Source organism: Loxodonta africana, chromosome 11, assembly GCF_030014295.1.
Source record: "Loxodonta africana isolate mLoxAfr1 chromosome 11, mLoxAfr1.hap2, whole genome shotgun sequence".
In the NCBI taxonomy this organism is placed as follows: domain Eukaryota; kingdom Metazoa; phylum Chordata; class Mammalia; order Proboscidea; family Elephantidae; genus Loxodonta; species Loxodonta africana.
The window spans coordinates 34,402,872-34,547,050 of record NC_087352.1 but is presented as its reverse complement, the minus strand read 5'-3'; the positions used below and the strand labels follow the sequence as shown (position 1 = coordinate 34,547,050).

The 144,179-nt window shown below is 41.9% G+C and overlaps 2 protein-coding genes across 7 annotated transcripts; one reads left to right on the top strand and one right to left on the bottom strand.

Annotated features, from left to right (window-relative positions):
* Nucleotides 1-30,500: 30,500 nt before the first annotated feature.
* FBXO15 (F-box protein 15) lies at nucleotides 30,501-126,798 on the bottom strand. 5 transcript variants are annotated; one of them, XM_064294404.1, is made up of 10 exons: nucleotides 126,323-126,795; nucleotides 118,320-118,424; nucleotides 113,191-113,295; nucleotides 110,025-110,267; nucleotides 109,293-109,502; nucleotides 103,958-104,096; nucleotides 102,262-102,344; nucleotides 101,153-101,295; nucleotides 70,002-70,126; nucleotides 30,501-33,103 (listed from the first exon to the last, which is right to left on the bottom strand). In XM_064294404.1, exons 1-10 carry the CDS (start codon nucleotides 126,403-126,405, stop codon nucleotides 33,092-33,094), a joined length of 1,248 nt encoding a protein of 415 aa, XP_064150474.1. In that variant the 5' UTR covers nucleotides 126,406-126,795; the 3' UTR covers nucleotides 30,501-33,091. The 5 variants fall into 5 exon arrangements, with proteins under 5 accessions (XP_064150474.1, XP_023399498.1, XP_023399499.1 ...); XM_023543729.2 differs by lacking the exon at nucleotides 30,501-33,103 and adding an exon at nucleotides 59,579-63,794 and having other exon boundaries at nucleotides 126,323-126,797; XM_023543728.2 differs by lacking the exon at nucleotides 30,501-33,103 and adding an exon at nucleotides 59,587-63,917.
* An 89-nt stretch (nucleotides 126,799-126,887) lies between these two features.
* On the top strand, nucleotides 126,888-134,520 carry TIMM21 (translocase of inner mitochondrial membrane 21). 2 transcript variants are annotated; one of them, XM_003406248.4, is made up of 6 exons: nucleotides 126,888-127,605; nucleotides 130,734-130,796; nucleotides 130,897-130,994; nucleotides 133,642-133,715; nucleotides 133,803-133,908; nucleotides 134,050-134,520. In XM_003406248.4, the coding sequence occupies exons 1-6, from the start codon at nucleotides 127,305-127,307 to the stop codon at nucleotides 134,143-134,145; spliced, it is 738 nt and encodes a 245-aa protein (XP_003406296.1). In that variant the 5' UTR covers nucleotides 126,888-127,304; the 3' UTR covers nucleotides 134,146-134,520. The 2 variants fall into 2 exon arrangements, with proteins under 2 accessions (XP_003406296.1, XP_023399500.1); XM_023543732.2 differs by having other exon boundaries at nucleotides 133,803-133,960.
* The last annotated feature ends 9,659 nt before the right edge of the window (nucleotides 134,521-144,179 follow it).

Genomic DNA, 144,179 nt, shown 5'->3' with positions numbered 1-144,179 from the left:
TACTCAACAATAAAAAAGAACATGTTACTGATACACACAACTACATTGTATGGATTGAATTGTGTCCCCAAAAAAGATATGTTGATGTTCTAACTCTCAGCTCCTGTGAACATTTTCTTGTCTGGAAATGGAGTCTTTGAAGATCTTTTCGGTTAGGTTAACATGAGGCCATACTGAATTAAGGTGAGTCCTATATGACTGTTGTCCTTATAAAAGAGAAGAAGATACATGGAGACAGAGAAGACAGAGGCAGACAGGCAGAGATTGGAGTGATGTATCTACAAGCCAAGGAATGCCAAGGATCAGGCCATCATCAGAAGCTAGGAGAGAGGCCTGGAACAGATCCTCTCTCACAGCCTCAGAAGGAATCAACACAGCTAAAACCCCCATTCTGGACCCCTAGTCTCCAGAAATGTAAGACAATAAATTTCTGTTCCTGTACGCCAGTTTGTGGTATCTTATTAAGGCAGCCACAGGAAGCGAATACAAACATGGGTGAGTCTCCCAAATATTATGTAGAGCAAAGTCAGACACAGAAGGCTACACGCTGTAAGATTCATTTATACGAAGTTCTGGAATATAAGAACTAAGTGATGGTGACAAAAATCTGGACAGTGGCTGCATTGGGGTGAAGGTGTCCATTCATGGGAAGGGAGTATGAGGGAACTTCCTGGGGTGATGGAAACATTTTACATGTTGATCAGTGGGTGTCAAAACTCCTCAAACTTATAAAGTGTGTATTTTATTATAAACCAGAAACTAGTTGCTGTTGAGTCAATCCCGACCCCATGTGTACAGAGCAGAACTGCATTCCATAGGACCTTTCAAGGCTGTGACCTTTTGGAAGCAGATTGCCAGGTCTTTCTTCCTAGCCATCTCTTGGTGGGTTTGAACCATCAACCTTTTAGTTAGTAGTCAAGTGCTTAACCTTTTATGCACATGGGTATGGGCAAATTATGCTTTAGTAAAAATAAATATTGCTGTAGCACATTTGTATTTGAGGGGTTGGTTAATGATCTTAAACTTGTGCACAACTTGATTTAAAATTAAGAAATCACACACAAAAAAAATCTTTACAAGCCACAAAGTAGTGACCTCATCGGTATTTAAAAATTCCTTTCTCCTCCTCCTGTTCCCCCTCCCCCTTGGTCTGGCTGCTAATCAGATAAGCAGGAAAATTTATTACTGTAATGTCAAATTTATTCAGAGGCTGAGTCTGTATTAATATTATATATTGATTATTTATAGATTGCATATTATATACAATGCAGCTATATAAAATTTCTTCTTATAAAATGATGATGCTATTAATCCACTGCCAGTAGGTGTATCATTTCAATAACCCAGAACCCAAAACAAAACCCATTGCCATAGAGTTCATTGCAACTCATAACGATCCTATGGGACAGAATAGAATTGCCCCATAGGGTTTCCAAGAAGCAGCTGGTGAATTCAAACTGCCGACCTTTTGAGTAGCAGCCAAGCACTTCAATTTATATAAAGTTGCCAGTAGCCATCCAGGCCCTGTGCCTAGCAAATAAAATATAATCAAACAAAACATACAACACAGGTGATAATATACACATTATTGTTTCTTCCTCGGGGTAATTAGACACAAATGACAGTTCTTTTTAAAGTTAGTTTTGGGTTTTTTTAATCACACTTTTTGTTCCTTAGGATGTACAGTCTGTATCAATATAATCTATTTTCCCTGATAACCTATATTTCAAATCACTAGATAAAAAAAAGACAGAGAAAACATGTTTCTCCAACACTGAAAAACTACTCACTCTGCTCTTACAATACCAGCAGTACCTCTTGCCCTTGTTAAATGTCATTAGCTGAGAGAGAATTATACTCTTCCTACAAATATTAGTATTAATGTGGTCCATTAGCTTGATGTACTTTGGGATAGTGTATTATTCTTTCAGTGTGAATTGTATGTGCTGAAATCTAGGATTTTTATGTCTTTGCTCTTATGTATATTTGACCTAGGATTTTCCTAGTTGGTATTTTTTCTCATAGTGTGTTAGGGTCCAAATTATAAGAAATCTGGATGTCACTGAGCCTCCTCAACTTACGGGTATAACAAGTAATGTCACATTATTGTTAATATCCAGAAGTATCAGACACTTGGCCTCTTTCAGCATAATTTCTTCCTTAAACATCTCCCTGTTATTTCTGGGATCCTCAGGAAGTAGTCCCTGCCTTTTGAGAATACGTCTCTGAGCTCTCCGGGGATGCCCCTTACAGAAAAGCCACATGTAGATTGTCTTAGACTGGGTTCTCTAGAGAAACAAAACCAGTAAAGCATATAAATATATGTAGAGAGAGATGTATATCAAGGAAATGGCTCACACAGTTGTAGAGGCTGGAACGTCCCAAGTCCATGAGTCAGGATAGAGGCTTCTCCTGATTCATGTAGCCACAGGGGCCGGCCTCTCACAAAGTTCCCAAGATGACAGCCCTTCAGCTCCTGCAGGCACTCCTCTTTCCACAGGGGTCAGAACCACACATTTGGGGGAGGGGCCCTAGGACATGGGGGCAGGTCTCCAGACTGTATTCTGGCACTGTGACCTATAAATACTGAAGAAGAGATTCAGTCTTTGCAGGTGGCTCCTACACACAGGAAAAGCAGGAGAAGTTCCCAAGCTGGGAGTTCAACCAAACTGCTGTGGTCCTTGGATTTCTGCACAAAATGATGAAACCATCCTTCTGGACACATGACCTTTTGGCCAAGAGGGGTCAGGGATCCAGTAAGGCTTAAAGTCTGCATAGTTAGAACCTCACAAACTAGGAAAGGTCCACGTCCTCACTTGAGCATTGAACATACCCATTCCCTTTGCCCTCATCCTGAATGCAGTGGGAGGCAGTGAGTAACATAGGACCCCATAGTCCCTTTCTGGCTGCAGTGTCCTGCTTGTGAAAGATAAAGCAGAAAAGGAACCTGTTGAGGTGGGGTTGACCTAGCCGTAGCGTCTCACCAGCTCCTGGCTGCTGGCTTCCAGGAATGGGTCTGTTACCAAACATTTAGCATTGTCAACTTGCACACCCTTTAGCACACACTTGAAGGTGGGACACAGCCCAAAATGAGCCATAGGTACATGGTGCTAAGCTCTGCATGCTCAGCAAGTGAGCGTCATTGTCATCTGGGCTGTTTGCGTTCAGACCCCTGTCTGCCCTTCTCCTGTTCTACTGGCACCCGAGATGCAGAGCCCCGAGCAGCTTTCCTGGGCTTCTGGCTCTGTGGAGTGCAGCAGTGGGCCACAGCATCACCCTCCCTTGTCCCTCCAGCCTTCTTGCCTTTGCTAACTTCTGGAATGCCTCACCATCTCCTGTCTGGGCTCTTAACACCTCCAATCCCTGTGTAACCAGTTCATTCCATTAAATCCTCTCTGTTGTAAATACTTGAAATGGTTTCTTGGTTGGAAATCAAATTTCTTAACCTCCCCCACCCTGTATAGTTCAGTAATAAATGAGATGAGTAATGTACCAACTTTCTCCAATTGTTTTTAAATTGCTGTTTTAAACAGTAATTAGATATTTGATTTTTAAAAGGTTTTACAGTGAATCAATCATGTCTATGTCCTTATTTGTTATTTTTGGCCCTTTTCTTATTTGGCTTGTTACTAACTCATGAATATCTACACTTCTTATTATACCTATTTAAAAAGTTTTTATTTCTTATGAGGATGTTCATTTATCAAATTAATCAATGAGAACAACACTCTTCCTTTTTTGTGTTGTATTAGCTATTGTGCTTCTCATTCCTGATTTCTATTCATCTGCTGTCTAATAATGCTTTACCAATTTCATTAGCTTTTCCTAAAAGAAATTAAGTTTCACAGTTCTATTTATTTGTTCTTATTCATTTCTGCTCTCGCTGTTTAAAACTGATGTATTTCTCTTTATTTTAAATGAATAAATAAATACTGGTATTTGGGACAATGTATTTTCTACTAAGTACTATTTTGGTGGCACTCCTTAAGTGTTTGAAGTGGTGGCACTCCACGCATTGTTTGAAATTTTTTTATTTGATAGAGCTGAGTCCTCTTAAATTTCATTGTTATTCATTTATCATTTTACTTTACATAATTAACCTTACTTTTTGCTTATGTTTTAATTCATGTTCCTTCTTCAGTATTTAGTGTGTTCAAGTTCGTTGTCTCTAGGAGCGCTCTCTGGCTGCAGGAATCACTTGGCAAACTTCTCTGGTCTCTGGGTATTAGAAATATTATTTTCAATAGTCAGAAAGAAGAGTCACTTGGGTCGGTGTCTTCATTTGTTCTTTGTTTTTTATGACCTTGATGCTTTTGAAGATTGTGAACCAGTTATGTTGTATACCTCAGCTTGGTGCCTTATGCCTTATGTTTCCTCAGGAAACCCTGGTGGTGAAGTGGTTAAGAGCTACGGCTGCTAACCAAAAGGTAAGCAGTTCAAATCCACCAGGAGCTCCTTGGAAACCCTATGGGGTAGTTCTAGCCTGTCCTTTAGGGTCACTATGAGTCAGAATTGATTTCACGGCAATGCGTGGTGGTGGTGGTAGATGTTTCCTCACGATTAGATTCAGGTTATCTGACTTTGGCAGGAATATCTCCAAGGTGACATTGTGTTCTTCTCCCTGTGTCCTAACAGGGACCCATGATCTCAGTGGGCCCCATACTGACAGTCTCTTCTTATCACCTCATCAAGCTGGTGTCTGCCAGGCTCCTCTGCTGGGAAGTTACTCTTTCCTCCTTTGGGTTAAAAAGCATTTTGTGGAGAAATATGTTTAGATTAAATAACTCACTTTTCATCAAATTTTAACTTATTCATTTACTTGAATTATTCACTTACATAAGGAGCCCTGGTGGCTCAACAGGTAAGCTTTCAGCTGCTAATCGAAAGGTTAGTGGCTGGAACCCACCCATGGGAGTGGCTTCATGGGAGAAAGACCTGGTGATCTGCCCCGGAAAGGAATACAGCCTAGGAAACCCTATGGGGTAGTTATAAGCTGTCCTACAGGGTCACTGTGACTCAGAATGGATTCAACAACACACAATACAACATTTTTTTATGTGATTATGGAAATAATGAAGAAAACAAAGAACCGGTCCAGTTTGAAGGAGACAAAAGAAACACATCAACTACATGCAATGTGTTTCTGGACTGGGTTGTTGTGCCATAAAGGGCATTATCGGGGCAGCTGGTAAAACTTGAATGGGACAGTCATAATAGTTCAATGCTAATTTCCTGATTCTGATGATTGTATTGTATAGGAAATATACCCTAAACTATATGAGGATGACGGGGCATCATGGTGGCAACTTCCTCTCAAGTCAGGAAAATAAAAATCTTTGCACTGTGTTTGCAATTTTTTCATAATTTTGAGATTGTCCCAAAATCTTAAAAATCAAAATAAAAAATAAAACAAGAATAAGTTGTATTGCTTTTCAAAAGTCACTGATTGTTTTTGAAACACATTTTTTTCTGACTTCTATTATCTACTCCTTTTCTCTGGCATCTTCCCAGAACAGGCCGCATGTCCCCTCCTACAGACCATAAAGTATTTCCAAGTGATTCAACTCTCTTGAAAACTGAAGTAAAATTTCTGTCAATCTAAATTCCTCAGCTTAAGATCTCCTGAAGGTTATTTTTTGCTCTGAGACAGAAAAGGAAGAAGACTCCTGTCTACCAAAAAGAATTCTCTATGCTCAACACGAGGCATTCTACAGAGAATAGATGTCAAGGTTGCTGAAAGTTATTTGAAAAGGAAATTAGAAACTGTCTTTTCCTCACTAAATATTTCCTACTGACCCCTCCTTCATCTGGAAAACAGACATGCTGGAGACAGTATTCCACTCATCACCAGGGTTTAATAGAAATCAGAGAGACACTGAAAAAAAAGCAATGTGTCTTATTTATCATCCTGAAGATATTCATCATGGCACAGCCAGAGTGTCAGATCTTACTTGATTAATGCTAAAAGAAATGATTTGGTCTTATTTTCAGGCACCTGAAAATCCTCTGCAATAAAGTTCTGTTTAGCTGAGCTGTATAAATAACCCAAAATAATAAAGCAGAAAAGACCAGAAAGCTACAGTTTTTCATTTCATGTAGAAGTCCTATTGCATTGTTCAATATGGGCTATGTCTGTCTCATGCTAATTGACTATTGTAGATATGCACACAAAATACATTTCATCCTTTCAGTATTCCACCAAGATATATGCACACAGTTCACTGCCTTATGAAAAATGAGAATATTAGAAAAGCATTACAAATTAAGACATCATTCATGTAGCCAGACTCAGGCTTTTGAGTTGATTGGTTGGTAAAATATTCCCTTTGTGGTGTCTCAGCCCTCTGATCTTACCTTATTACTTGACCCTTGATGTGGTTAGGGCCAACCTTCTTCATGGCCACAAGATGTCAATGGTCGTTCCCCCACAGGGCTAAGACATGTATTTGTCAGAAGGGGGATTAAAATAAAATATTTTCTCAGTGTTGAACACAAAAACAAACCGAAAAGTAAGTGGTGTCTTTCTGGATTATGAATGTCTTGAATAAGAACCGTGAACTTTTGAAGAAAAAATCTGTTTTTTATTTTATTCCCTATTGTGGATGTCGTAAAATATATTCTAACTACTAAAAAGTGGACACCATCCCCAGATTACCAAAAAAAAAAAAACACAAAACCCGTTGCCGTCAAGTTGGTTCTGACTCATAGCAACCCTATTAGAACTACCCCATAGGGTTTCCAAGGAGCAGTTGGTAGATTCAAACTGCCAACCTTTTGGTTAGCAGCCAAATGTTTAACCACTGCACCACCAGGGCTCCAGTACACTAAATTTGTTTTGAATATGTTAACAGTAAGGACAATATGCCCAGAGATAATGACAGACATGTGGTAAGTACTCTAATGGGCACAGTAGGGAGCCGAGGAAGAACAGTCAGCCCTTGGCATCATATGTAACACTGAGACTCTGTCTTGTAGGATTTTATGAGCTAAGCTGGAAAGGATAGGGAAGGAAACAGTATACGCTCAGGTCTAGAGGTAACCAGCTGGTGCCTTGAGGGAACAGAGTGACATTCAAAGTGGCTGAGACCTTGAGTATGGGGTAAGCACTGGGATTTGAGGTGGTGATACAGGAAAGGGCATGTCTTGCAGGGTCTCACCTGCCATCTATAGAGTTTTGACTCTTTAAACACCCACTGAGTGGAAGGACTCAAAGATGACAGCCAGGTTTGTGGGAGCTTAACCCAAGAATAAATATAAACAGATTGGGTTGAGAAGATGAGGATTAAAAGTTTGGATCGGCTGAATTTGAGATAGCCATAATCATTCAGTTGGAGACATTCAACTGGCAACTGAAAATAAGGATCCAGGAGAGCCTTTTGGGCTGAAACTGTAGATAGACTAGCAGTGTAGCCTGGTGGTTAGGCATCCAAGTACTGGCATCGGCTGAAATTGGGTTCAAATCCAAGCTCCACCTCTTAGCTATGTGACCTTAGCCACTGCACTTAACCTCTCACAGGCTCAATTTGTTCATCTATAGGGTGGGGATAAGAGCAGAATGTACCTCAAAGAGCTTCTATGAGAATAAAATAGAGATGGGCACAGTTATTTTTGGCATGTTGTTTATCATTATGTATGCAATGACTGCCAAAATAAATTCTTTTTAGCATTGAGTAATAGGGGAATAATTTGTCTCCTTTTAAATTGTGGTATTTTCCATAGCAGATGAAGATGATTATATAAACTTATCTATTCCTTTTGATGCTGGCTGCTAGAAGATTGTATTAAATGCAATATTCAGTCCTGTTAACCTGGTGCAGCACATTAGCACAGAGGGTATTTTAACTTCCTCTACTTTCCAGATCCTTTTGACTTTCTCAAATATGACTTTTATACTAAATAGCCGCAAATCCTTTTTTTGGAAGCAAATGGAATGTAAACATAAATTAATAAAATTCACCGAGGGAAGATAACTTTGTGATCTGCAAAGTAAAAAAAAAATGCTTCTGCAATAAATAAAATTCACTGAGGGAAAATGACCTAAAAAAAAACCACACACACAATATATTTCTGCAAAGCCTATTAGAAATAACGCAAATCAAATTTAATCCCCTGTTTTAAGAGCTGTGCTCTAGATGCCAAGGACAAACGTTCTTCTCTAAGTATTCAGAACACCACCCTTACTGTATTTCTGACTACCTGGCCAGCACCCTCTTCCTAACCTCTATGATGACCCTCTTCTTCTTCCTAAAAGCTGGGGTGCTCTCCTCATCCCTATTCTCCATCTATAGTCTCCTCTTGGTGACATCATACAGTTGTATGACTTTAAGTAACATTTACATGATTAAACCCCATTGCCATCTAGTCGATTCCGCTCATAGAGATCCTAAGGGAGAGAGTAGAAAGGCTCCATAGGGTTTTCAAGGCTATAAATCTTTAGGGAAGCAGACTGCTGCATCTTTCTCCTGCAGAGCTGCTGGTGGGTTCCAATTGCCAACCTTTAGGTTATTAGTTGAGCACAAACCATTTGCACCACCCAAGGACCCACCTGATATTCTTTCAAAATTCCATTTCTGTTTAAGTTAATCAGAGTTTCAATTTTGTTGTTTGCTACTAAGAATGAACCAAAAGGTCGGAGGCTCAAGTCCACCTAGAGATGCCTCAAAAGAAAGGTCTGGTGCCCTACTTCCGACAAATCAGCCACTGAAAGCCCTGCGGAGCCCAGTTCTACTCTGACACACATGGGGTCACCATGAGTGAATCAACTTGACAGCAACTGTCTTTCTTTAATAAGAATTCTGACTGGTTCATTCTTAACCACTGTCTAAAATCATCTTATCTGTGTATTTATTTACACGTTTATTATATATCTTCCCTCTTTGAGGAAACACTGGTGTCGGGGTGGTTAAGAGCTACGGCTGCTAACCAAAAGGTCAGCAGTTGGAATCCAGCAGGCACTCCTTGGAAACCCTATGGGGCAGTTCTACTCTGTCCTATAGAGTCGCTATGAGTTGGAATCAACTCGACAGCAACGGGCTTGGGCTTGGCTTCCCTCTTAGAAGATAAACTTCTTGGAGGTGGGAAATTGGTCTGTCTTATTCACCAGTTTGATCCCAGCGTGTACTAGGCTTTCAATGAATGTTTGCCAATTGATTGGGTGAAATGAGTCCACAGTCCCTAGGAACAGAACAACTTTGTGTGATCCCTCAGAGCACCTAAGACACCCAGGTGGATTTTAAAAAATCACACCAATTTATATTTAAATTCCAGAGAAAGTAAGATTTAAAAAGTTTTGAAAGTCTTTTGAGATGATAAGGAAACTGATGCCAAGACCAAAAGCTATATATCTCTGATTCATCCATTTGAACTCAGGCCAGAAGCATCTAAGATGAACTATAAATCTGGTAACTGAGAAGTTATCTAACGTTTTACAAGGACAAGGCCATTCAGCAGCCATTCTCATGCATTACAGTCTGCAAGGTCTCCAGGTCAAGGCCCTGCATACAAGGTCATTTCTTGGAGAGAGTAAGTACCAGGTTACTGGTCCCAAGGCTCCTGCACTCTTTTCCCTGAGGGCCATTAGACAGTGGGGCACCTCCTTCCTCCCAGTGAGGAGGGCCAGGCCAGGATCAAGGTGAGTGCCTCCCTCTCACAGGCTGCAGAGCGCCAAGCACGTGTACAGCCCACATCCTCACTGGCGCTCACCAGCAGGTCTGGAGCTGCACCCTTCCCTAACGATGCTTCAATGACCAAAAAAACCCATTGCCATCCAGTTGATTCCGACTCATAGCTACCCTATAGGACAGAGTAGAACTGCCCTATAGGGTTTCCAAGGAGCACCTGGTAGATTTGAACTGCTGACCTTCTGGTTAGCAGCCATAGCTCTTAACCACTATGCCACCAGGGTTTTCATGCTTCAATGAGGTGAAATAAAGAACGCTGCCCCACATGGTTCTGACTCACTGAAAATGAGAATAATAGTTGGTGGTGTTAGCTGCTGTGGAGCCTGCCCCCGACTCATGGCAACCCAGTGCACACGGGAGCAGAACACTGCCTGGTCCTGCGCTATCCCAATAAGCAGTTGTGGATCCGACCATTATGATCCATAGGGTTTTCATTGGCTGATTTTCAGAAGTAGATCACAGGCCTTTCTTCCTAGTCCATCTCAGCCTAGAAGCTCCACTGGAACCTGTTCAGCATCATAACAACATGCAAGCCTCCAATGACAGCTGGGTGATGGCCGCATATGAGGTGCAATGGCCAGGAATCGAACCTAGGTCTCCTCCATGGAAGGCAAGAATTCTATAAAACCAAACCAAACCTGTTGCCGTCAAGCTGATTTCTACACGTAGCAACCATAGAGAACAGAGTAGAACTGCCCCTATAGGGTTTCAAGGAGTGGCTGGTGGATCCTAACTGCTGACCTTTTGACTAGCAGCCAATCTCTTAACCAATAGGGAAGGAGTAATCTATAGCCTGGAAAATTGGAAGTAGCGAAATTTGGAGCAGCCCAGGGCTCAGGTGACATGGTCTCTGCTCTTTCATCTCCCTATACAACGCTGTGTGACCTGCCATCTGTACTCACTTCCTCATCTGTAAAATCATGGAAGTTCAGTAGATGATTCCAAGATCCCTTCCAGCCTCAAACTCAGTGACACTTCATAGTCCTCACTGAAACTTTCCTCAAGTGATCATCAAATTGACAAAGTTCTCTAGAAACAGGGGGAAAAAAAAAGTCACCAAAGTCTCTTACCGTTTTAGGAAAAAAAAAGAAAAAAAATAGCTTCTCCAAAAATAAGGTGTTCCCTTAAATAGGTGTCTGCCTGTCTCCCTATGTAGCTAGAATTGTCATTTGAGAATAAATGTAAAAGAGTCAGTCAAGAAGCCTCATAAATATTCCAACTGTCACCTCCAACTGCCTTTATCAGGCACTCATTATAACGGTGAAAACGCGAGCTACAGATCATCTTTGTACTTGGGGGGTGATAATTGCAGAGCCCCCAATTGAGCTACTTTGAATTAAGTGGTGTCAGCCACTTCAACAACAAATTCTGGCCTAAAAGGGTCATAACTAAACTTTAACTTTGAGCTCAAATATGGAGCTCACCACCTCAGGGGTAAATTAGAGTGGTGGTTCCAACCACACACTGGTAAGGCTTGACAACTGATTGCCATGAACATTAACTCCGATGTGGACAGTATCTCCTTGCCCAAAGGGAAGGATGCCCCTAAAATTATTCTTAGTGGAGGCTAACTTGCCATGAGAAGGAAACTACTCAACAGCGACTAACAACAACACCTGACCCAATCACAGTCTTTTGAATCGCCTCGTTTGCATGTTAAAGCTGGATAACAAAAAAGAAATATTGTAAGAGAATTGACACATTTAAATTGTGGTGTTGGTGAAGAATACTGAATACACCATGGACTGCCAGAAGAAATCTGTCTTGGACGAAGCACAGCCAGAACGATCCTGAGAAGCGAGAATGGCGAGACTTCCTCTCTCTTACTTTGGACAAGTTATCAGGAGGGACCACTCCCTGGAGAAGGACATTGGACATCATCCTGGGTAAAGCAGAGGGTTAGCAAAAAAGAGGAAGACCTTCAATGAGATGAACTGGCACAGTGGTTGCAACAATGGGCTCAAGCACAGCAACAATCGTGAGGATGGCACAGGACTGGGCAGTGTTTCGTTCTGTTGTACATGGGGTCACTATGAGTCAGAGCTGACTCAACAGGAGTTAACAACAACAACAAAGCTGTGGAAATCTACTTAGCCTTGGGAAAGTCTACAGCAGGACAGTTCATATGTGCTAAGTATAGACATACTTCTTAAGAATCATTTTTCCTTTACCCATTTTTGAGGAACCAGAACTGAGAGCCATTGTTCTGATATTTTAAAAGGTTCGCCGCAACATGTTCTGATGCATTGCTGTTCTTCTTTACTTGTGGGTGCTATGTTCAGACCAAGAGTCTAATGACTTAATCTCAAAAAGTGTTCACCTTCTAAGTCCGTGGCACTTCCTTTTGTACACAGTCCCATTTTATTACCAGGCGGGGTAAGTAACGTGGTTCACTCTCCCAATAAACTCAGTTTTATTTCCTAGAAAGAGGTCCCATGGAGCTGGTTGCTCACAAACCATCATCCACTTCAGGCTGTTAAGGAGATTCTATTAAAAGAAACAGACCAAGGTAGGCATGATTCTTATAAGAAGGGACGAGGCACTGTCATGAGATGCAGCCACAGTGGGGGTCAGTGGAGCCATGGTGGGTAGGGAGGGCATTACACCTTCACCCTTTTCCCACTGGCTTGCCTTTTTGTGGGATACCATTCTCAAATTCAAAACCAAGGTCGAGGTGAGTGGTGATCAGCAGTGCCCTTGCTTCCTGGAATGGACTAGTCAGAACAAATCAGGGAATTCCACCACCTTGACTTATATGGATTCTTCCCACACCACCCTCAGCAGATCCCTCCCTTGTTCTGAGAAGTTATTTGACTTAATTGAATAATTACTTCTTTTAGCAACATTGACTGGTATCCATGGGCTCAGCACTGTCCTGGGCTCTTGAAACCCAGGAATAAACTGGGCACACAGTCCCGTGGTCTGTTTCGGCAGAAGGGGCAGACAGTGGAGAACTAAGCAAATAAGGGAATGAGATAGCATCAGGTAATGAGTAGTTAGACAAAGCCAGGCAGAAGGGAGGGCAGAGGTGGAGGAGTCAAGACTAGGTACTCAGGGCCGCATCCATAGCTGCAGACAAACTGTTTGCACCAGGACCTGAGCCCCCAGAGGAACGCCCACTTAAAGATACTGCTCCATCTCTCATCCCCACTCCCCAGGACACAGCCTGGCAGAACGTGGAGACTGAAAAAGCATGACTTCAAATATCGTCCACCCTCACCATGGTAAAATGAGGAAGCAGACAGTCCCAGCTTGTGCCTAGTGTCACAGGGTGATATCAATAATGCCACATACATGTGCATACACACACACACATACTTGCACACATATATGCACCTACATGCACATACACACTTGTGCACTCACATGCACACATCTCCACACACACTCGTGGATACATGTGCATGCACATATGTACACATGCACACACATGCACACATACACACGTGCACTTATGTGCACATAGACACACAATGCACACATACACATGCACACATGTATGTGCAAACGCATCCACAGTCTCCCAGACGGACCTGTTTGGATCACAAACTATCAGTCTCTCCTAAGTCTAGTGTCCCCTCTTCTGGTCTTATCTCTACCCTCTTCCCTCATCAAAACCTTCCCTCAAGAGGTTACTTCAGAAAGGATGTGACAACTAAGTCTCCCAAAGGCAATACTGTTCATGGCTAAGCAACTTACCACTAACAGACATATTTGTACTTTAACACGGAATGTGAGTTCTCAGATAATGTAATGTCATAATTCCAGGCATGGGGGTGTAGCTTCCTGGCACTTCTCAAAATGCCCTACAAAAACACTTGTCTCCTGCCAGCAGAAGCTGGCCCGTCACGAAGACTCACTCAATGAGTTACTGTCCCCACCTACATAAAACCCCAGTCACATTGCTCCTTAAAGGGAATTAACCAAAACCACTGAAAGACTGAACATTTTTTCCGTGTGTAAGTCAGTTAGACAGCTGGTCAGTAATATTTATGGACCACCTCCTTTGTCATGGGGACTGTCTCAGGCATGGTTTTTGACAAGGCGTAGGAATATGGAATCTACCCAAATTTCATCATTAAAAAGCACAGTAGGAGTCCAAAAGGTACCAAATTCTGTGAATGAACCATGTGTTCTATATAATTTAAAACATCTAACGAATTCATTATCTTTCTTCTAAGAGCCATTGTAAGGAAGCTAACCAAATTGAGAAAGCTGAGGGCTTGGATCTAGAGATAATTTATTCAGACTTCATTGTCTCTACGGATAATAAGAGGTAGTAAATTCTAAACTAAACAGAGTCAGCAGTGGGAAGCCTTTTAAAATGTATTCTCTTCCAGATTAGCAATGATTAAATCATACAGTGATTTGTTTTAAAATACAGTATTTTTCAGTACTGCATATGTTTAAAACATTAGTTTGTTGTTTCAGCTTAAAACAAAGTCTGCAATTCCTTCATTTTTTTCAGCAATAATTCTTACATGTTTCTTTTCCTCTGCAGCTGAAAAAAAGTTTTCTTGCCTGAAATATAACTTCTGCATCCATCGGGCAAGTAGATTTATGCTTTAACTATGTTGGGTTAGAATGCACATGGTCTTACCAACTAGGAGCTTTGCATAAATTCAACGAGGGTGTTGGAATATAAGGGGCATCCCCATGTACAAAGCTGAGAGATTAATTGGTACAATTAGAGCAAAGTCTGAGAATATGGAAACACCTGCTTCCTGTGCTCCCATGTTTTTTTTGCCTTATGGATTTCTCCTAGTTCCCTGGGTGGCACAAATGGTTTGCTCTCAACTACTAACTGAAAGGTTGGTGGTTTGAGTTTACCCAGAGGTGCCATGGAAGAAAGGCCTGGCAATCTACTTCAGAAAGCTCACAGCCATTGAAAACCCTATGAAGTAAAGTTTTACTCTGAGACAGGTGGGGTCACCATGAGTCAGACTCGATTTGACAACAACAGGTTTGGGGTCGATTTCTCCTCACTTCCCCATATTTCTAATGGGCTGACACCATCCCCCAGGCATAAGAGGAGAACACAGACAGGGAGCAAGAGTGCCTGGTGTCCCTGCCAGTTCAGTCCTGGGAAGGATCCAGGGATAAGAACCAGTTCTGTGACCCACAGAGCATCAGGTCCAATCAGCTCCCACCCTGAGCCTAGATACCTCACCAAAACTTCCTCAAGTGACATACTTCTTTTCTTGATGCACATGGCTCTTCAGAGGCTTTGAGAGCCTCCATACCTAGTACCATGCCAAGCGGAGGCTCTTTATAAATTATGAATGAAATCAAATTTGGTTCCCTTTGATGCATGTAAAATAATGCTACAGAACTCACCAGAAGTCTTTGCACTGTAAATTACAACAATTTATAAACGCTGAACGCAGATAATGTTAAGTGTGTGCATGTTAGATACGTGACATATGCTAATAATGTTACACAGATATACTTTGAAACCCTCAACCCTCCATCTGCCATGGACTTCTCATTGCCTTCCTCCTCCTCCAGCTCCACAGGACCCAACACACACCACCCTCCACATGGCCTATTTGCTTATCCATCCCCACCCCATACTATTTACCTCAGCCCTAATTTATGGCAATCAGAGCAGTAATTTTCTATTTCTTTATACATGATCAATTATATTCATTCACCAAAGTAAGGTTGAGACGCTAAATATACAAATAGACAAAGGCAGACCACGTGCAACAACAGAACCCATGCCCTTAGTAGCAAACACCTGGAATGGTCAGGATTTGGCAATGACTACCAGCTTCCCTGTTTTTGACCTGCACTTCCAACTCAGGACCAACTAGAGAAAGCCAAATATGCCCCCAATCACACAGGATGCCCCGCTTCTATTTAATCTGCCTCCAGCTTCCCCAGGTCAACAACCTCCATCAGGCACACCTCAAGCCTTCGCTTTGTTCCACTGTAAACCTTTCCCTTGCCTGCTATTGAGTCTCTGCAAACACAAGCGAGGGTGGCCAGCTCCCTTCTATAGTCAGCTCTGAACAAATAGCCTCTGTTTATTCTCATTTTGAATGGTCTTCCTTTACTTCCACAAGGGTGAAAATACTTAAACACAGGAATATGCATCCCTTCCCCTTCTGTGCCCAGCCCATATCCCCACTGTGTTCATTGAACAGGCAAGCTCTTCATTCTGTCTGGAATGGTAGCAGGTGACAAGGTGGGAAAAAAAAAAAAAAAAGGTGGAAAGCTAATTAAAAACAAACTCTCAAAGAAAGAAAACAAGTTATACGTCTGATGACACTTGCCTAGGTAGGACTTCAAATCCCCAAGCCCATGAGCAGATATTACCATTGCCACAGGTTCCTGAGAAGACTGGGCCCATCGTTCCACAATCATCTCAGTCTACCTATCCAGAAAAGCAAGTGGTCCTGTGAGAGACACAGAACTCCATCTAGATTAGATGCAAGATTAGATTAGATTAAAGTCAAGAGGCAGGTTTAAGAGAACTGCTCTATACCTTCTTTCCCCTGAGCTTCATCTGCTTCCTCCTTGGCCCTGAGGTGGGAAGACAATGAGAGAGGATTATCCTACTGCTCCAGCTACTTTGAAGCGAAGAGAGAAGAAAAGAGATCCAAAGGAGGGGCCACACGGTAGAATTCACTACACACTTCAACTCTATCATAAAGTTCCAATTTCTAGAAGGAGATGGTATAGCCTTCAACTTTTTGGTGGCTTCAATTTGCCTTTGTTTTTGTTTTTTTATCACTATCCATGATAAAAAATACATTTTACACCACAATGTATACATACACACACAATGCACATACACACACACAGGTACACATACATGCATACATACATATTTAAAAATTTTTACAAAACTATTCTCCACTTTGCTAAGGGATATGCTCTGATATTTTAAATTCTATTTCATTATTAAAAATGTGCTAATCATGACCCATTAAATTGATTTCAGACCCCAACAAAGAATCACAACCCTCAGTTTGAAAAAGTACTGCCCCAGAGGTTGACATGAACGACCATGAGGAGACCCCGAGTGTACAGAGGCTAAGGGCCTGAAGTAAGCTCAAGTCAGAAAAGTGCAAATTCCCCTCCTATCCTAGGAGCCTCTTTATGCATCGATATCTTCCTTCTTCCTGACCCTATGGACTCTTCTGTGTAGACAATCCTTGACTTCTTTTTCAAGAGCTTCAAAAATTTGACCTGAGTGGCAGGTAGTTCAAACAGAGAACCTAGCTTCCTGATATATCCAAAGGTATGTAAAAGCTACTCTCTCTTTTACTCTAAATCTGAAAAGGCACACGACTGGGGGAGAGACATTTTAGTACTAGACACTTACATACATACAGATACATATACGTACATGTACACGCACATACACACACACAATTGCAATCCAATGCTTTATAACAGTTGTTATGCTCCAAAACATGAAAAGAATTGTCAAAATTAGGCATTACTTTCAAAACCATGCTGAGGTTAATGAGGTTATCCATATGATCCACATCACCCTCCCTTTTCCCAAGGATGGGGCCACCATGACACTCACAGCCCAGTAGGCAGACCACTTTCAGCACAAAGTACACTCCGCAGTCCACTGCTCTGCCATTAAAGCAATATCATGATTTTTTAGCAAAGGATTACTTTTTCAAAAATTCTCTAAGACTAATTCTACAATCTTCTAGATCTTCTAGACTGACCACAGCTGTCCATGGGGAGTATTTGCTGGTGTTACATGGAGCTAGGCATCCAACAGAGGAGACTGTGTCCAGCTTGGACCCCAATCTGGATGAACTCTTCCCATCAGAAGACAATCCCAAGGTCCAGGCCATCCCAGAACAATCAAACAAGCTCACACATGCTTGGTGAAGAGAAAATGAAGTTTATATCAAGACTCCATGTACATCTTCATAGTGGGTTTTATATATACTTAATATATAGTAAAATTAAAAAAAAAAAAGTGTTGCCACAAAGTCAATTCCAACTCAAAGCCACCCTATAGACAGAGTAGAACTGCCTCCATAGGGTTTCCAAGGAGCTGCTGGTGGATTCGAACTGTTGACCTTTTGGTTAGCAGCTGAGGTCTTAACTACTGTGCCACTAGAGCTCCATAGTAAAATATATATGGTTCTTATTTTAGAATCTGAGTTTAGTCACTCTCAACAAATCTTTGTGTCATTTATTTATAAAGTCCCAATGTAAGGAATTCTAAAATCAGTATTGCTAACATGTAGATGCACCAGATGACCCCCTGTCCGTTTGTTCTACTGTGGTGACTTTTGTGTTAGTATGATGCTGGAAGCTATGCCACCAGTATTTCAAATACCAGCATGGTCACCCTTGGCAGGTAGGCTTCAGTGCAGTTTCCAGACAAAGACAGATGATGAAGAAAGGCCTGGCAATCTACTTCCAAAAATTAGTCAGTGAAACCCTATAGATCACAACAGACTGTTGTCCGATTTTAGTGCTAGAAGATGAGCCCCCTAGGTTGGAAGATGCTCAAAATACACAGTGGCCACAACAATGGACTTCAGCATACTAACAATTGTGAAAATGATGCAAGATCAGACAATGTTTTGTTCTACTGCACATGGGGTTGCCATGAATAAGGGCTGACTAGAAGGGAAGCAACAACAACAACAATAGATGCCTGAGCTGGGTAGGTTTCTACCTAACCATTATAGTAGAGACTTTCAGACCTGAAGCAAGACAAGCAGGTAAGTAGTACAACTTACTCAACAAGGCTCATTCTCCCTGGGTGTGCTACCCATTATAGCTACCTCTAATGGCACTGAAGACAGTCTCCTATATGAGAGAATTTGGTAGGAGTTTATGGGCTATATAACTACCCACATTATTGTCTTAAACATTCCCCATGTCCAAAACACACAAATAAAAAATCATTAGGTGATAAATTATATACTAGAAGATTATTCATAGAAAGTTGGAGAGCCATGTATCTAAAATGGCTTAATATAATTCTTAAAGACAGGGAGATGGGCTAGATAATTAGCTAAAGTATCTCCCCACAGTAATATATATAAGCCATTCCAAACAGAAGCACTCTATTTTTCAGAAGCCCCACAAATAAGATTCTACATGCTTGTCCTAGAAACTTCTGTGGCATTTAACCACCCTGCCCGGCAGATGTTCTACATTCAATCTGCCAGTGGTTCATAACTTGTTTGAAGAGCATAGACCTTGTTGGAAATCTCATGAGAGCCATGGATACCCTCCTCACCTGAGGGACTTCTCTACATGTGCATTTTAATTAAATAAACACAAATAAGTATTCATAGCCTGATTGTAAAATACCAAATAAAATAATATAATGAATACCCATGTACGTACCACCCATGTCAACATAAAAAGCACTGAAGCTTCTTGAGTTTTCCAGCACAATCACACCTCTCTGCTTTTCTTTATATTTTATCAAATATGTGTATATAATCCCTAAATGATACAACACATCACTTCATCTTTTTTTTTTTTTTTTTTTTGATCTTTACATAAGTGCACTTTTCATACTGGATGTATTCTTCTGCAACTTGACTTCATCCAATATTGCTTTTGTGAGGTCCCTTCACAGCTGTCTGAACATACCAAAATTTATTTGTGCATTCTGTTGCTACTGAACTTTTTCCAAAGTTTTGATGTGCTAAGTAATGCTACTACAAACAGTCATACGTGCCTCAAGGGCATGCATACAAGAGTTTCTCTAGGATTTCCAGGACTGGAATTGCTGGATCAAACAATATACGTTTCTTCCATGCTAAATTGTTTGGAAAATGGTTGTACCAATTTGTATACCCACCACCTGTGTATAGAGTTCCCTCTGCTTTGCAATGTTGCCAAAATTTACTATTATGAGAATTAATTTTTGCCAATTGGTTCAGTATGATATTGAATCTCTTTACATGGATAAATAGATAAATTCATGAATGGTCCTCCATTTCCTATTACCACCATCATTATTTATGTCCTTTTCTCATTGATTTTTCAACCTGTAAATAAATTACACAGTCTGATTTGATGTTAATATCTTATATCTCAAAAGATGTCAGTGTAGAAGATGAGCATAGTTCCAAATAAAAGAACTTGTTAGCAGCCTTACCTACATTTTTCACTCCCAGTGACCCCCCAAACTTTCATTCCTCTACAAAATTTTAAGTTCAGATTAGTGGTTACGATTGTAAGATACAGCCCTGGATTGGAGAGTGTGTGGAAAATGAGTATTATACTATTCTGATGTGTCTCTAGATGGGTGTAGTGAGTGTCAATTCCCTTCCATACCTGTAATTTGTGGTCATTTTTCTAGAGTTTCTTCATTAGCAGTAAAACATTATCACACAGGCCTTAGAAATCTCATCCTTTTTTGGAGAATACCATTCTTTGGAGATAGCCATCTCATAACACCCTCTTGAGGTAAGAAGACAAATTGCTGTTAGATCCATAAGGAAGCCAAAGCACAGAGATAGGATTTAATATTCCAGAACCCAACCTGCAGGTCAGTGGTAATATTTAAAATAGAAACTAAGTGTCCAAAGCCCCATCATTGTCCCATCTATTATAAGATACATGATCCCTGGGTGAGGATTTGACTTCAATTCCCTCAAAAGAAATAGAGCTATCTTCCTCACGTGAACTTCAACTTTTAGAATCAACATTTCAGAGCTGAAAGGAGCTTCAGAAGTCACCCTAGTCCAAACACTCTCATTTTAAATATTCTACAAAGAAAACCGTATTTCTAAAACCACACAACTATTAGGCTACAGGGCCAAAAAAGAACCAACATCTTGAGTAACAGACCTAGGCTCCTTCCACAGGGCCACCTGGGTGACAGACACACTGTGCCTTGAGCAGCCAAAGTTTTACAATTAACAACTCTTAAGAGTAAACCTTGGCAAAAGAACAAACACTGTATAATCTCACTTACATAAAATAAGAAAATGTACAGAAACCAAAGACTATTAATGGTTCCAGGAGGGAGGGAGAGGGAGTCTTTGTTTGGAGACCATTGAGTTTATGTTAATGGTGGTGAAACATTTTGGAAAAGGATAATGATAATGGTGGCACAACATGAAAAATGTAATCAATGTCATTGAATTGTAGATATGGACATTGTTGCGTTGGCAAATGTTTTGGTGTGTATATTTTCACCAAAAATTTTTAAAAGGTAATAAATACTCAAAATATGAGGAATAATAAACATTGAAATGGAAAACTTAAAAATTAAAAAAGAATAAACCTTGGTTCTCTGGACAGGTCTACATAGTCCTAAATAAGCAACACCTAATGATGAAGACTACGAATCAGAATCGACTCAACAGCAGTGAGTTTGGTTTTTTTTTTAATGATGACAATTAGGAGCCCTGGTGGCACTGTGGTTAAGCACTTGGCTGCTCACCTGAAGCTCGGGGGTTCAAAACCACCAGCCACTCTGTGGGAGAAAGATGTTGCAGTCTGCTTCCATAAAGATTACAGCCTTGGAAACCCTATGGGGCACTTCTACTCTGTCCTATAGGGTCGCTATGAATCAGAATCAAATTGGTTTTTGTTAACGATGAAGACTGAAGAATTTCTCTTCAGCCAGGAAATACTACATTTTTCTGTTTGAGCAAAAAATCTTCTGGGCTTGGAGGATTTATGCAATATCACAAATAAAAGGATATGCAATGTCCAAAAGCTTAAAGGAGGAGGAAAATATGAACAAGGTGATGTTATGCCAATTGCAACCTAAAGCTCTCCGAAAAGATTTCACATGGAGGAGAAGGAAAAGAATTAATATTTATGTGCCGAGCATCTGTTAGGTGGGCATTGCACTTATCACTTTCTAGACCTTGTCTTATTTCATCCTTAGGGTGTTTTATTATTATTCTCACTCAGCATATGAAGTCATCAAGGTCTAGCAAACATAAGGAACCTCCCCAAGTACACAGTAAGTATCAAAGTTGGAATGCAAACCCTATTACACTGGCCTATTATATTGTATATCTTATTATAAATATTATAAAACATTTTATAATCTATTATAATTTGACGTAGTGAGAGTTTTTTCAGATAATCAAGTAGATATTTGGTGTAAATAATTTTAAGTATACAGAAAGTATACAGAAAAAAATGCAAATCTATAATCACACTATCCAGAGAAAACTGCTTTTAAAATTCTGGAGCACATGATGGTTTCATAGTCGGCAAGATGGCTGCTACCAGTTCCTCTTCCCAAAATGTGCGTACCGCTCCACCCTCTCCTGAACCTGGCCTTGTGATTCACCTTGACCAATAGAATGTGGCAGAGGGAATGCTGTGCCAGTCTGGGCTCAGCCTTTCAGAGGTCTGGTGGGGAACCTGACCACTATGTGTAAACTCCCACCACCCCAGGCCACCCTGCATTTAGGAAGCCTCACTGGCCACATGGAGGGGCCACTGGAGGAGACTAGAGTTGCCTGAGTGCAGCCCAGATACCCCAAAAACAGCTGAGTGAGAGCTTCCAGTGAGCCCAGCAGCAGAACCCCAGCTCAACCCCAGCTGAGCCCTGCTAGCTACAGAACCATGAGAGACAACACACTATTGTTGTTTTATAAAAGGAGACCTGGTGACGCAGTGGTTAAAAGCTTGGCTGCTGACCAAAAGGTCAACAGTTAGAACCCACCAGCAGCTTCTCAGGAGAAAAGACCTGGAGATCTGCTCCCATAAAATTATAGCCTTGGAAACCCTATGGGGAGTTCTACTTTGCCCTATAGGTTTGCTATGAGTCAGAATTGACTCACAACAGCAATGGGTTTTTGCTGTTTTACGTCTCACACACCAGTAGATACCTCAGACAGCTTTCTCCTAGGTGCTCTCCGTCTATGAGGCAGTGGTGGTTCGGGGGAGAATTATCCCCCCCTTTTTTTTTTATGCAGGAGACTCAGGTTTTGTTCCCAGCCAATGCACCTCATGTGTAGCCACCACCTGTCTGTCAGTGGAGGTTTGCACGTTGCTATGATGCTGGACAGGTTTCACCTGAGCTTCCAGACTAAGACAGACGAGAGAGAAAGGCCTAGTGATCTACTTCCAAAAATCAGTCAATGAAAACCCTAAGGATCACAACGGAACATTGTCTAATGCACAGTCTGACCAGGCAGTGTTTCGTTCCATTGTGCATGGGGTCACCATCAGTCGGGGTTGACTCTATGGCTGCTAACAACAATTATCTGTATACATGGATGTATGTTTAAACGCACCCTCAAAAACAACTTTGTGGGTTTTTGTGTGACAGACTGACTTGATTTGTAAACTTTCACTTAAAACACAATAAAAATTATTAAAAAAAAAAAACTATTTTGTGCTGTACTTTTTTCACTTAGAAGCACTTTTCAGTTTTATTAAATATTCACATTCATCTGTAATCTGATTTTTAATGGCTATAAAATATCTCCTCTTGGATATATCCGGTTCATGTAATGAGCCCTGGGGGGCTGTGCTATCACGTTGCTTCCACATGTTCACTAATATAAATGACACTGGTAGTGCACATTCTTGCATAGAACTCTATATATTCTGGACATGTAATTAGACTATCAAACGTTTTTGCCAAATTGCCCTCAAGAAAAATTGTCCCAATTTATACTCTCACCAGCTCTGAATGAGGATGCTAATCTCTGCTCGCCTGATCCAACAACAGCAGGGGTTTTTATTATCACTACTGCTCTCTCCAGTTTGGTTGGTGAAAAACAATTTTTTGTCATTGTTTTAATTTGCCTTTCATCAATAGAGAGCTAGAGCTTTCTTCTTGAGTGTAAGATACCCATGCTTTCATTTGCCCACTCTTTGCTGCCTCAACAATATAATAATGTCGTCCATAATATCGTCTGACAGTCAAGGTTAAAGAGACAATGCTACTCTAAGAAGTACATGACGGAAAGAGTATTTTTAATACGTGGTTGGCAGGAATAATTTCAGAGTGGGATCTAAAGAGTCATAACCAATTTTTCTGACAGAAGAATTTCACAATCCATTGATTTAAGATCACATGGTTGGATGGTGACATTTCTAGAACATTTGTACCTGTCACTTATATTTGTTACCTATATTTATGGGAAGCTCTAAGTCACTCCCCTGGGGAAGCCATTAATTGTGAAAATACATTTCAACCTTATCAAATTTCCATTTTATACTATAAACTTTAAGTAAACTAATAGGAAGAACTAATTCTCAACTTCCTCTTCTGCCCGGGTTAATTTTTAATTAAGTAATGTATGTCTGGCCCTCAACAGATTATCATAGGTGAAAAGTTATTCATGGCACTAAAGATAATCCAGTATCATCAAATAAAAACAAGTCTGACTGGGACACTTATACATTGCTGGTGGGAATGCAAAATGGTACAACCACTTTGGAAATTGATTTAGCATAGAACTACTGTTAAGATCCAGCAATCCCACTCCTTGGAATATATCCTAGAGAAATAAGAGCCTTCACCCAAACAGATATATGCACACCCATGTTCATTGCAGCACTGTTTACAATAGCAAAAAGATAGAAGCAACCAAGGTGCCCATCAGTGGATGAATGGATAAATTATGGTATACTCACATAATGGAATACTATGCAATGATTAAAAACAACACTGAATCCATAAAACATCTCATAACATGGAGGAATCTGAAAGGCATTATGCTAAGTGAAATTAGCCAGCTGCAAAAGGACAAATATTGTATGACACCACTATTGAAAGAATTCAAGAAAAAGTTTAAACGCAGAAGAAAACATTCTTTGATGGTTAAGAGGGTGGGGAGGGAGGGTGAGGGGTATTCACTAATTAGGTAGTGGACAAGAACTATTTTAGGTGAAGGGAAAGACAACACACAATACAGGAGTGGTCAGCACAACTGGACTAAACCAAAAGCAGTTTCCTGAATAAACTGAACGCTTTGAAGACCAGGGTAGCAGGGACAGGGATTTGGAGACCATGGTTTCAGGGGACATCTAGGTCAACTGGAGTAACAAAATGTATTAAGAATACCTTCTGCATCCTACTTTGCTGAGCAGCATATGGGGTCTTCAATGTAAACAAGCATCGATATAATATGCAACAATTATCTCAACCTACCTGGAGCAAAGGAGAATGAAGAACACCAAAGACATAAGGTAAATATGAGCCCAAGAAACAGAAAGGGCCACATAAACCAAAGACTCCATCAGCCTGAGACCAGAAGAACGAGATGGTGCCCAGCTACAACCAATGACTGCCCTGACAGGGAACACAACAGAGAATCCCTGATAAAACAGGAGAACAGTGGAATGCAAATCTCAAATTCTCATAAAAGACCAGACTTAATGGTCTGACTGAGACTAGATGGACCCCGGAGGTCATGGTCCCCAGACCCTCTGTTAGCCCAAGACTGGAACCATTCCTGAAGCCAACTCTTCAGACAGGGATTGGACTGGACTATAAGACAAAAAATGATACTGGTGAGAAGTGAGCTTCTTAGCTCAAGTAGACATGTGAGACTATGTTACATGCTAGGCTGCTAACCAAAAGGTTGACTGTTTGAGCCCACTCTGCAGCTCCTCAGAAGAAAGACTAGCAATCTGCTTCCCTAAGGATTATAGCCTAGGAAACCCCATGGGGCAGTTCTCTTCTGTCACATGGTGTCACTAGAAGTGGGAATTGACTGGACAGCACACAACAAAAACATATCTATGCTATGTCTATATGTCTATGTCTGGAACCCTTGGGTGGCACCAATGTTCAGGTAATTGACTACTGACCAAGGTTGGTGTTTGAACCAACCCAGGAGGTGCCTGGGAAGACAGGTCTGGTGACCTGCCTCCAAAAGGTCACAGCCTTGAAAAGCATACAGAGCAGTTCTACCCTGCATACATGAGGTTGCTATGAGTTGGAATCCACTGGATGGCACCTCCTTGTAGATATTAGTCCTTAAAACTAAAACCAAGCCCATTGCCATCAAGTCGATTCCGACTCATAGCAACCCTATAGGACAGAGTAGAACTGCCCCATAGGGTTTCCAAGGAGCGCCTGGTGGATTCAAACTGCTGACTTCTTGGTAGCAGCCATAGCTCTTAACCACAATGCCATCAGCGTTGTTTAATAGTCAGAGAGTCTATGAACAATGCCAGTTGCTGTTGAGAAAGAGAAGAGTAACAACTACCCTTCCACCATGCTCTCTGTAACAAGCCTCCGCTTCCTGCCCTGCTTCATCAGCTCCTAGTGCCCTGGTCCTTTGGTTCTCTACCAGACCCAGACAGTGCAAGACCTGGGGAGTGTTCAGGAGTGTGCAAGACACGACCACACTGGAAAACACAGGGGACTGCCAGTAGTGTTCTAAAAACATGTAACCCAGCCCTTCCTTTTCTCCCTTCCCAGGAAGGCAACTTTCTCTACGCTCCAGGGTGAATAAAAGAAGGTCTGGCCTGATCTACTCTTTCTCTGCTCATGGAGAACAAGCCCTTGCCACCACCAGGAGCTTCTCGTGAGTTTGTTCTCTCGTATCTTCAAGCTCATCTGGAACCTTGAGGTGAGGACTACCCCACAGGCTAATACCTGTCCTCCACTTGAGACCAGAGGTAATGAGACAGGGAAGAGATCCGGCTGGCTAAATTAAATAAGGGCTACATTTCAAGGCCCTGTGTGCCTGACTGGCTATAATTAAATAGTCTCTGATCTAAACCTAAGTGCAGACAGCCATATAACTTTTGCTGCTGGCACCCAAAAACTACTTGTGATTAACAAACTAGATAAGGGGCTATATTTCAAGGCCTTGTGTGCTTGACCAACTATAAATTACTGATAATCCTTCTGAGTTGTTTTTTAAGACCTCACCAGGTGCAGAGCATGTGCAGTAAAGATCAGTGTGGCCTATGAATGACCTTCCGCATGAGACACACATGAACAGGGACCCCTAGCCAGGGCTCGAACCAAGATCTAGAGGCATCACTCATGCACAACATCCCAGAATAAGTCCTGTTCAACATCCCGGCAACCTTTGTTACTCCGTGTTGGTTCCAGCAACCTCTGCAAGGAAGTCCATCTTGAATTCTAACTGTGCATGCATTTGATTTTCATAATCCCTCCCCTTCTCAAAATCTCCACCCACCTAAAGAATAAAGATAATGCCTTTTTCCCACCTAAAAACTTTTATAAGCCCTAGGGGATCCTTTGTCCTGAGAGAGACTGGAGGCTAGCGTACGTGGAAACTCCTCTCCCTCAAGAGCCTTTTACTCTGTCCGTAATAAACCTTTGTTCTTGGGGAATCTCTGAGCCTTTCCTGGTCATTCTTGGTCAGAAGAAGGTAAGAACCTAAGCAGGGCTTAGTCTCGAGCTGGGAAGCTCTGCCCTGTAACAGTAATAAGGTGTTAGAAAAGGTCTCTCTTCCCCTTCCACCCTATACCTGCAGCCATAATGACATGAACACCCCAAACTGTGTTGGGAGAGGCAAATTTTGTTACTGAGGATAAAGGAAAACTACAGTGTAAAAGTGACACTTGGCCTTATAAGGAAAAGACACTAAATACAGGCTTCTTTGGATCTCCTCACCCAACAGACACACACACACACATATACACACACACACACACACACTCTACCAAAGTCACTCACCTATGCTCAGCTTTTTGCACAGGTATATAAAGACCTCTGTTACCTAGTCTAAGTCCAAAAACTTCATAGCCACCTCCGCTGTGAAAACCCAACATCCTCAAGGTTTCATTCAATGGACACTTCCCAACACCAAGGACATCGAGCGTGTGGGCCTCAGTTCAAGGTGGCATTGATGTCTGTGGGTACCCAGGTATCCAATCTCAGCAGTGGCCTGCAGGGACAGGGGTGGAGGTAATGGAGATGGAGGATGGATGGGCCCCAATGCTGTAGGCAGCTCTGAATACAAACCCTTCAAAGGGAGTTTCCTCTTCTGTATTTTCAGCCAAGAACAGTTTCTGCCAGACCATTTATTAGTCAACTCTTACGTGAGCACATCTCCTTTGGAGATGGCAAACCCAAAACACAATGAGGAAAGCATATTTCCCTAATTAGTGTGTACAGTTTTTGCCCTAGTGTCAAATGATTCCTATTGTGCTGAGGCCTAAGGGATCGCCTGAGAGCTATGCTTCACCCTAAAGTTTAGAGGCTGCCATACACCCTGGAGAAGGACTGTAGATTAGATTAAAGCTCCTTCTATAGAGTGCACCCTCTGAGATAGGGCTCAGGGTTGGGAGAGAGTAGCGTATCCTTCCCCTTCTCACCTCTAGAGCACATTCTATTTTGTGATACAGGCTTGAGAGTAAATATTAGCAAGACTCAACTTCAACTTGATTTCAACTCATGGTGACCCCATGTGACAGAGTAGAACTTCCCCATAGAGTTTTCTAAGCTGTGATCTTTACAGGAGCAGATTGCTAAGTCTTTCTCCCACGGAGCCACTGGGTGGGTTAGAACCAGCAACCTTTCGTTTAGCAGCCAAGTGCTTAACCATTGCACCACCAGGGCAACTGCAAGTGGCAGAAGAAGAAGAATGTTCCCAAAGACAGAAACCAGACCTTGGAGTTGAAGGCCCTGAGTGTCATACAATACTCTATCATTATCGGTCACGTGACCTTTAGCTGCATCGTTCTTTAAAGTGGGAACAGCAATGCTCTTGTCCAGAGATATTGTGAGCATGAGCTGAGATGACTGCATGATATGAAAGCATTGATGGTGCTGGGCACACAACATGGACTCGATAAACATTGGTTTCCTTCCATCTTACCAATGAAGCACTACAATCGGGTTAATAATAAGAACACAGTATTCCAAAGTTTGCACAGTCATCTTCAAGAGCAAGTTGCTGTAAAATCGTCAAAAGGAACAAAGGGGTAATCTTTGACTCCCAGGTAATTTAGAACAGATTGGAAAAAAAGTATTAGGCGCATTTTCAAAAACATCAGATGTGTCAGAAATGGGTGAAAACACTCTGTGCTCCCAGATTGTCGACTTTAGTTCCACTTCTAATTGTTCTAATAACTCATTTTTATAGGGAGATCAAGTCATATTGAAGGAAATGGTATCCTGTTAATGTCTCATTACTAACAATTCCATTATTCTAGAAATTGAGGTATAAGGCAGAATTGAATGGGTTCAAAAAAGATACAACTTCCACTGTATCATTTGGCTGAAAGTGTTCTGGCCACAAAATGCCCATAATTACTGTAATTCTCTTCCTGGTTTGAGTCTGAAATCACAGCGCCAACAGTCCTGTAGTGACAAAGGCCCCTTGAACAGCCAAAAATGTTTAGACCAGGCTTGTAGGTCTCCTTCGAAAGCAAGTATGTGGAACGCAGCCACAGTATTTCTGAGTGAAGCCACGTTCATCTGTTCTCATTCGGGTGGGAACGTTCCGGTCTCTGTTGTTTTGATTGCAGCATTGTCCACCAGGCTGGGTTTATGATTAATTCGTTTGTTTTTTTTTTAAAATGACTAGCACTCTTTCCAGATTGCAGTTGGAAATCCACCCCTAGAACAGCCTTGAAAGTGATTTGGCTCAAAGTTGGGGGGGAGGGGAGGAGTAGAGGTTGTGTATTTTGTCCTTCTATTCAGCAAGATTCCAGCAGGATGCATTTAATATCCTGTCAGCCTTTGTGGTTTCTCAAGGGCCCTGAGAGTGGCAAGGGAGGAGAGACAAAATCAGTCACTAAAGAGACAGGCCAGCCTGAGTCCCAGGTGGGCAGTTGGACGTAGGACTTTTACAGAAAGTACATCCCAGACACCTACTCAGCCCATTCCCCTCCTTTAGAGCCACCTCCTCCCAGCATCTTTGTTAAAGGGTAGGCCCACACCCAGCATTGAACCAGAGGGAACACTGACCCCAGGTGAACTCATAGGATTTTTTTCTACCTTGAGAATTTGATCTAAAAAGAACCCCCACACACACCTGGGTTGTCTTGGGCATCACTATTTATGCTCTTGTAGAGGCGGGGATTCACCTCATGTCTGAAAGCTACTTGCTTCCCAATATTATGCAGAGGCAAGAACAAAAAAGCCTGTAGAGAAGCCAGTCCAAGGAATAATACAAAGTAGATACAAAGCAGATGCCCCACAGAAATGAAGGCTCCTGGGGCCTGAGAGGCAAGGAGAAGGCCCAAGACATGTACCACTTTCCAAGGTCGTGGGGCCCATTTCCACTTCTCATAACTGGTGCTAGGAGACTCCATTATGTCCTTACCCCTACTTGTCTCCAAAACTGGGTAACTGTGAAACCTTAGGTTTCAAAACCGAGGGCTCCACTGCCCATACCTCACCCCCATTATGGTATAACTCAGGGGTCTCAGGGGCAATGGAAGGAAGTATCCCCACTGTGGTTCTCAAATGGCCCTCATGAGTTCCTTGGACAGCTTAGGGTACAACTGAGCTAAGACTGGAATCACAAATCCATTTTTCTTCTTTTAATTGGATGATCTTTCACTCTCTTAAAATATATTTCTCTCTTTAAATTGCTTATTCTGGTAATAGTGAAGTACAACATCGGACTCAAAACACATGAGTTTGACCCTCGGCTTTATTATTTCCTGGCTGGGTGTGATGGGTGCATTATTTTATTTACCGGACTTCTAATTCCTCTTAAAAAAAAAAAAAAAGGAGTCCTGGTGGCACGGTGGTTAAGCACTTGGCTGCTAACGGAAAGGTAGGCAGTTTGAACCCACCAGCCACTTTGTAGGAGAAAGACGTGGCAGTCTGCTTCCATAAAAATTTAGAGCCTCTGGAAGCCCTATGAGGCAGTTCTGCTCTGTTCCATAGGGTCACTGTGAGTCGGAATTGACTCAATGGCAATGGTTTTGGTTTACCTTCCATGCAAAGACTGGTGGTGCAGTGGTTAAGCACTCGGCTCCTAACCAAAAGGTCGGTGGTTCAAACCCACGAGTTCCTCCACGAGAGAAAGATGTGGCAGTCTGCTTTCATAAAGATTTACAGCCTTGGAAATCATGAGGCAATTTTACTCTTTTCTATAGGGTCACTGAGCCAGGCTCAACTTGACAGCAATGGGGCTTTTAACTTTTGTACAAGTTACCTGCTTAATAAATGTTAGTTCCTTTCTTCCCAGCTAAGATAACATAGCTGCTTCTCTAAGTCTTACAGCACTTGGTCCAAACTCCTTATGGCATTTATCTGGCTCTGCCTCGGATTTTTATTTTTGAGGAACACGTTACATCTTTCCATCTGGATTATTATGTCCTTGGGAGAACAAATGGTTTTATTTCACTACAATTTTCCTGTAGTTCAGTACAAAATGGTGTCCAATAAATGTTTGTGGAGTAGATGAATTTGATGAATAAACAAATAGCCCAGAAAGTAAAAGTGAAGCTCCCATACTTTTCCATATTTTTCTACTTGAACTGCTGATTTCTAAGTCTTAGAAATTCCTGATGGAATTTGCTAGTAAGCAATCATACATAACAGAAGTTCAGAAAGTGAGGGTAATTTATTTTTACCAAGACTAATAATTTTGGGGACAATTCAGAAAATTATGTTTCAGGTTGACTTATGAACCATTTCCAATGGGAAAAAAATAGTTCTGAAATTCTCTTTTACAGAAACTCTAAGTTTTTAACTCAGATGAGTATATGACACAATTATCAGGATAACGAGTCCTGGCAGTAGGACACCACAGCTCTGAGGGCAGCATAAGGTCCAAGCCTCTCCCCAGCCTCTCCCTGTCCACGCAGAGGGGCCTGAATGAGTACTTGGTGTGGTGAAGGTTCTGTGATGGACCATCTCTCTCTGCATAGAGCACTTTCAAGCAATTCTTCTGCTCTTCTGCTCATCTCAGTGAAATTGCCCACATCAATTTTGCACCTTGCACGATAATAAACGGCTTGTTTATCTGGAGTATTTTCCATCACACAACAGAGGGGCATGTTAGGTTTCACTTAAAATCAAGTGAGAAAAATCTTAGATGGTGGGTAAATGCAGGTTCTTCTAAGAGCTAGGAAGAGTCTTGATGCTGCATCTTCTATAAAAAGTGTTAGTCAAATGGAGTGTTGTCCTTTAGTTACCCCTGTGCACACACACGCTATAACCCAGCCGTGGAGGAGAGTTGTACAGCTTAACTTCACTGTGCAAAGAGGGGTGTCGAACATGGCTCCAGCTAAAGTAACTCCCTGACCAGCAGTATTTCTGCAAATACGTTATGGTAAATATAAACTCTTCTACACCTAGACATGCAAGCTCTCATCCCACGGATACAAAACAATACAGGAGCTAAGGGCACTCAATGATAACTTCCTTAATAAAGGGTGCTTAATTTAAATCAGCAAACTCGTAAGCACCTGCTAGGTATAACGTCGAGGGAAGCACCCAGGAGAAAATAAAGATGAGGAAGTCACAGCCCCTACCCACAAGGAGCTTGTTAAGCAACAGGAACATGGGCCTCCTGGATCACCACCAGCACAGGGTAGACGGAGGCTGCGAGGTACAGGAGGAAGCGTGGTGAGAGCAGAGGAAGGAGGCGTCACCTTCAGAGGACAGGGTGGTCCTTGGAGGATTGTCGGGATGCTGAATGCAAAGTGACAGCCAAGGTAAGGAGCCAGCACCATAGGGCTGTGTCAGCCAGTACTGAAAGGAGGAGGAGGAAGTTGTAGGAGGTGAGGCTGGACATGAAAACTAGAGGCTGGCCATTTCAAAGGAATAATCCACAGACATAATTCATAATGATACACTGCCCAGCACAAACACATGGAAAGGAGAGCTGTTAGTTGAGCATCTATTATGGCCCACATACTATGGTCCTCATTTAATCCTCATTTGAATCCCGTGAGAAATGTGCTATCCTTAGACAGATGATGTTTTACAAATGACAAACGTGAGACCCAGGAAGTTAAATCACATATACAAGGTTACTCAACTCATGAGCGGCAGCTCGTAGAATTGAAGCTACATTGAGCAAATGCCAACTGCACGTAACCGTAGTACTAGCCTGCCTCCATGCTGAAGATCACTTTACAAGTAAATGAAAACAAAACTTGAAAGACCAGTGGTGATTTCTCCCAAAAGAGACAAAAACTCTTTAACTTTTTATGGTTATCTAATCTCTATCACTCTTAAGTTTTTCTTTATTCTGTTCTGTGTACTACCACTACACTGAAACCTCAAAATAAACAGTTATCCAAAAATAAATAAGTAAACAAAATAATCTTTGTGAAAACTTAGGTAGAAAATGTTTGGTGAGGAGACCAGATGACGTTTTTCAATACCATCATGTTGTCTTTTCTCTCAAATAATGTATATACTTACTTCTCTTCTCCAAAGGGTCAGCATGTCTTCTGTTTCACACACACACACACACATGCACATGCGCACACACACACAACTATCCACACTACTTCTCACAATCTTTTCTCTTTTCCGTCATTAGTACAGTAGAGGTCTCCATGTTTTCATTTTCTTATCTTGCCTCCTGTAAAGAAACAAGAGGCATTGTGCCAAATTATGACACAGATCACCCCAAACTCCACCATATAAATAGCAGTTGTAAAATATATTTTAAGAAATGTGGTCTCATTGAAAATATGCCTCCTAAAATTCTCAGTGCACTAATCACAGAGCTCAGAGAGACTCAGAAGCCATACAACTCTGTCATATCAATGCAGTGCCAGCCACAGATCCCCTTGCCTGGGTGAGTAAGGCTGTGGAGCCTCTCTTCCCTCCCGCCCCCTATAGACATGGGTAGATGGGCTTGCCACGTCCAAGTCACACAGTAGAGGCAGCACTGGAAGCCCACATAATAAAAACATAGAACAACAGTACAATCCTCTTGTGCGTGGGGTCACTACAAGTTGGGGGCTGACTCAATGGCAGCTAATGCCACCTCATCAGCCACCATTCTGGTATCACTGAAAAACTGTAGTAAAAGTTTAGAGAAGAACTCACCCAATATTCTACACAGAAACAGGTACACACAACTGCTCTTGAATGTTCAGCTCCTAGCCCGGTACCCAGCCGTCAATGGGGCATAAAGAGTTCTACTGCCCTGCCTGTTGCTTCTTGTCTTCCCACCCCCCATCTATCCTGACTTCCACCATTCCACCTGGAAGAGGAAAGGAACGGGTGGGAAGTGAGCCCCTACTGTGCACAGACACAGGTGAGGTGCCATAGGCACATGATATCACTTATTCATTCCTCTGGATGATCAAAGAAATGAGAAATGTGACCAAAATCACATTTCTGGTAAGTGCTGGGTCACAACTGGAATTTGGATTTGTATAACACCAAAGTACAGATGCTTTCCACAGCAGCCTCCTAATTTTATACGCCTGTAATGTCCTATGGGGTCGCTCGATGGCAACGGGTTTTTTTTTTTTTTAATGTACTGTTTTTCTAAACTCAGATTTTTAAAGTGACTATTTCAATATATCCAATAGATAAAGCGAAAGTGCATAGATCAGAAGTTGGAGCGGCGCGGAAGATAGTTTCCTTTGGAGTCTAAAGCCCCACTCTATTGTTGCTGTTGTTGTTGCGTACTGTCTGAGTCTATTTCGACTCAAAGACCACGTGTGACAGAGTAGAACTGTCCCATAGGGTTTCCTAGGCTGTTATCTATACAGGAACAGACCACCAGGTCTTTTCTCACGTGGAACTGCTGATAGGTTCAAACTGCCGACCTTTAGGTTAGCAGCCAGGTGCTTAACCACTGTGCCACCAGGATACTCCCCTGTCCACCAGTGCCTTTTAATCTGACTCCTACCCTTGCCAAGTGCACCTTGGTCCCAGCTCCCAGGATCCACTTCTCCCCACACCCAGCCCTGCAGTACTTTCTCTTTCTCATGGCTGCCATCTTGCAGGTCCTGGCCACCAAACACAAATACTGGAGCTTCCTTCTCCCTATTCCCCATTACGGCTAATCAAAATCAAGATAGAAATTACAAGAGTCCAGGTTTTCATTTATGAAACATTTTTATCTTCCCCAAACATTTGACCACGGGAGACACCGTTTTATTCTTTCTAGGTTCTGTAGGGTCCTCTGATTCACACTGACCAAATGATGGTTAGCACCCAGAGGCAAGTCAAAGACTAAAATGAGGACATAGGATAACAGAGTTATAAATGCAAAGCCTTCGGACTGTCCTTCACTATCCAATACATCTATTTGCTTTTCAAATATTGAAGAGCAATTATCTCCTTGACCTGCATAACAACACAAGAGTGCTAAGGAAGTTGCCAAGAGTGGTAAAACAGACACTGGTATGATCAGAAATAAAAGCCATTAATATATTACCCAGGAAACTAAGATGGGTCATGGTAGCAAACTAATAACTGATTTTCATCTACTTGTTCATTAAATAAATTCCGCTTTTATTGAGCATTTATTGTGTGGCACACATGGTGGTTTATCACTACTCCAGGGGGAAACAAGAGGCCCAAATATCTTATCGGCCTCCAATCTTCAGCATCATCCTTCAACCCATAGTTGGACTGAACCTCCCAGCTATATCCCAAAACAGAGGCAGCAAACAACTTTTCTGGGATGACAAACACCCCAGTTCTGTGTCAATTTATACTGTACTTGCAGTAGGACACATTGATGGACTAAAGGGGGAAGTTTTGGGAGCTTTGTTGTTGTTAGGTGCCATTGAGTCAGTTCTGACTCATGTTGTTGTTGTTAGGTGCCGTCGAGTCGGTTCCAACTCGTAGCGACCCTATGCACAACAGAATGAAACACTGCCCAGAATGAAAAAATGTCCTTCTCCAGGGACTAATCTTTCCTGACAACATGTCCAAAGTAGGTAAGATGCAGTCTCGCCATCCTTGATTCTAAGGACCATTCTGGTTGTACTTCTTCCAAGACAGATTTGTTTGTTCTTTTGGCAGCCCACGGTATATTCAATATTCTTCGCCAACACCACAATTCAAAGGCTTCAATTCTCTTCAGTCTTCCTTATTCATTGCCCAGCTTTCACACGCATATGATGTGATTAAAAATACCATGGCTTGGGTCAGGCGCACCTTGGTCTTCAAGGTGACGTCTTTGCTCTTCAACACTTTAAAGAGGTCCTTTGCAGCACATTTCCCCAATGCAATGCATCTTTTGACTTCTTGACTGCTGCTTCCAGAGCTGTTGATTGTGGACCCAAGTAAAATGAAATCCTTGACAACTTCAATCTTTTCTGCATTTATCATGATGTTGCTCATTGGTCCAGCTGTGAGGATTTTTGTTTTCTTTGTGTTGAGGTGTAATCCATACTGAAGGCTGTGGTCTTTGATCTTCACTAGTAAGTGCTTCAAGTCCTCTTCACTTTCAGCAAGCAAGGTTGTGTCATCTGCATAATGCAGGTTGTTAATGAGTCTTCCTCCAATCCTGATGCCCCGTTCTTCTTCATATAGTCCAGCTTCTCAGATTATTTGCTCAGCATACAGATTGAATAGGTATGGTGAAAGAATACGACCCTGACGCACACCTTTCCTGACTTTAAACCAATCAGTATCCCCTTGTTCTGTCTGAACAATTTGCCTCTTGATCTATGTAAAGGTTCCTCATGAGCACAATTAAGTTCCAACTCACAACAACCCTATTTACAACAGAAGGAAACACTGCTTGGTCCTGCACCATCCTCACAATTGTTGCTATGCTTGAGCCCATCTTTGCAGCCACTGTGTCAATCCATCTGGCCAAGGGTCTTCTTTTCCACTAACCCTCTACTTTACCAAGCATGATGTCATTCTCTAGGGACTGGTCCCTCCTGATAACACGTCCAAAGTACGTAAGATGAAGTCTTGCCATCCTCACTTCCAAGGGGCACTCTGGCTGTACTCCTTCCAAGACAAATTTTTTGGTTCTTCTGGCAGTCCATGATACATTCAATATTCTTCGCCAACACCATAATTCAAAAGCATCAATTCTTCAGTCACCTTTATTCCCACCTCATGGGAATCAGCTTTGTGCTGTTGGTGATTCACATTATCTCTCATGAAATTAGACAGCTTCTGATGCTACTACCACTTATATTTCACAGTTTCTATGCTCCATTTCCTGGTCAATACTTAGAAATGTCAGATTTTTACATTTTTTCCAGTTGAAGCATGTGATTGGGACCTCACTTGGATTTTTAAGCTTATCTGATGACTAGTGCTGGTGATTATTGTCCATATGTCTAGTGCCCATCTATCTATATATAGCTCCTCCTCCTCTTTCTATTGAGTTTCTGTTCTTTAGCCTATTTCTTTAAAGGAGTTTTGTTTTTATATAAATTCTGGATACCAATAATTTATCAGCTATATGTTTTTCAATTACCTCTCAATTTGTGACTTTTCTTCTCACTTTATTTACATATGGAAGTTTTTGTTTAAATGCATTAAATTTAATACACATTTTCTTCCATGGCTTGCTTTTTTAGGTCTGAAATTTTTTTGAGTTTAGATGGTCTCTGATATTTTCATCTCAAATTCAAATTTTGGCTTATGTCTTTAGTCTATCTGGAATTTTGTTGTATGGTGTGAAGTTGTTATTGTTGTTTTCTCCCAAGTAGATTCCAACTCATAGAGACCCTACATGACAGAGAAAAACTGCCCCATAGGGCTTCCTGGGCTGTAACCTTTAGGGGAGTAGATCTCCAGGTCTTTTCTCCTGCCGAGTTGCTGGTAGGCTACAACCACGGACCTTTTGGTTAGCAGCCTAGAGCTTAAGCATTGCACCACCAGGGCTTCTTATAGTGTGAAGCAGGGGGTCTAATTTCAATGTATTGTATATCAGATTGTCCCAGACCATTTATTGAATAGTTCATTATTTCCCAAATGATTTATAATGCCACCCTGCTATAAATTGTTTTCATTAGACATGATTTTGTTTCTGAGTTCTCAGTTTTGTTTGTTTATAAACCAGTGTTTTCCCCCTTGAGCTAATTTCACACTATCTTAATTACTATAGCTACATGATAAGTCTTAAAAGCAAGTGCTACCACCAAGTTCTTCAGAATTGTCTTCTCCATTTCTAGTCTTGTAGTTTTCCATATTTTTTTGTAATTAGCTTGTGAAATGGAAAAACCTTTGCAATTATGATTGCAAGGGCATTGAATTTGTAGATTAATTTAGTGGGAACTGAGGTTGTTAGAGTAAGTCTTCTTATCTCATATGATAACTTTCTCCACTTACTTAGGATTTTGTTCATGTCTTCTGAGAAAGTTGTAACTTTTCTCCATGAAGGTCTTACATGGCCTTTTTGGGGTTTTTTCCCAAGTACCATAGAGTTGGTTGGTTTTGTTTGTTTTTCTTTTTTTGACAATCATAAATAATATGTTTTTTAATTAAATATTCTGATTGTTGTTTTTTTAAAGAACTAAATTGATTTTCACAGACATATTTTTATTCAGAAGTCTTGCAAAACTCTGTTATTCTAATAACTTGTCAATAGGTTAGTTGGGGATTTTGATATAGAAAATCCTGTCATTTGCACATAGCAGTTTGGTTACTTCCTTCTGGTCCTTATTAATTTTTGCCTCTTTTTCTAATCTTAATACACTTCCCAGGACTACGTTCCCAAGTTATTTACACAAAGTCCACAAACAGTCAAAATGAAAGCATTTAGGAATGCATGCTTAGATTATAATCTACCCACCGCCGTCTAGCCAATTGCAACTCATAGCAACCCCATAGGGTTTCCAAGACTATAAATCTCTAAGAAAGCAGACTGCCACATCTTTCTCCCAAGGAGCCACTGGTGGTTTCGAACAGCTGAACTTTCAGTTAGCAGTCGATCACTTTAACCACTGAGCCAGGTCTCCTTTAGATTATAACAGTGTGAAGAAAAATAAGGGTATAATTCATACAAAATCTAGGACAGTGGCTACCTTCAGGGAAAAGAGAAGGGGGTTGTAATTGAGAAAGAGGACATGGAGGCTTTGGGGATGATGGCAAAATGATGTTTCTTGCCTTGGGTAAGGGTTATGCATGTTTCTGAATTATAATAATTCACTAATCCATACATTTTTGTCTTATGAAATTTTTCTGTATGTTTATATTTTACAATTTTAAAAGGTTTTTTTTTTTTTAAGATTTGTAAATGAACTGGGGAGCATGCCTGTTTTCATATGCTCTAGAACAGCTTGTAAAATACTGGTATTATATGATTCTTGAATATAAGGAAAAACCAGCTTCAAACTCTTTAAGTTGGTGATTTTTTTTTAATTTATGGGTTTTGATTACTGACTCAATTTTTTTAATGGTTAGATTTCATTCACGAGTTCCATTTCTTATTGAATCAATTTCTCTAAGTTATATTTTTCTAAGAAAGCATTCATTTTGTTTACATTTTTTCATTTTATTGGAACAGAGTTGTTCATGATATTCTCTTATATTTTGTCTCTGCCATTTTTTCACGAATAATATTGCTTGCATCTATTCACTTGAGAGTGATTTTTATTCTCCTATCTGGACTTTGTTTTGCACTTTTTTAATTTCTTGCAAAGACGGTGCATTAGTTTTATAATCCATAAAAATCTAATAAATCTATTTCAGTGTTTGGAGGGAAAAAATAAGCCCTCTGGGAATTCCTTCATAATGTGAAGAAACACTTTGTGAGGTGAAAAATCTCACCCTAATGAATCAAGTTAATAAACTCATGTTTCACAAATTAGATTTGTTTAAAATGTACTTCGATAACTAAAAATGGACATCAGATGACACTTTTTTAAAACAAGGTACATATAGGAATGTTTACACCCGGAAATTGATTCACCTTCATTTTTGGATCTTGCCTATGGAAACCCCAAAGCCATACCACCTTTGGGATGGATGGGAGGTTTTGAACCCTTGAGAGTGTTGATCCAGGTCCTACTCTCTTGCCCTACAGTTTCCTGATGCTTCCAAGTCATCACTGGCAGTTGTGATCATTTCAGTATTGGAATGAAATTCTTTGCAATATATTTAGAAAGGCTATGAGTAGAAATCAACTTAGTGGCAGTGGGTTTATGCTGTTGTTGTTAGGTGCCATCGAGCTCGTTCTGACTCATAGCGACCCTATTAGAACAGAACAAAAGACTGCCTGGTCCTGCACCATCCTCACAATCGTTATTATGCCTGAGCCCATCGTTACCGCCACTGTGTTGATCCATCTTATTAAGGCTCTTCCTCTTTTGCTCTCATCCTCTACTTTACCAAGCAAAATGTCCTTCTCCAGGAACTGATCCCTCCTGATAACATGTCCAAAGTGTATGAGACATAGTCTCGCCATCCTTGCTTCTAAGGAGCATTCTGGTTGTACTTCTTCCAAGACAAATTTGTTCAAGTTTATTGATGGCACTGGGTTATATATATATATATATATATATAAACTGAGCCCTGGTGGCACAATGGTTAAAGTGCTCAGCTGCTAACCAAAATGTCGGCAGTTTGAACCCACCAGCCACACCATTGGAGAAAGATGTGGCAGTCTGCTTCCATAAAGATTACAGTCTTGGAGACCCTATGAGGCAGTTCTACTCTGTCCTCTAGGGTCACTATGAGTCGAAATCTACTCAACAGTAGTGGGTAGGTTTTTTTTTTATATATAATTTCCCCCAATGGAGAGAAGTTGGATTTAAATCGTTTTTATCAAACCATAATCTTCTGTGAGACACTGTAGGAATGAAATGTATTAGGAAATAGATTCCACTTGCTTTGTAAGCAGGACCCAACTCTCAGTTATTTGGCTTCAGATCTGACATGTACCTTGGCTGCATCTCAGTTTTTATTTTAAATAGCAGCTCTCAAGGTCTCAGTTAGCAACACTCTTTATCTTGTGTTTTAAGCTATAGAGCAAATGCAGGTGAAAAAACAGCATCATCATAGGTCAGTATATAACAATCAATTTCTTTACTACTTCTTGCAAAACAGGCTCTACAACTAATAATCTTGTCTTTCCTATTCCATGTTGTAGAGTTGGCAGATTGGAAGGTAATTCTGCAAATGATGGAAGTGGTGACCTATCATTTATAAGGCTCACAGATTAATAAAATAGGTCCTTTTCCAGTGATTCTTGAGCATGTTTCTTCCCACTTCTACAGCTCTTCCAGAGATTGGCTCTGGCTGGGAAATTTCACTAAAGCTACATTCCCAAAAGCCGAGCATTTAACTTCCCTAGACACAAACAGCTCTAAAATGTGCTGGGGCACAGACATGGGCACAATTTCTAGTATTCATTTGCCTCTAAAAATAACCTGCATAATCACGGAAACAAAGCACTACTTTTCTAACAGACATTAGTGGTTGATTGTCGGAGTCAAGTCAGAAAAAGGATGTACAATTGCATTCACTCCAGCAAACTCCCTCTAGTCAACATGTATCAACCGCCTACTATGTGAAGGATTACGTCAGTTTATGACTGTGATTTCTTTCCCTTGGCAAATGTTAATGAAGTATGAAGCTTCATGAGTTCAACACATCCTCTTTGTGGGCTTTATTTAGCATGCTGTCTTGATCAGTAAGGTCCTCTTCTAAATGACATTTTAAAGGTCATTCTCAAAGTGAACCACAAAGTTAGAACCAGGACGTGGCCTCCTCCATTCTCTCTCCAATGGCCAGATGGTTACAGTCAACACTATAACCTCCATGCAATGACAATGCTCTTAGCTTTCTAAAATTGAATATCTTCAGCTGCATCCCGCCTTCCCCATCCACACTTCTAATGTCTTCCTTTAGATGTACTCAGAGTTTACTTGCTGAGGAGGAAGGAGAGAATTAAACTGCAGCATTCAATACCATCTGCAGCTGCTTGTTATACATAACTGGATTTCCGATCCCAGGGTGGGCATAACCATCTTCCTTTCAGATGGAACAACTTCTCTAAGATTATCTTATAGAAAATGAAAAATAGAGCTAGGAACCCATTTTCAATCCATAGGGGTGTCAATTTCCTCATTGAAAGTTGTCCAGGAACTTTAATTTGGGCTCTGAAAATGTAGGCATATCTCTAAGTTAAATTGACAATGAATGAAGGGTGAAAACAGGGAAATTATTGTTGAATCATAGCCAAAATTTTTTTTCTAGTGTATGGTAGAGTAAACGTTGCAACGAGAAAAGTAATAATTTCTACCTGCAATGTGCTCAGTTAATGTCTGCTGAATTGAATTTAATAACTTGGGAAGGGGTCTGAAAACAAGTAGCTCTTTTCAACCTATCATAGCTGTGGTTTCTTCTGTATTTTTTGGCATTAGACCGTGTTCTCCATTTGACTTTGTAAGGACATACATTAGCTCCACCAGGGATTTCTCCTCTCATACCATGTGATTTGTCATACTGTACACCGCACCAACGGAATAGTGAGAATACAATTATCTACCTGAGGGTGAGCTCCTGGGGGACTTCATTTACGGTTCAGACTTCTTACGGAATATTTTTGCAGAAAATTAACCCTACTAATGTTTCTGGAGGAAAGAGGGGGAAAGAGACTATACGGGCACAATATGCGTTTGTGCCTTAAGAGGGTCATTATGTATTTGTCATCACAAGATGCGAAATCCACTCTTCAGTCTACCTCCTGGCAAATTTTATACAGGGTGACCTCTGTAATTTTCCACTGTGCTTGCACTGCCCCATACTTCTACCTCCATCGTTCATCTGTGTCTTTGGAGTACTCCATTCTGGGTTATGCATGGCATGAGGACTCTTGTCATATTAGAACACATATAATTGCTGGGTAGGACAGTACATGTGGTTCAACAAGGAACCACAGCATACACGACACTGACCTCTTGGTCTTGACACCTGCAATGTTCTCCTCTAGCCCCCCCACTCCACTAGGCAGTATATCCCAAAGCTCAGGCAGAAGTGCCCTTCTCAGCCACCATTGATGCTTTAGCTGACTGTGGAAGGACTAATAGTCTTCTGAGCATAGCCAAAGCCCTGAGCTCCCCCACTCTGAGATCACAGTTCTCAAGATAGTCCCTTAGCTAAGTTGTGCATGGCACGGAGAGATGGAGATATCCCCCATACATGCAGAGCAGTGCCTCCCATGTAAAAGAAAAAAAACCAGATGCCATGGAGTCAATTCCAACTCATGGCAACACCATGTGTGCAGAATAGAACTGCTCCATAGGGTTTTCAAGGTTGAGATCTTCCAGAGGCAGATCACCAGGGCTGTCTTCTGAGGTGCCTCTGGGTGGGTGTGAACCCCAGCCTTTTGGCTTGTAACAAAGCACTTAATCGTTTGGGTCACCCAAGGACTACACCTTCCATGTAGTAGGAGCTTAGTGGGTGTTCTGTAAATGAATTAATTAATTAATGCCAGTCTCTGATTTTTTTTTTTTTTCTTTATAATCCCTTCTGCTAGCTGCCTATATAATTCGGAGTTTCCCATGGGAAAGATACAAACATCAACGGGTGGATTCAGGGCAGATAAGAGAAGGAAAAGTGTGCACCCTGACCAGGTATCTACCATGACATACGAGCCCAACATCTAGTATGATTTTCAAGAGGTCGATTATATATGTATCCAATGAGTACTTACTGAGTAAATTCTACGAGCTAGGAACAGTACTAAGTTGTGTGGAAGCAATAAACCAAAAACCAAGCCAAACTCATCACCATTGAGTCAATTTCACGTCGACTGATAGAGACCCTAAAGGACAGAGCAGAGCTGCCCCATAGGGTTTACAAGGAGAGGCTGGTGGATTCGAACAGCCAACCTTTTGGTTAGTAGCCAAGCTCTTAACCACTGCACCACCATCCCACCAGCCCTGCTTGTGTTGTCAATCATCCTATCAAAGTGTCTGCTTTTCCTGGCCCCTCTTTGGGCTGGTATATGCTGGGGCCCCTCACAGCTCCCCATGCTTTTCCCACCCCCAATCTTCCTGGCCAGGCCCCACCCCAAACCTCAAATGCTGTATTTGTATTAACAAAGAGTTCCTTCCTAAAATCACATCATCTTTACTTCTTCTCCATTTTGACCCTAGACACTATGGTAATTTCTAAGAAACATGAGTCAGAGTGCAGTCCCAGGACCGGCAGCATCAGCATCACCTGGGGTAACCTGCTAGAAATGCAGATTCCATGGCTCCTCCCCCTCCCCAGGCATTCTGAATCAGAAACACGAGGGGTGGGGCCCAACCATCGGTTTCAGCAAGCTTTCCAAGTGATTCTAGTGTGAGATAAAGTTTGAGAACTCATCTCATTAAGAATCTACTCAAGTACTAATCAAATACTTCTCTCCTAAACAACCACCCCAGCCCAGTTGGGCTGGGGGAAATCAATTCCGGCCAAGAAGGGCAGTTCTAGAGCATGGTGCAGCCCTGGGAGTAAAGGGATGTCTGAGCAGGGAGGGGGTATGGACCACCAAGCTCCATGGCCATCAAGTGGGCACTGGGCCCTCAGGGAAGGAAGAAGGGGCAGTGAGAGAAAGGAGAGGGAAGTGGGAGACACCAAAGGTAAACGCCAGCTGCACAGAAACTTTATCAGGACCATCACGAGGTAAAAGTGATACAGAAGAAGCCACCCAATCTCAGATGGTATGTCTTGAAGACCCAGGTGCTGGACACTGACAGAAGAGGTCAGAGCACAGGCAGAAAACCCGGCGTTTCATCAGGGGAGCTTACCCCAGAGTGCATGCATCTACAAATTCATGTCAGGCAAACCCAGGATTTTGAACTGATTCATTTCAGTTCAACCCTCTGATGAGAATTTGCATTTCCACCCCAGGTATGCTGAATCAGAATCCACATTTTAACAAGATCCCCAGGTGATTCTGACCACACCAGTAATTCATGACAATAAACACGTATTGAATAGCTACTGTGCTTGAGACACTAAATTAGGCACTGGGGTGTTTGGTGAATGAGAGGGAATCTCTGAAGGGAAGGTCATTAGCATAATCATGAACCATCATTCGCATGTCTTTTACTTCATATAATTAATTAATTATATTAAGTTCTCCAAAAAAAATAGTTGAAAGATTATGCAAGGAGGCATAATTGCAGAATGTGGTTTAGGCTTAATACTGCCTGCCTCTCCCAAAGCCTCGAGATCATCCCGTTCAGGGGTACAAATAGCTGGTTCTGAAGCACATTTCCTTCCGGAACTCAGCTACCAGCTGTTAGCAGAGAATGTGGAAAACAGGGGAGGACACCACATGGGGCAGAATCTTGCCCAAGGACACGTCCGTCGTTGTCTGAGGCAAAAGCACAAAGGAGAGAGGACAGTGGGTTACAATTTAAGGCAGAGGAGCCCTGCCCTCCAGTGAAATGAAGGCCAAAGATGCTCCTGGCTATGAACAGTGAGATTAGCAATTCCCCCTGCCTTTTTTATATTTTTTTAAGTCCTCACTGCCCAAGGTGTGGTCTATGGACCTGCATCAGCCTCCCTGTAAAAAAAAAGCTTGTTAAATATGCAGAATCTCAGGCCCCACTCCAGCCCCACTCAACCAGAATCTGCATTTTAAAAAGATCCGTAGGTGAGTCCTAAACCTATCAGCATTTGAGAAGTCTGAGAGAGGTAGACTCCAGGGGTGCAGGGAGAAGGCCGGGTGGGCTGTAGGGCAGAACCATCATCTCCTTTCCAACAAGCACGCCTCTCCTTTTTTCAATCTGTTAAACCATCAAGTCTGTCATGGGTTGAATTGTGTCCCCCAAAAATATCTGTCAAGTTAGCTAGGCCATGAGTCCCAATATTGTGTGATTGTCCACCATTTTATGTGATTTCTCTGTGTACTGGAAATCCTATCACCATGATGAAATGAGATGGATTAGTGGCAGTTATATTGATGATATATACAAGATTAGACAGTATCTTAAACCAATCTCTTTGAGATATAAAAGAGAGAAGAAAGCAGAGAGATTGGGGGACCTTCCTGCACTTAGATGCTCCCAGACCAAAGGAAGGCTGATGACAAGGACCTTCCTCCAGGGCCAACAGAGAGAGAAGACCTTCCCCTAGAGCTGGCACCCTAAATTTGGACTTCTAGCCTAGTGGACTGTGAGAAAATAAACTTTTCTTTGTTAAAGCCATCCACTTGTAGTATTTCTGTTATAGCAGCACTAGACGACTATGACAAAGTCTAACAACCAACCTAGACATGGTGGTGGTGCTAATCAAAGGAGAAAGCATCACCTTCATGAGAACCTCCTCCTCAATACTTTATATTGCCCTTTGCCATAGTCAGTTTTACGGGTCAACTTGGCTAGGCTACGGCACCCAGTTATTTAAATCCAACATTAGCCTGGGTGTTGTTGTGAAGGTATTCTGTAGATGGGACTAACATCTATAATCAGTTGATTTAAGTGAAGGAGATTGTCCTCCATAATGTAGGTGGGCCTTATCTAATCAGTTGAAGGCCTTAAGAGCAAAAACCAAGGTTTCTCTGAAAAGGAATTCTGCCTCAAGACTGCAACATAGAAGTCCTGCCAAGTCTCCAGTCTGCCCTAGAGATTTCCAACTTGCCAGTCTCCACAGTCACATGAGCCAATTCCTTAAAATAAATCTGTGTGTGTGTGTGAGATATATATGCATATATACATATATATCCCCTACTGGTTCTGTTTCTCTGGAGAACCTGACTGATACACCCTTTGTCTTCTTCCTGTGCTCAGTTCAGCTGTTGATGCCAACACCTCTGAATTTGATCAGAAGAGCGTAGTTACTGTGGTAAATCTAAGGTCACAGGGTTTAATAGGTGGAAGTCCACTAACGGCCCCCACACAAGGGCATGCCAGCTTGGCCTCACATACGCCCCGCTTTGGCCCCTCCTGGGCACAGGCAGGGGTGAGAGATTGGCTTCCACTCTCCCAGGCCTTACACAGAGCATGGGCACCTCAGGAGCCTCCAGGGCCCTCCTGACCCACAGAGATGACATCGAATGTCTGTTCCTAAAATCCTACACCAGCAACACAGGTTTCCAACAGAAAATGATCTGGATTCTCCTAGTTGTAATTCTAGGAAAGCTGCAGGACAGAAAACACTAAAGTTTACCAACCATGCATAAGAGATCGACATGTCAGAAATTACCTGAAATGAGAAAACTAAGGAAAATAGCAAGCAAAGCTGTCCACGGGGGCAGAGCCCTGACCTATCACAATGGAGCCTCTTGTCCTCTGGCTCCCTTGGACACCTGGAACATCCTTTGTAACACTGTCCCACTGGGTGTGTAGCTGCTGCAAGTAATGTTTGTTGAAAGAATAAATGCTTGATTTTTAAGTCATTAACTGTGGTAAGCTTCCCTATTAGGCATGGGGGAAAAGAGAGTTAAGGAAACAGAGAGAGACAAATGGAGAGCAAGAGGCAGAGCGACAGACAGAGAAATACAGAGAGAGACAGACAGAGGGAGAGACAGAGAGAGAGAGACCAAGAGAGGTGCCAAAGCGACACCACGCAGGGTGAAGCAGAGAAGGTCTCTTGGCAGAAAGGGAAGCAGAGGCCCCTGACACCTCCAGGCATTTGCTAATGTGGCTGCCAGTGGTGTCCGCCACCTCCAGTGATGTCATTTTATTGTGTCCAGACTAAGTCACAAGCACAAACTGTCACCACCTGCCTGCCCCAGGCCACACTCTGTCTGCCCCAATGGGGCCACTTTCTCCATCACATCAGAATGCAGGGGAGGGTGACAGACACTGCCCAGAGGTGGCCAGGGTGCTGTCAGCACCCACACACATGGGGCCACACAGGGAGAGCAGGGAGGCAGCAAATGACCCGAACTCTGTGCTCTTTGACCCACCATGGTGCTGGGGTTCAGAGTGCTGGCGGCAGTGGTGGGGGGAACATTCCCTAAGATGAAGTTCCTCCTCAGCCTTGCTTACCCATGGCTCGTCTGTCAAACACACCCATTTCCCTCCCTTTGCTTAGTCTTCCCTCCTGGCTCCCAATCTTTGGGCTCCCAATCTTTGGAGGCTGAACCAAGTGACAAGGCACCCAGAGGACACCTAACTGGCCATCCTACATCAGCCCCAGAATTGGTGACTGGTTCCCGTCTAGCAGCTTGAGACCAGGCCAGACAGGCAGCCCACGGCTCCCTGCTCAGGCTGGGCTGGCCACTGCCCCCAGGCACGGAGTAGGAACTGAGGAGTTGGTCTGCCTTGCACACCAGCAGCCACTAGGACTGGCCAAGAACAGGGTGGAGAGGCCCTGGCTGAGAGCTAGGTGGCTTGCTGCCAAAACAGCCCTTTGATTTACCTTCCATTTCTCCTGTCTTTTTCACTCTCTTGTTCAGAACTTTTCATCATTGTTATGCTTATTGAACATACTGTTACGCTCCCATCTTGATATGAATATCAGCCTACTGAACTTGACCAGGAAGCTGACTTCGTCACATTCTTCCATTCTCTTTCACTTCTGGGTTCTTCCTCATGCTTCTCCCCTTACCTGGACAACTTCAATCTTGCTAAACAAAAATCTGCTCCTATTTCAAGGTCCATAGAGTCTTCTCCTGACCCCAGCCACACCTCTTCTACCCTTCCAGTGTGACCACATAGCACTAGATCCAGGACATGCTTCATGAGAAGTTTATCTATTTGCCTATATATCTTATTCATCTTTTTACCCGCAGCACCTAGAACAGTGCCTTGTACTTAATATGTTTGTTGAGTTTCATTCTTATGGTCAGTGGTTGTCATGGATTGAATTATGTCTCCCAAAAATATCTGTCAACTTGACTAGGTCATGATTCCCAGTATTGTATGATTGTCTACCATTTTATCATCTGATGTGAATTCCCAGTATTGTATGATTGTCTACCATTTTATCATCTGATGTGATTTCCCTAGGTGTTGTAAATTCTATCACTATGATGTAATGAAATGGATTAGTGGCAGTTATATTGATGAGATCTACAAGATTAGATAGTGCCTTGAGCCAATCTCTTTCGAGATATAAAAGAGAGAAGCAAGCAAAGAGACAGGGGGAACCTCATACCACCAAGAAAGCAGCACTGGGAGCAGAGCGTGTCCTTTGGACCTGGGGTTCCTGCACAGGGAAGCCCCTAGTCCAGGGGAAGATTGATGACAAAGACCTTTCTTCAGAGCCTTCCCCTGGAGCTGATGCACTGAATTTGGACTTGTAGCCTACTAGACTGTGAGAAAATAAATTTCTCTTTGTTAAAGCCATCCGCTTGTGGTATTTCTGTTACAGCAGCACTAGACGCCTAAGGCAGCGGTCATTGTTGGGGGGGGGGGGGGGATAAGTTTTCCTACCTGTGGTTTGGAATGATGCCACGAAGTATGAGCCAGAATCTGCACTTAAAGTATGAACTGCCACTCAAGGCGAATTTATGTATCTAAAACCCAGAGTGCATGTTCAAGTCTGAAGCAAAGAATTTAAATTCATGTGCTACACTATAATCTCACTGTTCTCATGGAGGGCCCAGTGTATTTTAAATAATTGAAGGCAATAGTAAGAATTCTGTCCAAGAGTCAGAGTCAACTTCTCTTATAGGACTAAGTCCCAGGCCTATAAAAAAAAAATCAAGGGGACTATTTTCCCACATAAGGTGCCCTGGTGGTGCAGTGGTTTAAGCACACAGCTGCTAACCAAAAGGTTGGCAGGTTTGAACCTACCAGCTGCTCTTCAAGAGAAAGATGTGGCAGTCTGCTTCCATAAAGATAATAGCCTAGGAAACTCCATGGGGCAGTTCTACTCTGCCCTAAATGGTTGCTATGAGTTGGAATCAACTTGATGGCACACAACAACAACAGCAACATTTTCCCACATACCCGAAACATCCACAGACTAGTGGGGGAAGATGCTGCACATAGGAGGAATATTGTCTGTTGCTATTAAGGTTTTAATGTAAATCACAGTGATTAAAATGCACGGTTATATTTCTCAATTTAGAAACACCTTGGAGGGAGAAACGAGAATGACAGAGTAAATGCACGGGATTACATCACACTGTCTGCCTCCTAACTGAAGCTTTTCACATTTTCCTGATTCCTGTGTAGAAGATTTTCCATTTTTGCCCCTCCATGAAACAAAGTCTTCCCATTTGGGGACTTTTTCCTACAGTATAAATCTGTTGCCATCCAGTCAATTCTTACTCATAGCGACCCTATAGAACAGAGAACTATCCCATAGGGTTTCCAGGGCTGTACCCTTTACAGAAGCAGACTGCCATGCCTTTCTCCCAGGTAGCCACTGCTGGGTTTGAACTACCCGCTTTCAGTTAGCAGCCGAGCGCTTAGCCACCAGCACTCCTATTCCTACAGTATAAAAAAAAAAAATTAATTTCTTCCAAAATAGTTATAAATGGACTTCAATTATCTCCTTGTGGAAGAGAGTAAATGCCTGTAATGCATGGTCTGGCGCCGCGCAGGCCTGTTTAGGCTGTACATAGAGCATGTAGCAAATAGAACTGGACTTTGGAGGGCTTCCGAGCAAAACGTCTCTGGTGCAACCATTCATCCACTTAAGCACAACCAATAATACAACAAATGAGCAATTCAGCGGTGCAGCAGTGGCTAACTGAAGCTTATTACAGAAAGAAAGGAGCTCGTTCTAGGAAAAATGGGTAGATGGAGTTTATAAATCTGTAAGCAGAAAGACACCACTTAGTATTTTATGCCATGATGACTGCCATTTCCTGCCCTAATCTGGTAAAGAGCTTTCAGTACTGGAAATCTACAAGAACCAGGGGCAACCAAAGATTCCTGGCTGGTAGGGCCTACGTCAATAAAAGATCAAAGAGTTTTTATTGTAGGCCTCTGTGGTCTAGCTACCTCAGAATTTCACAGTAGAATTAATGTAACTGTGAAATAAATTTTAGACTTTAAGATATTTTATTGCATTATAATAGCATTAATTGAATTGCAAATAAAATGTATTTGTAACCTCATGACTTCAGCAAATAAAAATGCATTTGTCCATTTTTCCTTCTAGTCCCTGCTATAAAAATACATATTTCTTGCATGTTTTAAAACACACTGCCATTAAAAAGTACTTGACATTTTAAATAAATATAGAATGTCCAGAATATCTTTATCCCACCATTTTGACCCAGAGGACGTTCAGAGTCTATTTATGAATAGAAATATTTTCGTCTCAGAATTATAGCAACATTAAATGCCACTAAACCAATGTCATCCTCTGATCAGTTTTAAAGACTACACAAGTAAGCCACCTGCATTTTTTGTTTCATTGTGACCAATTCTTTTCCATGTAAATTTCACAACTAACATTTGATTGGTTGAAATTTTTTTGGTCATATCAAATTTTTTACCAATGAAAAATTTGTCCCTAAGCATTTTCTTAAGCAAGCACTATTTCTTCAGAAAGTTTAATGCTCTCATGTAAAGTTTTAATTATCATCAGTCTTACCCACTGCAGTAGAGTGGATTCTGACTCATAGCCATGATATATATAGGACAGAGTAGAACTACCCCACAGGGTTTCCAAGATTGTAAATCTTTATGGAAGCAGACTGCCACATTTCTAGCTGGTGGGTTCAAACTGTCAACCTTTCAGTTAGCAGCTGGTGCTTAACCACTGCGCACTGCTTGTTGTTGCTGTTAGATGCCATCCAGTAGATTCCAACTCATAGAGACCCCATGTTCAATGGAACAAAACACTGCCAGGTCCTGCACCATCCTAACAATCATCGTTATGTTTGACCCCATTGTTGCAGCCACTGTGTCAATCTATCTCATTGAGAGTTTTCAGTAGATTGAATTATGTCCCCCAAAAGTATGTGTCAACTTGGTTAGGCCATGATTCCCAGTATTGTGTGGTTGTCGTCCATTTTGTGATTGTAATTTTATGCTCAAGAGAATTACGGTAGGACTGTAACACCCTTACCCAGGTCACATCCCTGATCCAATGTAAACCTTTTCTTGAGTACTTGTAATAGTGTTCTCATACAATATCTGTCCTTTTGTGACTGACTAATTTCACTCAGCATAATGCCTTCCAGATTCCTCCATGTTATGTTTCATGGATTCATCATTGTTCTTTATCGTTGCTTAGTATTCCATTGTGTGAATATACCATAATTTGTTTATCCATTCGTCCACTGATGGGCACCTAGGTTGTTTCCATCTTTTTGCTATTGTGAACAGTGCTGCAATGAACAAAAGTGTGCATATATATATATTCCTGTGAGGGCTCTTACTTCTCTAGGATATATTCCAAGGAGTGGGATTGCTGGATCCTATGGTACTTCTATTTCTAGTTTTTTAAGGAAACGTCAAATCAATTTCCAAAGTGGTTGTACCATTCTACATTCCCAACAGCAGTGTGTAAGTGTTCCAGTCTCTCCACAACCTCTTCAACATTTATTATTTTGTGTTTTTGGGATTAATGCTAGCCTTGTTGGGGTGAGATGGTATCTCATTGTCGTTTTGATTTTCTTTTCTCTAATGGCTAATGATCGTGGACATTTCCTCATGTATCTGTTAGCCGCCTGAATGTCTTTTTTGGTGAAGTGCTTGTTCATATCTTTTGCCATTTTTTAATTGGGTTGTCTTTTTGTTGTTGAGGTTTTGTACTATCTTGTAGATTTCAGAGATTAGGCCCTGATCAGATATGTTGTAGCCAAAATTTTTTTCCCAGACAGTAGGCTGTCTTTTTACTCTTTTGGCAGAGTTTTTTGATGAGCATAAGTGTTCGGTTTTTAGGAGCTCCCAGTTTCTCTTCTGGTGTTTGTGCATTTTTAGTTATGGTTTGTGTTCTGTTTATGCCATGTTTTAGATTTTATATTTAGGTCTTTGATCCATTTTGAGTTAGTTTTTGTACATGGTATGAGGTATAGGTCTTGTTTCATTTTTTTGCAGAGGGATATCCAGTTATGCCAGCACCATTTGTTAAAGAGACTGTCTTTTCCCCTTTTAGCTGACTTTGGGCCTTTATCAAGTATCAGCTGCTCCTAGGTGGATGAATTTACATCTGGATTCTCAATTCTGTTCCATTGGTCTATGTATCTCTTCTTGTACCAGTACCAGGCTGTTTTGATTACTGAGGTGGTATAATAGGCTCTAAAATCAGGTAATGTGAGGCCTCCTACTTTGTTCTTCTTCTTCAGTAATGTTTACTTATCTGGGGCCTCTTCCCTTTCCATATGAAGTTGGTGATTTGTTTCTCCATCTCATCAAAAAATGCCCTTGGAATTTGAATCAGGCTTGCATTGTATCTGTGGATCGCTTCAGGTAGAATTGACATTTTCACAATGTTGAGTCTTCCTATCCATAAGCAAAATGTTTTCCCACTTATGTAGGTTTCTTTTGGTTTTCTGCAGTAGTGTTTTGTAGTTTTCTTTGCATAGGCTTTTTAAGTCTCTTGTTAGATTTATTCCTATTGTATTTTCTTGGGGGCTATTGTAAACGGTATTGATTTGGTGATTTCCTCTTCAAAGTTCTCTTTGTTGGTGGAGAGAAATCCAACTGGTTTTTGTATGTTTATCTTGTATCCTGATACTTTGCTGAAATCCAGTAGTTTTCTTGTGGATTCTTTGGGGTTGTCTGTGTATATGATCACATCATCTGCAAATAGGGATACTTTTACTTCTTCTTTACCAATTTGGATGCCCTTTATTTCTTTTTTCTTGCCTTATTGCTCTGGCTAGGACCTCCAGCACAATGTTGAATAAGAGTAGTGATAAAGGGCATCCTTGACTGTTTCCGTTCTCCAAGAGAATTATTTCAGACTCTATTTAGGATGATGTTGGCTATTAAAATCTGTTCCTATTTTGCCGAGAGTTTTTATCATGAATGGGTGCTGGACTTCGTCAAATGCCTTTTCTGCATCAACTGATAAGATCATATGGTTCTTGTCCTTTGTTTTACTTATGTGATGGATTATATTGATTGTTTTCTAATGTTGAGCCAATCAAGTGGGTATGAATCCCACTTGGTCATGGGGAATTACTTTTTTGATATGTTGTTGAATTTTTATTGGCTAGAATTTTGTAGAGGGTTTTTGCATCTATGTTCAAGAAGGATATTGGTCTGTAATTTTCTTTTTTTGTGGTGTCTTTACCTGGTTTTGGTATCAGGGTTATGCTGGCTTCATAGAATGAGTTCAGGAGTATTCCATCATATTCTATGTTCTGAAATACCTTTACTAGTAGTGGTGCCAACTCTTCTCTGAAAGTTTGGTAGAATTCTCTAGGGAAACTGTCAGGGCCAGAGCTTTTTTTGTTGGTAGTTTTTTAATTACCTCTTCAATATCTTCTTTTGTTACAGGTTTATTTAGTTTTTCTACCTCTGTTTGTGTTAGTTTGGGCAGGCAGTGTGTTTCTAGAAATTCGTCCATTTCCTCTGGGTTTTCAAATTTGTTGGAGTACAGTTTTTCATAGTATTCTGTTATGATGATTTTAATTTTAGTTGGGTCTCTTGTGATATTGCCCATCTCATTTCTTATTCAGGTTATTTGCTTCCTCTCCCGTTTTTCTTATGTCAGTTTGGCCAATGGTTTATCAATTTTGTTGATTTTTTTTTTTTTTAAGTCAGATTTTGGTCTAGTTAACTCTTTCAATTGTTTTTCTATTCTCTATTTCTTCCCTAATTTTTATTATTTCCTTCCTTCTGGTGCCCATGGGCTTCTTTTGCTGCTCTCTATTTGTTCAAGTTATAGGGTTAATGTTTTGATTTTGGCCCTTTCTTCTTCTTGGATGTGTGCATTTATTGCTGTGGCCTCTGAACAATACTTTTTTGCTGTGTCCCAAAGTTTCTGGCAGGATGTGTTTTCATTCTTACTTGAGTCTGTGAATTTCTTTATTCCATCCTTGATTTCTTCTATAACCCAGTAGTTTTTGAGCCAGGTGTTGTTCAGTTTCCATCTATTTGATTTTTTTTTTTCCTTTGCTTTTTCTCTTATTGATTTCTACTTTTACAGCTTTATGGTCAGAAAAGATGCTTTGTAATATTTCAATGTTTTGGGTTCTGTTAAGGCTTACTTTGTGGACTAATATGTAGTCTCTTCTGGAGAATGCCCCATGTGTGCTGGAAAAGAAAATATACTTGGCTGCTGCTGGGTGGAGTGTTCTGTATATGGCTATGAGATCAAATTTTTTGATGGTGGCATTTAGACCTTCTGTGTCTTTATTGAGCTTCTTTCCGGATGTTCTGTCCTTCACCAAAAGTAGCGTGTTGAAGTCTCCTACTATTATTGTGGAGCTGTCTGTTTCTCTTTTCAATGCTGTTAGAGTTCGTTTAACTTGTTTTGGAACTCTGTCAGGTGCGTAAATACTTATTATAGTTATAACCTCCTGGTATATTGACCCTTTAATCATTATATCGTATCCTTACTTATCCTTTGTGATAGATTTTGCTTTAAAGTGTATTTTTTCAGAGATTAATATTGCCACTCCTGCTCTTTTTGGATTGTTGTTTCCTTGATATATGTTTTTCCATCCTTGGAGTTTTAGTTTGTTTGTGTCTTTGAGTCTAAGGTGTGTCTCTTGTAGGCAGCATACAGACAGATGGCGTTTTTTTTTGTTTTTTTGTTTTTTAATCCATTCTGCCACTCTGACTCTTTTTTGGTGCATTTAGTCCATTTACATTCAGCATAATTATTGTTGGTATGAATTTAATATTGTCATTTTGATGTATTTTTTGTGTGCTGTCAACAGTTTCTCAGTTCCACTTAATTTCCTCTGCTGAGTCATTTTTCTTTATGTATTTTCTTTTCATCTTTTTCATTGTTGTTGATTTTGTATATGCTGACCCTTTGTTTTTGTTTTTTACTTTGATGTGTAGAATTGTTAGTTTCCTTTGTGGTTACCTTAAAATTCACTTTTTCTAAATTTAAACCCATCTTTTATTTCTTGATATCGCCTTGACTTCCTCTCCATATGAAAGTTCTATGACTACATTATTTTGTCCCTCTTTTTTGTTTTTATGTTGTCATCTTTTACATATTGACATCTCTGTTTCCCTGTTTTCGGTGTTTTTTAGTTGTTTCTGTGACTTCCCTATCAGAGTTGAAATTTGGTTGTTCTATCCTGTATTCTAGTCTTGGGTGGGTTGTTAACTGATGTTATTGATTTTCTAACCAGAGGACTCCCTTTAGTATTTCTTTGTAACTTTAGTTTGGTTTTTACAAAGTCCCTTAACTACTATTTATCTGGAAATGCCCTAATTTTGCCATCATATTTGAGAGATAATTTTGCTGGATATATAATTCTTGGCTGGCAATTTTTTTTCCTTCAAGGCTTTGTATATATCATCCTTGCCTGCATGGTTTCTGCTGAGTAGTCAGAGCTTAGTCTTATTGACACTTTTTTGTAGATGACTTTTCACTTATCCCTAGCCACTCTTAAAATTCTCTATCTTTTGTTTTGGCAAGTTTGATTATATCTTGGTGACTTTCTTTTAGGATCTACCCTGTGTGGGGTTCAATGAGCTTCTTGGATAGATATCACCTTGTCTTTCATGATATTAGGGAAGTTGTCTGCCAAGAAATTTTCAACAATTGTCTCTGTATTTTCTCTTAACCCCCCTGTTTTGGAAATCCAATGACTCATAAGTTATTCCTCTTGATAAAGTTCCACATAATTCTTAAGGTTTTTTTTTTTTTAATTCTTTTATCTGATTTTTCCTCAAATAAATTGGTGTCAAGTGTTTTATCTTCAATCTCACTAATTCTGACTTCCATTGTCTCAGTTCTGCTCCTATGACTTTCTATTGATTGTCTAATTCTGAAATTTTATTGTTAATCTTTTGGATTTCTTTTTGCTGTCTATGGATTCTTGCAACCCGTTAAATTTGTCATTATGCTCTTGTATAACCTTCTTAAGTTCCTCTGTTGCTTTGTCTATGTGTTCCTTGGCTTGGTCTGTGTTTTCCCTGATCTCCTTCCTGATCTCTTGAAGAGTTCTGTATATTAATCTTTTGAACTCTACCTCTGGTAATTCCAAGAATTTATATTCCTCTGGGAGGTTTCTTGGTTCTTTGTTTTGGGCACTTGCTGAAGCCATCATGGTTTGCCTCTTTATGTGATTTGATATTGACTGTTGTCTCCGGGCCATCAATAATTTATTATATTTAATGTTTGCTTACTGTGTCCTAGCTTCTTGTTTTGTTTGTTTTGATATGCCCAAATAGGCTGGTCATGTGAGCTACTTTGATATTGGCATCTTTAAAGCTCTCACATCCTGTCACCAGGTGGTTAGAGCTGTTACTAGGTATGTGAGCCCAGGAGTTCATCTACTTTTCTTGTGTGGATTCAGCTCAGGTGTCCAGGTCATCAGTCACCAAGTACGTGGTGCAGGCTCTCATCTACAGTCCTAGACAGACAGGGCTACATAGGGGTGATTGCAGTAGGCAGAGGTATCTGGCTGCAGTAGGGGGTTATGTACTGAGCAAGGTAGGGGGCTGACGACTTCCCCTGAGTGCCTGGGTGGAAAGCATGTCCCTGTTCCCTAGAGTGCATAGGTGGGTGGGTTTTGCAGCAGGACTTTGGGCACCCAATGCTGTTGGCTGTATGGACTGGGAAGCACCACTTATTCTTAGACCCCTGTCGTGGGTGGCTAGGTGAAGTGGGTGGAGCCCCTGATGTGGGTGGGTGAGGACTCTGCTTAATGGTTAGGACAGTGTCAAATGTCACGAATCTGCCATTCCCCATTAGCTATTGCAGTTGAAAATATGCCTCAGACACATACCCTGTTGTGCTGCGTTAATGAGGGCCTATTCTGCTGAAATGGGACCACACAGGTCTAGGCAGTGGTAAAGGCATTCAAAGTCCATGTACCCCTTATGCCTGTGCCTAGGCAAAGGTCTGTGCCTGCCCTGAGTTCCCAGCTTTGGGGAGCTGGCACATTATATTTTTTTGTTTGCTAATTTATTCCCTCTCCAAAGCCAGAATGGCTCAGGGCACAGGACGGGTCCCATTTCTGGCCCAGGGGGTGTAGCAATTGCTGAAGCCAGACCAGAACCAGAGCAGAGCAGGAAGGGGGTTAGTAAATGGGATAGAGGAAGGGTTTTTTGATCCCATGTCGTAGGTTAGATGTTTGCCCTTAACTTTTGCAGATTCAGCACCACTTTCCCCTGGTTCTGCAGGCTTAAGCAGACTCTCCGCCACTCGGTTTCTCCTGGTGTAGAAAACATGTCCCAAGTACTACTGCTTGCCAAGTCCATGTATGCCGGCCAATCCAGCCTGCAGGGTGCCAGCCAGGTCAGATGTGGCAAATTCTCGCTGCTTCTGAATTGTCTCTCCCTCCCTCTGCTGCTCAGTCCAACTCCTCAACTTTGTCTTTGATGTTCAGGGTTCCTAGATTGTCATTTATAATCAATTAACTTGTTTTTTCGGGTCTTTATTGTAAGATGGACCACAGGAAGTATCTGACTACTCCACTAGCTTGGCTCCACCTCCTCAGGTTACCTCTTTAATGTCTATTTAATGACCTCTTGCTTTTTCCATGTATAACGTCTGTCTGAGTCATCTAGTGCTGCTAAAACAGAAATACCACAAGTGGACGGCGTTAACAAAGAGAAATTTATTGTCTTACAGTCTAGTAGGCTACTAGTCCAAATTTAGGGCATCTGCTCCAGCAGAAGGCTTTCTCTCTATGTCAGCTCTGGAGGAAGGTCCTTGTCATCAATCTCCCCCTGGACTAGGAGCTTCTCCACACAGGCACCCAGGTCCAAAGGATGCATTCTGCTCCAGGTGCTTCTTCCTTGGTGGTATGATGTCCCTCCTCTCTGCTTGCTTCCATTTCCGTTTATCACTGGTAAGATAAAAGGTGGTGCAGGTCACACTCCAAGGAACCTCCCTTGGAGGTCAGTGATGTGACCTTAATAAGGGTGTTACAATCCCACCCTAATCCTCTTTAACATAAATATTACAATCACAAAATGGAGGACAACCACACAATACTGGGAATCATGGCCTAACCAAGTTGATACATATTTTGGGGGGTCACAATTCAATCCATGGCAATGTCCTTCATGTCATCCCACAACTTGTCTAGTCTTCAGTCATTAGTGTTCAATTCATTAAATCTATTCTTGAGATGGTCTCTAAATTCAGGTGGGATATACTAAAGATCGTACTTTGGCTCTCGTGGACTTGTTTAAATTTTTTTCAGCTTCAGCTTGAACTTGCATATAAGGAATTGATGATCTGTTTCACAGTCATCTCCTGGCCTTGCTCTGACTAATGATATTAAGCTTCTCTATCATCTCTTTCCACAGGTATAGTCAAATTGATTCTTGTGTATTCCATCTGGCAAGATCCACGTGTATAGTCGCCATTTATGTTATTGAAAAAAAAGTATTTCCAATGGATAGGTCATTGATCTTGCAAAATTCTATCATATGCTCTCTGGCATCCTTTCTATCACCAAGACCATATTTTCTAGCTACTGATACTTCGTTTCCAACTTTTGCATTCTAATCATTAGTAATTATTAATGCATCTTGTTTGCATGATTTAGGACTGCAGAAGTTGCTAAAAATCTTCAATTTCTTCATCTTTGGGATTAGCGGTTGGTGCAGAAATTTGAATAATAGTCATATTAATTGGCCTTCCTTGTAGGCATATGGGTATTATCCTATCACCAACAGCATTGCACTTCGGGGTGGATCTTGAAATGTTCTTTTTGACAATGAATGATGCTGTTCCTCTTCAATTTGTCACTCCTGGCACAGTAAACCATATGATTGTCCAATTCAAAATGGCCAATACCAGTCCATGTCAGCTCACTAATGCTGAGGATAACAATTCTCAAGCGTTCCATTTCATTTTTGACAACTTCCAATTTTCCTTGACTCATACTTCGTACATTCCATGTTCTGAGTATTAATGGATGTTTGCAGTTGCTTCTTTTCATTTTGAGTCAAATGAAGATCTCAAAAGCTTTACTCCATCCATGTCATTAGGGTCCACTCTACTTTAAGGAGGCAGCTTTTCCCCAGTTGTATTTTGAGTGTCTTCCAATCTGAGGGGCTCATCTTCTGGCACTATATCAGACAGTATTTCACTGCTATTCATAAAGCTTTTACTGGCCAATTTTTTTTTTTTTTTTAGATGTAGATTGCCAGGTTCTTCTTCCTAGTCGGTCTTAGGGTGGGTTTATTATATCCACCAACTCTAAATTTTCCTAGTAACACATGCCAACAAAACATCACTGCAGTTAAAATCATTAGTAGTAAATACATTGTATAGTAAGACATGTTTTGTTCTGCATAGGAATAACTGTCAGTGACTGACTAAGCTCCAAAAATGCTTGACCTTATAGAGCCAACCTGAGAGCCTCAGTAACGGAAGTAGTTAAAGACAGCCTCCATGAACAGTTGCTATGAAACACCATTGTTTTACTTAACAGCGGCTCTGAGATAACGAGTTTTTCCTAGCCATGTGAGAAAGTATGCACCACATCATATACCTGTCAGCAGGAGAGTTCTGCTCCATCTAAAACACATGGACAGAGAGTTAAGAGCTTGGGCTAGGCCAGGACTTGTCTCTTCCAGCTTTTCCCATGAACCACTAGAGCCAGTAGAATAGAGGCTGATTATCTACCACTTACTGTTCAATAATACACCAAAGTACTGACAGTCCGCAGGGAAATTCCCAACTTCCTCTGTATTTCTCAACATGCACTCACCCTTGCCCACCATGTTCAGGACTGACAACCAGACCGACACCTACCATTTTCTGTTCAGCTGAAATTGCTCATGAGTGACCTCGAGTCCCTGTTCATGCACTCTTGTTCTTCGTATTTTGTTGACTTGTTCCACGTCAACGGAATGGCACTTGGTCCCAGACCAGCCTTTCCTTCTCTGACTGTCCAGCAGCCTGGAGCTCCCAGGCAGCAGTGGGCATGTCAGATATAATATTCAGCCATTCCTGAGTGGCTAATACAGGGATTCTCTACAGCACCTCTCCATTTCTGCAGAAGAATTTTTAAAAAGAATCTCACCCATCTTTCCCCCGATTATTCTTACCGGAAGAGTTCAATGTGTATAGCCTTCAGCCCTGCAGCTTCTGCATCGTGGGACTTGTCCAGCCATGATCCGTTTCATGCTCACCACAGCTCACAAAAAAATCTAGGTGCTACTCCTTGAAGCCACAGGAGGCCACAAAAAACTCTATTATTCCACATAATCTCATTATTCCACGTATTCAGTTACACATGAGGTTGCCATGAGTCAGAGCTGATTTGGCAGCAACTAACATTATTCCATATACAAAATGTATACTCGCACTTAAGACCAACACCTTGACAACCATTTTTTAAGTTTTATTGAGATTTAATCCATGTGTCAAATAATTCACCCATTTAAAGTGCACAATTCACTTTAAGTAAAGCTACAGATATGTGCAAACATTACCATGGTGAATTTTAGAACATTTTCATCACCCCAAAAAGAAATGCAATACCCTTTAGCTATCCTCCTGTCTCACCCCACACCCTCTCAGCCCTTAACATCACAAATCTACTTTCTGTCTCTGTAGATTTCCTTGTTCTTGGTTTGTTTTTATACTTCCTCTTTATTCATATTCTCTATTGTCTATTCATATTTTCTATTGATGTGATACTGTTGTCATACCTTCCTTTACTTCTGTGAACATGTTTACAACGGCTGTTTTGAAGTCTTTTTCTAATGAACCCAATATCTGGTTGCTCCCACAGGCAGTTTGTTGCCTGCTTTTTTCCCCTTGTATGAGTCTGCTCCCCTGTTTTCTGTTTCTTTTACTGCCTCATAATTTTGTGTCAGAAGCTGGACATTTTAGAGAATATACTGTAGTATATGTATGTATTGGTCCTCTCCCCCCTCCCCAACTTGTTATTGCTATTTACTTATTTGTTTAGTGGCTACCTAGATTACTTCAGTGAAGTCTACCCCCACCCCAACCACTCACACAGTGTTAAACCTCTGACACTGCTCCTTGGATGACAGTGGTACTGGTAGTACTCTCTTCCTATCTGCCCTACCCACCCCCAGCTGTTAAATTCCACTATTTCCAGCTGATTGCTCTACTGTGTTCAACAATGCCTGTGCCTAAATTGCTCTGCAAAATAATCCAATCAAATTCTGGCTCCTTGGAAGAACCAGCTGCTGAGGCCAATGTTTGATATTTGTTCTATCTCTAAAAGGGCTCCTCCCAGTTGCCCTTCACCACAACTTCCATTGTTCTTGAGAGCACCTACCCTTAGACTTACAAGTATATGGTAACGGAATAAAAGACAGCCACCAAGTCACACATAAAAGTCACCTTTCCAAAGACTGGTCAGATCTTTGACCTGATTTGAAATCAGGTAAGATTTTACATCAGGAGCTTGCTTGAAATAAAAGTATTTCTCTTTTATTTTATGGTAGGTATGTCCTTTTGTGTGTGTAAGTCACACTTGTTTCCGTTGCCAACTGCATAATTAAGAGTCTGCACCTGTTCTTTTTCTTGAATTGATTTCAACGAGCCCTGCTTCACATTCCCCTCATCGTATTTAAAATATTCTAGCATAATAACTCTTCTTGTTTCACAAACAAAAGGCTTCCTTTCTGACAAAGGAGTATGATTCATAAATCCTTTTATTTCATGTGTCTGACAACTTAATTTCAGTACATAAAAACACGAAAATGGCCAGTCCCCAAAAAGGGCTATTGTTCATAACAGGCATAACCTGTGAACATTCAGGACACAAAGCGCTAATAGTACGTCTTAGTATTTTTAATCCTTGAGAAATGTTACCACTTCCCCAACTATTGATTCCTAAGGCCATTAAGAGGTGCAGAGCAAGGCAGCTTGTGGGGTAGGGGCAGCCACAGTCATCCAGGGTGGGATGTTGGAGCCCCAGTGGGTGGAGGAAGGGGTCCATGCATTTGGTAGCCTGGCACAGGAAGACAGATCTTGAGGAGGGGGTGAGCATCCAAGCAGAGGAGTGGCCTTGTGAAATATTTCTGAGCCCAGGTTGTGTGAGGAGGGCACACACACAGGGGTACTGGAGCCCAGTGCGATGAGAAGGGTTTCCATGTGACAGAGCACCAATCACAGGTATCAGAGTAGAAGTGAGGCCAGGAGGCACCTGTATGAGAGAAGGGGCAGTAGAACAGCAAGGGGAGGCTTGTCCAGTCAGTGATAACTCAGTAAGTGTATTCAGGATCACAGATATGGAAACAGAGAAAACTAGAATGAAGTCTGTGGTGTCACATTGGAATTGAAGGTACAGGAGAATCCATGGTGTTCAGTACACAGATATAAAAAGAGTCTTAACTATTTTACTTTATTGCTGTCTTTAAGCTCTTTATTGTACACACACACACCTCCAAAGAGGAAGCTGATGCAGATAATTCAATGGAAGCAGAATGTGAACTATAGAAGAGGGAAATTTTAATCATGCATGCCTCGGTAGAAGAAACAGCATGATACCAAAAATCACTTCTGCAAATAATTTACAAAAATAAATGTCCCCAAAAAATCAATACAATCAAAGACATAAATTTAGAAACAAATGCCCTTAAATAACATTTGCTTAGATATGTGTCACTCCTATATAGGCCCCAAGCATCTCAATTCTTAGAATATTTGTGCGGAGGAGCCTCACCCAACCCCCTCCCCGCAAATGCAAATCAGGTGTCTGAATCACACGTATACCATGCCCTGTTCTTTTAAATACAGTAATAACAATTACTTCTGATGATTTCAGCTACATCTTTCCTCATGAATTAGGTTATCAGTCTATTTTACTTTATTAAATACTAATGCTGAATGCTGGGGCAGTGATTATAGCACTTGCTAATTCTAATGGATACCATTTAGTTCATATTCAATGTATCTTCTCATTTGGGATTCTCACCAATTAAAAAAAATATCTGTACATTACAGGCACACGCACGCACACACACAGTGATCACATGCTTAAGTTTTTTAAATATTAAGGGGAGAAGTAAATATCTTTTTCCTTATTATATTATGTGATTTTTCACTGGAATGTGCTAATCTTATGTTTTTAAAATTTAATTCTACATAACCGAACTTAATGACTCATAAATCATAGTTTCTAATGTGAAATAAGAAGGCACCAAATGTCTACTGTAGATATGCTTTATTTTAACTTCCAACACCAAAACAAAACTGGCTAGGCAAAAATAAACAAATAGCCACAGTTTGCCATCTACTGCTAATATTTAGTACTCTGTTCCAAACCAGTGGTTTATTTTCGCTACACTGAGGTAAAGGGCCAGGTTGACAACGAAGTACTCCTTGGTCTCTTCAATCCACACCAAGTCCAGGTGCACTCTGCCTTCGGAGTCCACGTAGTCAACGCAGTATCTCTGCCCCAAGAAATCACAAGTGTCACAGGGGCTGGTAGAGGGTCTCATGCAAACTGGGGAACTGAAACACCAGAAGGGCTTTCCAGAATCATCCAAAAGAGTCACGTCCATTACAGAACAGCTCTATGAAACAAGCACAGGTGTTTACAAGTGTGAGGGCCGAACTGCCACAAGACCTGATTTTCACAGAAAACGATGTCTCTATAAGACGGACTGGAAGCGCTGTATGAAGCATCAAAGTCCAGGGTTGCTCTGAGGGGCACTTTGTGGTCTGCTTCACATTCTAGACTATAACTGCTGTGTAGTGTGTCTCATCCCTTAATGTTCATATTCATACAAATGCACAGGGGGTTTTGGGGCAGAGGAGCCCTAGGGATCCAGAAGTGATGTGATAAACGCTGCCCCTGTCATCACGAGCATACAGTCTAGAGGAACAGACATTAGACAAACTGTACAGCCCTGGTGTCAGCACTTCCAAGAAGGCGGTGCCTCAGGAGACTGGAGAGTGGGGTGGCTATCCCCCTGTCTCTCGTTGCCACCTCTAGATGGCCACTCTGCCACTCATAAAAATGCCTTCTTCTTTGAGGCTTAGACTTTCAGCTCTCCCACCCTAGCCCCATTTTGTCTCTGATATATGCCAAGCTCCTGCTCGCTCCCTCTCATTTCCCGGATTCTCGCACAACGTTCACAGTCTGTCTCTGTGTCTGTCCGGGTCTCTCACGCGCTTTTTTTGCGCTCACCCCCGAGCCGCACCATCACTCTGAGTGACTTCAACATCCATGGGGACCCTGATGGAGCCGTCCAACACCCTGAACTCTCTCTTCCTTGATCCAGTCCACCCAATGACCTACACATTTACGTCACCTCTGTTTACTCCAGTCATCCGTTTAGACTTACCATTTCCCTTAAAGCACCACTCACAAAATCAGTAGCTTACACATCCTGCTTTCTACCACATTGTCTTTACCTTCCAGCTAACTCGTTCAACTACTTCCACTATAACTGTTCTCCAGGCTCACCCAGTATTGTCACACTGCAAGCCACCACCTACTAGTGGACCATGAGGTAAATTAGTCGTTGTTAGTTGCCTTTGAGTCAATTCCGACTCATGGCAAACTCACGTGTGCAGAACAGAACTGCTCCACAGGGTTTTCAAGGCTGTGACCTTTCAGAAGTAGATCACCAAAAGCCTGTCTCCCAAGGCTCCTCTCAGTAGGTTTGAACCCCCAACCTTTCGGCCAGTAGTTGAGCACTTAACCATTTGTTCCACACAGGAACTCCTGAGGTAAATTTAGTGGGACACAAATACACATTAAAGCAAAATATAACAGAAGAAAATCAGCCTGTATTGTACACATGTTATTTTGTGAAACTTTTGTTTTAATAGTGTGTGAATACATATATATGTGTATGTAAGAAAGGAGCCCTGGGGGCACAGTGGTTAAAGTACTCAGCTGTTAACTGCAATGTCTGCAGTTTGAACCCACTGCTGCTCTGCTGGAGAAAGATGTCATAATCTGCTTCCATAAAGATTTATAGCCTTGGAAACCCTATGCGGCAGTTCTACTCTGTCCTACAGGATCACTATGAGTTGGAATCGACTCAACAGCAGTGGGTTTTTTTGGGTGTATGTAGAATGCTATTGTTTTTGGGTGCCATCGATTTATGTAAACTGCAGTCAAAAACGTAAAAAAGAGTGTTTGGAAAGCACCAGCCATGAACCCTGGGCCCCTGGCTCTCAGCTCTCCTTCCCCCTCCTGCCACCGCCCCACCCCCCATCTCTTCTTATCCACTTCAGGCTTCTCTGTCTTCACCTAAATGGCACTCCTGTCAATGCGCATCACTCCCTTGCCCTATTTATCACATCTTGGTTCCAGCAAAATCCCAGCCTGGATAAAGCCCAGTTATCTCTCTCTGTGCCTGCACTTGGCCACCAAGCAACGCTGGAGAAAGTCCCATAAGTGATTGGTCCCACTGTGAATTCACGACCCTCCTGAGCATCGCCCGTCAGCCCTGTCACTCTCCTCCTCACTGAGCAGATATTCAAACCCTGTCAGCACTCCCAAGGCTCTCTGCAGATGACCCCCTCTGTTCTCAGAGAAAAGAGCCATCAGAAAGGTCCTCTCCTCATCCCTCCAACACCAAACACGCAAACCTGCTGCATCTGCTCCCACCTTTCCACATGTCTGCCTGCTTTCCAGTCACATCCTCTTCAGTATGACCCAGAAACCTGGCACTTGTTATGTGTTAGATTGTCCCCATTCTCTCATAGCTGCCGCCTCTCTCTCTCAGGTAGATCCTTCCCATCTTCCCACCAGCACTGGGATTTTAAGCATGTTGGAGTAACTCCCATCCCACGGTTCTCTCTCAGCTTCAACATTTAGAATGCACACATTCCAGCAGAAAGCAGTACGCAGAATGCAGCTCCCAAGTAGCAGTAAGCTAGTTCTCTCTACCTGCTCTCAGCAAGCCGGTTCCCCCCACCTGCCTCTCAGCGAGCCGGTTCCCCTCACCTGCCTCTCAGCGAGCCGGTTCCACCCACCTGCCTCTCAGCGAGCCGGTTCCCCCCACCTGCCTCTCAGCGAGCCGGTTCCCCCCACCTGCCTCTCAGCGAGCCGGTTCCCCCCACCTGCCTCTCAGCGAGCCGGTTCCCCCCACCTGCCTCTCAGCGAGCCGGTTCCCCCCACCTGCCTCTCAGCGAGCCGGTTCCCCCCACCTGCCTCTCAGCGAGCCGGTTCCCCCCACCTGCCTCTCAGCGAGCCGGTTCCCCCCACCTGCCTCTCAGCGAGCCGGTTCCCTCCACCTGCAGCTCAGTGAGTCCTGCCAGATGCTCAGTGCAGTCCTGGGGAGGGCAGCCTGGCACCCAGGCAGAACCTCACAGTCCTAGGAGGATTTTGAGCTCTGTGGGCACCATCAGCTTCAGCTGCCCACTGGCTACAGCATCGGTCATCACATTGGCCAGGGTATCTGTTCTGACCACAGCAGGCCTGCCCGGGAGACACCCAGAAGCAGGCACTACTGAACCAAACAAGTCTCATTACCTAGTGTAAATTAAAACTGATGTCAAGCTCCATGCTGACTTAGAATTAACAAGTAACATCAAGGCGTGAAAGAAGAAAGTAAAAAGAACAAGTGCAAGGCATACTGGCCAAAAGAAAACCTGTCCATCAGCAATTCTGACAGCAATCGAGGGAAGCTTGGTTAGAGGGCATTTCATTTTCAATTATTTTGAAGACTGCAGCAGAGCTCCCTGACAGAATAACCTGGCCATTCAGAACTGATTTGTCAAATGGCACGGTGACCACTTACAGAGCCACTGTCCTGTGTGGCCCATCACAAACACTCCAGGCACCATTAGCATCTCCAAAATGTATTTAGTACCATAACCTGGCTTTAAAAAAGAAAAAACTGATCTGCTTAGAACGTGATTTTTTTTTTTTTTAATTTTAAAAGTTGAATAATCTACCATATAAAATCATGAGATATTAGACGCCAGGAACACAAGCAAAAGAAACTTTCATTTGAATCAACTCAGTGCCAGTAATGTTGTTGCTGTTAGGTGCTGTCGAGCTGATTCCAACTCATAGGGATTCCATGTGACAGAGCAGATCTGCCCTATAGGGTTTCCTAGGCTGATATCTTTATGGGAGCAGATCGCCAGGTCCTTCTCTCACACAGCAGCTGGTGAGTTCAAACCACCAACATTTCAGTTAGCAGCCAAGTGCTTAACCGTTGTTCTACCAGGGCTCACTGCCCGTGATGTTAGAGGTCACTGGGTACTTGGGAGCTCCAGTGAAGGAGAAAACTCTTGTGGACACAATAAATCAATAGGACATCAGAGACCCCTTTCATGACCTCCAAACCAAACCCACTGCTGTCAAGTCTATTCCGACTCACAGCAACCCCACAGGGTTTCCAAGGCTGTAAATCTCTACAGATGCAGGCAGCCACATCTTTCTCCCGTGGAGCTCCCAGTGGTTTCAAACTGCTGACCCTTCAGTTAACAGTGGATTGCTTTAACCACTGCCCCGCTTCCAATGGCCCAGTGCAACAAGCCAATTTCCTCTCTTTGTCATTATCATTAATGTTGTTATCTCGGTTTTTTCACCTTGTGACTGGAATCACAGGTTTGTGTGGCCACTTCCGTAATAATCTTTGCTCTGAGGGCCACTCTAAACTACAGTCCTAGGAGGCTCCTAGGGGAGGCTGTTTCTACAATTTCCAGCAGAAACAGGTTTGTTTGTTTAATTTTTGTTTTTACCAGTTATAAGTATCAATGAAATTTTTTCTATCTTATGCCCTTGCTTTAAAAAAAAATTTTTTTTTCTCAATTTCTTAAAATATATCTTATGGCTTCACTGTCAAATTTATGTGACAAAATAAAACTAGGCCACACCCACATTCTAGGCCCAAAGGAGAGAAGAGGCTCTTGAGCTATTCTCACCTTCTCACAAAGCCCAGCTGGGGTGGGATGTATAGGGAAATCCCTATAGGGGGTTTATAAGAAAGGGAATCTATAGGGAAACTGTCCAAGGGACATTCACTTCATTCCCCACTCTGCAGACTGAAAACCACATTTTCAGATCAAGCTGTTTTGCTAAAAGCCTGCACACTGGGGCCACATCGGCTCAGCCTGCAGACTCACCTGCCTGGAGCTCAGGGAGAGGTCACACTCTCAGCCTCCATGAGGGCAACTATCAGAAATCTGCAGTTGCTCCTACTAAAATGCTATTTGGGATATGACCATCGTGTGACTCAGTCTGCCCTACATAAAGTCCCACTGGAGATTTTTCTTTAATGACCAGAGCTGGGGTAAAGCTTTCTTTCTTTGTAGAATTACTACACTTGCCTTTTTTTCCCAAAAAGAACTAAACGGCTACTGTCATCTTGCTCTAAACTACCAGGAAACACAGAACCATTTAAATATTTTTTTTTTATGCTGATCATTTAAGTCTGGCCTATTTAAATTCTCCTTTTCTTGGTCCTCAGGATCTATTTTGCTTTTCATATTTTATTTTAGTATACAGAGCCCTAGCGGCACAGTGGTTAAGAGCCAGGCTGTTAACTGAACGGTCAGCAGCTGAAATCTACCAGCCGCTCCCTAGAAACCCTATGGGGCAGTTCCACTCTGTCCTATAGGATCGCTATGAGTCAGAATCAACTCAATGGCAATGACTTTGGTTTTTCTGGTATTGTAGCATATATTTTTATTATAAACCCCATCTAAATCCACCAAAGGAAAATAAAGAAGTTAGGTCTAGGCTCCTAAAAACAGGTACTGATGTCCTTCTGTGTATGATAAACATAATTTTTACCAAAGTTTAAACATCTTCTCACAAATACATAGGACTAACAAAACATCCTATTATGTCAAATAGCAAGGGACTCAAGAGATAATGCTTAATGACAGTTAAAGTGCTTTTAATGCTCACTGGTAACAGTCCCTTTGGTCTCAGTCTTCACCATTCATATGTGAACTTGGTGTCCACACAGCATGGCAGAACAAAGCCATGTTACAGGAGGCCCCCTGCATCCACAGAAGAGAGGTCCCACAGTTCCAGTGAGCATAGAAATTCTATTCACCCCACAAAACAAAGGTGGAGAGGAACGAGATCCAGGGGCAGCCCTGGGCACAAGGATCACAGAAGAAAACCAAAGTGTGTTAGGAGGTCTCTTCTCTACCTCCCTCCTTCCTTGCCAGTTCTAACCACTAAACTCTCCCATCCATGTAGCTAATTATTGATAAAGGTATAAACTGATTTAACTGGAATAGTTGTGTATGTCCTGGGTTAAGAGACTGTAACTGCAAATAAAAAACTGGCATTTGAGTGACTAGGATGTTTTTGAGCTAGTGCTGTTTGCCTGGTCCAAACTACAGCTCTACTCTCTCACCACAGAACAGACAGACAGAGAGGCTTCGAGGAGTTAAGGATGCAATCAGCACCGTTCACAAGCCTGGCTGCACACTACCTGCCATGCCTGCTCCAATGGCTCCATTCCTCATCACGCTTGATTCAAAACCAAAGGCAATCGGTAATGTTTGAGGAATGAATGGACTGACTGCCAACGTCTAAAGGGAATGCGGGCAAATCTTGAGAAACCAGGATAATAAAACCAGAAATTTAAAAGAAGCATATATATCAAACATACTTTTTTTTTTTATTATTATATACAAATCAGGTGATTTTAAGAAAAGAAAACAATTACCTTTATACAGCCTTCAAAAATATTAGTTCTCCAAGAGAGGCCAACTTTTCCAATAAGAGGTACATGCTGTGTGTTGTTGTCAAAACTTATCACAACGAGCTTCACATATCCATTTTCAATGTATTCTGAAAAGATTTAAGATTGTTCTAAATTATCATTGTCAATGCAGCACAACAAATCAAGGTTCTTCAGGTTGACTGCTCACATAAAGGACGGCTAGCCTCAGTGATGGAGGCAAGCAATAGCACGGCTCAGCCAGGCCACGTGGTATAGCTGAGCTCCAGAACTGGAGAAGTCATACAATCTCAGGGTGAGCGAGGAAGGGGAGTATGGGGACTCTGGACACCCACCCTATCGCAATGGCAACAGAGAGTGCTAGAAAGGCAAAGCTCCTTCTGACTTGATGGAGCCAAGAGGCATGAAAACGACAAACCATGATCGTGAAACAGGAAACAGAAGCCAGAAACGGCAAAAAAATGATTATTAAATGTGAGAGAGCCATGAGAGAAATATCCAGAGAAATGAGGAATTTGAGGGCAGGTGAACATAGAAGAAGAGATCAGAGGAGAACTCCAGCACACAGGATAGAGGGATAGATGGGTGGGTAGAGGGAGGCAGGGAGGGATGGGTGAGTGAGGAGGGGGAGGGGGAGGAAGGGAGGCAGAGTGAGGGAGGGAGGGATAAAAGGACCCTTGCACAGGCTTTCCCAAGTCTGAGCTCAAAGGCCCTGCCACTCCTTGACCAGCTGAAAGCTGACTGACATGGAACTCACTGTGACAAACAGAACACACAAGGCACATAGTACACACGTTCTGAGTTCAAGTCTGCCATGGTGGGAGATCCCTCAGTTCTGCTAGCCTTCCCTCCTACAGAAGATCTCCGCAGGCCCCTTTTGAATGCTTCCGGAGAAGTGACCAATGAGCGTAAACGCATAACAGCGCCTTCCCATCTACAGACATTTCCTCAGAGAGAGACCTGAATAAAGGACAAAGCTGATAAAAAAGAACGGAGAAGAGCAAATGCTCTCTGAACTTAGGATATTTATTCCACAGGACTCGGAAGCCAAAGCCCTGTTCTAGAAAGTCTACACAGTGTTCTCCGACGAAGTGCAGCCACAGATTAAAGCCAGTGCTTCACGTGCAGCCCCTCCTATGCCCAAAGCTGGCATTAAGGGAGAAGTTCTGCTGGAAATAGAGACGAGAGCCCCATAGGTGTTTCTGGTATAGGCTGCCAGCTGCCACTTCCTCAAAGTCTTAGTTTGTTCCAAGGACAGAAGAGTCCCCATTTCCTTCATGGCTGCCGAGTAATTAGCAGGACTGGGAGGCTGCTCTCCCCACACTCCTGGGTGCAGGAAAGGATGTCAAGCCTCACCTCGCTGACCCTTCCTAGAAACAGCCACACCATCACCTCAGCACTGAGTGGAGCCCCCAAGTGCTAGGCAGAGGTGTGGGGAAGGTCTGTGAGTGGAGCCCCCAAGGAGGTCCAGTAACGACAGTGCAAGTAGCCAGGTGTGGCTCTGCCTGCTCGCCACCACTGTAGCCACGTTTAGTCAAGAAGCCCTTGCTACAATAAAAGGTAAATATGAGCCCAAGAGATAGAAAGGGCCACATAAACCAGAGACTACAACAGCCTGAGACCAGAAGAACTAGATGGTGCCCAGCTACAACTGACAACTGCCCTGAAAGAATGACTGCCCTGAAAGGACGACTGCCCTGAAAGGACTGCTCCTAATGGAGCAGGAGAACAGTGGGATGCAGACCTCAAATTCTTGTAAAAAGACCAGACTTAATGATCTGACATGGTCCCTGGACCCTCTGTTAGCCTAAGACGACCTACACATAGAATGTTGTGTGAAAGTGTATGTATATAGTTAATAGTTTTGAGTACTTACTGTATACCAAGCGCTTTGTGTTAAGCACTTACAGCAGCTTAAAAGGTACCTTTAAAAGAATATCATTCCCAACCCACTGCTGTCAAGTTGATTCCAACTCATGGTGACCCTGTAGGGCAGAGTAGAATTGCCCCATAGGGTTTCCAAGGCTGTAAATCTTTATGAAGGCAGACTGCCACATCTTTCTCTCACAAAGCAGCTGGTCATTTTGAACCACTGATCTTTCAGTTAGCTGAGCACTTAACCACTGTACCACCAGGGAGTTTTCTGAATTCACAAGTGAGAAAGCTGATGCAGAGAGAGATTCATAGTAATTTGCCCAAGGTCATACCACTGGTAAGTGACAGAAACATGATCAAACCCTATTCTGTGCCTGCCATCTACATTACAGTAGATTAAAATAGATACATACCACCATTCACTGCTGTCGAGTCGATTCAGACTCACAGCAACCCTACAGGGTTTCCCCATAGGGTTTCCAAGGAGTGCCTCTTGGATTCAAACTGCCAACCTTTTGGTTAGCAGCTGTAGCTCTTAACCACTACACCACCAGGGTGTCCAAAATAGATACACAACATAATAATTTACTAATTTAAATACCAGTGTATTAGCTTCCTAGGGGTGCCACAACAAAGCACCACAAACTGGGTGGCTTATAAGAATAGAAATTTACTGCCTCACAGTTCTGGAGACCAGGAGGTCCAAGACGAGGGTGTCAGCTGTGTTGATTGCTTCCGAAGCTCTGAGGGGTAATCTGCTCCATACCTCTCTCCAACTTCTGGGAGCTCCAGGTGTTCTTTGGCTTGCAGCTGCAATGTTATATGGCATCTTTCTTCTGTGTTTCTCTCTGTGTCTGCTCTCCTTTTTTATAAGGAGTCATTCAGATTGGATTAGGACCTACCCTATGCCAACATGACCTCATGTTAACTAGTAACATCTTCAAAGATCATATTTCCAAACAAGATCACAATCACAGGTACTGGGGGTTAGGACTTCAATATATCTTTTTGGAGGATATATTCAATAGCTAAAGTTTATAATACAGATTCAAACTCTCATGAAGCATTGTTTTCATACTGCTGCCAATATAGAAAAATCTACCTACAAATTAACAGACAAGATAGTCTGGGGAAACAGTTATGACTCTCCAAAACTTTTAGTAATGTCTCAGTCTATGAGTCCCATGCTCACAATCTCACATTCCCAAACTTCCTGATAACTAAGCCATGGATGACCTAGTCCATCAGTGAGAGACACCATGCAAACCCGGAGTCAAGTGAGCAATACGAGAAGGCAGCAAAGAATGGGAAAAATTAGCCTCTGACAAACATAGTGGCAGAGGGGCCCAAGTCCTTGGGGCAAGCAGTAACAGAGCTTCCGAGGTCCACTGTTGTTGTCATAGTGTGCCATCAGGTCAATTCTGACTCATAGCAGCATCAAATGACAAAGTAAAATTGCACCATAGGGTTTCCTCGGCTGTAATCTGGTGGTGTAGTGGTTAAGTGCTATGGCTGCTAACCAAAGGGCTGGCAGTTCAAATCCACCAGGTACTCCCTGGAAACTATGGGGCAGTTCCACTCTGTCCTATAGGGTAGCTATGAGTCGGAATTGACTCGATGGCACTGGATTTTTTTTTTTTTTAATCTTTACGGGAACAGATTGCATGTCTTTCTCTCATAGAGCTGCTGCTGGATTTGAACCACCAACCTGCTGGTTAGCAGTTGAGCATTTAGCCATTGTGCCACCAGGGTTCCTTTGAGGTGGACTACTGAATATTATAATAAAATTAGCAATGAGATTTTAATACCACACACTGGAATGTCTAAAGTTTAAAAGACTAACATCATCAGATGTTGGTCAGAACGTGGAGCAACTGGAAATCTCATAAATTGCTGATGAGAGTGTAAAATGGTAGAACCACTCTGGGAAAAAAGTTTAGCTGTTTCTTATACTGTTGAATTTAAGCCTATCCTATGACTCATCAATTCTATTTCTAGGTATTTAGACAAGAAAAATGGAAACATATGTCACCAAAGACTTTTACAAGAATTTCATAGCAGGTTTATTCATCATAACCAAAACAAGAAAACAACCTAAATTTCCTGTCCATCAATAGGAAAATGGATAAACAAATTGGAATACTGCTCATCAATTAAAAGGAATGAACTATTAATAGTTGCAACAATATGATGAATCTCAGAGATGTTATACCGAGTCAAAGAGTCCAGACACAAAAGAGTGCACACTGTATGATTCCATTTATATGAAGGTCTAGAACAAGCAAAAAAATCAGGGACATATATATATGAGAGCTCATGTATTATTTTTGTAATTTTTTGTAAATCTGAAATTATATCAAAATTAAAATGTACAGAAAAAGCACTCAATAAATCTTACTTATCAATACCTGTACAAATTTTCCTGTGAAGGTCCCTTCTGCTTATTGCACTAGGTTGCTCTTTTCTACTCAACCCGTAACTCTTGGTGTGTCCCAAATCTCTGTCCGTAGATCTTCTTCCTCTTTACCTAGCCCCTCAGGGAGTTTAATCCCTCAAAACTTCAATACTGACCTCTATGACTGAGGGCACGCTTCTGCCTACATTAATCCCTTCCTTTTCTAAACCCCTACTGTAAACATTTCAACATTTAATTATATTGAATTGTTTTTGCATGCTAGACCTGTGTCCTTATATAACCTACTGTCTTTGAGAATAAAGTCATGCCTTCTATGACATATTAACAGCACTGCTCTAACATTTCTCAGGACTGACTTGGGTATAAGTTCACAACCCAACCACAGTCAACAAGATGCAATGAGGCTCTTGGGGGGATCTTGGGAAGAAGAATCTCAGAGTTGGAACATGAGATCTAGAGCTAGTTAGAGGTGCCTTGTAAAAAGGAAGCCTGACTAATGGTCTGACCGAGAATAAAGTGAACGAAGAAGAAACAAAACATAAGAAAAAAGGACAGACCAACAGATTTTCTAGACATATCCAGTCCTGGTGCTCAGGCTTGAGCCCTTGCATCACACTACTCTTGAAATAAGATCCACCCCTGCATTGTTTATCAACAGGAAACCTTGTTGCTTAGCCAGTTTAAGTTTCCCAACTGTCATGGATTAAACTGTGACCCCCAAAAATATGTGTATCAATTTGGGGAGGCCATAATTCCTGGTATTGTGTGATTGTCCACAATTTTGTCATCTGATGTGATTTGCCTATGTGTTGTAAATCCTACCTCTATGATGTTAATGTGGCTGCAACAACAGGCTTAAGCATAATGATTGTGAGGATGGCGCAGGACCAGGCAGTATTTCCTTCTGTTGTACATAGCGTCGCTATGAGTAGGAAACAACTCAATGACACCTAACAACATGATGTTAATGAGGTGGGATAGGTGGCAGTTATGTTAATGAGGCAGGACTCAATCTACAAGACTGGATTGTGTCTTGAGCCAATTTCTTTTGACACATAAAAGAGAGAAGTGAGCACAGAGATAGCGGGATCTCATACCACCAAGAAAGTAGTGCCTGGAGCAGAGCCTGTCCTTTGGACCCAGGTTTCCTGCATGGAGAAGCTCCTAGTCCAGGGAAAGATTGATGAGAAGGGCCTTACTCCAGAGCTGACAGAGACAGAAAGCCTTCCCCTGGAGCTGACACCCTGAATTTGGATTTCTAGCCTACTAGGCTATGAGAGAATAAACTGCTCTCTGTTAAAGCTATCCACTTGTGGTATTTGTTACAGCAGCACTAGGTAACTAAGACACCAACCAAAAAAATTTTTTATCTGATACAGAAGTTTTTTTTTTTTTTTTTTTTTAATAATTTGTTAAAACAGAAAATATGAAGAGAAGTCAATGGGAAAACAAATTGGAGACACGGAGAGCTAAGGGGCAAATGGGTAAATAAAAGTCTCACAACAGGCAAGAGAAGAGATATTTAAAAAAAGTAACTGAGAAGTTTCGTTCGGAGAGAAGTAGAACATACTTTTTCTCTGAAATTGGAGAAAAAATGCAAAGAGATTCTGATGCTGTGAAGTGATGGCAGTTGACAAAGGAAGATCAGGAAGCACAAATGATCAGGTGACAATTTTTCTCAGCACAGCAAGTAATGAATCCAAGAACAATAGAGGAGGAAAAAAGATTGTATTTAAGTAGGCTTCAAGTGAAATACAAGGGAAAATTAAAAAAAGCTAATGAAAGATTTTTAAGTACATAAAACCTGAGAAAACTGGAACCTTTGTGTGATGGTTAAGGTTGTGTGTCAACTTGGCTGGGCCATGATTCTCGGTGGTTTGATAATCGTATGATAGTGTGATCACTTCATGATGAGATTTGATAATATGTGACTACCTTCATGATGTGATCTGCTGTGAGTAGCGCATCAGTTGAAAGGGAGTTTCCTTGGGCGTGGTGCCTGCGTTGAATATAAGGGGATATTCTGGCAAGGCTTACGGGCTTTTGCTCGTACTGGATCCTGCAGCTGGCTCCTGTTCCTCTGACCTCCGGTTCTTGGGACTTGAGCTAGCAGCTTACCTGCAGTCTTGCCTGCCAATCTTTGGGATTCATTGATCTTCACAGCCTGTGAGCAAGAACTCTGCTCTCCAGCCTCCAATCTTGGGTTCACCGGCCCCTGTGGCTACATGCATCAGGAGAAGCCTCGATCCTGACCCATGAACTTGGGACATCCCAGCCTCTACAACCACGTGAGCCATTTCCTTGATAAAAATCTCTCTTTCTATATATATTTATATGCTTTACTGGTTTTGCTTCTCTAGAGAACCCAGTCTAAGACACTGTGTAAGGCAGATACCTGTCAGAGAAGGAAAGCTAAAATATTTTCCACGAATAGCAATCGAAAAGTGGTAAGACCACACCCTGTCAAGGCAGAAAACTTGCAAAATCCAGAAAAACAAGGCAGTCCCTTCAAGTTCTGGCTCTCACAGGTTTCACTGTAGTAACAAAGGCTAAACTGAAATCTGATAGTCCCAAATGGCATGTATTTGTGATTTTTCCCCAAGGAACTGCTGAGCATTCAAGAAGCTGATAGAAAAGTAGAGGCAAAGTCAATCAGTGTTTTGAATTATTAATGGCGGAAAAACACAGGGCAAAGGTAAGGGAATCTATGGTACTACACAAAGCACGAAATGCTTGGCAGTGGAATCCAGGCTGGCTTATCCAATCAAACAAACCCTGAAAGGTACCAATGAACCAAAAGAATGGGAAGAAACCCATACAACTCAGTAGGAGTAAAGAAGGAGAACCATAGAGAATAAGAAGTTTGTAATCTGAGAAGCGGCTCTAGGCTCAATGTCTTGAGATGTAAAGTCCTAACACCAACCAAATCCACATCAGGGGAAAACTTAGAAAACCCATTACTTAGGTTTCACATTATACTTACCTTCCCCAAACTACTTATGTTACAAAAGGAATTGTTTTAAGTAAGAGATTCTATTTCCACCATGGCCTTAATAAATATCTGTGGAAAAAAAAGGTGTAGTATCTTATTTAAACAATTTTCTTGAAAACAAAAATACAAACAAAAGAAATAATGCATAACCTCCCTTTTGAATGGTAAAAGAATTTAAATCACCAGAGAGAACAACAAATCAAAAACTGAGGTCGGATCTCAAACTGAAGCCAGGGCCCAAGAAATCAAGAGAACAGAAAGGACACGCATAAAGGTCTTCCAAGCCTTGGCTGCCTAGAGAGGCTGCTCCTGATGGCCTGTCGACAGGCAGAGCAGCAGTCAGGATGCAACCTGTGCAGCTACAAAGGGTCCCGCACTTGGTTTAATGTTCCATGGACGCCATTGTGAAATTTATTCTTAATAATGTTTTAACAAGGGGTCTTGTATTTTCATTCTACACTGGGGCCCACCAATATTGGGGCCTATGCTGCTTACAGGCAAAGCACTACTTGCTCCTGATGAGCCCTGATTAAAAAAAAATACGAATATATGGTTCTCCCTTTCTGTAAACAGCAACTTGTAATATTCATGTTTCATAGGACCAGATATACAAAACCACAACAAAAATGTACTAACAACTACTAATGAAAATGCTCTCATAAATAATTTGTTCTAATTTTTGTAGGTAATTACCACCCAGAAAGGATCACACTATTTCTAATGCCTTGCCTGTTATGATAAATGCTTAGAGAGGAAACTCTGACCTAGAAACATACAAAGTAATTAATATCAAGGAATAGAAGGGGACAAAAAAGTCATCTGTTTTTTAAATCACAACCAGAAAAACACAATAACATACTATATACCAAAAAAAAAAAAAAATCTGAGATAAACAATAAAATCCTTAAAGGAATAATTCCTTAAAGAGAGGTTATCTGGGCTTACCACATTCTGCTGCTGAGGAGTTGAACAACTCCATTTTTCTTTTTTTGTAGAAAAAAAGGCAGTTAATTTTCTAAGGTCCATAACTTCTTTTTATTCCCTTCAGTATTTTTTATTGTGTCTCATAGAGTAATCACTATTTGTTATTTAAGTGATATTTTAATAAAGAATATACTGCAAAAGCATCATAGGATATGGAGAAAATCTAATAAACACATACCCAGTGCCATCGAGTCGATTCACAGCATAACAGAAACATAATCCAAAGAATGTATCCACAATGGCAACACAAAAATAAAGTATCAGTGAGTTAAGAAAGGTGCAGAATCTATACAAAAAATGTATTTCCTAAGGGGAGTGAAAGAAAAATACCTAGTAAGACATTCTAAAACCCCCGCATAAAAACACGTCAATATCTTTCAAATTAATGTGCCAATTTCATACACACCTAATCAAAGTGCAAATAAGGTATTTTAAAATCTGGCCAAGCGATTATTAAATAAAAAGAATGGATTTAAAAAAAAGAACGGATAAAAATAACCAAGGTATCTTTGATAAAATTTCATTAGTGAGAAATTTTTCGTTGGAAAAGGGGATATGTGTTTTCATAACAAAATGGAGAAGGAGCACTTGAAATATCATCTTACCTGGTGGGGATAAAAGAAGGTGCAGTGATTCTCAAAAAAGAACAACAACTCTCAGAGGGAAGAGTTTCAGTGCCTGGAGGGGTGTGTATAATTTCTATGTTTATCAAAAGGAAGTATGGGCTAAAAAAATTAACATAAATGCTCAACATAAAGGAAATGTAGGTGAATATTTGCCTGGTCTTGGAGAATGGGGGCTTCCTATGTACATAAAATTTGGAAGAAACAACAACAAAAAAAGGCTGCTTACGTACAATTAAAAACCTTTGAGAAATCCAAAACAATATATGCAAAATTAAATTAAAAGGCAAAAGACAAAATGGAGAAAATGTCTCCAACAAATATAGCTTACATAAATCTGAGATATTGGAAACAATGGACCCAAACATGAACAAATGAATATTCAGTTAGAAAGGAAATAAAAAATATAAAACAGCAACTTGGTGCCAGGCATATTCAAAGCACTCTTAATTACCTCATTTTAATCTCCACAGCGCCTTATAAGGTATGTTCTAACTTTACCCTCATTTTGCGAGTGAAGACAGTGAAACAATGAGAGGTTGGGTGATTGTCCAACGTCACACAATGTGAAGTTGAATCCTAAGATGCCCCTTACACAGCCTGCCGTGTAGCCTCAATAATAACCATAAACCTTCACAGTATGGACAATAACTTTTTTTTAACTGCCCTATAGGGTTTTCTGGAAACCCTGGTGGCATAGTGGTTAAGAACTACGGCTGTTAACCAAAAGGTCAGCAGTTCATATCCACCAGGCCCTCCTTGGAAACTTTATGGGGCAGTTCTACTGTCCTACAGGGTCACTATGAGTCGGAATCAACTCGATGGCAATGGGTTTGGTTTGGGGGTTTTTGTAGGGTTTTCTAGACTATAATCTTTACGGAAGCAGATTGCCACACGTTTTCTCCAGCAGAGCAGCTAGTGGGTTAGAACCTTGACCATTTGGTTAGCAGCCAATCACTTAACTGTTGTGCCACCAGAGCTCCTGAGGGCAGCTATGAGTCGAAATCAACCCGAAGGCACAGAACAACATAATAATGAAAAACGGAAACCAATATTAGGACAATGGGCCAATAAACTATGGTACTGCCACACAATGAAATGTTATACAACTTTTCAAAATCAATTTTTCAAAGACAATTTAGTGACATGAGAAAATGCTTACAAGGTACCATTAAGGGGGAAAAGATAATGTGGTCCACAGATATAAACACAGCTATCTATATTTTTTTTATCTATATTAAAGAGCCCTGGTGGTGCAGTGGTTGAGAGCTATGGCAAGCTACAGCTGTTAACCAAAAGGTCAGCAGTTCAAATCCACCAGCCACTCCCTGGAAACCCTATGGGGCGGTTCTACTGTCCTATTCAGTCACTATGAGTCAAAATCAACTCAACAGCAACAGGTTTGTTTATTTCTATCTATCTGAAAATCGACCAAATTATAAACAGTTACTGTCTTTGGGTACAATTTATTTGCTTCTTTATGAACTTCTATGTATTCTCAATTTTCAAATCCCATAATAAGCCATTATTTTTTTAATCTGTTTTTATAACAATTCAAACAAAAAGTCAAATGGTAGAAGCAGCATACTTAAAAATTAAAACTCTTTCGCCTTGCTTCTTTATTATTACTCTCCCTCTCAGTGCTGATAAAAAGATCACAGTGTGCTGAACTATGCAAAGTCTTCTTCCTTCAGCTTCTGAAAATTGGTAATAATTAGCCTGATACAAAGATGAAATAAATGTACATCTCTTTGTACTCTGCATTGCTGATCATGCCTTTGCGCATAATGTTATCTGCACTTCAAAGACAACTGGTCTACTTCTTGTCTTCTCACTCTGCTGTGCCTGCTCCAGTCAAAGTGCTAGTGGACAGTGTGCAGAAACAGTTAAAAGGCAAGTCTGAGGCTGTCCTCCTTAGGAAGGGCTGCTGCAAGGTTGGCCCTCACTAGCACCTGGGAACTTGGACTTTGGGAGGGTTCCCACCTGCCGTAATCGATCTGGGTGGCTCACTGTGCCTAAACTGCACACATGATGTGGTTTATGCTGGATACCTTCCTTCTAGGAGTCTGGAATCTTGGCCTTTGGCCCAATAAAAACCCCAGGCACTGAATCCCCAACAAGCTTCTCTGGTACACAACACTGTACACATCACAGAAATTGAGTGGGTCCTGCGTGCTTACACCTGGTTTCCTCTGGACTTTGCCCCAAGCACCTTCTCCCTTTGCTGATTTTGCTCTGTATCCTTTCACTGCAATTATTCTTAGCTGTGAGTATGACTATGTCCCGAGTCCTATGAGTTCTAGTAAACCACTGAAACTGGTAGTGGTTTTGGAGATCCCTGAAAACAGGAGTCAATTCATATTTCCTAAAGAAAAGTAAGCAAAACGTACACAGAAAAACCCACAGGCACTTTGATAAGTTTACCTCAAGTTTTCATTTACAAATTTTTCTTTTAGTATTTCCTTCATCATTTATCGCTCCCTCCTTCTTGCCCCTCATATAGTCATAGTTCCCCTCCAGACTCTTCTGCACTTATTCCTCTGCACCAGTGGGTCTGAGAATCTAATAAAAAGTATGGAATTCCCGTCCCCAAATGTGCACATACATACAAACTACAGCATATACATTCGAGAGGTGCACAGTTTCCCCCAGAAAATCCTTCCTCAGCCCCATGCTCTCTACTCTGTCTCTAATAAAGCTATCAAGTACTACTACAATTTTCTTTTAGACCATCAGATCCCTATAAAGAAGATATTGCTACAATCTCCACTGCACCAAGGAGTAACCATGCAAAGAGATGTTGAGTATCTTGCCCAAGTTACAATTAGTGAGTCACGAATAGCATTCAAACTCAGGTTTGTATAACTGTATATAAGCCAGTATGTTTCCAATTGTAAGAGAACTTTTCACTCTTCTAAACCTATGCCAAGAACGTGTACAGCATATGCTTTTTCATGTTACGTAAACATCTCCCTACTCCCACCTACAGATTCTGATACACCCATTAGGGGAGAGTGGTGTGCCAGGGGAAGGTGCAGGAGAGTGAGGCATGCTCTTTCCTGCCCTCCTTGGGAATTACTCCACTAAGATGCTATGGAGAAAATTTTTGTGGCCAATGGGCTCGAACATGCTAGTCAATTCACCCTTGTGCGTACCTACACACCCCAGCAGACCGCTGCTTCTGGCATATCAAAAAAAATGGCCCTGGAGTCAGCCAAAGGCAGTCCTTGTTAAGCAATGCCCTATTAAACGACCCATGGGTCAAGAGAGAAATAAAAAAATACCTGGAGATAAATTAAAATGAAAACTTATGGGATTCAGTGAAGGCAGTACTCAGAGGGAAATTTATAGCAGAGGGAGAGTCTGCACACGCCTCCGTAACCAGGAGGGAACAGCACTGAATCTGTGAAAGTTAAAGTGTCTAACCTATTATGTGGGATCAAAAGCACCCTTCCCCTTCTGGGAAGTACCTCTCCCTTCCTGCTCTGCTCTGGTCCCAGTCCAGCTTCTGGGATTTTTGCACCCCCAGGCTGGAAGTGGAACCCATCCCGCACCCTAAACCATTCTCAGCTTTGGAGGGGGAACAAATTAACATACATATAACAAACAAGAAAAAAAATAACTTGCCAGCTCCCCTAAACTGGGACTTCTGGGCAGACATGGCCCTTTTGCCTAGGCACAGGCTTAAGGAGTACATGGACTTTGAATGCCTTTCACCCCTGCTAGACCTATGTGGGCCCATTTCAACAGCATAGGCCATCATTAGCATAATACAACAGGGTACATACCTGAAGCCTATTTTCAACTGCAACAGCTAAGGGGGAGGGGCAGATTTATGACATTTGACACCACCCTACCCATTAAGTAGGGTCCTCACCTACCCATATCAGGGGCCTCAGGACTGGTGGCTCCACCCACTTCACTTAGCCACCCACAACAGGGGTCTGAGAATAAGTGGTGTCTCCCAGTCCTTACAGCCAACAGCATTGGGTGCCCAAAGTCTGGCTATAAAACTCACCCACCTACTCACTCTAGGAAATAGGGGCACACCTTCTACCCAGGCACTCAGGGGCAGCCGTCAGCTCCCTACCATGCTCAGCACATAACCCTCTACTGCAGCCAGATACCCATGCCTGCTTCAGTCACCCCTATGTATCCCTGCCCATCTAGCACTGTAGGCAACAGCCTACACTACACACTCAGTGACTGATAATTTGGACACTTGAGCTGAAGTCGCCAAGAAAAATAAATGGACTCCTGGGTTCACATATCTAGTAGCAGCTCTAACAACCTAATGATAGGACATGAGAGCTCCAAAGATACCAATAATCAAAGCAGCTCTCATGGCCAGCCTATTTGGGCATATCAAAACAAGAAGCTAGGACACAGTAAGCAAACATAAAACAAATAAATAACTTATTGATGGATCGGCGACAACAGTCAATATTAAATCACATAAAGAGGCAGACCATGATGGCTTCAGCAAGCAACCAAAACAAAGAACCAAGAAACCTTCCAGAAGAAGAAAAGATCTTGGAATCACCAAAGGAAGAATTCAAGAGATTAACATATAAGAGCTCTTCGAGAAATCAGAAAGGAGATCAGGCAGAACACAGAACAAGCCAAGGAACACACAGATAAAGCAACAGAGGAACTTAAGGTTATTGTCCTAGTCATCTAGTGCTTCTATAACAGAAATACCACAAGTGGTTGGCTTTAACAAAGAGAAATTTATTCTCTCACAGTCTAGTAAATTACAAGTCCAAATTCAGGGTGTCAGGCCTAGGGGAAGGCTTTCTCTCTTTGTGGGCTCTGGAGGAACGTCTTTGTCTTCAATCTTCCCCAGTCGAGGAGCTTCTCAGGTGCAGGGACCCCAGGTCCAAAGGATGTGCTCTGCTCCCTGTACTGCTTTCTGCTCTCTGCTTGCTTCCCTTTCCTTTTATCTCTTGAGAGATAAAAGGTGGTGCAGGCCACACCCCAGAGAAACTCCCTTTTGGATCAGGAAGGTGACCTGAATAATCCTTTTAACCACAGGCAGAGACTGTGATTTATAACACATAGGAAAATTACAAAATGGAGGACAGCTACACATGGCCTAACCAAGTTGATACATATTTTGGGGGGACACAATTCAATCCATTACAGTTATACAAGAGCATAATGGCAAATTTAACAGGCTGCAAGAATCCATAGAGAGACAGCAAACAGAAATCCAAAAGATTAACAATAAAATTTCAGAATTAAACACTACAATCGTCATAGGAGAGCTGAGGAACTTGAAGTCAGAATTAGTGAAATTGAAGATAAAGCACTTGACACCAATTTATTTGAGGAAAAATCAGATAAAAGAATTTAAAAAAAAAAAGAAGTCCTGAGAGTTATGCGGGGCTCTGTCAAGACAAATAACCTATGAGTGACTGGAGTACCAGAATGGGGGGGATAACAGAAAATATAGACAGAATTGTTGAAGATTTGTTGGTAGAAAACTTCCCTGATATCATGAAAGATGAGAAGATATCTATCCAAGCAGCTCATCGAACCCCACACGGGGTAGATTCCTAAAGACAGTCACCAAGACATAATATTCAAACTTGCCAAAACCAAAGATAGAGAATTTTAAGAGTGGCTAGGGATAAATGAAAAGTCATCTACAAAGAAGAGTCGATAAAACTAAGCTCTGATTGCTCCGCAGAAACCATGCAGGCAAGAAGGCAATGGGATGACACATATAAATCCTTGAAGGAAAAAAAAATTGCCAGCCAAGAATTACATATCCAACAAAACTGTTTCTGGATATGTCTCAAATGATGGCAAGATTAGGGCATTTCCATATAAACAGAAGTTACGGGAATTTGTAAAATTCAAACCAAAATTACAAGAAACACTAAAGGAAGTCTTCCAGTTAGAGAATCAATAATATCAGATAACAACCCAAGACTAGAACACAGGACAGAATAACCAGATATCAACCAGACAGGGAAGTCAAAAAATAAATCAAAGCTAAGACACTGAAAATAGGGAAACAGAGATATCAATATGTAAAAGATGACAACATTAAAACAAAAAAGAGGGACAAAATAATGTAGACATAGAACTTTCATATGGAGAGGAAGTAAAGGCAATATCAAGAAATAAAAGACTGTTTAAAAAAAAACATTTTTCTTTTTTTTTTTTAAACATAGAAAAAGAGGTAAATGTTAAGTTAACCACGAAGGAAATTAACAACCCTACATATCAAAATAAAAAAGAAGAAAAACATGAAAAGTTAGCAAATACAAAATCAACAACGAGAAACAGAAAAAAATACATAAAGAAAAATGACTCAGCACAGAAGATTAAGTGGAACAAAGAAACTGTCAACCACACACACACACACACAAATTACATCAAAATGACAGCACTAAACTCATAAAAAACCTATCCATAATTACGCTGAATGTAAATGGACTAAATGCACCAATAAAGAGACAGAGAGTAGAAGAATGGATTAAAAAAAAAAAAACACAATCTATCTATATGTTGCCTACAAGAGACACACTTTACACTCAAAGACACAAACTAAAACTTAAAGGATGGAAACATATATCCAACAAACAACAATCAAAAAAGAACAGGAGTGGCAATATTAATTTCTAACATAATAGACTTTAAAGCAAAATCCACCACAAAGGAAAAGGAAGGACACTACATAATGATTAAACGGTCAATACACCAGGAGGACATAACCATAATAAATAGTTACACACCTGATGACAGGGCTTCAAAATACATAAAACAAACTCTAGCAGTATTGAAAAGAAAAATAGCTCCACGATAATAACAGAAGACTTCATCAAAACACTTCTGGTGAAGGACAGAACATTCAGAAAGAAGCTCAACAAAGACATGGAAGATGTAAATGCCACAGTCAACCAACTTGATCTCATATACATGTACAGAACACTCCACCCAACTGCAGCCAATTATACTTTCTTTTCCAGTGCACATGAAACATTCTCTGGAACAGAACACATATTAAGCCACAAAGCAAGCCTTAACAGAATCCAGGACATTGAAATATTGCAAAGCATCTTTTCTGACCATAAAGCCAAAAAAGTAAAAATCAATAACAGAAAAACCAAAGGAAAAAAAATCAAATACGTGGAAACTAAACAACACCTTGCTCAAAAACTACTGGGTTACAGAAGAAATCAAGAACAGAATAAAGAAATTCACAGAATCAAATGAGAATGAAAACATCCTACCAGAACCTTTGGGACACAGCAAAAACAGTGCTCAGAAGTCAACTTATAGCAATAAATGCACACATCCAAAAAGAAGAAAGGGACGAAATCAAAACATTAACCCTATGACTCGAACTAATAGAAAGAGAGCAGCAAAAGAAGCCCATGGGCACCAGAAGAAATGAAATAATAAATATTAGAGAAGAAATAAATGAATTAAAAAAGAATAGAAAAACAATTGAAAGAGTTAACAAGATCAAAAGCTGCTTCTTTGAGAAGACCAACAAAATTAATAAACCACTGGCCAAACCTAAAAAAGAAAAATATGAGAGGAAGCAAATAACCCGAATAATGGGCAGTATCACAACAAACCCAATTGAAATTAAAAGAATCATAACAGAATACTATGAAAAACTGTAATTGAACAAACCTGAAAACCTAGAGGAAATGGACAAATTTCTAGAAACACACTATCTACCCAAACTAACGCAAATCAAGGGAGAAAAACAAATAAGTGGAAAACTATACTTTGCTCATGGATAGGAAGGCTCAACATTGTGAAAATGTCAACTCTACCCAGAGTTATCTACAGATAATGCAATCCCAAGCCAAATCCGAACAACATTTTTTAACAAGGTAGTGAAACAAATCACCAATTTCATATGTAAAGGAAAAAGGCCCTAGATAAGTAAAGCATTATCAAAAAGAAGAACAAAGAGGGAGGCCTCACACTACCTGATTTTAGAACCTATTATACCACCACAGTAGTCAAAACAGCCTGGTACTGGTACAACAACAGATACATGGACCAATGGAACAGAATTGAGAACCCAGATGTAAATTCATCCACCTATGAGCAGCTGATATTTGACAAATGCCCAAAATCCATTAAATGAGGAACAGACAGTTTCTTTAACAACATAACTGGATATCCACCTGCAAAAAAATGAAACAAGACCCATACCTCATACCTTGTACAAAAACTCACTCAAAATGGATGAAAGACCTAACTATAAAATCTGAAATGATAAAGATCATGGAACAAAAAATAGCGACAATGCTACCCAGTAAAAAAAAAACGCTAGCAGCCCTAATACATGGCATAAACAGAACACAAACCATAACTAACAATGCACAAACACCAGAAAAGAAATTAGATAACCAAGAGCTCCTAAAAATCAAACACTTATGCTCATCAAAAGACTTCAACGAAAGAGTAAAAAGACAGCCTACAGACTGGGAAAAAAATTTTGACTATGACACGTCCAACCAAGGTCGAAACTCTAAAATCCACAAGATACTGCAAAACCTCAACAACAAAAAGACAACCCAATTAAAATATGGGTAACGGATGTGAACAGGCACTTCACCAAAGAAGACATTCAGGCAGCTAACAGATTCATTAGGAAATGTTCACGAACATCAGCCATTACAGAAATGCAAATCAAAAAAAAAAAATTTTTTTTTTTTTTTAAGGCTAGCATTAATCAAAAAAACACAGAATAATAAGTGTTGGAGAGGATGTGGACAGACTAGAACACTTATACACTGCTAGTGAGAATGTTTAAAATAGTACAACCACTTTGGAAATCAATTTGGTGCTTCCTTAAAAAGCTAGAAACAGAAATACCATATGATCCAGCAATCCCACTCCTTGGAATATATCCTAGCGAAATAAGAGCCATCACACAGATATATGCACACCCATGTTCACTGCAGCACTGTTCACAACAGCAAAAAATGGAAACAACGTAGGTGCCCATCAACAGGTGAATCGATAAATTATGGTATATTCACACAATGGAATACTACATAACGATAAAGAACAATGACGAATTCGAGAAACATCTCACAACATAGATGGATTTAGAAGGCATTATGCTGAGTGAAATTAGTCAGTAACAAAAGGGCAAATATTGTTATGAGGCCGCTATTATAAAAACTCAAGTAAAGGTTTAAAGACAGAAACGGGGAGGGAGGAAGAGGGGAATTCACTAACTATACGGTAGACAAGAATTATCTTAGGTGAAGGGGAAGACAACACATAATACAGCAGAAGTCAGCACAACTGCACTAAGCTAAAATCTAAGAAGTTTCCTGAATACAACCAAACATTTCGAGGGACAGAGTAACAGGGATGGGGGTCTGGGGACCATGGGTTACGGAACATTTAGATCAATTGGCAATACAAAGTTTATTAAGATCCCACTTTAGCGAGTGGCATCTAGGGTCTTAAAAGTTTCTGAGTGGCCATCTAAGCCGTATTCAATTGATCCCAATCCACCTGGAGCAAAGGAGAATGCAGAACACCAAATACACAAGGAAAATATTACCCCAAGAGACAAAAAGGCCACATAAACCAGAGACTCCATCAGTCTGCAACCAGAAGAATTAGATGGTGCCCGGCTACCACCAATGACTGCCCTAACATGGAACACAACAGAGAGTCCCTGACAGAGCAGGGGTAATGTGGGGTGCAGAACTCAAATTCAAGCTAAAAGAAACAGACTTAACAGTCTGAGACTAGATAAACCCCAGAACACATGGCCTCCATACTTTCTGTTAACCCAGAACTAAAACCATTCTCAAAGCCAACTCTTCAGACAAAGATTTGACTGGACTATAAAACATAAAATGATACTCGTGAAGTGTGTGCTTCTTAGTTCAATTAGATACACAAGATTAAATGGGCAACTCTTGTTGGGAGGCAGGATGAGAAGGCAGAAAGAGATAGCAGCTGGTTGAATGGACATGGGCAACCTGGGATAGAAAGGAGGAGTGTGCTATCACATTATAGGGACTGCAATTAGGGTCACATAAACCAAAAAAACCCACTGCCATTGAGTCACATAATGTATTTACAAATTTTTGTATGAGAATTTAACTTGAGCTGTAAACTCTCATCTAAAGCACAATAAATTAAAAAAAAAAAAAAAAAGATGTAAAAAGGATCAGAATAAAGACATCCCTTGCTTGAGCAGGTCATTCTTCAAAGAAAGATACATACCATGAACACTGGCACTGGAGCCAGCAGAGGGAGGGGTGAGCGGAAATGAGGCAAGTGTTCAATTAACCAGATCTAACCCATCTCTCACCAATACAGACACAAGGGCACTGAGCTAAAAAACCAGGATGATGGGAAAAAAGAAAAGGTGAAAACAAGTAGGCGTCAGAAAGACGGTTCTAAGGGGAAAGCAAGTGAAGGAGCACAGATGAGAGTTCACTCAGGTAAATAATTTTACAAGCAAAGGACAGAAGCAGGAAAAATTGTTGGTTAAAAAGAAGAGTAAAATATTCCCAAATAAAGAGGTAAAAGAGAGCTTTTACTGGTAAAGTATCTTACAATCTCATGATTTACCCTATAAAACCTTAGTCAAGATGGGTAATAAATAATGATATCCAACATCCTAAAAATCAGTAAGAGAGGCTGATTACTGAACAGCCTTGAAGCCTGCAGGCCATGTCAAAAAATAAGCAGAGACAGAATGTTAATATGTTTTATTATAAAGCTAACTATTCTAATTAGTTTCAAACAACATTGCTCTACATAGAGAAAGAGTAAGGGAATCTCTTAGAAAAATTCTACAACACTGAAACAGCCTACTGTAAAAATTCTTTGTAAGCAGAATTAACCCATTTCAGCACTTGGGTGTAATTTACAAGTTCGCCCACCAAAGCCGCAGGCTACATGTAGTGACACCAAATGGTAATGGAAATACTGGCTCGCTGGTTTGCAAACATACGGGTGGAGAAATTCTGAGAATTAGCTACAGGGAAAATCACTAAATAGACAAACCAAATTGTTTCTAATATGACATAACACGTTCCCACTTTTCACACCAAAAAAAAAAACAAACAAACAAACAGAAACAAGACCGGCATTACTTGTAGCATGGTGAGATTCTGATTTATATCAATCGTGACATCCACAGTCATAACGGCAAACCCGTTTCAAAAATACCGAACACGTCACAGAAAGCTCAGAAAAAGAAAAATCTGTTTTATTTTTTATGAAATATCTAATTCTGGCCACAAAATATTTCGTCACCTAAACTTCCTTTTTTTTTTTTTTTTAAACTTCCTCTTAGCTTACTTTAGTGGCGAATTTTAAGCAAACAAATCCATTGCTGTCGAGGCGATTCTGACTCACAGCAACTCTATTGGACTGAGTAGAACAGGCCCACAGGGTTTCCAAGGCTGTAATCTTTACAGGAAAGAGCCCTGGTGACACAGTGGTTGAACACTCAGCTGCTAATTGAAAGGTCAGAGGTTTGAACCCACCAGCCACTCTGCAGGAGAAAGATGTAGGAGTCTGCTTCCATTAAGATCACAGCCTGGGAAACCCTGTGGGGCAGTTCTACTCTGTCCTATAAAGTCACTATGAGTCTGAATTCACTCGACAGCAATGGGTCATCTTTATGGGAGCAGATTGCCAGTTCTCTTCTCCCATGGGGCGGCTGGTGGGCTCAAACCACCGACCTGAGTGCTTAACCACTGCATCACCAGGGCTCCTTTTAGGCAAAGAAGGAGAGGCCAAATTATGTGCAGGCCAGGGATCATAAACTTTTCTTTGAAAAGAGCTAACATAGCTCCTTTGAAAAACTGTTCATGCAGCAGTGACTTGTCAAACTGGCAAAACACATTTAAAAAATTTAAAAAGCACACCACAGAGAGAAAAATTTCCAATTTCAGGCAGGGGCGGGGGCACAGGTGTGGGGATAATGGCAAAGTTCCAAGGAGAAGCAGTCAAATAAGTCTTTCAGGAAAGAAGGAATGACACAGATTCTGTTGATTCACTATCAGGTAGTGCTGAGAGGGAGAAAAACCTATCCCTTGACACAGTTTCTCACGAGGAAAATAATGTCTCGGAGCTTGAGCAATATATTATGAGATTAGAGGACCCAGGCTACTCCTGCCCCTGCCAGAACAGAGCAACTCTCACCCAAAAGAGCAATAAAGGATGAAAAATAGACCAGAAGCTGGTATTCACTGGGCCAAGAGCTGGGCCCATCAGATAAATGTTAGAATCCAAAGCCAAGAGGCACTAGGACGGATGGACAATGCAGAAGTTGGCCGAGCTCTGCTCTCTTATTGATGGCTGACGAGGCACCGAGTACACCTGAGTATTTATTTACCCTGTAGTCAGCTCGGGTGTAACTCTCTCTGTGCCTCAGTGATCTTCTGGAGGCTTCAGGAGCTAACCAGGGTTTTCTAGTTCTCTAGTATATTTTTAGTAACACATATTGTTTACAAAAAAAGAAAAAGGTTCAAAGGACCCTGTAGCAAAGTACATGGAATAGACTTAAGGAAATAAAACAAAGCGATGTTATATTGAGAGAAAATATTTGGACCAACGGGTGGAAAGCACCAAGTTGCCAGCACTCACTCTGAAACCTCTTCTTCTGGAAGAAACTGTACCGTTCTCATTATTTATGCTCCTTGCATATTCAATTCCAAGATCTTTTTAGCCAGTCTTAGGCATGTTATTCTCTACAATGTAGTCTGCACAAATTCTCTAAAGAAATATATACGTGCCTCTAAATGATGACGATATACACAGATATATAAATATACTATGTACAATTAATTAAAATAACTATTAAGTGCTTTTCTATAAGACCAGTATGTATGAGAATTATTTTCTGTAAATGAAAATAATCTGACAAAGCGGCACATAGGGATGCTCTGCTCCACTCATCTGTCCGTCTGTCTGTCCCTTCATGATACCACGCTTTCCTGGTTTCAGCAGTTTTATAGTGTGTATGTTTTTGTTTTTGTTTTTGTTTTATGGCATCACGCGTGGCCTGTTCCCCTCTTACTGCTGTTGTTATTGTTAGGTGCCATCGAGTTGGTTCTGACTCATAGCAACCCTATGTACAAAACAAAACACTGCTTGGTCCTGCACGATCCTCACAATCGTTATGCTCAAGCCCACTGTTGCAGCCACTGTGTCAATCCATCTCACTGAGGGCCGCCTTCTTTTTCGCTAACCCTCTACTTTACTAAGCATGACGTTCTACTCCAGGGACTGATCCCTCCTGACAACATGTCCAAAGTATGTGAAACATGGTCTCGCCATCCTTGCTTCTAAAGAGCATTCTGGACATACTTCTTCCAAGACAGATTTGTTCATTCTTTTGGCAGTCCGTGGTATATTCAACATTCTTCGCCAACACCATAATTCAAAGGCGTAAGTTCTTCGGTCTTATTCTTCATCCAGCTTTCACACGCACATGAGGAGACTGAAAACACCAGGGCTTGAGTCAGGTGACTTCTTGCTTTTCAACACTTTAAGGAGGTCTTTTGCTGCAGGTTCCTCAATGCACTGCGTCTTTTGATTTCTTGACTACTGCTGCCGTGGATGTTGACTGTAGACCCAAGTAAAATGAAATCCTTGACAACTTCAATCTTTTGTCCGTTTATCATGATGTTGCTTACCGGTCAGCTGTGAGGGTTTTTATTTTCTTTTTGTTTAGGTATAATCCATACTGAAGGCTGTGGTCTTTGATCTTCATCAGTAAGTACTTCAAGTCCTCTTCGCTTTCAGCCAAGGTTGTGTCATCTGCATAGTAGAGGTTGTTAATGAGTCTTTCTCCAATCTTGATGCCCTTCTTCATCATAGAATCCAATTTCTAGGATTATTTGCTCAGCATAACGATTGCCTAGGTATAGTGAAAGGATACAGCCCTAACACACACCTTTTCTGACTTTAAACCACGCAGAATCAGTTCCTGGAGCCTTGATTTTTGCCAATGCCTTCAGTGCAGCTTGGACTTCTTCCTTCAGTACCGTTGGTTCCGGATCATACGCTACCTCCTGAAATGGTTGAACATCGACCAATTCTTTTTGGTACAGTGACTCTGTGTATTCCTTCCATCTTCTTTTGATGCTTCCTGAATCATTTAATATTTTCCCCGTAGAATCCTTCCATATTGCAACTCAAGGCTTGAATTTTTTCTTCTGTTCTTTCAGCCTGAGAAATGCTGAGCATCTTCTTCCCTCTTATTTTCTATCTTTAGGTCTTTTTACATGTCATTATAATACTTTGCCTTCTTGAGCAGCCCTTTGAAATCTTCTGTTCAGCTTTTACTTCATCGTTTCTTCCTTTTGCTTTAACTACTCTACATTCCTATCTTTTTAATGACCTCTTGCTTTCTTCATGTATGATGTCCTTGATGTCATTTTACAACTTGTCTGGTCTTCGGTCATTAGTGTTCAATGCGTCAAATCTATTCTTGAGATCTAAACTCAGGTAGGATATACTCAAGGTCGTGCTTTGGTTCTCATGGACTTGTTCTAATTTTCTTCAGTTTCAACTTGAACTTGCATATGAAGCAATTGATGTTCTGATCTGCTATTGGCCCCTGGCCTTGTTCTGACTGATGATATTGAGCTTTTGCATCATCTCTTTCCACAGATGTAGTCGACTTGATTCCTGCATATTCCACCTGGCAAGGTCCACATGCATAGTCACCATTTATGTTGGTAAAAAAAGGTATTTGCAACAAAGAAGTCATTGGTCTTGCAAAATTCTATCATGCAATCTCTGGCATCGTTTCTATCACCAAGGCCATACTTTCCAACTACTGATCCTTCTTTGTTTCCAACTTTTGCATTTCAAATACCAGTAATTTATCAATGCATCCTGATTGCATGTTCAGTCAATTTCAGACTGTAGAAGTTGGTAAAAATCTTCAATTTCTTCAGGTTTGGCCTTAGTGGTTGGTGCGTAAATTTGAATAATAGCCATATTAACTGGTCTTCCTTGTAGGTGTATGGATATTATCCTATCACTGGCAGGGTTGTACTCAAGGATAAATCTTGAAATGTTCTTTTTGACAATGAATGCAACTACATTCCTCTTCAAGTTGTCATTCCCAGCATAGTAGACCGTATGATTGTCTGATTCAAAATGGCCAATACCAGTCCATTTCAGTTCACTAACGCCTAGGATATCGATGTTTATGTGTTCCATTTCATTTTTGATTTCCAATTTTCCTATATTCATACTTCGTACATTCCACATTCTGATTAATGTGTTTTCAGCAGCTATTTCTTCTCATTTTGAGTCGTGCCACATCAGCAAATGAATGTCCTGAAGGCTTGACTCCATCTATGTCATTAAGATCAACTCTACTTTGAGGAGGCAGCTCTTCCCCAGTTGTCTTCTGAGTGCCTTCCAACCTTCTGGCACTATATCAGATAATGTTCTGTTGCTATTTATAAGGTTTTCACTAGTCAATTCTTTTCAGGAGTAGACCCCCAGGTCCTTCTTCTTAGTCTGTCTTAGTCTGGAAGCTCAGCTGAAACCTATCCGTCGTGGGTGACCTTGATGGTATTTGAATACTGGTGGCATAGTTTCCAGCATCATAACAACACACAAGCCCCCACAGAAACATGGGGCCCCTCCCCTCTTACTAGTCATTATCAAAGTTAAATAGGGGCCTAAGTGGTGATTACACGGGTTTTTGCTTTACAATAATTTGTTTTTTGCATTTCTGTGTGTGATATCACAATATAAAGATGTTTTATTAAAGTAAAAAGCAAGGAAATAACATGATACAAAGCACAGTGGGTACCTCTGGCAGGAAGAGGGGGTGGGGGTAAGACCAGGAAGGGACACTGCAGTGTGATGGATCTCTTTTGTGTGGCCTTTTTCACCATGGTCCCACCCAGGTGATTGGGAAAGACTGTGCAAATAGAGTAACAGTAGCTCACCCAGGGGATTGGTCAATTTTGTCACCCCTCTGGGCTTGAAACAAGTCATCCCAGAGGCAGGAAAGAGAGAATCCCACCACCACCAAGGAAGAATAGCCATGAGCCAGCACATCCTTTGGACCCGGGATCCCTGAACTGAGAAACTCCTGGAAGCAGGAGATCGAGAAAGAGGAAGAAAGAGAGAGAGCTATAACTCTGAAGATGGCAAGCAGTGGTGGCAGGAAAGATCCAGCACGAGAGGCCTGGCAGGAGAGACCCGGCAGCAGGAGCCTGTGCAGTGCGTTTCCTGGCCCATGGAGAGGGAAAGCTGATTGCCTCTGGGCAGAGGCCCAGGGCCAGGGAGAGGCGTGCCTGTGAGCATGGCTAGGAGGGGCTGTCTGATGGAAGAACTGTATCCTTAAGTGTTCCTGAGCCTGAACTGTAACCTGTTACTTCCCTAATAAACCCCACAATCAAGAATATGGTCTATGAGTTCTGTCTAGCCACTGCAATGAAAAATTGAACCCAGCAGGGAAGTGGAGAGTACCATGGGAGCGACAGCTGGTGTCAGAATTGGTAAAGATGGCAGAGAGAGGAGGCATGTCTGACCTTCGCCTCACAGGAATCAGCCTTGGGCTGCTGATTTTGATTCTCCTTCCCCCGGTGAAGTTAAAGGAGATCAGACTGCCACCCTCAAGCCATTTTTATAGACAGACATGCAGTGACCACAAAATTACAGACAATGGTCCATTTCTTAAAATGTGGGGACAAGAGTTTTTATTTTATTGTTTTTCTCTAACCTGCGCACATGTCATATAGCGAAAAGGCTGTACCACCTCATAACTAAAATTTTAAAGCAAAAATTTTAGGTATGTATACTTCTAAATGGATTTGAGACTTAACTGTGCAGTTTTATAATAAATTCCCATTGGGATTTTCTAAAACAATGGCAATAAACTTGTGAATTTAAGTTGGTACATCCACAGAATCCTTATTCAAAGACCAGCATGCTGAAAGTAGCCCTATGAAGTGACCACATTCTGGCTGTTTATGTAAATTGTGTTACATTTCAAGTTTCCTCTTTCCCATCACACACGACTCCTAGTATCTGTCTGGGCTACTCTGTACTAACCTGTCCCAACACGGCACCTGGAGTCACTTTCCCCACGCCAGCACCTGCCCCTCCTTGAAGCTCTCCGCAATCCCTACTGCAGCCCCCAGCCTGTGCCACCTTCAGGGTGATGGTGCTGCTCCATACCCAGCTCCCTGAGGGCAGCAGTCCTGTGTGACATGAGCCCTCCCCGTGCCCACACTGTGTAAGTATCTGTATCCACCTCTCTGTGGCCAGCAAGCTTGTGTGACATGAGTCCCCTGTGCCTGCACACAGTCTGCAGTAAGTTTCTGTGAATGAGTCAATCAAACAAACAAATCTGACTGCCTCATCACAGCTGGCCAGGTACTCACCGTGTCACAGAGCACCAACAGAGCACAGAGCCACCTAAATTCTAGGACATGACAACAAAACAAATCATGGCTTCTCCTTGACAGGGAGAAGGTGTTTTTTAAAAATACAGGCGAAGTGCTGATCTCCCCACTGCAATGACATAGCGAGAATGTACTAAATATACCACATGGTACCACAGGAGAGTTCCTCAAATTTAAAAGTGACAGAATGAAACACTGATGGCAACAGCGCCCTCTGCTGAGCCCTGAGAGCAGAGCCACATACACAGGAAATGCATTTGTGTCCCCATTTTAAGTCTTCTTACTGTGTAAAGCTTAAGAAAACAAACAGATAAAAGGTGAATTGTTCCCATCTGGGCTTCTCAGCTTCTCCTTCATTTAACAGAACCTCTCACATGTTTTAACAAGCATCCAACCATCTAAGGGTTTTTATTAAGCATTAACACAGAATTGGCTTACGTGCTATCTCAGCAAGTCAATAGAGCCCTACCCTTACTGCCCTTAAGATGCCAACACTCTGAAAAGGCAGTGACAGTCACACACACCAGAAGATATACTATATTCTGTCTATCTGTCTACCTATCTGTATTACATAAACACAGGACGAAAAAGCAAAATTCTGTAGGGGGCAACGTAGCCAACTCAGAGTCAGATGAGCCTGGGTGCAGAGTGGCACTTTTCCACTTGCTTTAGCTGTATGCAACTAGAGAATTTGCTGAAACTATCAGCTTCAGTCTTTCCAGCAATAAAATGGGAGAGAGAATAATACCCATTGCATAGGATTGCTATGAAGATTAAGTTAATATGAATATGAAACATTCAGCAAGTGCCTACAATGCGTGCTCCACAGATGTTCCCCATCACTACCATCATCATCAAGGGCATAGCTCAGGCGTGAGGAATGCAGTGCAAAATCTAATCAATGTTACGAATACTTGTTCAGAAGAAGTGAAGGGGGATTCCTCTTTTCCATGATTCTGGACACCCCCTAACAGAGAACTAGCACCTAACACACCTAATCCTTTCAGTATAATCAGGATAATGAAGAGATATTAAACTATGTCAGATAAGAAATGGCTGAGGTGACTGATGTTTGCTTTGTAATCAGGGGATGAGACAGACTCTGTAGTTGTGTTCATGTTTTAAAGAGTTTTCATTTGTGCAGTAAAGTGTCAGACACAGGTACAAAGCACTCTGCCAGAAGTGACTTTGTGGGCCCTTTTCCCTTCTTTAGAGAGGGATGTACACCGTATAAATAGGGGGATAAACTATATGTTCATCAAAGTTGCCCAAAGATGTACTTGATAACATATAACAATAACCTGCTTGAAAAAAAAAAAATCCAAGTAATCTAGGAATAGAAAGAAACTTAACTAGATAAGAACGTATAACAAAAGCACACAGCAAATATACTTAATAATAAAACATTTAAAATATTCTCCTTAAGTTGGAAATACAAAATGATTCAACTCCAATGAAAGCAATTTGCCAGTGTCTTTCAAAATTATATATGAATTTACGCTTTGGTCTAGCAATATTATTCCTAAGAAAGTATCCCAAAGACACTCTGGCGAAGTATGAAATGGTGTACAAACTGGCTATTCGCTCTACCGCTATCAGCAATAGCAAAGGCTGGAAACCACTCAAACATCTACTAACAACCTACCTACATAAAAAAAAAAAATAGCTGTTATAAAAAGAGAGAAAGACAAAGATTTCTACATACTGCTAAGAAGTAATCTCCAGAACATATTACTAAGTGGAAAAGAGTAAGAAACTTAAGAAGGAATATGACTCATTTTGTGTTTAAAAAAATGAGGGAGAATATGAATATATTTATGTATCACAGTGTATTTTCAAAAGGAAACTTGAAATAAAAAGCCAAAGACTAATTGAGAAGGGCTGCCCTTGAAGGGAGAGTGAGAACAGGAATAAGGGAACAAGAACAGAAATTAGACCTCTCTAAATTTTTTTTTAAATGTACCTTGTTCTATAGTTCCAATTTTGGAAACAGGTAAATGTGGTACTTTTTTAAAATGTCAATTACTTTTTTTAACATAAAAACAGAAACAAAGCAATCCCCAAAAATAAAAAAACAAATGAAATATGTCCCTCTAACTGTATATCAAAGTGGTAGCATAACCACAGAGAAAAAAAATTACTTTAGGTGATTTAACTTTACTTCTCTAGAGGGACAGATCCTAAGCACATAAAGCACTACAAACAAAACCTTAGTTAGAAGAGCATACGATAGGTTCATCGTTAGTAATAACATTAACATTGTTATTTTGAAATTATTACATACTGTGATGTTGCTAGGAACCAAGATTTTCAGCAAAAGAAAAGAGATACAAGTACACGATCAAATTTGTTCATTAAAACTCTAAGATCTTTAAATGAATGTATGATTTATTAGTTCACATTATAAAATCTACAAATTTCCTAGCTCTGTCCACTGAAGACTCTAAAAGCAATGAAAACCCAAGAGCAGTGAATATCCCTAGGATCCAGATGATGGTCTCTGAATACCATTCCCCACTGAAAGGAACCAGAGCTCTTCGGGAAAACGGCTGGTTTCAGGTCTGGGTAGGAAACGGATAAGATGAGCCTTGTCATGTTGGAACACAAGCAAGACATGAAAAATGACTAGAGTCATGTCAAAACAACACAGGAGCCACTGGCCAAAGACAAGGCAATTTGAGCAACAAAATAACAGTAAAAATAATAATGACTGCAATAGACTAAAATACATCAAATAAAATTTTTAGCCCATAAGTTCATAAATAATAAAAATCAAAAAAACCAAACCCGATTCCGACTCATAGGACCCCATAAGACAGAGTAGAACTGCCCCATGGGGTCCCCAAGGCTGTAATCTTTTGAGTCAGAGTTTGAATCTTTATGGAAGTAGGCTCCCACATCTTTCTCCTGAATTGCCACTGGAGGGTTCAAACTGCCAACCTTTCAGTTAACAGCTGAGTGTTTAACTACCACGCCACCAGGGCTTTTTCATTCATTATAGTGCTACCAAAAAAACGTATCAGTGAACTTTGAAGACTGCTATAGCATCAACTCACTATTTTGCACATTAATAAAGGGACAGAATCAAGAACGTACCCTGCTTTTCTTGTGCTAACTATATATTTCATGGTAGCTAAACTAGTAAGAAAATTCTTCTTTGTAGAAGAATTCTAACTAATAGATGGAGAAGAAATCCAATAGAACAAGGAAATCATCACTTTGCAGCTCTAATAAAATAAAGGTACGCACCAGGGTTTTATCCTTTCACCATACCTATTCAATCCGTATGCTGAGCAAATAATCTGAGAAGCCGGACTCTATGAAGAAGAAAGGGGCATCAGAATTGGAGGAAGACTCATTAACAACCTGTGTTAAGCTGATGACACAACCTTGCTTGCTGAAAGTGAAGAGACTTGAAGCACTTGCTGATGAAGGTCAAAGACCACAGCCTTCAGTACGGATTACAGCTCAACATAAAGAAAACAAAAAGTCTCACAACTAGACCAATAAGCAATATCATGATAAATGGAGAAAAGATTTAGGTTGGTAAGGATTTCATTTTACTTGGATCCACAATCAACAGCCATGGAAGCAGCAGTCAAGAAATCGAAAGACACATTGTATTGGGCAAATCTGCTACAAAAGACCTCTTTAAAGTGTTCAAAAGCAAAAATGTCACCTTGAAGACTAAGGTGCACCTGACGCAAGCCATGGTGTTTTGAATCGCCTTATATGCATATGGGAAAGCTGGACAATGAACAAGGAAGGCAGAATTGACACCTATGAACCGTGGTGTTGGAGAGTACTGAATATACCACAGAGTGCCAAAAGAACAAACAAATCTGTCTTGGAAGTATAACCAGAATGCTCCTTAGAAGCAAGGCTGGTGAGTATACATCTCACAGACTTTGGACATGTTATCAGAAGGGATCAGTCCCTGGAGAAGAACATCATGCTTGATAAAGTAGAGGGTCAGCAAAAAAGAGAAAAAGCCCTCGACAAAATGGACTGACGTGGTGGCTGCCAACGATGGGCTTAAGCATAACAATGATTGTGAGGATGGTGCAGGACCAGGCAACGTTTTGTTTTGTTGTACATAGGGTCCCTATGAGTCAGAACTGACTCAACAGCACCTAACAACAACACCAGAATAAAATTCAATTAGAAATCAGTAACAAAAAGATACCCAGGAAATCCCCAAATACTTTAGAAAACTAAACACAGTTCTATCTAACCCACAGATCAAAGAAATAGTCAAAACGAAATCAGAAAGTATTTCAAAGTGAATGGAAATGAAAATAAATGTGTGGTATGTTGATAAGGCAGTAAAAAAAAACTCAGAGGGAAATCTGTAGCACTAAATGCCTCTACATGGGACAAAAAAGAGAAGTTCTGAAATCAAGAACTTCAAGTTCCCCCTTAACAAACTAGAAAAAGGAACAGGGCTGGTGTCTCTTTATTTTTATCTTGCTCAGGTCCTACACTGGCCCAGTTGGCAAATTTACCAATATCCCTTAGAAGCGAAGAAGTCTGAAGAGCGGGTGGGAAGGAGGTGGGGAAAACAATAAGAAAGGAATCAGTAGAAAAGTGGAGTAGAGAATACTTCCAGGAGGAGGGTGGGGGGTGATGACAGAGAAGGAAGCTGAAGAGGCTAGAAGTGGCCGGGGTATTTCACAAGTCTTAGAATGATATAGGGGTGGGTCAGGGGGAGGGACAGACATGGCAGTAGATGATAAAGTTACCAGCTAGGGCAACGATTCTTAGCTCAGACATAAAAATGGGCTCCCCGTTCTCTCCAGCTTCTTAATCTGATACTGAAACAAAAATTCAATTAATTTCACCTTTCTTGGAAAAGAGATTGTGAAACGTGCCACATAGGTAGGAAATGTCTCCACTGTGCAAATCCACATGGAGTTGGTAGCCATGCAAGCCATACTCTGGGGCATCATCCAAAAAGGGGCTATGAGGAGGCAGCTCGTATGGGCTAAAAAGCAAAACAAAACATACACACAAGTTTGTCAACACCAGAGACAAAATGCCAAGGGCACTGAAAAAAAATTTTTTTTAAATCAACACCCATTCAAAGCACCCAATCCTATCAATGAGACTCTATAGGGCTCCCAATGATCTTCAATCCCAAGAGCTCAGAATAACTGCTCTGTATTCCTGTACCAACTTCTGTGAGTTCTGCAGGCAGCCACAGCCCAGCCCGCAGAGCAAGTTTCAGATCAGCATCCCAACCACAGTTCTGCAAAGGCAGCCCCACACCTTCGGTGTCCTTTCAGCATCAAGAGGACAGAACTGCACAGCAGGAAACGTTCCCACACAAGAGACCTGCACACCAGGACCTGGGTGGAGACCCAGAGCCAAGGTGCACAATCTTTACTCAATAAGGAAAATCTGACTACGAAACGCAACTAACTCAAAAGCTCTCAGAAGCTTCTCGAGGAATAAAAATATGAGTAAGGGAAGGTGCAACCCCACAGGTGAAGGGGGAGTGCTGCTGGGAAGTGGAAAGTACACACCCCACCGTGAGACACCCAAATGCATTACAACACACCCACCCTGCACAGACCAAACAAAAACACATCTGCAAGTCAGGTTCAGCCAACGGGCCATGAGTCTGTGTGCCTTCTATACAGAATTCCCCAGCAAGACATGAGAGTTCATTCAGTGCGAAGAATCTGAGAGATAGCACTGGCATCTCATAATAATGAAGCTATCCTACCCCTGTAAATAATATTCTACTAGGTACATATTGCTTAACCCAGGACAAATTAAACAAATCTGTACTCATGAATAACCCACTTATCTCAGCAACAGCTAAGTGATTACGCCTGTTGGTTTGTGTCTACTGATTAAAAGCAGAGTATTATTCTCAGAATATTCTCATCCTTTATACTTACTGTACAAAAACTGAATATGAGCATGTATAAAACTTCATACGTACGTGGTGGCCGAGCCTAAGGTGCTCCTCTCCATAAGCTGATGCAGATGAAGATTTGCCATAACGAAAGCCAACTCTTCGTCCCTCTGAAAGTGAATTAAAAAGAACACAACTTTCGGTGGAAATATTTTAATTTTTCACAGTCTTTTTGAAGACCACAGCACATTCATCTCACAGATAGACGAAGTTTCTAAAAACTGCAAGATTACCACCGTACTAATATCTGACTACTACTTAGTAAGATGTGTATGTCAGACTGACACCAAAACCACAATTTGTCCGAATACACAGTGCATACAGTACCAAAAGGATAAGCATGACTGCACTGTTAGGTCTAGGCTGTTTCAAATTCTTTTCAAAGATAAAGGCAATACTGGTAAATGTCCACAGACACAGATTTAATTTCACAAATGCTTAACCAAAAAACCAACCAAACCCACTGCCATCTAGTTGATTCTGACTCAGAGAGACTCTGAAGAACAGAGTAGAACTGTCCTGTAGGGATTCCAAGGATGTAATCTTTACGGAAGCAAACTGCCACATCTTTCTCCCATGGAGTGGCTGGTGAGTTCGAACCACTGACCTTTCAGTTAGCAGCCAAGCACTTAACCACTGTGCTACCAAGACTCCTAAATGCTTAACACTGGTGGCATAATGTTCCTTTCGAGTAACTGCTTGGCTCACCAAACCCAGTGGGGATGATTAGATTCAGCTTCATCTCTTGCCCAACAGTTTGAGTGGCAGAACTGATACAGATTTCCCCCAAATTCACCGCCTGGTGAGAGGTGACTGGTGGTCGATCTGAAGGTGCCATTCTCCAACAGTGGGCGATCAAACCAGCCAGAGTCCTCATCACCGTGCAGCCAGCTTAGCTCAATGAATTCCCGTCATGAAATTCAGAGCAAGCAAACCGCCACCTTGTCCACAGTCCCCTTCACGCACAAGGGAGTGAGGGAGAGAAAGACCAACTGCCACAGTGGGCTGAGAAAAGAAAAAAAGGTGCAAGAGGATGATGCCATTAGAAGCTGTAGGGCTTGATTCTATCTAGCCATCATCGTCTGCAAATGCAGACTGCCATTCTCAGAATCAAATCTGTGAATGACCAGCTTAAAACATGCATAGGCCAAAGACATAGACTTAAGCCTGTGTTGTACAGGGGTATGTCATACCGTTATTCTTTTCAGGAGATGACTGCTCAGAAATACCCCAGAGGGGAGCAACCAGCTTCAGCTGGTGAAAAGAAACCTGATCAGTGGGAGAGGAGGACTCCCCCACACTTGACTCCAAAGGGCAGCATCCACATGACACCACATATGCAGGATCAGAAACATTTCAGAGGTCACTATGTTAAAAGGCACAGTGAGAGAGACTTTGGCAGAGAAAGGACATGAAAGAAACAGAAGGAAGGAACATGGGTTGGTTGGTGGGGGAAGGGGCAAATGCCCATGAGAGTAAAGGAATAACTCGAACAAAAGTACCCAGGCACAAAAAAATCTGTCAGCTGTGATGGTGGGCCAGCAGTCACTGCCCTGGAATAGTGGTTGTATAGCTAGGAATATGAGGTTGGCAAGATGGTTTACCAGGGCGCTGCTAGTAGAAAGTCTTCAAGGATTTTTGGCTTTGACCCCACACACGATGGTGAGTGAAGTAGGGCTGTGAATAAGCAAAGGGCATGTGCACACAGGGACCTCTGGCCTACCTTCCAGAGCCCCACCAGGAGGCCAGGGCTCAGGCAGAAGACCTGGATGAGCCCATCACAGCCCATCAGGGTAGTCTCCGTCAGGTCGCTCAGGCTGTACCTTGCAATTAAAGAACGCCACCTAGGTCTATGCACATCCCTGCCAAAGAAAGGAAAAAGAGAAATGACCTTTCCTGCCAGGGCAGTTGCTAAATCTAGTGCTTTTGAAGAGCATGCTGACCATATGCCTAAACTGAGAGGCCCATTGAGGAGGAGGAACACGCACAACTTCTTATATGTAAAAAGCAAAGTAGATACATTCAAAGTTCTCACCACCTATGCTTTCCTTCTCCTCCCTCTCGCTTTCACCGTCAAAGCCAACAGCCCAGTCGGAAGGAAGATAAACAGTCAGGAAGGTGAGGAAGAGGTAAAACTATCGCCGGCTCTCTTTCCCCCCAAACCCAGCACACTACAGCCAAAGGAGACCACCCATCTATGCCCCTGATCAAGTGGGTGAAGTAATGCATAAGCCAAGATAAAAGACTTTAACTGACACAAAAGCAGGTGGTCTCAGCAGCCTCTCACAAAACAGATGTGCTTTTTTAAAGCTATCATCAAGAAAAACTCATAGTGAAAACTGTGACACTAGAAAATAAATCTAAGCCAAAATCATGAGTGTTTTCATGAAGGAGACACACTGTAAACTCAATGTCAGTCTTAGTGCCTCAAAGTAACTCAGATAATGTGTAAGAATGAAAACCTAACTCAGCTGCTCATTTTAAGACTGAAACCCAACTACAGGGAGGCATCCTATAACCACCATAACACAGGCACAGGTGTTCATCCTTCCCAGGGACCTAGAGACGTGACAGACAACTGTAAAGAAGACGAACTCTTAGCATCCCCTTGAGCACTGACAGTAACGGTTATAGACACAGCTCCCTGCTGGACCACCTCACACTCAACGGCTCCCTCCAGCACCTAACACACTGGCAGCGAGCAGCAGGCATTCAACCGTTCATTGATGAAGAGAATTAAGCACCCAAGGACATTCAGCTGCAGTGCTGTCTCAAAGCAGGGCGCCATATGGCATCAAAACAAAATCTCTGTCTACCACCCCATCCTACCCCTAATACGAATTTTTTAAAAAGAGCCTGCTAAGCAGAGAACCACCACTGGCTGAGAAGAGGTGGCTGGTGAGCATGTGTGACGTGTAACCTAAAATATCCTCAGGACACATAGAATGGGTTTGGAGACAGCCGGACACAGAGTTATGAACCCCAGTGTGGAGTCAAGGAAGCCTGAGGTGAAACCTGGGCTCCCACTCTCACTGACAGAGACACCACGACTACTTCAGACGGTTTCTTCGCCTGCGTGGGAGGACAGCACTGCTTGCCCAGGGGAGGGAGGTGGAAAAATTAAAAGAGAAAATATCATAAAAGCGTAATAGTTGCTCAATAAATGGTTGTCACTGCTGCTATTATTATTCCTGTGGACAGGAGCCTCTGGGTGGGGGTCTGGAAAAGCCCAACTCTTTCACTCTTGAACTGAAGTGTGTAAAGGGGTTTAACAGGCTCCAGTGGGAACATGCTAGGTCTGTATTTGCCTTGGCCTTAAAGGCTACTGATACAGAACACGGAAATAAGGCTGATATTTACCCAACATTTTTCACAAATTGTAGGAGGTGCAGCACAAAACCGCACAATGCAGAATACTGCCAAAGAAGAAAACTTAATAGATCTGACTAGAAAAGTATAAATTACAGGGAAATTCAAACTGCAAATTGCATAAATAAGGGTTTCGCTGTTCTTGGAAAAAAATTCTCATGGAGGAAACAAAAACAGACCCAAATGAAAATCACAAATTCTCTCCTTTCTTGTCATCCCAGTGCATACAAGACTTGTATTCCTGCATCACAAAAGCATTCGCTTTCAAACATGTACTAAACATGCCTACAAAAACAGATTGGTGAAAAACAGTGTTTACCACAATTTATCCAATACTGGCTGGGGTCCATTGAGTTTTAATGGAAATAAACTGCATTAAATGTATTTTCCCAATGAATACCATCATTTGTCACTGTGTAGTATCTAGTATTACTGACGAAGACGACAATTTTCAGAAACACGCTATCTTTGTCGTTGTTGTTAGGTGCCATTAAGTGAGTTCTGACTCAGAGCAACCCTATGCACAACAGAATGAAACACTGCCTGGTGCTGCACCATCCTCACAATTACAGTTACATTTGAGCCCATCATTGCAGCTACTGTGTCAATCCTACTCTTTGAGGGTGTTCTTCTTTTTTGATGACCCTCTATCTTACCAAGCATGATGCCCTTCTCCAGGGACTGGTCCCTCCTGGTAACATGTCCAAAGTATGTAAGACAAAGTCTTGCCATCCTCGCTTCCAAGGAGCACGCTGGCTTTATTTCTTCTAAGACAGACATGTTCGTTTTTATGGCAGTTCATGGTATTTTCAATATTCTTCGCCAACACCAAAATTCAAAGGCATCGATACTTCTTCGGTCTTTCTCATTCATTGTCCAGCTATCTTTAACTAAGCTTTACAGTCAAACGCTACCATTTAGTCTTTCTAGATCATGTGTATGAATGTTGAGTTTTATCCTAACACCTGTACAATATTTCATGATTTGTCACACAACAGCATTTAGTCAAACTAGTACAGAGGCTGTGGAATCATTCAGTGACTATAATTTCATAATGCCTAAAATCTGAAAAAAAAAAAAAATACGACACTAGAAAAACCTGGTTGATCATGATGTGGTATGGAATTTCAGAGACCACGACAATGGACTCAAACACTGCAATAACTGTGAGGACGGTGCAGGACCGGTCAGTGTTTTGTTGTACATGGGGTCTCTATGAGTCGGAACCAACTGGACAGCACCTAACAATATCCCTTATTTTTGAAAGTAACTATATTTCTAGTTTATGAAGAAAATGTTCTACATTCTACTTCGGTGAGTAGTGTCTGGGGTCTTAAAAGCCGATGAGCAGCCATCTCGGATGCTCCACTGGTCTCACCCCTCTGGGAGCAAGGACGAATGAAGATAACTGAAGATACAAGGGAAAGATTAGTCCAAAGGACTAATGGACCACATCTACCATGGCCTCCACCAGATTGAGTCCAGTACAGCTAGATGGGGCCCGGGCTACCACCACCGACTGCTCTGACAGGGATCACAATAGAGCGTCTCGGACAGAACTGGAGAAAAATGTAGAACAAAACTCTAACTCACGAAGACAGACCAGACTTGCTGGCCTGACAGAGACTGGAGAAACCCTGAGAGTATGGCCCCAGACATCCTTTCAGCTCACTAATGGGTCACTCTTCAGCCAAAGATTAGACAGGCCCATAAAACAAAATGAGACTAAAAGGGCATACCAGCCCTGGGGCAAGGACTAGAAGGCAGGAAGGAACAGGAAAGCTGGTAATAGGGAACCCAAGGTTGAGAAGAGAGTGTTGACATGTTGTGGGGTTGTTAACCAATGTCATAAAATATGTGTACTAACTATTTAATGAGAAACTAGTTTGTTCTGTAAACCTTCATATAAAGTACAATAAAAAAAGAAAATACAGGAAACAACACTAAAAAAAAAAAAAAAAGTACCTATGTTTCCAGAATAGTGTGATTAGGTAAACAGGTTCTCATTTTTTTATCACGACATTAAGAATATTTTTAGAATACAGGTAGACCCTGACTTACAATAAGGTTCCGTTCCAACGACTCTGTTGTAAGTCAGTTCTGATGTACGTCGAATACCTTTTTTTTTTTTTCAGTTTTCATTATTATTGCCTTTTGTTATCAGTATGTTTATAAAACCAATCTTTGGACATCTGCAAGTGAACACCTGACAATGATAACGTGAGCAAACTAGGCACTGCAATACTGTATGTAATACATTTTACTAATGATAAGATGTAGCAAAAAAAAAAAAAAAAAAACAGTCATGAAGTGTGGTTTGTCAACATAACTCAAATACGTCATACGTCGGGGACTGCCTGTACGATAAAACTTGGCTTTACCAGCAATAAGATGTTCTCACACTCATAACACGAGCAGATGGCACAGAGATCACCAACAATCCTCAGAGACCAGCAGCACGAGGAGGGCCAAACACAAGGTCCCAGCTATAGAGCTGTAGCAACATGTGCTTAGCCAGGGAAACCATAACAGGATGCTGACCCCGTGGAAACAGCAGTCACTAGGGTGACGTATGTCAACACCTTCCAGAGCGAGGACAGGTGTGAGTGGTACAAATGCAATTAGGTGGACGCTCAGCTCAGTAATGAAGTCAATCCTGAGGGTCACCCTTCGGCCAAAGATTAGACAGGCCCATAAAACAAAATGTGACAAAAAGGGCATACCAGCCCTGGGACAAGGACTAGAAGGCAGGAGGCAACAGGAAAGCCGGTAATAGGGACAATGAGAAAAGTGACATGGTAAATGCCACTGCCAAGTCAAAGGATCCAAGAGTACAGAGAGTGGCAGAGAAGGCAGGAAACCCACACCGGAGAAGGCAATTCTGTATTAAGAATAAACTTTACATGATGCTGTGCCAGCTTGCTCCGGAGATCAGAAGGTCACAAATGCCATGACCCACCTTTTATGAGAAATCGACTCATGACAAGAAACATGAGCAGGACAGATTGTCAGGAAAAGCAAACTGCAAGCCTTACCGAGTATGGATCAGCTCACGGCCACATTACAACAGAATAAGGGTAAGTGCTCGATAAGCATTAGCTATTTTACAATTAAATCTTTCACTCTTCCTCATGGCAACCACATGTGCTAAATACTGCGTCGTCATCATCATCATCCCATTTTACAAAGGAGAAAACAGGCAAAGAAAGAATAAGTTACTCGTACAAGATCACATGTCTAGTGAGTCCAAAAGAAAGGCACCTAAAAGTAGCTAATTATGGTGACTTCATTATCTAATGCTTAAATTATGATTAGCGTACTGTTTATGAGAGAAATAGTATGTACCTTTATGAGAGAAGGAAAACATAATAGGTTTAGATATCTCTCTTTTAAAATGGTTAAAACTAAAAACCTTCAAAGGTTAACTGTCCATCAGCCAGGAAATTTTGTTAATTAGAATATCATTCCTTAAACATTATAGATAGCCAAGGTTTGAGGAGCCTAGGTTTAGACTAATCGCAGATGCAAGAAACCCTTTCTTTTCCTATTGATAGTGACCCAGACTGACAGAGAGTCAAAGACACACACAAATTAAATTCACTGGCAGTATTTCTGAACTATAAAGTAATCCAACTGGTATTCACATAAAAGATTTGCTCATCCAACAGCTGTGCTGAATTGGTACTTACCCAGTTTTGGTGGGGGATTTATACCGGTCCATAAAAACTGGTGTCACACCGCACAAATCTAAGGTTGACAATGTGGCCAGATGTGGCCAGTTTTTGCCATACCACACAACAGAAACTGACGTGTCATTTACAGAAAGGCGAACATGCTCCGTGATGTATTCTTTTCCACTTTTGTCTCTCAGTATAATTACCCAGCCTAAACCAGATACTCTAGAGAGGGGGGAAAAAAAAGCTGAAAATGTTTGCTTCACTGTGGCAAAAAATACTGAAGGAATTTCACATACCATCTCTAAACCATCTAGTTCCTTAAAAGCCAGAATCAAACTCCTCAGAACATGCCTGACTCAAGTTTTCATGTCACCCACAGCTCTCCCTCCAGACTTTCTCTCCCCACCTGACAAACCCTCATTGAACAACCTGGAGAGAGAAGACAAAGGTTTTGCCCAGAGTCAGGGATACTTGAGTACTCTTGCTCTATTGGACCAGATTACTAGGGTATTTCTGTTCTACATGAAAACTTTAGACCATACACATGCAATAGGAAAATACACTTTATAGATGCACAAAAATATACAAAAAATGAGAGACACCGCCCACTGTCTAAGTGACCCATGTTGCCTACGCACATAATACTGTGAACTTACACCACCATTCTTTCTAAGGACTATAACCTGAGGTGTTGCCCAGCACTGTCACCATGTGGTTCTCCCATTTTGAGGAGACACAGCTCACCTGAGTGCCTCCTTGATTTTAACTGGAAGACCAGTGTAAGGGTTCACAGGCTTGAGAAGCCGGGCCACCGTGGCTTTCACAGAGGCGATCTGTTTCACAATGTATTCCTTCTTCCAATACCCAGCTTCTTTATCCTCGAGTGACAGGAGGTTCACAGACACAGCTGTCTTCTCTACTGAATTAACCTTCCAATTAGATCGCTTAGGGGAAAAAGCAGTGGAGTAGATTCTGACCCAAATAAAACTGGGGAAAGGAGGAAATGTGTTAACTATTGGAGACATTGTCATCTGCCTGTAGTATTTTTTAATAATTAATACATTAGTTATTAAATTAATATATAAGCCAAAAAATCAAACCCGTTGCTGTGGAGCTGATTCCAACTCATGAGACCCTATCAGACAGAGGAGAACTACCCCCCATCTTTTCCAGGGAGCAGCTGGTGGATTTGACCTGCTGACCTCTTGGTTAGCAGCCAAGCTCTTGACCACTGTACCACCAGAGCTCCAAATTAATATATAATCATTATTAGAAAAATTAATATATTAAATCAGAGAGGCACAATTTCTAAGACGTTCAATTCCATAAATAAGTCAAGCTAAACAATTACAGTTGTTCATGGGAATTACAGTTTGAGGTGAAGTGTTTTTGATTCACTGACCCCAGAAACACATACTGAAAGGGAAAATATTTTCCCCAGGGTCAAGTTTAAAATGAGGGATCACATGTTATTTGGGACCATCTAAATTACTGCATTCCTACATCAATAAGTGATAGTAGATCTGTCATAGAAAAATAATAGGAAGTATATACAACGTGACTTTTTTTAAATATTTACATGCTTTTTAAAAGATCAGAAAGATACACATACACATAACAGATGAAATGTCAACAGTGACTTGTATGTTCTTTTTGCTTTTAATTTTTTAATTTTCCAAAAGTGAACATGCACTGCTTTCACAAAGAGAAAAGAAAGCTGTTAATAATAACAACTAAACAACAGTTAATGTTTTTTGAGCACTTACTATGTGTCAAGCACTGTTTAGGCACTTTGTATTCATTATCCAATTTAACCCTCACAACAAACCCACGAGGTAGCTACTATGACTGCCCCCATTGCACAGATGATGTAACTGAGGCACAGACGCAGAATAATCTGCCTGAGCTCTGTGTACGTAAGCGGTTGAACCAGCATTCGAATCCATGCACTCTTAACCACTGTACTTCACTGCCTCCTCAATGGCATGAAGAAGTAGGTACAAAGAAAATAATTTATGCAAATTTATAAAGCCAATAAACCACCACGTTGGGATCCAATTCAGTTCTGCCTCAGAAGCTAGTCAGCAAAGGGCCTAGGAGCTGGACCTTGATGTTCCTTTCTTCCAGCTTGTACTCTCTAGCAGGGAAGGAGAGTAAAGGGCAGGGATCCAAATCAATTTTATAATCTGAAAGTCAAATTTTACAAATAAATAAAGTTTAATTATTTGCTAATGGATTTCTCCAGGTTTCCAAGAGGTCTGTGGGAGACAGCTAGTTCCCCAAGTCAGGGGTGACCCAGGTCAGCACTAAACCCACAGGAAACGCCACTGATGACCTGGGGAGTGTCATTACTGTTTCTGCAACTGCATCGGACAAGAAATCACTTTTTACCAACATGTGGTTCAGAAACCTGTCCCCTCAACATCATATGGACCTCCCAACAAACACTCACACGTCATCAGGCCCCATGGACATCTCTCTCGAATGAGTTTTCAAGCTCTTTCTCACTCCACAAAATCATTTTACACCAAGCTTCCTGTCTTAAAGTGTTTATACTTCAGTGCAGAAATCTCTGGGCTTTCCTATTTGAGTTAATAGAGGCAAACTGATGATTAGTTGAATATATCTGGGAAAATCTGAACCTGATTCACCAAAATCCCTTGGCTGGACACTTTTAAAAACTTCTTTTGCATAAAAACTTGATCACGTCTTCTTCAGATTTATTTTACTCATCATTTCACCCTGCCTAAGTGTTCCTTTGGATCCCTGGTGGAACAGTGTTTAGAACTTGGCTGCTAACCAAAAGGTCAACAGTTCGAATCCACCAGCTGCTCCTTGGAAACCCTATGGGGCAGGTCTACTATGTCCTATAGGGTAGCTATGAGTTGGAGTCAACTCAATGGCAATGCGTTAAGTGTTTCTTTGCATTAGCAAGATCTGTACCGAACCTCAACTTCTCACATCATCACTACATAAACTATTGCTGATTCTTCCACACGCTCCTGCACTCACTCACACACTACAGAAACAGCACTGTGGAGGGGAATCAGACCGTCAACTCCAGTCGGTAACAGTAACCACACTTAACATGTATGGTGGACACTCTCATCCACACCATCAAAGGCCACAAACCGCTCACAAGAGTTTAGGTGGATTCCACCATCCCTCCCCAAGATATGATTCTGAATTAAAGGCAAAGGCCACAGCGGCACAACAGATGGATGGACCTATCTCTTTTTCCTACAGAAGCCAGAGGCCATTAATTGGCACAGGAGGGCAGCTAGACCCCACCCCCCTCATGTCTCAAGTCTCCACGGAAGTCACACCTGGGCCTCCCCCTTAGCCCTAGGTCACTCTTCCCCCCCAGAGTAATTAACTTAATTGGCAAGTTTGGGCAAAGGAGCAAGCATACTTAATTAACATAGCCCCTTCCTCTTCTCGCCACAGGAGCTGCTTGGCTGCCAGCAGACATAAAAAACCCAAACCAAACCCACTGCCTTCAAGTCAATTCTGACTCTGCTCTGCAAATCCAGGGCTAGGGCAAATCAGGGGCAGGTCCCACAGTGCAGGGAGAAGCCTGTGGTGCTTGGGTTGCTTGAGACTGTGCACAGAAGTGGGCCTAAATTCTCTCAGCAGCCAGACCTACAGGGACCTTCTCCAATAGCTATGTCTTAAGTTTGATCTTTTTTGGTACGTGCAAAGCATATTCCTTTCCTTAAGCATAAAAATGCAAAACAATGAAAATATCATATTACTACTGTAAAAGCATTAGACATTTCTATGTATGTCTAAAAATACCCTCAAAATCAATCTTCTAAATTTTCAAAACCAGTTAAACAGCTCTTACTAGTTTTCACAATGTGCATCAAAATGTTATCAAGACACAACAATGACTTGGTTTTCTCCTTACTTGTCACTGGCCAGGTGATAAAAGCGCCTGTTCACACATCCAACGCACAACAGGTTCACGGCATCCAAATAAGCAAATATCTTCAGTAAGATCTCTGAAGGCATACTGAGAGAGGGAAAAAAAAAAATCAGAAAAGTGGAAGACTGCCTACTCGACAAATTACAAAAAAAACCACTGGCTTTTCATGTCTAAAGAAAAAACCAAAAACCAAAACCCATTACTGTCGAGGCGATTCTGACTCATAGTGACCCTACAGGAGAGAGTAGTACTGCCACATAGGGTTTCCAAGGAGCAGCTGGTGGATTTGAACCGTCAACATTTTGGTTAGCAGCCACAGCTCTTAACCACTACACCACCAGGGTTTCCTCTAAATAGGAAACAAACGGACCCTTCCTCTATAGGAAACTGTATTCTCGTCTTCAGTTATTTTCTTGATTGAAATGTCTTGGTTATTATATTCTCGTGGCATAAACTGGTAGAGAACCCAAGAGTACAAAGAATAACATCCTTGGCATTTTAATCACACTCACACTACGGAACAACAAGCAGGATTTCACTGTCTCCCTTGTGAAATTTTGTATTATCCTTTGGTGAGATAAAGAAGAAATGGAGGGCATTCTTAGCTGTTAGTAAGAAAAACACAGAATCCCTCCCACTTAAACAAAAAAACCCATAAGGGATCAGAAAACGTCTAATTGTTTCCCACCTGTCCTACGCCACTCTCGTGCGGGACTCCTCAATGTCCTCACACTTTTGATTGCTTCTTCTGGGACTTCACGGGGACCCCAAGCCCCACACGGTTTCCTGACATGTGTTTTTTTGTTTTGCTTTTTTCATTTTTATGTCTAAATAAATATGACATTCAGATGCACTCTCAACACCCCATCTTCTTCTACGTCAGAGTTCTAGGAAACACTCACAGAATCTGCAAGTGCCTAGCAAGTACAACCAGGGCCAGGAGAGCAGGGATGGCCCCTTCATGAGCTTCAGCAAAAAGGGAATGAGAGGGAGCCATGGGAGATGTCACCAAGACTTGGGAGCCTGGGGATGAAGGACCAGGGGGAGAGGAACTCTGGCCAATTAAAACGGCTTGCCCATGCTCTCAACTTGTATTTTTTTTTTCTCTTTTTACTAATTATGATGAAATGAAAATAAATCAGGTTATCAAACATGCCATAGGGAAATCAGTTCTAAAACTGGGATAATACTGAGAAAGAATAGAAGGGATCCTCAGAGAAAAAGTGACCAATGTATGAGATATTTGATGTGTGTGGATACTTACGTGCTAAACCAAACCAAATTCGCTGCCATGGAGTCAATTCTGACTCATAGCAACTCTATAAGGACAGAGTAGAACTGTCCCACAGGGTTTCCAAGGAGCAGCTGGTGGATCTGAACTACCAACCCTTTTGGTTAGCAGCCATAGCTCTTAGCCACTGTGCCACCAGGGCTCTGAACATGAGGGGACAAGACCCAAAAAGACCAAACCTGTTGCCATCAAGTTGATTCTGACTCATAGTCACCCTACAGGACAGAGCAGAGCTGCCCCACAGAGCTCCCAAGGAGCGCCTGGTAGATCTGAACTGCTGACCTTTTTGTTAGCAGCCATAGCTCTTAACCATTATGCCACCAGGGTTTTCACTTAAGGGGTACTTCTGCTCAAAAGCTTCCCTGATATTCAGCAAGAGAGTTTAAATAAGAAGCCTTGCTTGGATGCTAGTTAAATTCCTTACCCTACCCCAAATGAAATTCCTTACATTCAAAATCAACAAACAAGATACTTGTAATGAGAAAAGGTCTCTAATGCCAGAGACAGCAAAGGTGCAAGGAAACACATTTTTGTGACCGTTGGTGGTATCCATTCAAATAATTTTTATATTTTGATTAAACTATTTCACAAAAATTCATGACTATTATTTTTTGAATGAATGTAATTCAAGGAAAATTTAGAGTTGGGTTTAAAGAAAACATTTCAGAAAGATATCTACCAACATTTTTACCTAGATAAAAACTAACTGGGAAAAAATCCCATTTCAGACAGACATTAGAAAGGTTTTATCCTCCTACTCCCCAGATTAACATAATAAAAGGGGGGACCTCTCTGTTATTTCTAGCAAAAGGAGAAAACCTCCATTTTATGGTTAAATAATTTGAGATCAAAGATGTTTTTAATTACTTTTCAAAAGGTTTCCTCAAAGTTGGTAATGACCAATTTTTCCACTCACATTGCCTTACTTACTGCTGGATTCCAACTGCTGCACATTGCATGGGGTGGGGGGTGATGTAAGAGACAGAGAAAGAGGAAGGTGAGAGGGGGAATAATCAAAGGAGAGGAAGGTCAACAAGTCTGGAAAAGTTCAGGATGTGGGAGCAGAACAGTCTGCGCTCAGTCAACAGTCCCCTGAGAAAATGTAAGTTAATGTGTGCGTGCTCATTATGAGAGGATGGGAATACAAACAGGGAAACGGCCTTGTCCCTCATTCCTATTGTGGAGCCATCCAATATTCCTACAGTCATGTTCCTTCCTGCCTGTCCCAGAGGAGAAAGCACCCTTCCTTCTGTGGAAACTCCTGTGCTTGCCTGAGCCCTGGGTCTCAGCCCCTCCAGCCTTCTCGGGAGTCCCAGGTCCTCCTGCCTTCTCAGGGCTCCTGGCCCCTTGAGTCTTCCACCTCCGTCCTGCTGCTGCTCTTCACATCTTTAACATCGGCCTAGAAAACACTCCACAATAGTTCTTCCTGAAATCCTACTCTGCCCTGACCTTCCAGGTCTCCCTCCACCTTCCATACATTCCTAAGCTCCTTCACTGCCAAGCTTCTGGGAAAAGACGCAACAGAAACCTGTCTGCACCTGCTGTTTCCCCATCCTAGCCTCCCACTTTTTTTTCTTTCCTACATTTTCGTGAGAAATAGAACATACCAAGAGTATATAAAAATAGTGTCCAGCCCAGTCCCTCTTCACCCCCCAGTCTAGCTTAGCCTCCACCCTCACCTGGAATGGCACTTTGGGGGTGCCAACACCTCTGCACCAGCCAACCCTCAGTGGCCTCCTCACGCTCCGCTTCTCTCAACAGCATTGACGTGCCAGGCTCTATTTCTGCAGTGGGCTCCTCACCTGGTTTGCGGAGACCATGCTCCGAGATCTCCGAGACCTCACAGGCACCCCACCTTGGTTGGCTCCAAATGTTCCCTTTCCTCAGAATCTGCTCCTGAGCCACCCTCTTTTCTCCCTCTATGCTCTCCCTGACTCCCATGCGTGCAGCTCTGTCTCCAAGCATCTCGGCTGCAATAGGCCCACAGTTGGCACTGTGACTCCCTCGGTCCCAAACCTTCTCCATTGCGACAAGCAGCACCCCCAGTTACATCTGCTCAAGCCAGAGTCCTAGATTCCCACCTGATACCTGCTTTCCCCACACTCCTACATCTGATTCACAAATGATCCATGTCAGTACACCTCCAAAATGTACCCCAGATTTGCCCATATTTCTCCATCTCCCTTCCTTCTAGAGAAAGAAGATAAAGAAGTAAATAATTTTTTTTTTTAATCAAATTATGTCACACCTCTGTGCTTAAAATCACCATAACCTGAATAAAACCTAAACTCCCCACCTTGGCCCAGAAGGCCCCTCGAGGGCTAGCCCTGCCCCTGTGTCTCCCCTTCTCCTCCCTCTCAGCACCACTGCCTTCTGTCCCTTCACCACTTCATTCTCCCCCTCCCTTCTGCAACTCTGTGCACAGGGTCTCCCCTTTCTGGAATGTCTTCTCCAAGCTCTTTCATCTCAACTTTCAGTCCTCAGCTTAGCGTCACCTCCTCAGAGAAGTCCTTTCTTACATCTGACCCCATCATTCTGGACCATGGAATCCATTTGTTTCCATGGCAGCGTACTACCCAATTTATAATTATGAACTTTTCTTTCTAAACCTACCTCCCTCACTAGGCCATAAGCCTCAGCAGAACACAGATCACGTCTGAGTTGCTCAGCACTTGTCTCCCCAACACCAGGCATGGTATGTGGCACTTAGTAGGGCCTCGAACATTTCATGAATGAATTAACTAAATGAAGAATATTTCTTCTACTCTTCCTATCAGATTATTGTACGACAGATTCTACTCTCAGAGTATAGAGTTTAAAGCTTAAATGAATGTCCTTAATTAAATCGTCCTTTTTCAGCTCTTAATTTCTTTTAAAAATACACTACAAATATGTATACTGTTGGCTGAGTTAGTTATGACATCGAATTAAAAGCCCAGGTATGAAATTAGGCAATTTAGGCTTGACTCTGAACTCAGCAATACAGAGACTATGTGAGCCACACTTTCTCCTTTGCAAAGTGTCTGCCTATAATCACACCAGCTTCAAGGACTCCATACAACGACTAGCATATAGTTACGGACTCCATAAATTTTACCCGCTGCCATTGAGTCCATTCCTGCTCATAGCAACCCTAGAGAACAGAGTAGAACTGCCCCATAGGGTTTCCAAAGCTATAATCTTTATGGGAGCAGATCACCAGGTCTTCCTCTGATGGAGCAGCTGGTGGGTTCGAACTGCCAGCCTTTTGGCTAGCAGCTGTGTGCTTAACTACTGTACCACCAGGGCTCCTTCATAAATGTCACCCAAATATAAACGTACAAACATAAATGTTAGTACAGTGCAAATCCACAGGTGACTCAGGAACGGTTTCAGATAATAAAAAAATAGAAAGAAAGATTCCACTGGTCTTGGTGCAGAGGGTCCCAGCACAGACTCTCGCCATGGCAAAACGGGTTCCCAAAATACCAAAAGCTAAGATATTCAGAGTGCTTAAACTTTCAAGGGAGCACACTCTAAACTCCTCTTTCCTTTTCAAGAGTCTTTATCAAGTAGAAAGTGAATAAACTTGCAGAACATTTTAATAAAAGGAAAATTAAATTTAGTTGTCAGTTTGAAAAGTTCAGTTCTAGAAAACTAGTCTGGTAATGATAGTGGTGACAGGCAATGACTCATATCAAACTCTCGTGTCATACGCTCTTCCTACACCATTCTATTCTGAGAGAACCCAAAATAGCAACCGGGTATACAGAGCATCATAAACTTCCCCTAAGGACCCCATTCCTAGAGCCCCCAAGCATGGCTGACCATGTCTACTCACCCATCCAGGGACAAGGCGCAATCCAAGGCAACTCTCCGACAGCACTCTCGATGCCTGGCATAAAGCTTCAGCAGGTCTGAAGTGGGCCTGACACCTGGTCCCTTTCTGAAAATAACATGGGGGACTCCAATTACATAATTTCCAAATGAGAGATGAACTGTCTGTTTTTCTCTGCAAAAATTTAAAGGATCCATAAACATCTAAGATTACTCACTGTGAAACTTTATCTCTGCTTAAAAGAAAGGGAGGAAGGAAGGAAAAAAGGATAAGAGGAAGAGAGAAGGAAGGAAGGAGGAGAAGGAAGGAAAGATGGAGGAGAGGAAGGAAGGAGGAAAGGAAGGAAAGAGGAGAGGAAGAAGAGGGAAGGAAGGAGGAGAGGAAGGAAGACGGAGGAGAGGGAAGGAAGGAGGATAAGAAGGAAGGAGGACAGGAAGGAAGAGGAGGAGGGAAGGAAGAAAAGAGAAGGAAGAGGGAAGGAAGAAGAAGAAGGGGAAGGAAAGAGGATAAGGAGGAGGGAGGACAGGAAGGAAGGAAGAGAAAGAGGGAAGGAAGGGAGGAGGAGAGAAGGAGGGAAGGGGGAGATGAAGGAGGGAAAGAGGAGAGAAAGGAGGAGAAGAAGTGAGGGAAGAAGGAGAGTAAGGAAGGAAGGATGAGAGGAAGGAGGGAAGGAAGGAAAGAGAAGAAGGAGGAGGGAAGGAAAAAAAGAAGAGAGGAAGGAAGGAGGGAAAGAAGAAAAGGAGGAGGAGGGAAGGAGAGGAAGAAAGAAAGAAGGAGAGGAGGGAAGGAAGAAAGGAAGGAAAGAGGAAAGAGGGGTAGAAGGAAGGAAAGGATGAAGTGAGAAAGGAAGGAAGGAGGAGAGGAAGGCACGGAGGGTGGGCAGAAGGGAAGGAGGAAGAAAAGAGAATGAATGAAACAAGAAAGAAACAGAATGGAAGAAACAGTGAAATATGTAATAGTATCCTGGATAAGCAGGAGAAAGATATGGCAGTTGGCTCCCTTAAAGACTGCAGCCTTGGAAGCCCTATGGGGCAGTTCTACTCTGTCCTCTAGGGTCGCTATGAGTCTGAACAGACTTGACGGCTGTGGGTTTTTGTTGGATCCTGGATAAGTATGCCTGAAGACTGCAGCTTCCTCTAAGGAGTGTCAACCTCGGGATTTAACACCCACCCTCTTTATAGGCAGCCACCATGTCAAAAAGATGCTTTAAAATGCATTTAATGAAAGCAAAAAAGGATTGAAATGTATTGACTGGTCAGTTCAGTAACACAACAACAGAAACATAACATACAGTATCTTTTTTTTTTTATTTTTTAATGTAGATCTGTGAACCAGAACTGTGAACACAATCTAAACCTCCGTCAACCTTTGAGGGAAACAACCAGCTCCAACTTCTGCTCTGGCAGTCATAGCTACAGAAGTGTCAAACATTCAAGCTCGAGGCATTTTTTTTGTTCTGTTGTTTTGTTCTTCACATTTAAAATCTCACATTCAAGGGAATATATTTTAATTGTTCATCTTTCCCTCCCCCCACCCCAGTGGTACAGAAAATAGGAGCCCTGGTGGTGCAGTGTTTAAGAGCTACAGCTGCTAATCAAAAGCTTGGCAGTTCAAATCTACCAGCCGCTCCCTGGAAACTCAATGGGGCAGTTCTACTCTGTCCTATAGGGTTGCTAGGAGTCAGAACCGACTAGATGGCAACAGGTTTGGTTTGGTACATAAAATAATAGTAAATCTTACAATCACTGGCTTTTTAGGCACAACGAAATGTGGTAATAATATTTTATACAGTTAGTTCTTTTCAGAAGTTCCTAAAATAAATTTTGAAATCAGTCCTCAAAACCAGTATTGCGCAGGAGCAGCCTGGTAAGGATCTGTTGTTGCTGGGTGCCATAGCATCAATGAACTAAATACCTAAGAAGGAAAGCAGTCCACTGCCTTCCATTTTCAGGCAGCAGCCCACAAAGTGCTCTACATAAATACACTATTTCTCTGCAAACGTTTGAAAGCTGCTGCTTTAAGCAATCTACACCACACACACACATCAGTTACCGACGCACGTCCCACCATGCACTCTACTCAAGAAGCGAGTGAAATCTACAGAATTCCTGATTTACAGGCACAAAGTTCTCCAGTGTCATCACTTCGAGTATCTACTTCATTCGTCAGGAGTTTAACCACCCTCAGTTTTTCATACCAGGCTGATTGTCAGGATATATTTGGACTAACGCTGTAATAGGACATGAGCAATAGTTGGCAGCAAAAACAAGCAGTCCCAAGAACTCAGAAGACAGAGAAATAAGCCCTATGGAAGTTATGTGTCCAAGGTGCACGAAAGACTGCTGTGAAAACATCCATGAAGTAAATTAATGGTCATCTGTTTTGTAAATATAGATCCCTGGGTGGCATACACAACATGGATCATTATACAGATGGCCCTCAACTCAGAGCACAGCTGCTACAATGGTTAAGCACTTGGCCCCTAACTGAACCAGCAGCTCCAATCCACCAGCGGCTCCGCCCACCATCAGCTCCAACCCAGTATTGGCTCCGCAGGAGAAAAGACCTGGCGATCTGCTTCCATAAAGACTACAGCCTAGAAAACCCTATGGAGCAGTTCTACTCTGTGGTATGGGGTCTCTGTGAGTCAAAATCAACCACACAGAACCCAACGACAAGACTGAAGGGGGTGCCCGGGCCCTAGGATTCCACTTTTCAGGGGGCAGCGGCAGAAGTGCCAAGTGGTATTTTGCATGAGTCCTGCTCACCTCTGATACCTCAGCACCCAAAGCCAGGACTTTGAACCGGTTCACTCTGGTTTGAACTCCTGCTGAGAATTTGCATTTCCACCCCATATACTGAATCAGAATCTACTGTTTAAAAAATCACCTGAGGAGGTGATTTTTATGTTTAATACCTTTTGAGAACCACTGCTCTACTAGTGGTTCTCAGAACTGATTCCTAACCAGCAGCTTTAGCATCACCTGAGAACTTGTTAGAAATGCAAATTCTCAGCAGGGGTTTGAACAGGAACAAACAGTTCAAAGCCCTCCCCACAGCATGCCTGGCATGCAGAAGGCATTCAGCAAACATCAATGACATTTCAACTGAAAAAGCAAGCTGCATCTGTATATACTACATCATCTTATTTTTACATTTCTCTCTTAAAAGAAAAAGTAAACACACACACAGAGGAAAGACATCTGCAATGACAAACCAGGAGATCTGAAGAGTTAATATATCTGGTCACAGGATTACAAGGTTTCTGGTCGTGGTTGTTTTTAAACACAGGCTGGAAGACTGAAGGGGAATAACTCCATGTGTTTGCTAATTTTTCTTAATATACGGAGTATGTAATAAAAGGTTTTTTGTAAGGGAGTCCCATATGCAAGAAGGCCTGGAATCACAGTTTCTCAGCCAAATCCTCTAGAGGACATCACCCAAAAAGTCACTGCCATCAATTCTGACTTATAATGACCCTGTGAAGACAGAGGTCCCATGCTGCAGAAAATTCCACTGCCTCAAGCAGCTTGCTTTACATTAGAATCCTGGTTCCTTTGCTTGGCACGCCCCATTACTTTACATTAAAATCCTGGTTCCCCTCTCCTTAATTGCTGTCCCAAAACTAGAGGAACCTGGTGGAAACCAGTTTAGGTGCCATGCTGACTTTCAGGATAACCTTTTAGACCTCATACATAGTAACTTCCCCACCTCTAGATGGAGTTTAACCGCCATTTTCTGAACACAGGATGCATGAAGTTATATATAAACCCCATTGCACCTGCATAGTATGATTAAGAGTGCTGCTGACATAACCCATATGAACTTCCTATCTGTAAAAAAAAAAAAAAATTAAACCCCTTAAAATTAACCTTCCCCCTTGCTCTCACACGGCAGCGACCCCGACTGTCTCCGACTGTCTCCTTTCCTTATGCAATGAAATAAAGCCGCCTTTCTATTCTCTCACTTCAGTCTCTCGTTTACTGGCTGAGACAAGTCATGCCAAGCAAAACCTGGGGTTCCACCTAGCAACAATACAGGATAGAGCAGAACTGCCCCATAGGGTTCCCAAGGCTGTAATCCTTAAGGAAGCAAGACTACCACGTATTTCTCCCACAAAGCAGGTGTTGGGTTCAAACAGCCAACCTTTCGGTTAGCAGCTGTGCACTTAACCACTGTGCTACCAAGGCTCCTTTAGAGGACAGCAGTGGTTCTCAAAACCCTTCCCAGCAGCAGTGCCCCTTCATGCTAAAGAAGCTGAAACCAGGCCCCTGACACCTGGGGGAATAACCTGCAGAAAGCTTGAAACTTCTTTGAAGTCTTTCATTTAATCTTAAAAACTAATGCAAATATCACATTCTACTGGATAACTAATCTGTTTGTCTTATTATTAAAATGTACTATATTTTTTTTTATATTACTTACCAGTTTGGTTATTTAGCATTTTTCCCCAAAGCCTTTGTGTGAATTTTCCATGCCAGGAAGATGCCCAATGCTTCCCTGCCTACTGGAACTGACCGAGTTTGAGAAGCACCAGGGTGTTCCGATGTTTCAAGGAACACACACTGTGTCAGCCCACCAACAAACAGACTCACACTGCAAACGTGAACTTACGTGTCCAGAGCATATAAAAAACTGTCGGCAAAGTAAATTAACAGTCATCTGTTTTATAAATATAGGTCCCTGGGTGGCACAAAGAGTTTGTAATTAACTGAAAACCTAAAGGTTGGCAGTTAAAACCCACTCAGCACCACAGAGGAAGAAGGGACTGGTGATCTGCTTCCACAAAGATTACAGCCAAGAAAACCTACTCTGTCACGTGGAGTCGCTATGGGTCGGAATCAACTCGAAAGTAACTCAATCAACTCGACAGCAACTGGTTTGGTTTTGTACATATAGATATAAAATAAACTCAGTGGGTTCCTCAAAATCACACCGTAGATTTTCCACTCAAACATAACATTACATAACGATGGAACAGGTAAATCCGGTTTGGGGCTAGTTTTTTTTTTTTTTTTTAAGTACCAAAGGCCAAGGTTTTTCCCTATTTGAATCCCTAATTCAAGAGTAATTGCTTATGACTGTGTTTGACTAAAACCATTTAACAAAGTTTATGTAATCACTCCAGTTCTACAGATAATCCTTAAACACATATTCTGTGCAAGGTAAGTGTTAAAACTTATCCAATCCCTTTTATTTAATTGGAATACGAAGGATACTTATAGTTAAACATGTTTAGACGTTTTTAAAATGTTAAAGCCGATTTTTTGCTTTGTCAGTCCCATGCATGTCTTCATATGGATCTATATGCCTACAAGGTTAAGTGCACATTGGTTGATATAATTGGTAATATGATATTAAGTTTTAAAGTTTTTTTTTTTTTTAAATATAGGTTTTTGCCTATAACTTTGAATAAATTCAATTTTTTAAAAATCTATTTTCTGGGCCTGATTTTTACTACCTGGTAACTCAAAGAAATTAGACCAGGTAGAAATTAAACAAACTTGCTATGTGTTCTGCTAGATTTCTTATACAGTGAAACCTGTGAACGCAGGAACTTGACAACACTGCCTTGTTTTTCCAGGTCTCGCAAGTTTTCCACCTTTGACAGGATGCGGTCTTAACCACTTTTCTATTGCCCTCTATTAGTGGAAAATATTTGAGTTTTCCTTCTCTGACAGGTTTCTGCCTTACACAGGTTCTGGCTTTCACAGGTTTTACTAGTTTGTGGTATTCAAATACATTCTCATTTTGTGTTAAAAGGGAATCACTGCTTCCTTACTAACATCTAATTTTGCACACTGAGACATTAAAAATAACCACTGGCTTGGGCCACAATCAATCTTAGCAGCTGACTTCTTTACCAAAAGGAATGTGTACATCACCAAGTCACAGAGGGCAGTCAGGCCTCCCATGCCAGGCATAATGATAGGCATCTTAATTACCTCATTTCACCAGGAAGGCCACTCAACTTACATAGTAATGCAAGATTCATCGTATAAAATCATTCTGCACCCCCCCCAAAAGAGCACTATATAAAGACTAATCTTAGTAATTGCAAATTGATTTAAAGTTCAAGGTTCCAATTTAAATTCCAGGGTTTCTCTCCTACATAATTTTTTCAGGCACTGTCACCATTTTATTTGTCACAGGTTTGTGGTACTTCTAGTATTACAGCCACACAATCAAGAACTGGATCTATTATCAGGACACTACAGGGCACGGCTGTGCTTCCAAAACAGGGTAAATGAAGTAAGAGGGACCTAGGGCTGCACAGAGGTCACGGTCCTGGAGATTCAGGGACAAGTGCTAAGTAGTTGAACTGGTAATTAAAATCCTTTTTTAATGCTTAAACATAGGTACTTGCCTATTAGAAGGCAAAGTATGCATGACTTTTTACTTCTGTAAATCAAGGTGCCTTACAAGCAAAAACACTATAACCTTCAAGAAGGCAAGTGGGGGGAAAAAAATGTAAAAAGGGTAAACTTTGTTAAAAAAAAAAAAAAAAAACAGAATTAAAATTCACTTTTGAGTCATTGGAAACCCTGGTGGTATAGTGGTTAAGTGCTACGGCTGCTAACCAAAGGATCAGCAGTTCAAATCCACCAGGCGCTCATTGTAAACTCTATGGGGCAGTTGACAGCACTGGGTTTTTTTGAGTCATTATGTAATCTGTATTTTCAAAGGAAAAAAATGGTATTTTTCAGAACACAATAGTACATAATAAAATTTGAAAATTTTGAAAAAAAATGAACCAGGAAAAATTACCTCACCCCCTAAAATACAAAAAAAGCATGCCAATTGTTCTTGGGATTATCCCTCCACCTGGTAAACTAAGAGGGGTGATGGTTACAGAGGTAAGAACAGCTCAGGATAAAATGAGAGGGCTCTGACAAGGTGCCATGGTAGCACTTTTATACTTCTGACCTACTGGGCCATTTTACTTCTTTTTGAAATGAGCCATTACCCTTCTGAGTTGAGCTGAAGACCCTTTGGGAAATCAGTTGCAGTCCCCATCCCCTACCTACATCACTCCAGGGCTTCGAAACAGTTCGTTCTGGCTCAAACCCCTGCTGAGAATTTACGTTTCCACCCCAGATATACTGATTCAGTAATCGGACCCTGCATTTTAACAAGAGCCCCAGAAAATTCTTATGCATAACTTCCTGGGAACGTGTTAAACATGCTAATTCTCAGCAGGGGTTCCAACCAGAGCTGGTTCAAAGCCCTGCCTCACCCTTCCAAGGTGCCTTTCCCTCTGTGAGGAAACCCCAAGAATAACAGAGCAGAGATGAGCACGACAGGCGCAAGCCCCAGCTCTTCCAGAGGAAGACAGGGCAAAGCAGTCTGAGAGCCCCTGCTGCGGCTCTCCAAAAGGAGCACCAACGGTATGCGCTCAGAAACGAGGACTTGGACTCGAGATCCGAATGGCAGCCTGCCTGCCTGCCAGAGGCTTAGGGGTGGTGAGTAGCTGTTCACAAATCCTAGGCACAAGAGGAAACCTAAAGTGTCGCTCGCCAAAAGGCTTCTATGAGCAGATTCTACTTCCCTGGGTTGTAACGTCACAAAAAGACAAGAGGCGATTTTCTGGCCCCAGAATAGCCAGAGTGCTTACGTGAGAGCAGAGAGCACCATGACCTAGGGGACGTCTCAGCTGTGCGAAGGCAGACTAGAGGTCTACACCTGCGTGCGCACGTGCACGCCTCCCCGGATAGGTGACTTAAGATGACAAGAGACTCCCAGCGTGTTCCCTTCCCTCTCCCCCGCCCGTCCCACGGAACCTAGTAGCTGTGAGTGAAGGGAACGCGAAAAGGCATTCCCTTTGCAGCTACATAATGGGATACCCAGCGTTTCCGAGTTTGAGACTTCCCCGCCTTAATGCGAACAGCGCGCGCCCTGCAAGCACGGGAACTCCTACAGATCAATGAGGACCGCGGGCCGACGCGGGCGATTAAGGGTGTCCCTCGCGGCCCCCAGGCGCTCACCCACCACGCCCCGACCGTCACCTGAGCCCAGTGACCCCCGCAGGAGGCCCGAGGCCAGGACAGCGCAAGAGCTGCCGCGGGGCCCAGCCGCGTCCGGTCGCCATGGAGACCGCACTCCCGCGCCGCTGCGCCGACTCGGGGGCGGGACCGGAGCCGACACCGCCCCTAAGTGCGCCTGCAGCAGCGTTCTAGAAACTTCCAAGTCGACTTCTGCACACGCCGCCATCCTGTAGGCCCCGGGATAGCCGAACTCTTCTCCGTTTGGGAGCGGCTGTGAGGGCTTAGGGAACTCGGGACTGCGACGCCGCGAGCATCCCCAGAGAGGATTCTCACACACGGCCTCTGCGGCGGGCAGGAGAGTGCTAGAGAATCTGAAACGCCAAGACTCAATGACCAGCTCCTAAGTTACACAGAGCCCCAATTAGACCATGCCGTATGTAATTGCTAATTTGATTTCTGTAAAGTATTAACAGGTTCGCTTAAACCACGCGCGACCGAGGTGCGAGATTTCCCCTAAGCACGGCCCCCCCTTCTCGGCTTTTCCCAGTGCGCAGTCGCGACGGCTCGCGCGAGGGAGCCTGGGAGCGTTGGAAGGGCCAGGGCGCGTAGCCCGCCGTGCATTATGGGAGACGCAGTCCGTTGTGCTTCACACCGTGGCAATTGTTCTGAGAGCGCATGTCCTCGAACTACTGTTCCCAGAATTCCGCACAGGTCCCAGGCTGCTGTGCGAAGGCATGGCGGGGAGAAAGGGAATGTCCGCGTAAAAGGAAACCAGGGCGGCTTCAGCTGAAGCACAAAGAGCCGAAGGGAGGGCGACCTCGGCCTTCTTCTCGAGGCCTCCATCCTAACAACGCTCCTGGGGCAGCCGTGTTTTCTGGACACGCCTTACGGGATCCTGGTGTGGATGTGTGGACCAGCCCGTGTCTTATGTGTGTGCAGTGGGCGGTGAAGCTTTGCTGGTTGTAGTTGGCCCCGTCCCCAGGGGGAGCAGCACCCTGTGACCATGATTTGTACTCTTTTGCGAGCTGTGCAGCATACGGAGAAGCTGCACAGGTCCCCAGCGGCGCGACTGTGTTGGCCCCACTTCGTGCTTAACAAAGCTTCCTTGAGGACTGAGCCCAGCTTGAAATGGTGGCTGCCAGAGCAGAACAAAACTGTGCGGCCCAGAGGTATCCTTGGGGTCATCCCGAGAACCATCTGGACGCAGGGACGGGGCCTACAGAGAGCAAAGGAGGACGGCAGCAAACAAGTGCCTGTGCATAGAAGTCCGAGAAGGGAGACCGATGTCTCAACGTCACAGAAAGGTAAAAAGGAGGCGTCCAGTAACCATCATTCCGTCACAAACGTGGCAAAAGCCACCAGTGCCCTTTTACACAAAGTTCAATGCTAAAAATGTAAAATTCGCACACGAACTAAAAGGTGGAATTGTTAAGCACGTTACAATCAGAATATAGGCCTACCAATTTTCTTCACAAATTCAATCCCAGATTTACAAGTTGATCTTGAATTTGATATAACTTGGTTGCATTACGTCTAGAAAATTTCTCTCAACTTGTGTTAGTCCTGGTGTGATAGAAGCTATGTAAAATTTAAACGTTACATATTTTAAAGTATGAAATCTCGTTGGAATCTCTTTCAGGTGGACATTAGCTCTCTTCTGTTTTGTGTATGAGGCATACTTCCCCCAAGATCACACAACTGATAATTAAACATGAATTTTTCTTTTTTCCTAATATCCAGGTCACAGCTATTCACAAATGTTTCTTGAATACCCTTTTATACTCAGTACTTGGACAGGTGTTAAGTACTATTGGCTGTGGCAAAGGAATTTTACACACAAATAACGTCTTGGGAAGAAAATAGAGCATGAAACGATAGTGAAAAAAGCAAATTAGTTGTGCAACAAAGAAAGAACATTTTGTTATCAGTAGGTGCCATGGAATCGATCCCAGCTCAGCAATCTCATGTGACAGAGTAAAAGTGCCCCATAGGGTTTCCTAGGCTATAATCTTTACAGAAGTAGATTGTCAGGTTTTTTCTCCTGTGGTGCTGCTGATGGGTTCGAACCACTGATGTTTCAGTTGGCGGCTGAGCGCTTAACCATTGGGCCATCAGGGCTCCTAGAAAGAGTAATAGAGAGCATATAATAAAGAATAATTGGATAGAATAAATAGGAAAGAAATTATTGAATCATAAACAGTAAGGAAAACCATATGTAATTCTGCTCACTTACTGAGCGACAACTGTTATGCCTATGTACTGAGTTAGAGTCTATACTGCAGAATTAAAGATGTCCAAAACGTCCCTTGCCCTCAGTGTGATAACATGCAGTAACAGTACGTACATATAAAGTAGGAAGGATGATACATAATTTGTTATGAAGAGTCAGAGAAGGCTTCACAAATAAGGCATTTTAAACTTAATTTTGTATTTATTTCGTTTTACAAGTAATTTGTAGAAAAGGTAATTAAGGACAAAGGAGACAAAGAAAGCAATTGAAACTTATTATTTCCATAATACTATGTGTGCTTTGAATGTCATACTAAAATTTTGCAGGGGCCTGACTTTGGTGAGAAGGCTTCCTTGGATGAAGGCAGTTCCCAGAGAGGGACGCAGCCAGGAGTAAGCGCCCAGTCCTGAAGAAGTCTGGCTGGCACACCATAACACCCACTACAGGAGGGTAGAGGATTGCAGAAACAGAGGGCGTGAGTGAGGGCTGTATGCACGAAGGTGTGAGGTCTCAAAGGTCCAGGAGGAGGAAGGTAGGCAGTGAACAGCTTCCATGGGAAACAGCTATAAGGTTAACGCTTAAAACGTAGACCTGAAATCTGTAGAGCCTGGATAATGTTCAGTGCAAGGCTTTACACAGGTGGATACACAGTAAAAGTTTGTGCTACATGAGTAGGGGACAGGGTCTCCACATGCCCTGAGCAAGGCAGGAATGAATGTAAGGGAGGCGGCAGTCAGGGATCCAGGGGATTGAAGCCAGTGGCCTGATTCAGGCAGCCAGGCAGATGGCTCCCTATTGTGTTCTCAACTTGGGGCTTGGCACACAACTGCAGTTAATATGTATCAAGTTTATTTTTGGACATTAACAAAGAAGAAAATGAGATGTTCTCATTGTAGGCTTCTCAACTACTGAACCCTGCTGAGGAGATTGGGTTTGTGGTGACAGTTACTGTTTGGATCAGTCCAGTGAATTATACAAATTTGTCAGATGCAATTTTTCTGTTGAGTCACATCTTTTAAGAGTCTGAACTGAAAATTTGAAAATGTGTTATGTTAAAGAGTACTTCTAAGTAAGTGTTGTTTTATATAAAAGTAAATTTGCTTATTTTGTAAAATGCATAAACCAAGAAAAAACAAAAACATCTGTGAGCATTTTGATTTTATGAAGAAAAAAATTTCATAAGAGGTTGATATTTAGGAAGTCTGTGTTTATAATGTGAATGAATTGTAAAAGTAACACCAGGAGGTGATTCACTCTTTCAGCATCAGTGAAAAAGTGTGGTTGTATTGTAGTATAATGCTAAAGTGCTGTAATGTCAAAGCTCTTTGCAGACGGATCAATAAGTAGAGATGGACGGACAGACATATACACTGTCCCACGACAGTGTCCTGTGGAATTGCTTTAGCTCTCAGACTTCTGTTTAATCCATATGCAATATCATGCACATTTGTTAGTACAATATCACGTGCAGATTCATGTCCTAAATCTGTTCCATTCACAGATCTTTCTGGCTGGTCAAACTCCTGATCTAAATTCAGGTCTGTTTTTATTTTATGCACCAACTGGAGGGGAGTGGCAGGGCGGGAAAGTTCCTGACTGTGGAGACTTGAGGCCTATTTTCATCCTTTGCCTCAGACTGACAAAGCCAGCCTTAATCCACGAACAGCAAACCTGTGTTCTGTGTGACCTCTGAGAGGGCTGGATCATACAGTAAGAGAGTTTCCTCATCCTTAGTATGTGCAAAAAAAAAAAAAAAAAACCCAAGTCCATTGCCATAAAGTCGATTCCGACTCATAGCACCCCTATGAGAGAATAGAACTGCCCCATAGGGTTTCCGTGGAGCCACTGGTGGATTCAAACTGCCAGCCGTTTGGTTAGCAGCCTGAGTTCGTAACCATTTCGTCAGTAGGGCGCCTTAGATATTAAAATTACAATATCAGTATAATATAAAATACAAATGTAGATTGCTAGGCTCTGCTCCCAGAATTCTGCTGAGGTCAGGCCTGGAAATTTGTTCTTCCAAAAAGTGTCTTCAGGTGGCTCTGATTCACAGGGAAGTTCAAAAACAGGTGGTCCGGACATGGGCAGGATGCCATTCATTTAGCTCACAGTCCGTATTTCCTCTGCTGGAAACTCTGGAGCCCTGTGCGTTCTTGGTTACACCTGGCACACATGGGACTCATTGTCGTTTTCTTTTTACAGTGAAAGAAGCTGGAAGAGATTTTACCTACTTAATAGTGGTGCTTATTGGAATCAGCATTACAGGTTGGGAAGAACAGCAAGTATAACGACCTTGCCTATCTTTTTAACTTCGTATTTTGTCTTTCTCTGGCTTTGCTTCATCTTCTTTTCCTGTGATTTTCAGGTGGCTTGTTCTACGTGATTTTTAGAGAACTTTTTTCTTCGGGCAGCCCTAGTAAGATATATGGGAAAGCCTTAGAGAAATGCAGATCACATCCCGAGGTTAGTTCTCAAGATTGAGCTCCACAGGCTCTGATGATGGGTGACAATGTCAGGGGAAGGAGGTGGGCAGAGTTCAAGTGCCAGTTCTGACACTAGTGAAATTTACATACTAATAAAGTCGTTGAGTTATGATTGTTACCACGTCTTTATTCAATAGTTCAGAACGCTTTGATTAAGACAACCAAAGATAAGTGTACGTTTGTTTTCATCCTGATTGTACAGGAGGGAGTCATGCTACCGGTTGTTCATAGATTTTAAATGCTTGGAATATAAACTGTTAAGCTTGTGATCAGTTTCTGGTTCATGAACATAATAGCATGGTTGACACTTACTGAAAGCATGTTAGATGCCAAACACTATGCTTAGTGCTCCCACGAATTGTCTTCATTAAATCTCACAGAAGCATTTAAGTTGGGTACCATATATTTTACCATATATTGTCCCAGTTTACAGAAGGGGAAGCTGAGACTTTACAAGGCACTGCGCTAGGAAGCAGGCAGGCCAGAACCTGAACCCGAATTTATCTGATTCCAAGTCTTAAACACTCTTAACCACAACCGGCTTAAACCGTGCCCTGGAAGAAGTAGACGTATGGGAAGACTGCCTCGTTTCTTTGAGGGATCCTGTCCGAAAGGAATGCTTGATATGATAGCCTTCCGGTCACAGATAAAAAGCCCTTGTAACTTGTAAAGCTTAGCATTGAACAATACCACTCACTGAAAATTCTGTAACTTGGAAAACAACAGAGAGCACTATAAATATCAAGGCTGTTCTTCGCACACAAGCCAAGGAATAATACCAAAGAAACGTAAAATATGTATCTGCTATTGATGGGGAAGATAAAGACCCGAAAATCACTTCAGTGGCCCAGTCTGCCTGCCCCCATCGAGTGCTGTGCTACTCTGTCATTATGGCAGGGAGGAAACTGCAGAAGCCAATGTTTTCTGGCATCCTTCTTTTTTCAGTCTACTAATTTCTCTTGTAATTGGACTCTGGGCCACATGGGAGCCAGGGGAAGGAGGTGGGGCTGGAGCAGTGTCCCTGAGGAAGTTTAAAATCAGCCGGGAGTGAAGAAGATTCCCACCATAGTGACAGGGAATCCAAACTATGCCCAAGAAAGAGCAGTCTTTGCAGACGAGAAAAGCAAATGTGGGAGTAGCACTATTACACGTAAGGCAGCGTCTCTACAAAGAGCTGCCAATTTATTCACAAATTCAGCCTTTCGTAGATCTTTCAGCATTTAAACAAAACTACAGAATAAACACACAAAGTGGGATATTATTAAACTCACAACTTAATTTGCTACCTAAAAGAGCTCTAGAAATAATAAATTTTTAACATTGTAAGCATTAAGGGTCTACTCTGGGCCAGGCATCGTGCCTGCTTGAAAAACAGACGTAATATTGTGATACTGGCGTGTTTAATCGTTTGAAGTGAATTATGTGAACAATTGTTAGATTTGTTGCAGCTACACAGTTCTTAAATTTATACCATTGTACACATACACCTCTTTATTTACACCTGAAAAATGTGATACTGAAAATCCTCAACAGAAAGAGAAAATAGCATTTTTATATAATTAAGGCCAATATTTGTCTTGGTATGATAACACATTTGTGTTTTTTACAGAGGGTTCCAAAGTGATTGCTTTTTAAGTTCAATAAAAAGCTCTGTTTCCACCTTGTTTTAACTTTCCCTGTTAGGAATCATAGATTCACGCCTCTAGACCTGGTTTGTTTTAAATGTATCATTATTATAAGATTTTTTTTTTTTTTTTTACTGGGTTTAATTTCTTAAAAAATCACTTTGGTCTCCTAGTTTTTAGTACTGTTGCTGTTAGTTACCATCGAGTCAGCTCCAACTCATGGCAATGCCGTGTGTGCAGAATAGAATGACTCCATGGGGTTTCCAAGGCTGTGACCTTCAGGAGCAGATTGCCAAGCCTGTCTTCTGAGGCACCTCTGAGTGGGTTCAAACTGCCAACCTTCAGGCTAGTAGGCGAGCACTTAACCATTCGCACCACCCAGGCAACCAGTTTTTAGTACTGTTGCATCCCATTGAGTCAGTTTCGACTCATAAGACATCCCATTAATTCAATGTCAAGAAAAACATTGAGACGTTTCTTTTTCAAACTATGAAATATTAAACAAGCTTGTAAACACTTCATTTGTGGCGTTTCTTTTTTGTAAGGAGAGTGGAAACAGCTTCACTTCAACCCACATTAGTCTGAAGCTACATTTAATATTACAAGCTCCCTATTTTAATCTCTGTGCATGAAATCTTTTTTGAAATTACTTATGGGATGATTTTTGCATAACCTTTTTTTTCCAGTTTTCTTATTTTTGGAGGAGCCCAGGCTTACTGACCCCCCCCCCCCAAAATAAACCTCTCGGTTTGTGAGAAAATATTTCTGGGTGGCACCATTTACACTCAAAACCTAAAGCTTGGTGCTTTGAACCCACTCAGTGGTACTGCCAAAGAACGGCCTGGCAATATGCTCCAGTAAAGATTACGGCCAAGAAAATCCTACAGAATAGTTCTCTGTCGGGAGGGGTCACTGTGAGTCAGAATCGACTTGAGGGCACCTGACAACAAAGGAAGCTTTAAAAAAATGGCATGTATCGAAGAAAGCCTTGTCCTTCTCCAGGTGATAGGTGTTTTTGGTGAGCCAATCAAAGGCTATGGGGAGATGACACGACGCGGGAGACGGCACCATGTCAGGTACTGTCACGTCCTATGTTTGGAAAACTCCGAACTGTTTCTCAACGAAGGAACTTAGACGTATGTCCGTTCGTGTCTTCTCGACAGTTTCATCGAGTACGTCAAAGATGGCCTACGGCACATGCGCCTCAAGTTCTACATCGAGGGCTCGGAGCCAGGGAAGCACGGGACCGTGCACGTGGAAGTGAAGGAGGTGCAGGCCTGGGGTGGGGGACACTGGGCACACGCACCCGGAAGTGAAGGAGGTGCAGGCCAGGGGTAGGGGGGGCTCTGCATTTGATACTGTTTAAAGTCCTGTGCAGAAAACTAATGCCTTGAAATGCCTTTTTTTCAGAACCCAGAGAGTGGGGGATATGAGTTCCACTACATTTTTGTAGAAGTTGAAGCCTACCCTGGAAGAATGATTGTCATTGAAGATAATCGATCCTGAGACATTAGAAGAGCGGGCCAGCCCAGTATTTCCTGCTAGAAGTTGAGTGGGGCCAGCTCCCACTCCGATCATCATGCTCTCTTTCAGAGCCTGTTTGAGTGAGACAGGCAACAGATACTCACTGTGTCACACAAACTAGAGCTTTCCTCGTATACTGAAAAATCATGAAATACAGAGCATGTTTTATGTTATCAAGTTGTCAACCATGGACAGTATGTCTGTCCCACTTAATATCTTTCATAGTGAGAAGCTTCTGTTATTGGAGACTTTACACCACGTAAATAAAATGGATTTTAGTATTTTATCTTTTTTGTATATCGTATCACTGTATAAAATCTTCAAAATAAAATTAAAACCAGCAGAGGGATTTCAGAAGCAGCTGTCGTCCATATAGTTTAGAGTCTGATCCGAGATGAGCAGGTGAAGACGCTTGAGAGCTACAGCGAGCCAAGAGTTGAATGCACTCCTCAGCAGCCCTAAAAGGCTGTGCACCGTACAGTACTCTGGTCATCTGTCGCACATGCCACTCTTGTGAGTTGGAGACACTGTGCATGATGGGAATGCACTCATTCCACCATCAGGGGCTTGGGTCCTCCCCCAGCTTTTCTAACAGGTGTGTAGGGCTGTTACGGGTGTGGGTGAGCTGGCGGGCACAAGTGCCTGGGCTGAGAGGGCACCCGGGGATGGCCCTCTAGCATGCGCTCTGGGGGTTCATACTGCCAGGGAGACATGGAGATTAAGTGAGGGTCAGCTGGTGGACGTGTGTTGCTGGTGCTGATGCAGACTCTCTGTTTTATTCAGAGTATTTACTGGAGGTTTCGGGAAAGTGACCTTGACTCAAAAGATCCCACCATGTCTGTCTAAAGTACTGCTTGTGCTGGCAGGTCTGTGGTACCTCAGAATGTTGAGGGTCTCCCAGAAGGCGGCTGTTCGTCCTTCAGAGCTGCCTGTAGGGGATTTCTGATAGTGCCTGAAATTGTAGGGCATTCAGCTAGAAGGAACCCCAGGCAGTCTTTTCCTGCTTAATTCCATTTATTTTTTAATTCTAATTGTGAAAAATTTCAAACATTTGGAAACATAGCAAAGACCTTTGTCTCCACTGCCTGAGTAACCATTTTCAATGACTGGCCTTGTCTGTTAACCGTTTTGTTCCCTCTTCATTCCAGTAGGATATTAAATTTCAGTATTGTTATCCTCAACTGGAATGTCAACATTTAAAAGGCTGAGAAGTTCTCTGTCTCACATACACAGGCACACAGGGCGGGGAGGCAGGGGGCAGTACGGGAGGAACCAGTCATAACTTTTGTGTCTCCAGTGCCCCAAAATACTGTCTTTGGAGTGTCTGTTAATATTGAGTAAACCAGTCAACAAGAGACTATGTTGGTTCAGCTGGGTAATCCAACATGTGTGTCCCTTGGTCTGTCTGCTTTAGATCAGTTCTTTCAAATGTGTGAGGCCACGCCAGCAGCACCCCATAACCTGAGAACTTCTTAGAAATGCACGCTCTGGGACCCCACCCCAGACCTAGGGAATTGGAGTCTGACTTCAATTCAGGAGCCCTCTGTGAGGAACACAGCTTCGTGTTCTGACAGGAGGTAGCAGTGTGAGGGGCACAGACACACCCCTGGAGAGGGGACTGTGACACCTGGATTCATCCTCCACCTCCCACCTCTTCTGTCCCCAAACTGTCTCTGGAAGAAGCAGCCGGAGAACCAGCTGAGGCCCTGAGGCTGAAGGCACTGTTTTCAAGAACCTAAATCAAGGGTCCCAAATACTACACCAAAAATAAGGACATCCCACAAAGTACTGTTCACACAATGATCCCTTCATATATGACAGGCTTTATACATGTACACAATTGATCCCCATTATTCATGGACTCTGTGAATTGGCCTACTCACTCTATTTGGAACCCTAAAATCCATACTCATGGCCCTTACCTAGCCACTCACAGGCATGCACAAACGCATTGCCATTGAGTTGATTACAGCTTACAGCAGCCCTATCTGACAGGGTAGAACTGCCTCATAGGATTTCCAAGGCTGAAATTTTTTTTTTTTTTTTTAATCTTTATGAGAGCAGATTACCAGTTCTTTATCCAGCAGAGGTGCTTGTGGGTTCAAAAGTCAGCCTTTCAGTTAGCAGCTGAGTACTTAACCGTTGTGCCATCAAGGCTCCTCCAGGTATGTGCAGAGAAGGAAAAGTCTGAGCCATCCAGCACACCCCTGGCTGAGGAGGGACAGGTGACACTCTGCCTTCTTGTCTCAGCTCTCCTATTGTAAACAAGTTCTCTATGTGCAGTATGTTTTCTGCCAAGATCTTCCACATTTTTGTGCTATTTGTTGGAGATTTCACTGTTAAAAATACGCCCCCAGCATAGTGCTGAAGTGCTGGTTTGTGTTCCGAAACGCTGGAAGGCTATGGTGTGCCTCATGGAGAAAATATGTGGGTTAGATAAGCTTTGTTCAGGCATGAGTTATAGTGCTGTTGGATGTGCATTCAATGTTAATGAATCAACAGCACACATTAAATAAGAAATCTTTAAACAGAAACACAAAGTATTGATCAGTTGATAAAAATGTTGGGACCGGAGGCTCACAGGAACCTACCTAACCCTGTATTTCCCCTGGAGTAGTGATTCGGTATTCACTAATCTAGTGAATTATGGTGTTGGTGAAGAAGGTTGAATATACCATGGACTGCCAGAAGAACAAATCTGTCTAGGAAGAAGTACAGCCAGAATGCCCCTTAGAAGCAAGGATGGTAAAACTTCATCTCTTGTACTTTGGACATGTTATCAGGAGGGATCAGTCAGTCCCTGGGGAAGGACATCGTGCTTGGTAGAGGATCAGCAAAAAAGAGGAAGACCCGCAATGAGATGGATTGACACGGTGGCTGCAACGATGGGCTCAAACGGCAACAATTGTGAGGATGGCACAGGATAGGACAGTGTTCTGTTCTGCTGTACACAGGGTCGCTATGAGCTGGAATTGACCCGACGGCACCTAACAAAAACAGTGTTCAAGACAACTTTATTGAACATAACTACCACAGATGCTGAGAATCAACTATGTACAGAGAGGTAGAGACCATATGTATGCATGCACACACACGCACACATACACATTGAATCTAAATCCACTGATTTCATTCTGCTGTTCACTATTTTTAGTGTATCAGTATTTATAATTATGAATACATTTTCCTGCTTATCATTTTATAAACATCAATTGGCTACATCTCACAAAATTACTAACATATATTAATATAAAATAAGGATTCAAAATCACAGGGAGATTAAAACACTTCTTAATAAATCAACAACAGAAAACAATGAAAAATACAATTTCTTGTCCACAATCACTGACAATGGTCCCTCAGACACGGTGATTTAGACACAACAACATATAAATGTCAACCCTCTGTGAAGCACCCTAAAGGAAGTATGGTTTTTATTTTGTGCAAAAATAAGCCAGAAAAACCTACTTTTAGATTTTTTTCCATCTTGTTAGAAACTGTACAATGTAACCTTAAGCCAAAAAGGGCATTTGTTATAACACAGACACCAAAAGCTTGGTGGTTTAAAACAACTGAAATTTATTCTCACACAGTTCTTAAGTCTACAAGTCCAAGGGGTCCACAGGTCCACAGTCCTCTGGAGGTTCTAGGAAGGAATCCTTCCTTGTCTCTTCCAGCTCCTGGTGGCTCCAGGCATTCCTTGACTTGTTACATCACTCCAATCTCTCCAACTTCACAGCACCTTCTCCTCTGTGTGTCTGTCTTACACATGCTCTGTGTGTCTGTCTTGTAGGATACATGTGATTGCCTTAAGGGCCCAGCTCTCAAGATCCCTAACTTAATCACATCTTTTGCCATGTAAGATACTCACAGGTTCCAGGGATTAAGACACAGACATATCTTTTTGGAGGCCACTGCTCAGCCCACTGCAGGAGGCAACCAACCACATCTGTAATTAAGAGGCTCTGCATGAGTTTGGAAGGAGCCCTGGTGGTATAGCAGTTAAAGCACTCAGCTGTGAACCAAAAGGCCAGTGGTTTGAACCCACCAGCCGCTCCTAGGGAGAAAGATGAGGCAGTCTGTTTCCGTAAAAATTACAGCCTTGGAAACCCAATGGGACAGCTCTACTGGGTCCTTTAGTCTCGCTGTGAGTCAGAATTGACTCCGTGGCAATGGGTTTGGTTGGAGTTTGGCATAAGTTGAAACCAAGATTATGAACCCAGGCCTGTGATTTTCAAATCCTGGGTGCTGACCGTTACCTATGCTGCCTTTCTGATAACTTTTCCTTCTACATTTCAGGTTCCTCATCTCTAATTATAATGTGAGGACGCCACCCTCAACCTCATATGGTTTTTAGAAGGATTACCTGAAAACATATCGAAGGTGTTTTGACAATACCTGGCATGCTTAGTTATATAGCAACTATCAGTGTCTCTCCCCGTCCCTTAGGCTATTCATAGAAGTGGTTCCTTTTTTTTTTTTTTTGTATCATCTCCAGCTCTTAGCACCATACTTAGAGGACAGTGCGTTCTCAACAACTGTGTGTTAACAACAGAGAATCCCTGATGGAGCAAGAGAACAGTGGGATGCAGATCTCATGTTCTCCTAAAAAGACTAGGCTTAATGGTCTGACTGAGACTAGAGGGACCTTGGAGGTCATGGTCCCTGGACCCTTTGTTAGCCTAATTTTGGAACCATTCCCAAAGCCAACTCCAGACAGGGATTGAACTGGATTATAAGATAGATAATGATACTGTTAAAGAGTGAGCATCTTGGCTCAGGTAGACGCATAAGACTATGTGGGTAGCTCCTGTCTGGAGGTGAGACAAGATGAGAAGGAAGAGGGAGACAGGAGCTGGTTGAATGGACATGGGGAATACAGGGTGGAGGGGAGTAATGTGCTGTCTCATTAGGGAGAGAGCAGCTAGGAATACATAGCAAAGTGTGTATAACTTTTTGTATGAGAAACTGACTTGATTTGTAAACTTTCACTTAAAGCACAATAAAAAAATTTAAAAAAAAAAAAAAACTGTGCAAACCAAACCTTAGAAATGCCTATAAACCAAAAAACCAAACCCACCCATTGCCACTGAGTTGATACCAACTCATAGTGACCCTACAGGACAAAGTAGCCCCATAGTGTTTCCAAAGGAGTGCCTGGTAGATTCAAACTGCCGACCTTTTGGAAACAGTTCACAGAAATACCAATACATCGTAAGGTGTTTAACAGGTAACAATTCCATTTATTACTTTGAAATCTGAGGAATTAAAAAAAGAAAAAAAATTTTTTTTTTAAAAAAAAGAAAGCATACCAAAATTAAAGCTTAGTTAAAACAGTCAAAGTCACCTTATAATAGGGAACTCTGATTTTATTCTATGCAATTGGTATTGATAGCTGCATTTACTGCTCGAAGTAACTATTTCGTGATATGTTTTATAGCATCAAATCATGGACATAGTGGCACCAAAATGAATGAAGAGAAGGACCAAAATTATTATTTTGTCGATAATGACACTCTAAGGAGCTCTGGTGGTGCAATGGTTAAGCACTTGGCTGCTAACCAAAAGGTTGGCAACGGGAACCCATCAGCAGCTCTGCAGGACAGCGACCTGGCAATCTGCTCCCATAAAAATTACGGCCAAGAAAACCCTGTGGGGCAGTTCTACTATGTCACGTGGGGTCGCTATGAGTCAGAATCGACTCAGCAGCACACAACGACACACTCTAATCCAACCAAGAGTCACATGTCTGAGAAATTGTTCATCGTCGCTGATTATTCCCACCAGGTGAGTATGTAGAAAGAGGAACGTTCACTTACTTAAGTGAAAAGTGTCAACATTGTTTTGAAGGAGAAATAAGTGCTAGCAAGAAATAAATGCTGAGCGAGGCACATGACTCCCTGCCAGTAGAGACTGCGAAAGGAACAGGTATCGATTTCTCCACAAACCAGACGTCGTCTTCGCATAGATGATGAAAATCATCTCAGCTTTTTCTGGAAGCCACAGGCTGTTGTGTGCAGGAACGGCTGACAATTTGATTTAAAATGATTCACATAAAACTCATAAACTTGATGAAGATAAAAGTCACAGTCATCAACATCAATTTGTGTTTAGTCAGGAGATACATACAAACGGGCATCATTCACTGAAATAATATACATTGTTTCCAGTAATTTCAAATAATTCACTCTTCATAGGCTCATTATTTTTCATATCAAAGAAACACCAAAATGTTTGTTTTGGTCTTCATCAAATGTAACTGTATCGGCATTCGTGTTACCACTAATATCTATTTGCTTCATTCCTAATTTATTTAATCCAGGAGTGCCACTGTGTTTGCTGAGCCCCATGTGGAAATCCCTCAGTCCCTGACGTGCTTGCTGAGCCCCGTGCGGAAGTCCTTCGTTCGCTGACGCGCTTGCTGAGCCCCATGCGGAACATTCTCATGTCCTGAGGGCACCTAGTCACCACAGCTCTTCCAGGCCCTCCTTCTCTTACTGTCATAGAGCAATAGAAGTGTCACCCTAGGGAGCAAGTCCAGCATGATTGCACCCAGACTTTGGAGTCTTTTGGGCTTGATTCTTGTGGTTTCGACCCTGTGAACAGTTTTCTCACAGACTGCTTATATTCCTCCTATGCAAAGGGCACTCGCAACTTCTCAAGTCTAGACCAGAGATTTGGAGATTCCAGTGTATAGAGAGCTCTGAAAGTAGTTAAACAGGGGCCAAGCACCCCAAAATCCAGGGAATTGCACAGTCAGTCTCACGTCCCAAGTAAAAAGCAGGACACAACCTCAGACTAACCCTCACTTCAAAATCCACCAAGCCTCAGGTCCTTCATGTTTTTCTTTTCTTCTGTGTCCCCTTCTCTCCTCCATCATGTTCTCTGACTCTGGGGCTCTCTTCCTTCACTCTTGTCTCCCTCCTGCCTCCTCCATTTTCTCTTCTTCTCCCACTATCTTAACAAACATTTATGCTCCTTCTTGATTTAAATATCGGGCAAGATAAGCCTTTTAGACTTCACTGGATCAGGTGAAAAAAAAAGAGGGTGAGCAACTATGGACTGAGCTGAGGCAACAAGGAAATGGAGGTGTTTGAGAGGAGCAAGTCATCACCAGGATCAGCAGCTACAAACAGGCAGGGCTTAGGACAAGCAAGTTTCCTGTACAAACCTCTGCAGAGAATTTGTATTTCTAGCAAGTCACCTGCTGAGAATTTGCATTTCTAACACATTCTCAGGAAGCTATGCATAAGAATCATTTGGGGGTCTTGTTAAGATGTAAATTATGATTTAGTATATCGAGTAGAAATACAAATTCTCATCAGGGAACTTGTTTGTCATTGTTGCTGTTGTTGTTATGTGCCCTTGAGTAGGGATTCAACTCATAGCGACCCTATGTACAACAGAATGAAACACTGCCTGGTCCTGTGCCATCCTCATAATTGTTGCTATGTTTGAGCGCATTGTTGCAGTCACTGTGTCGATCCATCTCATTGAGGTCTTCCTCTTTTTCACGGACCCCCTAATTTACCAAGCATGATGTCCTTCTCCAGGGACTGGTCCCTCCTGATAACATGTCCAAAGTACGTGAGACGAAGTCTTGCCATCCTTGCTTCTAAGGGGAATTCTGGTTGTACTTCTTCCAAGACAAATTTGTTAGTTCTTCTTTCAGTCCATAGTATATTCAATATTCCTCACCAACACCATAATTCAAACACATCAATTCTTTTTTGGTTTTCCTTATTCATTGTCCAGCTTTTGATTGCATATGAGGTGATTGAAAACCTCGGGGCTTGGGTCAGGTACAACTTAGTCCTCAAAGTGACATCTTTGCTTTTGAACACTTTAAAGAGGTCTTTTGCAGCAGATTTGCCCAATGCAATATGTCATTTGATTTCTTGACTGCTGTTTCCATGAGCATTGATTCTGGGTTCAAGTAAAATGAACTCCTTGACAATTTCAATCTTTTCTCCATTTATCATGTTGTTGCTATTGGTCCAGTCGTGAGGATTTTTATTTTCTTTATGTTGAGGTATAATCCATACTGAAGGCTGTAGTCTTTGATCTTCATCAGTAAGTGCTTCAAGTCCTCCTCACTTTGAGCAAGCAAGGTTGTGACATCTGCATAACACAGGTTATTAATGAGACTTCCTCCAGTGCTGATGTGGAATTCTTCTTCATATAGTCCAGCTTCTCGGATTATTCACTAAGCATACAGGTTGAAAAAGTATGGTGAAAGGAAACAATCCTGATGCATACCTTTCCTGACATTAAGCCATGCAGTATCTCCTTGTTCTGTTGCAATTACTGCCTCATAGTCTGTGTACAGGTTCCACATGAGCACAATTAAGTGTTCTGGAATTACTATTCTTTACAATGTTATCCATAATTTTTTATGGTCCACACCATCGAATGCCTTTGCATAGTTAATAAAACACAACTAAATATCTTTCTGGTATTCTCTGCTTTCAGCCAAGATCCATCTGACATCAGCAATAATATCCCTCAATGTATGTCCTTTACTGAGTTCAGCTTGAATTTCTGGCAGTTCCCTGTTGAAGTACTGTTGCAACCGCTTTTGAATTATCTTCAGCAAAATACTACTTGCATGTGATATTAATGACATTGTTCAATGATTTCCACATTCTCTTGGATCACCTGTCTTTGGAATTGGCACAGATATGGACCTCTTCCAGTCAGTTGGCCAGGTAGCTGTCTTCCAAATTTCTTGGTCTACACGAGTGAGGGCTTCCAGCATTGAATCTGTGTTGAAACATCTCAACTGGTATTCTGTCAATTCCTGAAGACTTGTTTTTTACCAATGCCTTCAGTGCGGCTTGGACTTCTTCCTTCATTACCATTGGTTCTTGATCATATGCTACCTCCTGAAATGACAGAACGTCAATCAGTTCTTTTTGATACAGTGGCTCTGTGTATTCCTTCCACCTTCTTTTGATGCTTCTGTTGTTCAATATTTTGCCAGTAGAATCCTTCAACATTGCAGCTGGAGACTTGAACTTTCTTCAGTTCTTTCTGCTTGAGAAATTCTGAGCGTATTCTTCCCTTTTGGTTTTCTAATTCCAGGTCTTTGCATATTTCATTATAATACTTTGTCTTCTTGAGCTGCCCCTTGAAATGTTCTGTTCAGCTCTTTTACTTCTTCATTTGTTCCATTAGCTTTAGCAACTCTATGTTCAAGAGCAAGTTTCAGAGTCTCCTCTTACATCCATTTTGCTCTTTCCTTTCTTTCCTGTGTTTTTAATGACCTTTTGCTTTCTTCATGTATGATGTCCTTCATGTCATCCCACAACTTGTCTGGCCTTTGGTCGTTAGTGTTCAATGCATCAAATCTATTCTTGAGATGGTCTTTAAATTCAGGTGGGATGTGCTTAAGGTAAGTACTTTGGCTCTTGTGAACTTGTTCTAATTTTCCTCAGCTTCTGCTTTTATTTGCATGTGAGTAATTGATGGTCTCTTCCACAGTTGGCCCCGGCCTTGTTCTGCCTGATGATTTTGAGCTTCTCCATCCTCTCTTTCCACAGATGTGGTCAATTCGATCCCTGTGTATTCCATCTGGCAAGGTCCATGTATATAATTGCTGTTTATGTTGTTGAAAAAAAGTATGTCCAATGAGTAAGTCCTTGGTCTTAAAAAATTCTACCATACAGTCTTCAGTGTCATTTCTATCACCAAGGCCATATTTTTCAACTACTGATCCTTCTTCTTTGTGTCCAGCTTTAACCTTCCAATCATCAGTAGTTATCAATACATCTTGATTGCATGTTTGATGATTTCAGACGGCAGAAGTTGGTAAAAAATCTTTAATTTCTTCATCTTTGGCATTAGTGGTTGGTGTGTAAATTTGAATAATAGTTGTATTAACTGGTTTTCCTTGTAGGTGTATGCATATTATCCTTTCACCAACAGTGTGGTTCTTCAGGACAGATCTTTGCCATAGATTGAATTGTGTCCCCAAAAAATATCTGCCAACTTGGCTATGCTATGATTCCCAGTAT

What these genes read in the sequence shown, in the direction of transcription:
- FBXO15 (XM_023543728.2), bottom strand. Translation starts at nt 126,405, where the DNA reads ATGGCGACCGGACGCGGCTGGGCCCCGCGGCAGCTCTTGCGCTGTCCT. An exon ending in AAAATCAAGGAGGCACTCAG is followed by an intron (nt 109,503 to 110,024) that starts GTGAGCTGTGTC and finishes CCCCCTCTCTAG; the next exon opens with AGTATCTGGTTTAGGCTGGG. An exon ending in ACCTTAGGCTCGGCCACCAC is followed by an intron (nt 101,296 to 102,261) that starts GTACGTATGAAG and finishes TTTGCTTTTTAG; the next exon opens with CCCATACGAGCTGCCTCCTC.
- TIMM21 (XM_003406248.4), top strand. Translation starts at nt 127,305, where the DNA reads ATGATTTGTACTCTTTTGCGAGCTGTGCAGCATACGGAGAAGCTGCAC. An exon ending in TGTCTCAACGTCACAGAAAG is followed by an intron (nt 127,606 to 130,733) that starts GTAAAAAGGAGG and finishes TTCTTTTTACAG; the next exon opens with TGAAAGAAGCTGGAAGAGAT. An exon ending in TGCACGTGGAAGTGAAGGAG is followed by an intron (nt 133,909 to 134,049) that starts GTGCAGGCCTGG and finishes CCTTTTTTTCAG; the next exon opens with AACCCAGAGAGTGGGGGATA.